This window comes from Pteronotus mesoamericanus, unplaced genomic scaffold (assembly GCF_021234165.1).
Source record: "Pteronotus mesoamericanus isolate MK-2021 breed Mesoamerican mustached bat unplaced genomic scaffold, CSHL_Meso_final contig_74, whole genome shotgun sequence".
Lineage (NCBI taxonomy): Eukaryota > Metazoa > Chordata > Mammalia > Chiroptera > Mormoopidae > Pteronotus > Pteronotus mesoamericanus.
This window is the reverse complement of record NW_026555247.1, coordinates 13,553,944-13,667,455: the sequence shown is the minus strand read 5'-3', so window position 1 is coordinate 13,667,455 and position 113,512 is coordinate 13,553,944. Positions and strand designations below refer to the sequence as shown.

The following is a 113,512-nucleotide window of genomic DNA, read 5'->3' as shown; positions in this document are numbered from 1 at the left end:
ATTAATTAGATTACTCATTTATTTTCAATGAGGGGTATTCTTTTTTAGCGTTAACAATATTCAAGATTGCTATGTAGTAACAAATAATTCCAACCTTTGATGCTAAAACAATAATCAGTTATCATTCACAGTTACTGTGGGTCAGAACTTCAGTTAGTGCAGTGGAAATGGCTCGTCTATGCTTCATGATGGCTGGAATCTCGGCTGGAAGATTAAAGGCTGGAAGCTAGACCCATTGAAGGATCATTCTCTCACATGTCTTGTAATTCATCCTAGGTTTTGTCTGAGACCTTAGCTGGGCTGTTGGCTAGAACATCTCTATGTGACCTCTCCATGTGACTTGAGCTTCCTCCCAACATGGTGGTCAAAGAATTTTAAAACCACTACACTAGGCATCTGAATTATTAATCAGAAGGATTCAGATCTACTGATTCTAGTCCTTGTGCTTTCAATCTTAATGAGATGACTTTCTGTTGGTTTCTGGGTCAAGCCCCAGCTCCACCTAATTAGAAAAGATACTAGTCACAGAATATGAGCACCAACCCAGCCTATGGGGCCCAAGGATGCCACTCACACTCTCCTACAGGACAGAACAGGTCTGCACGTGGAAAAGACCACAATTAGTTGAGAATTTGAGTTTTATTCCTTGTAGTTGTCAGGACCCTTCTTCCCAGCAGTCTGGGACAGCCATCAGTGTTACCTGGAGGAGTCTGAGAACCATCTGGCATGTAGCATCTTCTGGCACCCAGAATCTTCGATTCTATTGAAAGGAAAATCCTGCTAGCATGAGAGGGAACAAATCTTTATTCAAAGCTCATCCCAGAGATGTGCAGAGGACATAGAAACCAGGATTTTTTTTTTTTTTTATTAGTGTTTGTCCTTTCTGGGTTATTACTCTCTTTCTGATTGAGCATCACATATGTGACCAGGCAAATCACATGCAATCTGGATGTTTCATACAACCTCACATTTCCAAGTTTTATATAAGTGGTGTGGATTTTGCTGGGATTGTGGATTTTGTTTCTATTAGAATGTGGTAATACCCAACAGATGTAGCAGAATTATCCTAAAGCAATTAGCTGGGACAGCAAAGACTGCAAAAAGTGGTCATTATGCAAATACAGGGCCACTAAATGCCAGCCTTCTGAGCATAGATAATGTCAGAATCTGCTTTAGACCCAAAGGAAAGGAGAATTAGATGTATGTTTTATTTCAGCACAATTCGTCCCATTCTGACTGAGCTGTCCCCATTACATCAGCCTAGCAGGTTTGCTTAACAGCACAGACCAGCAGATGATTTCTGAGGAAAATGATGCTCACCACCCGTTCTGCTTTGGTTTCCTTTTAATATCTCCCTTCTCAAGATTGGAGGTTTTTCCCAAATTTTCAGCATCAAAGAGACTCAAGAAAATAAGCAAGGAAAATAATCTTCTAAAAGCATAATCCATTTCCCACGCATTTTACATCTCATAAGCTGTCACATGGGTGTGCAGAGATGTGGTGTATGTTTTGCTTCACTATCTAACAATACAGATTGTGATAAATGGCTGTTATTCCTCTTCTCACAAACTTCTCTTCTCAGGACTGGTTCAGGTTAGTGTTAACTTGACTGAGGACTCCTTGCTAAAAGAGCAAAGAAATAGTTACTGTAATTCTGTAGTGCAGTTTTTACTTAATGAAAAATCCGAAGACAAAGAGTGCTTGCGTTGTCAGTGTGAAGGGAGAGAACAAGGCTGTGACGTTTCCGTGTGTTCCCCCGAAGAACCCAGGCGCAGCCCTGTGAAAACTGTGTCACACTGGGATGGCTGCAAGGGGAAGGACTTAGCAGCAAGAAGGAAAGAGAAATGACAAGATGAGGCTTGACAAAAGGGGCAGATCTGGTGCGACAAGCATCTTTTTGGATCCAGAGTCTCCTTTTGTTTGTTCCCTTTCAGAGTGATAGTATAAGAACAGATAAAAGCTGGTGGGGGTGGAAGGGCCAGGTACCTTGAAATGTTCTGTTGGATTTTTCAAATAACAGTCATTGAATATGATAAGTGAAAATGAGATTCATAGAAATGTACTGGAGAGAAGTTACGTGAAGTGTCTCAAAGATTTAATGGCCATTATTTTGAACTCTTTGGTAGATTTTCTGGTTTAGAGATTGTGTGAGGTTGAATTTCTTGTTCTACGAGAGCCACAGCATTCGGATAGCTCCCAGCCCCCTCTGAATGTGGGAAAAAAAGAGTAAACAGAACAGAGCATTTCCCTTAACCATCGGCTGCCGGCTGCCGTGAAGCTCACCATTAATGACGTGTTTATTATCCTCATGAATGTTGAGTTTTTATTATTTTAATGGCTTATTTTAAACATTAAAGGGACAACTAATAAAGTCATGGATATAAATGCCATTTGCAACTTTTGATTTTATTTTTATTATTTTTCTGACTTTTTTTATGTTATAAATATAATGCAGTCTGAGTTTGATATCCAGTTGTTTTTAATTACAGATTTTAGATCAAAGTAAGTTAAATTATTTATTTATAAACAAATAATATAATGGTAAATGAAATGTATAGGGGAACAAATCACATAAAAACTGTTATCTGGTATTATCTGTTATATAGTATTTACACTCACATTGTTAAATAATAATTTTTTTACATTTCTTCGTAAGTCAAAGTTCTGTCAGATTTGCTATTCAGTCCCTATGCCCAGTGCCTCTTCTGCTGGTAGGCTCTTAAGAAAGTACTAACGGGAACCAGAGGATCAGCTATTGCTCATTCTTTTTCTTATAACTTAGCTAAGGAGTTATTAACCTCCTTAAGTCAAATATAGGGTGGGGCAAAAGTAGGTTTGCCACTGTGAATATGTGAAACACAGAGTTTATGTTTGTATTATTATTTATTAATTATTGTATTGTTTTCCGTAAAAAGAACTGTAAACCTACATGGAATTTATGTTGTATTTGCAAAATTGAACTGTGGTATGAAATGCTCCATCGTCTGTGTTAATTATAAGAGAACAGAGCGTTTGCTGTCTTCAGTCACACCCTGACAGAATTTCTGTCGTGTCAGCAAATGTTACGTGAGATTGTGAGACTGGGAGATTGTGTGATTTGTGATGGGAGATGTGAGTTGTGAGGCTGATAAAAGGTGTTTCAATCCTACAGTCCAGATCAGCAAAAGAGACTGCTAGATTCCACCCATTTTATTCTCAACAGGTGATTGCCATGAGGAAGTAAAGTAGTGAAGAAATCTGAGTGAGACCGCAGGTCCGAGAAGCTGTTAGGACACGTTGAGAAAGCTCTGTAGAGGGAATCAAGGGAAATCGGTGCAAAAGAGGGAGGAAAATACGGGAATTGTGCAAGCTGGGAAGGTTCTGTGTGTTAAAGGAAGTGAAGGAGAGGCAGAGGAGGTCGCTACCGAAGAGGAATAAGACAGTATGTCCTTCAAGAAGTTTGCACGGAATGGGGGCTGGTCTGAGAAGTAAAGGCAGCGGGTCGGAATCGTCAGGCTGCTGCTGCAGGAGTGGAGGCTCATCAGGGGGCAGCTGGTGTGGCTGGCCCAGAGGGTGGGGCTCACAGGGCACACCCCCAAATAACGGCAGAGATGGACTTGGTGAGTCAGGTGGTGGGGTTGGTGAGTGGGGGTGCACCGGCTCAAGAAATATAATCATTCCTCTTCTGGCCTTCTAGTAGATTTGGGGGGCAAAAAATAACTGACACAGGAATTAATTGAGGCTTATAGAACAGTATCAATAATTACCCCAAACAATTACCTGGTATGCTGAGTTGAAGACGGTCTTCCCTTATGCCTGTCCAAGCCCAATTCTAGAGCTGTTTCACGCACTCTCTTGACTAAAGGTAGGGCCACTCATCTCTCCAGGAAGATAGAAAAGCCCAGGCGCCGGAGACCTGAGCCCTCGAGAGATGGGGGGCCCCCATTTCCCCCACAGCAGCTGAGGCCCCTCCCCGGGACAGTCCCTGCTGGTTGTTTCTGGTTCACCAGTGAACCAAAGAAGAGATGGAGAACCTGAAGGAAGACAGAAAAAAGAACCACATGTGAGCCCGTTGTCTGCTGCCACTATCTCCAAACAAGGTCTCTTTGTTTCAAGGCAAGCAACGGGGAGAGGCAGGGAGGAGAGGCTTGGAACGTTCTTTATTACTTTCCCTTTCTCTTTGTGGAAATAAGAGCAGCATGAAAATAAGCATCCTTACAACAGAAACAGACATGTAGATGCAGAGAACAGACTTATGGGTGGCAGAGGAAAGGGGTTTGGGGGGTGGGGTGAAAAAGGTGAAGGCATTGAGAAGTACAGATTGGTGCTCCGAGATAGTCCTGGACATGTAAAGTACAGCATAGCAAATATAGTCAAGAATATTCTCATAACTAAGTGTGTTGCCAAGTGGGTACCGGAACTATTGGGGAGAACACTTTGCAAAGTGTATAATTGTGTAGCCACTGCGTAGGACACCTGAAACTAATAAAAATAATATTAAATGTAAGCTGTAATTGAAAAATTAATAAAAATCAAAAAAGAAAGAAAATAAACACTCCCATTGCCCCGTCTGCACACAGACATACTTCTGAGTAAAGGGTGTCATTTCTGCACATTAATCTCCTTTAAATTTAAGTGATGACAAGATAATAAACTTAAACTCTCTTTAACAATTTCCTAAACTCTTGAAAAGCTGTTGCAAATAGTGGAAATGTATACAACATAAGGTCTTAGTGAAAAATTATCCTATTAAACATCAGATTCCTGTGATGGGGAAAGGCAATTTGAGTTGACAGGTCTAGTAAGACACCATTTAAGCAGGATACGGGCTCTGCATTAGAGAGAAAGAGCAGGGGCCACGTGGAGATCACAGCGTGCGCTCAGTGGTTTCAAACGATGTTCAAATGGTCTTTATTTTTAACCACGATTTCGTTTAGTTTGTGATCAATAGATTCTCCATTTCATTTAACTTGTAACAGAGATAAGTCACAATGAAATAATTTGGATCTTAATTTTTCATGCAGAGGAACAGGCAATTTTGCTAATTCCATAATCACATCAGCAAACAAATGAATTAGTGTTTATGCAGTTTGTAAGAAAATTTGGGATCTCACTTGAGCAGCTGGCTGTCTTTGCCCGCCAAATTAATTGTAATGAATGATCTAATTTCTAAAGTAAATGAATTTGAAAAACTCTTGGATTAAATGGGTTTGTGACTAAGAGGCAGAAATATTCGGTTACCCTGTTTTGGGGACCCGGGAAATCCTGTTTGGGGGCCCAGGGCTCTCTTAACAGACTTCCCTTTGTATTGAGACTTTCTTTGGTCATCAGTCAGCTCTAAAGATGAGATGGAAGAAGGAACTTGAGAATAATGTAACAGTTTCACTCTGAGGGCCACATTTGATAAGTAAATGTGGGACTGGGTTTTGCTTCCTATTTTTAAAAGATTGGAAGGCTAGCATGTCCTGACAGCTCTGGCCCTTAATACCTGGCCCATCTTCTTCTGATTGCATCCACCAGGACCCATAAATAAACCCACTGGCTTGTCTTTCTGGGTCAGCCTGTGGTAATAAGACATGGCCCTCGTATGTGCTGCCTTCAGATCTCGCCTTCTGAAAAATCTGAGCCTACTTATAAGTAAAATAGAAAAAGATACCAAAAGGGCTACTTTTAGTAATGATGTCATGAATAAGACTATTTGATGTCAATAATAACCAGAGTCTAAGGCCCTCCTTTTAGGGCCAAATTTACTACCAGTTCCCAATTCGCCTCTCCCCTGGCCTTTCACTAGCAGAACCTGCTCCCAGACAGTCTCTGCAGGCACGTGTCTTTCAGTCTGAGTTCCTGGTCCGGGGGATACAACCTTTCCCAGGCTTGAACCACCTGCTGGCAGCCTGCATTGTGCCTTCTGAGCCAAGGGCTCTCAATGTCTTCCATACAGCAGCAATTCTTTCCAGAAGTCTCAAGATTTATCAAAGTGGAGCCTGAACATTTCTTTCTGGTTCTGGCCTTTAACTAGTTCTTTCAGGTGAGAAAGAATCATTGGCAATGAAACTATTCCATAAGGAGACTTATCTTCTAAAAACTTCATAAAAATAACAGCGTTAACAGGTGATTAAACAAACATCTTCCCATGGCCACTGAAAATCCCCAAAGAAGCAATAACAGAACAGAAAATGATACCAGGGCCGAAGCTAACGAACACCTCAAGCGCAGATGACAAAACACGAAGAGAATCTTCCAAATGAAGTACATTCTCAACTAAATGACAGGAGACTCCAGGGGTCCATGGCTGTGTGGTAGGGGGTAAGCATGGAGTAATACTGCAGTCTCAGCTTAGGGGGCAAGTGCTGGATGCGTGGGTAAATTTTGGCAAACATAGGAGATCCCCGGCTGTTTTCCTTGTGGAAGATTGCCAAGAGTGGCACAGCTGGAGGGTATTTTTTCCCCCCAGTTTTATTGAGATTTATTGACAAATTGCAGTATATTTTAATATGTACAACCTGATGACGGGATATACGTATACATGGTGAGTTTGTCCACGGAACAGTGTTGGAACTAAAAAGGGCTCCTCAGTCAAGCAGGGCTATTTTTTTCCCTCCTTTAAGAGAGCAGTCAGAAAGAAATGCCCAAAGACTTCAGGCCAAAACGTGAGGAAGGGTGGTATGGTACTGTCCCCTGGCCCTACGTGGTACTCAGAGCACAGTGTTCTGCCCGGGAGGGAGGGAGGGAGAGAGGAGGGGAGGGAGCAGGGAGTCATGCAGGGGACACTGAGCTCCGGGACACCCGGGCCAACCCCCAGCACCTGCCGGTGCCCCTGGAATTCTTTCGGTGTGTCTCAAACTCTGCAGCACATAGAATCTTCTGGAGAAATTGTTTAAAATACATGTGCCTTGCTCCCATCCCAGGAGGATCCGGATCACTAGTGGAGCTCCAGGAGTCTGTTTTTTCATTTGTTTGTTTTTAAACCGAGCACCACATACTTCTCCAGCTACACTCGTGAAACACTTAACTGTTTATTTATTATAATGGGCAATAAATGGAAAATAATGAGGTGTTTGAGTAGGACTATCAATCAGAAGAGCTGAAGCTAGAACATTAGAGCAAACGGCCACTTGTGAACCAATTTTAGAATCTAGAAAACAAATAACTCCATAACACTAGAAAGTACATTTAAAAGATAAGGTTATGAATTAGCAAGCAAAGCTCTGTGCATGTGGGTATGCAAGTATGCGTGTGCGCACACATTCTAGAAGTATAAAACCATGGGTTTAATAATATTTAAACAAAATGTAAGTACCATACTAAGAGCTTTATATGCATCAACTCACTTAATTATCATCACATCCTATGGAGAAAATTGTTTTGTTACCTTGATATTATAGATGGGGAATGGAGACTTTGGGAGGCCAGATAAATTGTGGGAGGTCATAAAGCTTGTAAGTGCTGGGCCAGAAAGCTCCCCAGACTCATGTGTCTGTTCTAATCACTGCACCATTCTTTGTGTTACACTGTACTTTGAAGAGATCGATTCAAGAGTCTAACAAATCTGACCAAGAAAAGAGAGGACACAATAATAAGAATGCCAAATTAATTTGTTCATTCCTTAAAATAATATATTTATTGCGTATCTACTATGTGCCATGCTGGACATTTGGGGTTTCAGCAGTGAAGATGAGGGACAAATTCCCTGCCTTCATCGGCTGTATATTCTACTTGGAGCAGAAAATGAACAAATGTATGAATGATTAAATACAGGGTCCAGCAGAAGTAACCTCTGCCTGAGTGTGGTCGGGTAACAACATGGATGTAATAATTTATAGTTTTAATTTGAACATTTCCCCTAAAATGTCATGTGGTGTGGGTGAGTGTGGTATTGTGATGCTGCAGAATTACATGCTTATGATTGTAATAAAAGAGTTTGTAATAAAAAGCGGGCAGTATTTGTGCTGGATCCTGTATATATTTAAGGTACATATGTGTTTTAAAGAAAAAGAAAGCAGAGCAAGGGGGTCGGTGGGAGGCGACTTTAGTTGGATGCTGAGCCACAGGGTCTTTGAAAAGATGAGAAAATGCAGCTGTGGGGAGAGCCAGGCAAAAACCTTGGGAAGTATAATCCAGACAGGAACACGAAGGTGGGCATGACTGGCATTTTCAAGATATACAGTCAGGCCAGAGCAAAGGAGTAGGAGAAAAAACATTAGAAAATGACTCCAGGGAATATTCTCAGTCTGATCTCAGCGGGTGCCCCATTACAGAAATACGGTCACTTTTGTGAACAACCCAGTCTAATTGCTCTCGAGGACTAGAGAAAACATCTGAAAATACACATAATTAGTAAAGATGGATATTATATTTCATGTGCAGTGCCTCAAATGGATTTTTAAACATTAACATGATTCTAAGATTCATTTACTTGTGCTTTAATATCAGATGATTATGCTCCAAATGTTCCTTTGTACGTCAGTCAGTTCAGATGCATTTTCAGAACAGCCAAAGTGCCTGCGTAGTGGTTTAATTTTCCAGAATGTCCCCACTTAACACCTCTGTACTTAATTGTTGTATTAATAATGGTACAAACCCGGAATAACAGCATTATTTCTGTGAGGAAATTATTTCTGGATCCACTGAGTGGGGTCAACCCACATCTCCAGACTCTCCAGTTCCCATTCAGCGCTCTGGTTATGCCGTTTTGTGAGGTCTCAGCAACGGCGGCAGCAGCATCAGAAGCAATGACATTTCTAGGATTCTTGTGCCATCAGAGAAAGCCCCGCGCAGTTAAAGAGGGTGGAAAGGAATGAAAGTGAAGATGATGAGAAAGCTAGAAGTTATGGAGGGACTATAATCGCCGGCGCTTGCAATACAAAGAGGAGACGTCCAGTCAGAACCGCTCTGTTGTCAACGCTAGGGGGCACCATTGTCATTGGAGGTGAAAACCCGAACCAGACGCCTGTGTCCAGGTTTAGTGATGTTGGTCTATCAGTAAGCCAAAAACGGCCTTACAAACTTTTACCTACATATTACAGATTTCTCCATATAGTAAAAATATATTTAATTAACCAGGGGATATAGTTGGATTATTTAGCTTCAGGCTTTCTTCAGAGTTGTGTGACCTCAAGTGATAGTTTCTCTCCAGAAGTGCATTTTGTCCGCATGATTCTGTTGGCATTGTGGCTGAATGCAGAGAGGCAAAACTGGAGGCAGAAAGAATAGTTAGGAAGTGATTGAAACAATGCAGGTAAGAGATGTTCAGGGCTGATAGAAGGCAGGAGAATTTGACAATACTTAGTAGTAAATTGAACCCGCTTGAAAAATTTGATACGAAGGCAAGGAGGGAGAATAGCACAGGATGCTTCCTGGCTCCTGGTTGACTAAGCAGGTGAGAATGAATACCGATGAAGGAGCAGTTTGGAAGGAACAATGGTAAGTTCACTTTTAGACACATCGAGTTTGACGCACCCAGAGAATATTCATTTGGGAAGATCCAGCGGGCACAGAGTTCAGCAGGGAGTACAGGGTTGGAGATAGCGATCCAGGTGTCACCTGCATACCAGTGACAACTAAACCAAGTGAATGCACGGAACCGGCGAGATATAGAGGACACAAATGTCTGGGAAAGAACCTTGAGATCAGCAGCACTTAGTGGTAAGATAGAGAAATGCCTGTGAGAGTTTCTATTCTGGAAAATCAAAAGGTGTGTCTTTAACTGGGTTTACAAAGCACCTAAACCAACTTATCTGCTCCCTGGTTACTTAATATTGTTCAATGATGACTGTTACAAGGAACATAAAATAGGTCGCTTCTTCCTCCTTTAAACCCTTACTGAAATATCCTCGTGTAATAATTTGCAAATAATTTAACATCAATTAAAACAGGATTAGCCCTAGCTGGTGTGGCTCAGTGGATTGAGTACCGGCCTGCGAACCAAAGGGTCACCAGTTCGATTCCCTGTCAGGGCATGTACCTGGGTTGTGGGCCAGGTCCCATGTCAGTGATCCATGAGGGGCAACCACACATTGATGTTTCTCTCTTTCTCTTTCTCCCTCCCTTCCCTTCTCTAAAAATAAATAAATAAAATCTTTTAAAAAAACAGGATTAAATAAACAGATTTGGTAACTTTTTAGAGAAGACTGTGAAAGGTAATCAATATTTGTATTTACTTAAAACTTTTTATTGCAAAACAATAAATTTATTTTTGCCAATTTCATATTGTTTAATGCTATTAATATTGCTAAATTTTTCATATCTTTAAAATTGCCAGTGAGTATGTCATCACTTTCCATTCAGAAAAAATACGTCTTAGTTTTTTTAAAAAAAGAAATTAGTTGGAAGTAAATATGAAACAATATTAACAATGTGATGGTAGAAATACATGTTTGTTATATTGTTAAATTATATACTTAAATTTCAAAATATTAAAATGTTTAAAAATTGCTTATTTTCCATATTTCATTATTTAGCTGCAAGTCTTGGTTACAAAGTCCTTTCTGTACATTTTGAATGTGCCAGGATTTAAAATCCAACATCACAATTATTATGTAATTCACTTATATGTCACCGGCTACATTTATACATGAATGACCATTCTACAATTTTATTTTCTAGTCTTATAATTTTGGCCCAAACCGAGTAATGAAGAAGTATCAGTTATTGCACTAGTGACGGAAGACCTACCCTCAATTCTGTTTTAACATATGTAATTCTGTTTCTTAGAGACTTCAGTAGAGCTGTGGTTCATTCAAGTTCTGATTTTTCCTATAATAATAGCTTTTACCACCAATATTTCAGGAACCACTGTTGCCAGCTGAAATGAAAGCACTTAGCCCGAGGAAAACTGTCCTGTCATCAGCCATTTCAGGCCTGTGTGCCTCGTCTAGTGATTGGAAGATTAGGAAGTTCACAGCAATGATTATGTCAAGTTCTTCTCAAAGCAACCTCTAGAGGGCAGAAAAATCACAAACCCGCAACGAACTCCACAGCCATCCACGGTTCTGCATCCCATTTTTAACAACGTTGTATGCTGTGCTTTTATTTATTTCACTTCAAGTTGATTTGTTTTCATGATACATGGTACCAAATGTCAAAGTTACAAAAAGATATTCTCAGTTCCCCAGAAACAACCAATATTACGAATTCCTTTTATATCCTTCAAGAGGCTGTGTGTGTAACTCTACTCCTTCCATTATACAGATGATAGCATCCATATACCCTATTCTATATCTTACCTTTTTTTTTTACTCACTATTATCTGAATAAAATTCAATGTGAGAACATAGCTTTCTTGTTTATAGCTGCAAATTATTCTAGCTATGGGTATGCCATAATTTTTCAACTAACTGTAGCAAAGGGCATTCAGTTGTTTCTGTGGTATTACAGAATTTTGTATATGCATAGTTTTTCTTGAGAATTGAGTACGTCTATAGATTAAAAACAGGGAATTGCTTCATGTTATGTGGGGGCTGGCAAGCCAGAAATCCATAAGGCAGGTTCAGAGGCTGGAAACTCAGGGCTGAGTTGATGTCACAGTCTTGTGTCTGAAATTTGTAGAGCAGGCTGGTAGGTTGGAAACTCTGGAAGGATTTTTAAAAATCTATGTGGCTAATTCAGCCCTGACTGGAGTGCCTCAGTGGATTGCGCACCAGCCTGTGAACCAAAGGGTCGCCGGTTCGATCTCCTGTCAGGGCACACGCCTGGGTTGTTGGCCAGGTCCCATGTGGGGGATCCATGAGGGGCAACCACACATTGATGTTTCTCTCCCTCTCTTTCTCCCTCCCTTCCCCTCTGTCTAAAAATAAATAAATAAAATCTTTAAAAATATATAATAAAAAATGTATATGGCCAATTCATTCATACATTCCCTTTTAATTTAGTCAACAGTTGCCAGATTTTCCCGCCTGAACCAAGGAGACACTTGCTTCCTCTCTCCTCATCTTCCTCTATCCTGTAGACTCCAAATTGTTTCCCACTGCCCTGCTCCTGCCTGTGATCATGTTTTGAATGGCTTAGGTGTGTCCCTCCTGACCCTTCCCACCTCCCAGCTCCATCCCCTGCTTCATAGATGAGCAGAGCCACTAGCTGGGATCCCTTCTCAGGCACCCCTGCAAGTGGGAACACAGCCTGCCCTGATCTGAGCCCTGGCTGCTGTAAGCCCTGCCCCCTTCTCTCTTTCTATCTCGTCCCTGGTCGCTGAGCCCCACGGAATTCCCCAGTGATCTCTGTGAGCCGAGATCCAAATGCTCTACCTGGGAATCATCTGGCATTGCTGTCTACCTTGGGCTTCCTTTTTCCCACTGGAGAACGTGTAGTCTGAGGAGGGGGCCCTCCTGGCCTAGGAAAAGGGTGATGTGGTCAAAGAGAAACCACTCTTCCTACCGTTCTGATATGATTCTTCCTGGTCTCTGTGGTCTGTGGTGGTGCTTCAACTTTACTTCTGTGTTATGGGATTTTCATAATGACATCTTGTCTATGGGTAGTTGCTAGCTGGCTTTCTTGTGAAGAAGACTGAAGTCAGGAATGACCTATGCTGCCATCTTGATGACTTCACTCACCAGAAAGGATTTCTATGTTCAGTCTTGAAGCAGAATTCCTTCTATTCTGGGAAACATCAGTTTTGGTTCAGAAGGTCTTCATCTGGTTGGATGAGCTCTACCCACATCATCAACAATAATCTTCTTTACTTAAAGTCAACTGATTGTAGATGTTAAATATAACCTAAACAATACCTTCACAACATCTAGACTAGTATTTGACCAGGTAACTGGGCACCACAGCTTAGCTAAGTTAACACATAAAGTTTAAGCATCATATCAAATTTTTCTCCACAGAGGCTGTATCAGTGTGCTTTTTTTAGCTAGGTAGTGTCGGAAATCTCTGATATCAGAGTATTTGAAAGAGGTCCTGGTTTGCTTCTGCAAGCCCCCTCATACTATATTATACTAGTAACAGCAATAGCTCTACTTGAGTCATCTCTTAAAATGTTTTAGAAGCTATACTTAATTTAGCCGGGGGAAGGTGGGGAAAATGATATTAAACTGGATTTAAAAAAAATTTCCTTTAGAAGACTGTCACTCTCTAACTTCCAAGCCTTCCAGACTTGAACAGCCTCTAACGGTAATGCCAGCCTCTCCACCAAAGAATACTTGGGCGAAGTGAAGTTCTAACCCTCCTGCTCGATCTCAGAGCTCAGACACAGAGCAGCAATCCCCTGCTAGTGGTGGGGGCAAAGTAGTTCCAGCTCACCCATCTGAGGAAGGACCGGCAAGGAAAGCAGGTGAAAATAAAGTGGGCGGGGTCAATGTCCCCAGAAGGCTAAAGTGGGAACTCCAGCCACGGTCCAGGAGATGGAGTGAACACGACCACTGGAAGGAATCCAGTAGGAAAGGTGGCAAAAGGGATCAAGACTCCCGATTTGTAACTGAGCCAAAGAAACTTAAAGAAAATCCAGCCTCCAAGTTCAGTTCTGCAAGCAAGATGCTGCTCTCTCAGTTGATGGTGAAGATGAAAATGAGGAAGATTACACCGAATAGACCTCTACCTCCTGTGCTTTCTCCGAATCTCTCTATCCTGGAACATTGAGAGCAAATCAAACCTCTATCCAGACAAGACAAAATAAAATGCAACATCTCCTGGACACCTTTCTTAACTTTTTTTTTTAAACAATGAAATGAAATGAAATTCTTTTGTATGCTGCTGCAGCCTTTAAAGTATTGAACTAACTGGAGAATTGCGAATACAGCCAGAGAGAAAGACCTATTTTAATGGAAAAGTTGTGCGGTGTCATACGCATGCAGTTACCTGTGTGATTAGTGCCGAGGGGCCTCCATTTAGGAAAATGACAATGACAGTGATACAATGTCTGGAGTCTGGTTGGGCAGAGGGGCAGGTATGAAGAAGAGTGTGAGATTCTTTAATTATCATCCGAATGTGGCATATAGGAATTCTGAATTCATATAAATTCATCTAAATAAATTCTCCATTCTTGGAAGGGTAGGTTTAGTTTCTGAAATTTTAGTCTCCGAAATTTTAATCTCCAGGAGGCTGCCAGCCCCTCCTCTTATTTAATTCTGAGTTAGTGGGGCCAGGCTAGGGGGGAATTCCTTCATCTTTAGCCCCCAGGGGGGTAGCTGGGAGTGAGTCTGCAGGCCACTAAAGAATAGGACTGCTTGGTGACTAAAATAAGTGGGGGAAATTGTGGTTTGAAAAGAAGCTTTAGGGAGGTGATGAATTATTTTGCACCAGTAATAGGGAAAAATGGTATGACTTCTAGTAAACACATGAAACAGCAGAACTATTTAACAAGAACTATTTAACATGAATGGTTACTTCCCGCAGCAGGAAGCACTTAGGGGGTGTGGGAATTCCCAAGTCCCTTATGTGTCCTGGTTTTGCCCTTTCTTAATCATTGTCTATCCTTCCTGAAAGTTCAGCTCTATCTGCATTCTGCTGAAATCTTGAAGCTCTACAAATTTAGACTTGTCTTATGTTCCTCGCGCTCCTCTTTCCTGTTACCTCTCAAAAAACAGATTCTGTTTAAGCCACATACCTAGTCTGCTGGGCACTCTGTATCAGCCCCTGGGAGCTGTCAAATGAGGAATCGCTGCTTTTCTCAGGTAGATCTTGGCTTCTTTGTCTTTTGACTCTCCTATTCATTCCTGCTCCTGCTTCTTATACCCCTTTTACACCTCAGAAAACTCTAGAATTAATGGTCTTATCTGGTGAGTGGGGATGGATAAATAGGGACAGTTAAAACTGGGAGCCTTTCTTATGACCTTGATTGGAGTTTTTGTTTGGGCCTTTTTATTTTGTGGGTTGCGGGGGGAGGGGTGTGTGTGTGTGTGTGTGTGTGTGTTTTGTTTTGTTTTTAACAAGTTTCCTTCTCTCCACAAGTTTCCTTCTCCCACACCAATGTTTGGATTTATAATGTGGCCTAGACCAATGTGTGGTTTTGTTTTGTTTTTAAGCTTCCTTTTAGTATAAATGATAATGGAGAGAACAATTTAACAAGTTCCTGGTTTCTCTTGTAGCACATTAGCTTGACTTTCCTGCTTTTATGGGCACCTTTGTACTGTCTGCTCAGTAGGTGATATCCTTATGGGCAGCATTGGTACTTACCGAGAAATTACCCCTTGTCTCTTGTTTGCAAGCCCTTCTCCCACCAATCCTAGATCAGACCCTGTCCAGCCATGCAGGGGTGTTCGTTTGAGTGCTGGGCATAATGAATCATTTACCCAGTGGATAAAAAAGACATACCAAGTGAAATAACTTTAATAATTGGCTTGGATGGCTAGTAGCTAGGAAGTGGCTTTTAGGGAGATAGCCAAGATTTGTTGTAGATGATGAAAGATAGTGTCTGCCTTCTTCAAGTCTACTCCTTCCAAATAGTTATATCAAAAAGGGCATTTTTTCCTCACTCCCCTACTTTGTCCCCTGTTAAAAGAGAAACAGGGATTTATGTCCCACTCTTTAATACATGTGCAATTTGTACAAAAATATCTTCTATGAAAATGATTTGTAATCTGTAGACTTATTACCTAAGAGATGTCTTGAGATGTGAATCCCGTCCATTGGGTTATGGGGTTTTTTTGTTTTTTTTTTGTTTTCTCCAAATAAATCTAATCTTTAAAGTTAAAAAAAAATTTCCTTTAAACTTTCAATTCCCTCAGTAATGTTTTTCCCAAGGAAACCAGTCTCTCCCCCAGGATGCCGCTCCCTCGGGAGGTCTGCCCTCTCGCTTGCTGTGCACGTGCCCTTGGTTACCCAGCCGCTCTGACCAGTCATCTGGGCCGGTTACAACCGTTGTTACAATACCAGCATGAATCTGGGAAGACATTTTGCTCAGGGAGATACTTTTTAATTTTCTTTCAATTCTAGTTTGTGCTGATTTAGGGGCAGGAACACATATTTGTTATTTAAATGTTTTATTTTGGTTAAGTGTAAATTTGCTGATACAATATGGATCTGGAAATGAGTCTAGAAATAACTTGTGAGACCATCTGATCTCTAACCCTTATACTCCCATGTAGGCAACTATGTTAAATCAGCCAACACATAAGCTCACGGACTCTATTGTTACCAACTCTGCTGTCTTCTTAAAGGCAAGAGCCTGATGTTTTAAGCTTCAGTCAAAAAAGCTTTTCTTGGGAAAAAGAATTTTTTAAGGTTCTTTTCTCTGGTTAAATATGGAAAATAATGGCTTAGGCTTCTTATGCCTCAAACCATTGGTATGCTTAAAAATTTTTAACCTCATTACCATGAAAGAGTAAATAAGAAAGCTGACAACAAATCTAAGTTTACGATTTGCCATGCAATATAATAATATTATAGGTTATCCAGGAATACTTTTCAAGTGTTTTGGAGATTAACAGAGAAAGTCATTTCTAAAATGATTCTATATCAGAATTTTTCTAATGAGGGTCAAATGCTTATAATTATAATTAATATACTCTGATACAACCCAAGAAGAATGGATTGTTCAGTTATTAAGAATATTGTCCTGGCTGGTGTGACTCAGTGGATTGAGTGCCAGCCTGCGAACCAAAATGTCGCTGGTTAGATTCCTAGTCAGTGCACATGACTGGGTTGCAGGCTAGGTCCCCAGATGGGGGCATGTGAGAGGCAACCAATCAATGTGTCACTTGCACAACAATGTTTTTCTTCCTCTTTCTCCCTGTCTTCCCCTCTCTAAAAATAAGTAAATAAAATCTTTAAAAAAAAAAAGAATATTGAGTTACAACATGGGGCTGAACATAGGCTCTCATCTCATGCATCGTAAGTTCATTGAGAATGATATCAAGATGTAAGTGTCTGTACTGGGGACCTTTCCATCAAGCGTCAGTATTCAGGGATGTTGTCAGTGTATTAACAGGCCATAGAAAAGATTTAGCATCAGATGTACTAAATGAGGTAGATGGTGCTACAGCTTCTCCAGTTCCTTTGGAAATTTAATTACTCATTGTATTTCTTAGAATTGAAGGACTCCCTTCTGGTAGCATGCTAACATTCTATGTAACTGTGGATGTGTGATGACTTGGGTGCCTTCAGGAATCACTCTCAACAGCAAAGAGCTTAAAGAGATGAGTCCTGGAGGCAGCTCAGCTTCTGCCTTCCCCTCCTGGCATTCAGTTGAGGCAGGGCAGTCATCTCTCCCCTGGAGCCGAAGAGCCTGGGTGTATGTTTTCTCTCTGATTCCCCTTCTCCAGTGGTAACCCTCCTCTGACCCTGCTCACTTAGTGTAGCCCATTGGGTGAGACCAGGTAAGAGCTACTCATTATGTTACGGTCAGGAAATTCCAGGGTATGAACTAGGCAGCGGAGGTAAATTACAGGTATAGTATCTCATTACTTAGTTTAACAACAGTTTCGAACATAAAACTTTCTTTCAGGTGTTCTCTGTCATCATTCTCATTACAGTCCCAGAGCGAACTCCTAGCCTATTTTGATCGGATTACTTAGTTTTGAACTCTCTCTGTCAGACCCCCAGATTCCTAGAGACTCGGACCTTCTGAGCTCTGGGTTCCAGGTTAATGGCTGCCCCGTCAGCTTCATGGTGATCGGTGGCTAAGAAAGCTGAGAGTCAATAGAGTGGTCATTGGTGAAAGGAAAGAAAATCTCAGAAACTCTGTCTCGAATTTTCTCTCTCCTACTTATATTTTCCCCATCCATTTTTACTCACAGCATGAAGAGTTAGTTGAATGAGCACTGAAATTGGAACCCAGGAGACCTGAACTGGGGTCCTAGGCTTGCCATTTACTAGCAGTTTTGCCTGGGGAATTTATTTAAGTTTCTGAGACTCAGTTTTCCCATTGACAAAATGGAAAGGCTCTGCCTTTCTCACTTTACAGAGTTGTTGTGAGGGTTAAATAGCCTAATGAAGGTGACAGTCTTGTATAATTTAATATTCCACTATGGGAGACTGTGATTCCACTGAAAAAGAGAGATATGAAGGTGACAAGAGATTTGGCTAAGAAATGAAACACTACCTAGAGAGTGGTAACTTAACTATGATTAATTGTTCCTAAATCTGAATGATTATTAGGGCCAGAAAAACAGAAATTTTTGAGAGGGTCACAAATATAGGATTTCCAGAGAAAATACATAGTTCATGGCACATGGGACAAATTTATACTAAACAATTATTCATTGTTACCTGAAACTCAAATTTAACAGGGAATCGTATATAGTTACTTGCTAAAGGTGGCAATTATACACAGTAATTCTCATGAGCAAACAGTTTTTGAAACTACTTACTCAGACCCAGAGTAGGGCCTGCCCAGAAACATGGGCAAGGAGCTGGCTACCTGTGTGGCAGGATTTCAGGTGCTCGGGGGAGATGGTCGCAGTCTTTTCTGATGAGAATAAAAAAATCCTGCCTCACTGTCTCCTCCAGGCTTGACATTTGACTCCTAGAATCTTATATATTGTAAATGTAAAGATCCAAGGGAAGGGTAGAGCCTTCCAGTAAATATCTATTATTTATACTTTACTGTAGTTGAATGATCTAAAAATAACTTCTGGAGTGAGTAAAGAGGCTATGAGGCCCTGGTCTCTGGAGAAAGGGGAAGGTGGCGGTCTGGTTTGCAGCCCAGAGCCCGGATGTGGGAGAGGCTGCTCCCCAGGCTGCCTGACACGCTCTTGGTACCGTCAAGACCAGCCAGGTGGGTAGCACCTGAGCAACCTGTGCAACTTCTGGCTGTTCAGTGGGAGAGAAGTGGCAGGAATGGGCCTGGGGGCAGTAACTTTAGCATTTCAGTACCAGTCGGTAGATCATGACAGAGAACAGAAAAACACCCCAGATTTTCTTGTTGTAGCTCAGTGCTGTCCAGTAGAACTTTCTGCAGCAATGGAAATGCAACACACTGTCCTTTACAGTAGCTACAAGTCAGTCACTATCGAGCACCAGAAGTGTTGCTAGTGCCACACGGAAGAACTGAATTCAAAACTTTTAATTGCATGTGGCTAATGGCCACCATGTTGGACATGTGATGTATGGGCCAAGGTCAGTCTATACCAGAGTTCTCCCTGGCTGGCAGCTTGTGGGCCACATAGACACATTTAGTTTGCATAGTCAAAAAAAAAAAAAAGAAAAAGAAAAGAAAGAAAAAAAGACCCAATTTAGTTGCCAACATTTAATAAGTGGTAACTTCTAAATGAAAACCTGAATTTCTGGCTTTTTGGGAAAATAACAGGATATCTGGCACCACCAAGTTAACAGTCTTTCAAGGCACCAATTTACGTGAAACTATCAGTGGTTATTTTGCTTTTCTTCTGTTTTACACCCCACCCACTTGCCTCATTTGTCTGTCTTGCTGCCACAGGCGTTTGATTTGGGGATCCATGTTTGAAAAACAGCACTTAAGTTTCACCCTTATGAAAATAAGTTAAACTCCTAACTTTGAGGTGTTTTTTACAAATATTAATTAGAAGGTGCCTCTTCAGAGAGACTAAAAAAGTGGCCCCAGTCCAGGAAAGCGGGGCTTCAAACTCCGTGAGAGCAGGACTGCCTGCCGTGTCCATCCTGGTCTACGTGGATGACGTTGGGCAGGCCCTTCTGCCCCGCAGAGCTCAGCTTCTCCATCTGGAGCACGAAGCCAAAGCACTTCAGACCCTTGCTTAGCAATAAACTTAAAATTAGAAAGTAACATTTTCATTTAAGTTCTAATTTTACTATTTAGCTAAGAATATAAATTTTGAAGGAAACTGGTGAGAACTAAACATGCATGAGAAGAAATGTACTTTTTTGTTAGTAAAGTGCCGGAGCCTGCATGGAGGAAATAAAAGGTTCTTTTCATATGTTTGCTGGGTTAAGCTCATTTGTCATAATCTAATATATCCTGCATTTTGAGCCTATCTAGATAAAATGGTCTCATTAACACTTTTCCTTATTTAGTAGCATTGTTAATTTGGAATTGGAAAGGAACCAAAAATAGAAAAAGAAATTAAATTCAGATGGAACATAACATCACCAGAAGCCCTTAAAAATAGGCAATGAATATAAATATGAGCACAAAAAAGGGAATCAAGAAGAAAGTGAAAGTGATCTTCCTGAAAGATATTTTGTGAGGAAAGCAAAAGGGAAGGGAAAGGAGAGAAGATGTACCAATACTGGTGCAAAAAACCATGGCAAATATAAACTATTGCAGAAATCCAATGGTAACAAGAAGTGTATCCTATAGCCTAGGACTACATGATCGCAAGTGATAATGAGCAGAACTTGTCAGACTTTTAATGTTCTTTTTTAGATTTTATTTATTTATTTTTTAGAGAGAGGGGAAAGGAGGGAGAAAGAGAGAGAGAGAAACACCAGTGTGTGGTTGCCCCTCTCACACCTCCTACTGGGGACCTGGCCTGCAACCCAGGCCTGTGCCCTGACAGGGAATCAAACCAGCGATCCTTTGGTTCACAGGCCAGCACTCAATCCACTGAGCCACACCAGCCAGGGCTAATGTTATTTTTTTTTTAAAGATTTTATTTATTTTTAGATAAAGGGGAAGGGAGGGAGAAAAAAGGAGAGAAACATCAATGTATGATTGTTTCTCATGTGTCCCCCACTAGGGACCTGGCCCTCAACCCAGGCACGTACCCTGACTGGGAATCGAACTGGCAACGCTTTGCTTCTCAGTCTGGTGCTCAATCAACTGAGACAGACCAGCCAGGCTAATGTTTTTGGTTTTGGTTTTGGTTTTGGAAATGGTAAGATATTTGGTCATGAGAAAAATGCTCCAGAAACAACACCTGAGCATAAGCTATTAATGAATGCAAGGAGGTAAGAACAACTCAGGACTCTTCTCTCAAACAGCTGTCATCCCGTTGGAGAGGTAGAAGGGAACAGAGACCAATGTGGGAGATAGATGCTGACTAATGCATTTGGAGGGCCATTGTGTAGTCTTTACTTTTAAATAATCCTGTTTCTTTCATTTTGATATTAGGGTTTGAAATATGGATAAGAGTTTACCAGGCAGACAAGGGGAGAAGAGTGATTCTCCACACAGGGGTCAGCATGATCAAAGGCTCAGAGACTTAGAATAGTGAAAAAAGATGAAGAAAACTTTATTGTCCAGGCTATGGTGTACAGAGAGGGTTGGTGGAGTGGCTTCCATCAGTAGCAGAGTTGTGTATAATGATTTTGGAATTTGGGGACGGACAGGGGAACATGAGGGAAAAACTGAACATAGTGGTGAAACTGTGTAGTATGGGATGTAACCTTTCTTTGGTGCAACCCCCAATCTTTAGTAATCTTACTAGACTTAAGAGATGCTTGCCGTTTGGGAATTTTTGTGAATACCAGTCTTAGGGAAGAGCTGAGACAATGGGACCAAGGGCAAGAGAAGAGCCACAAAGAACCATCAAAACCACTGCTGTTATTTTTGTATCATTTTTGTACAATTTTTTAAAAGATACCACTTTGGGAATGTGTGGATGCTTTGTGTAAAAAAAAGAAGGCATTACATCCACAAGGCAAATGGGGAGCTCTCGATCTCCCCACAGCCGGCGAACAGTTTAGAGAGCGGAGCAGAGCACTGGTGAGTTGCAGCCCCCCTCACCGCCCTGGCTGGCCCTCTGCAGTGCACAGCCCGCCCGCCCGACGCAGCGGCCCCAACCGGGAGGGCGTGTGCACGGGAACTCACAGGATCAAGGGCAGGGGTTGGCCCTTACAGGTCATGGAAGTGGGGTTTAGGCCAAGATCATCTAACTCCTACAGAATTTGGAGATTGTATTCTGTGTGCATGTATACAGTGTGTTCAGGCAACTCTGAGCAGATCAGTGTTTTTGAAAACTGTATTTTTGAAGGAGTGTATTTGTTTCCTAGGGCTGCCTTGACACATTACCACAAACTGAATGGTTTGAAAAAATAAAAGGTTTTTCTCTCAGTTTTGGAGACCAGAAATCCAGACGTCTAAAGTCAAGGTGTCAGCTGGGTCTGCTCTCCCTGTGGCTCTCGGAGTGTCCATTCCATGGAGAGCTGTGCCACTCCTGCTGGCTGCTGGCGCTCCTTGGCTCACGGGCACCACTCAGTTTCGCCTCCGCCTTCACTTCTCCTCTATTATAAGCACACTTACCATTGGACTTAGGGCTATGCAGGTTATATTTCCAAAGATCTATTTGCGAATAAAGTTATATTTACAGAATCTGGGTAGATGCATCTTTTGGGGGCTACCATTGAACCCACTCTAAGGGGAGTATGGTGGGACATTAGGTCACTTAACAGGCAGGAAACTCCCATCTGATACTATGTGGTCACTGGCTTTACTTACTGATAGAAGCTTATGGTAATTGATATCTAAATATTTGTCACTTACTTGCTGGTTATTTCAGCCTGGGAAGACTTTCCTCATTTTATGCTTATGTAGTTTGGTTTTATTCTAAGTAGGCAATTGTTTTAATCGGAAAAGCAGTTTCCATTTACATATTTCTTATTCCTGAGAGATGAAAAGTTCCTGAGTTGTTGCTGGTTACTCTTTGAGTTTGAGCCTATGTTTCCTATTTGCCTAGAACTTGTTTTAAGTTGTTGATACATTAGAGACATTATTTCTCTACTTATTAGTTCTTGTTCATTGGTTTCCATGTAAGTGTTAAAACCTTCCTATAATTGAGGAGTTCTCTTTGCCCTTCTGTGTTTCAAACCAACTTGTGGTATCTGGTGCACCTTGGACGAGAAAGGTGAAAATGGACGTATATTTACAGGCTGCGGAATGCTCATTGTCACATATTCCATTGCCCAGGGGTTTTAAAACTGGAATAAAGAAAAGGCTCTTTTTCTGAAATGGGGTTAATTATAAAATGAAATAGATTGCTCTCTTATGGAATTAAAGAATGTTAGAGGCTAAAAGTTGCTGTATATTAATCTAATCTAGTTTACACATTGTACAGACAATGAAAGTAATGCGTGAGAGATTGTCTTGTCAAAAATCACATAGACACCCTGGCTGGTGTGGCTCAGTGGATTGAGCACCAGTCTGCGAACCACAGGGTCACTGGTTGGATTCCCAGTCAGGACACATGCCTGGGTTGCGGGCCAGGTACCCAGTAAGGGGCATACGAGAGGCCACCACACATTGATGTTTCTCTCCTTCTCTCCATCCTTTCCCCTCTCCCTAAAAATAAATTAAAAAATATTTTTAAAAATCACACAGAGAGTGAAAGAGAGACAACTAGAGTGTTGTGTTTGCCCCATTTACTTTTACTGTGTATACATGCAACAATTATGAAAATTAAATATGTAGGTAGACACCACGATGAAATGAGGCTATCTAGAATGACAAACCTGGTTGCATCCCTTTTCAGTCACTTATTCCAAAACATGAGAATGGCCTCTCTCCAATATTACTATGATAATTTTGCATCTTTCTAATTAAATATATTAGTTGAATAAATTAATTCTTTGCTTTTTTTGACAATACTAGTTTCTTTTGCCAATATCTCCCAGTATCTACTGTTAAATTCCTCTCTTGTCCTACCTTCCTTCAGCTCTTTATTTTCTCCAAAAATCTACCTAATCATTTATTATTTGTCCTTCCATGGCCTAAATGAGAAGGTCAGAGTTTGGGGTAGAAACAAGGAAGAATGGTGGAAAGGATATAGATAGACGGAACAAAATAAGATTCTTTTTAAGTATCTATTTTTTTCTGGCTTCAGTTGCCAATTCTATAATGTCACATATTAAAAATAAAAACCAGAAAGAAACTAAATGTCCATCAACAAGAAAGTTGTTAATTAAGTGGTTCTAATGGTTTGGCCTGTATTAGAATCTCCCCTGAACACTCTAAAAAATAGGGTATTTGAGCCCACACTAGACCTTCTGAATCTAAATATGTATAAGCTGGCCAGTGGGATAATTATTAAACTTCATAGAAGATCCTAATGTAAACTGAAATTTGATAATTAATGCATTAAATTACTACTTCATGATATAATCATGCAAACGAATACTATGCAGCCATCAACAAAGATAATGTAGAGCCATATGAATTGACATTAATTAATGTCCAGAATATGTTGAATAAAAACATCAAGTTGAAGAACGATCAGGTTTAAGATGATACTTATTTTCTAATATAGATTATAGGTGTAATGTAATGCATAGCATATAGAATCTGAAAGAGTAGAGTGCCAGTGTTTTACAGTGGTATTAGACTTCAAATTTCTGCTCAATACATTTGTTCTGAAATTTCTTTGAGTCTATTATGAACCACGCATTATTTTGGGAAAATATTAAAATAAGAAACTGCTTAGAAACTTCTGTTCTTAAATGACAACGTTAAGGAAGCCTCTGGGAAGGAATAAATTAATTAAATCATTTAAAAAATTTACCACTGTAAAATATGTTTAACTCTTCTCTTTTTGAGCTTACTCATTTCAAACATTCTAAATTACAGATAGCTCATGTTTAACTTATCTTGTAAATTAACCTTCCATTTAGAGCAGGGAAGAATAGAAAATTCTCTGCCTGCCTTTTTCATTGTGACAAAAGCTGAACTCTTAATGAGGTCAGTTGATCAGCTTCCTTGAGGGAGAAAGAAATAAAAGGATGATCTTTCAAGCTTTGGTCATGGGCACTACGAAAATATTTTACTGTGTACTAAAGCTATAGTATCTTCTGTTAGTCGTGAATATTTTATTGAATAGGGAGAAATAGATTCTGTTTCCCTAGAAGGCATTAAGTTTAAAAAAATAAATTTAAGAATTAATAAATCTACCATTTCTCATAGATAGGGGTATAAGCTAATCATTTTAGATCACTGTGTAAAAAGTTCAGGAAAAACTCACTTCCGTATTTTTATTTGCAAAGGAAATAGTTTCCCTTTGCTGTGTGGCCACTCCTACGATGACAGAAAAAGCGCAGACTAGTCGGCTTGGTTATGTTTCTCTGTGCTGTTTCCTTCTGCCTTTTATCCACCTCCCCCATACATACCAGGGCCCAGGAATAAATGTTCGTTCAAGATGAATGTTTATAAACAAACAGCTCTTGCAATTTAGATATGTCAACACACTTAATGTTTTAGAGTTATCATGGAACACTCAGCAAGCTACTCTTACTGAGTTAGTGCAGTTCTCAGAGTTGTCTTTATAATATTGCTGCACTATTGCTTCTCATTTGGGCTGCTTAAGCACTTTCAGCTCAGGGGCACTGACCCCAAACCAGGCCTCAACATACTGTTATTGGTTATTAATATTAATATTTTCTAGACAACATTAAATTCAGTCACAGGAATATGGAAATACAGAGATACTTTACGCATTACACAAGGTTCTTTATAGTAATTGGTTTATGTGTAAGATATATACACCAATATTATACACATTTTAATATATGTACATATATATACATTTACACACACGTATGTGTGTATTTATTGCCTCTGTAAATAATTACCTTTTTTCTTATAGGGCATGAAACTTAATAAAGTCTAATATTTATTAAGTATTTACTACATTCTAGGTATATTGTCTCCTTTAACCATAATAACTACCTATCTAAACATGATATTCAAGATGCTAAAAACATGACTCTCATTCCAATATCTAATGAATACATGCTAAAGATTTATCAACTCATTAATGAGTGAATCAGCATGATTATAAAGCTGCTCAAAGAGTATTTTGAGGAACTGGGCACGAATAGGTATTTAAGAGGAATGTTAGAATAAGAGCCATCTAATGGGCAAAGAAAAACACATTCTTTGAGGCTCTCTTTTCCCCTTGACAGAAATTACTTGAAGCTCCACTGTATCTACCTTCAAGTTAGCATATGGCTCCACAGTTTAAGATCTTAGTTCACGTACAAATCATACAAAAAAGCCTGTACAAAAGTCAGACAAAGAAATGTCACCTATAAAGATCTAACCACTATGCTCTACACCTGAAACTAATATACTATTGAATGTCAACTCTAATCAAAAAATAAAAAGAGTTCTCAAAAGTTTTTAAACGTTTCCTATATGATGAACTAATCCGTTCCTGGGCTGGTTAAACGATGCCCAGGAAGACACTGAAAGCACCTGCTGCAGTCTCTTTGCTTCGCAGCCAAGTTTTAGGCAACATCTTTTAACACAGCCTATTTTGTAAATACTTTTATTATCCTCGTTAATTTGGTAGAGTTAAGGAAATAAATGAGATTTAAACATGCTAAAGCAAATATATTTTATAAGGTCAGCTCTACTCTATAATCCCATCTATAAATTCACAGTTTCATAACTATCACCTGGCTTTTGTTTCATTTGTCTTGTTTGACTGATTTGGCATTATATTGTATCTGTGACTTTTAAATTACAGGCTATTCCAAAATCTTGAGGCAGGCATACAGAATATTAATATATATTTCCAGCTATAAAGATTTAACTTTGTATGCCTGTGTGCATTTCTCTGTGCATCTCTCTCAAATTGTAGATTAAGTACTAGTCACGCAACTCTTTTCACTTTGCCAAAGCTCTGGGCGGCTCAGCCCAGTTAATTATTGTATGCATTGTACAAATGAGGTCGTTAAAAGTTGCTTAACTTTAACATGAAAAAACTCTTCAATGGTCATTGTCTGCATCCCTAAACCAATTGTGTAATTCACAAACATGTGTTAATGCCCAGGAGACAGCAAAAATCTCCATATCATGCCTTCAAGAGATGCAACCCATTGTCGCTCTTAGAAAAACAAATCCAAATACCTATTAATCATGTTTTATATATTTGGGAAAAGGCAAAACAAAAACTTTTCTGTGGATAGATACAGGCCTTTTTTTTTAAAATACAAAAAGATCACTTATATTCTTTTCTGAAAGATCATAGTTTGGCTTAACCATTCTATTATTCCTATGTACCTTGAAGCCCTCTAGGTTCTTTAGGTTAGTTATTAATTATAAAATTATTACTATTTGTACTTGATATTCTGATGAATCATTTACTGCAACACTTGGAGAAGTTTTCCACATTCAGTTTTTGTTGTCATTGATGTTTTTGCTGAAAATAGAGATAACAAAGGATTAAAATCCTAGGCCTGGATACATGATTTGCTGTGATTAAAAAAAAAAATCTGTTAGCCTCTTCTGAATCATAAAGCACTGGCAATCAACTCTCAGAATAATACTTAAACCTCTTAACTGTGCTTATATGCAAAAAAGCTGATGCAGAGTAGTTATATGCAAAGCAGTTGAGCTCAGAGCTTTACATATTTCTCTGCATGAGTTCTTCGACATTTGTGGAATACCTGAGTCAGATCTGTCCTAGAATACATCTCTTTGGCACTCCTTCGGTTCTATATTTATCCCAAAGCTCCTCTGTCACCCACGGAACTCTAGGATTTAGGCTCATTCTTTTCTCAATACTGGCTTCATATCTGACCTCAAACTTAGAGAGTTTCAAACTTAGAGAAAATCAACATTTCTCCTATGTTACTCAAGATTTCCTAGGTCAGATTCTGTCCTAATTTCTGGTTTAGGAGGAAATGTATTTTTTTTGTGCCTGTGCAACTCCAACTCTTCTTTCTTCTAACTCCTAAAATAGTCCAAGCAGTAAACAGAGTCCCTATTCCTTTAATCCCTCCTACCTACTCTAACTACAAGACAGAAAAGGAGGAGAAGGGTAATACAAAACTGAGTATTAGAGAGCCTGTTCTTTGAATTGTGTCATTCTTGTCTTTTTTTCTTTTTCCTTCTCCCCATCTCAGCTTCTCAACACTTTCCAGGAGCTTCAGGTCTTCTCTCGAATTCTTCACTTCACCCCACTTCATACTCATTCCTGCGTTTCTTCATTCTCTCCAAATTATTTTTGGCAGAGTGTTAGGGTTCTTTTTTCTCTCTCCACTGCTTTTCAGACCTCAAGCAAAATTTTTATCTGCATTGATGTAATTTATTTACCCAGTCCCTTAATGCTGACAGGTTGTTTCCAGTTTTCCTATGTTTATAACATTGCTGCCAGCTTATGTCCTTGAGTTTATGTCTTTCCACACATGCACGAGTAGAACTGCAGAACAATTTTTAAAAATAGTAATTGCTGTACCAAGAACTATAAGCATTTAAGCGATTAATAAATGTTGAAAATTGCTCCATTAGGGGTTTGTATTAGTTTATATTGCCACCGATAGTATCTTGCTACTACAGTTTATTCTTTGCCAAACCAACAAGTGGAAGATTGTATTTCATTGCCACTTTAAAATGTGTGAGTTAAGCCCTGGCCAGTGTGGCTCAGTTGGTTGGAGTGTCGTTCTATAAACCAAAAGGTCACAGCTTCATTTCTGGTCAGTGCACAAGCCTATGTTTCTTTCCCTCTCAGCCTCCCTTCCCTTCTCTCTAAAATCATTAAGCATGTCCTTGGGGAAGAATAAAAAAACTAAATAAAATTGTGAGTTAAAGTTTAAGAACTTTCTATTTATTTTAAATAATTTGCTCTGAGGACTCTCTTTCCCTATGTTGCTTATTGATAAGTAAGTGCTTTTTTTATATATGAAAGATATTAATTAATCCTTTGTTTCTTTTATACATTTGAAGTATTTTCAGATTGTCAGTGGCTTTTAACTTTGCTTATGGAACACTTCCAATGAAGAAAGTTTAAATTTTGTTTAGTAACATTGCTCAATCATTTCTTTCAATGCCTTCGTTAGAAAGGCCTTCATCATTGTGAGACAATCAAAAGATTCACCTTGTCTTCCTCTAGTATTTTTACGGTTTTACTTTTTATGTTTTTATGTTGAAAACTTTGAACTCTCTGGAAATTCTTAGAGTAAAATGTAAGTAAATCTAGTTTCTTCCAGATATTTCTATTACTCCTTCTCCATTTAATGACTAATCGCGTCCATTTCTTATGACTTAAAAATGACACTTTTATATATATTAAATTTCTATATTCATTTGAGTCTAATTCTAAATTTCTATTCTGTTGTATTGTTTTGTTAGTCTAATTTATTAGTAGTAATAGTCTATGTTATGTTGTTATATAAATTATCCCTGAAATACCAGTTGCTTAGCAAAACTCAGGTTCATTGCTTGCTCAGACTCAATGTCACAGTGTGTTGGTAGGTTCAGATGAGTATAGAGTGTGTCTTTGCTTCACATGGTCACTCACAGATAAAGGATGATTGAGGTGCCACCATCTTATGACACCAAAGATAATCTTAGTAGTTTAAGATATGATCAGTTTAGTCCCATGAGCACTTGAAGAAAAGGCATGCACACATACTGAAAAGAGCAGCAACAGTAACTTTTTAAAAAGCAATTTGATGGGATTTAAAACATTTCAAGTAAAACAGAAAGCATTGTGTTAAATAGAATGGAGGCTGTTTACAGAGAAGTTAAATTGTTTTAGATCTTTGGATGAGGAAGAGAAACTGATAATTTTAGAATTATAAAATTTTATTATGCATGTTAAAAATTTGAGGATCATCAATAAAATGATAGAAATAGAATGTGGAAAACAGTAAAGTGGGAAAGGTAATGAAATAAAACTTGATTAGTCAAATGCAAGAAGTGATAGGAAGAAGCCAAGAAAATATATAATGGATAGAGATACTCTTTTTTAGTTTTTTTCAATTAATTTTTTTTTCTGTTGAGTTTATTCTGAGTTCTTCAGCAATACCAAATGGGCATGTTATGAATTTTGTTGTCTGTCTTCCATATCTATTTTTCTGTTTCACTATGCTCAGTTTCTTATGCCTGTTATCTCACATCTCTGATTATATTTTCAGCAATATCTGCTCTTCTTTTATTTCTGCTCTCCACATGGACATCATTTGTGTGCTGGTGGTTTTCTTTTCCATTGTTCTCCTGAGCTCTGCCAGTTAATTTTGTGTCTGCTTCCTTGAGCCCTTGCACCTCTCTCTCTCTCTCTGTCTCTCTCTCTCTCTCTCCCCTTCTATCCCAGGGAAGGACGTGTTTGTGCATGTACAAAAATTCTTTTGAATTAAACAAAAAAAATCTGTGTTGACTCCTGGTATAATCATTATGGTATGTGGTTGTTTCCTATCTGCTGTCTTATGTCATGTTCCTTTTCCTCCTTTTTTTCTTGTGTTTTATGCTTGTTCCTTCTTGGTTATTTCAATTATTTATCTATATATTTTTTAATTTTTAAATTACAGTTGACATTCAATATTATATTAGTTTCAGGTGGACAGCAAAGTGGTTAGACATTTATACAACTTATAAGGTAATCCTTCCCATAAGTCTCATATTCACCTGACACCATACACATTTATTAGAATATTATAGATTACATTCCCTATACTGTATAGCACCATGACTATTTTCTAACTGCCAATTCTTACTTCTTAATTGCTTCATCTTTTTCACACAGTTCCCCTAGCCCCGACCATCAGCTTGTTCTCTGTCCCTATGAATCTGTTTGTGTTTTGATTATTTCTGTTTTGAATGGAGTTATTCCCAGTCCAGGAAGGGTAAGGTCCAGAGAGTGTACCGCCAAACAGCTGCGTTACAAGATATTGCCAATGAATGCTTTCTTACCACTTTGCTCCCTGGCATAATTGTAATCCAGGTGAGGGGAAGTTGTACAGGTTTTTCACGAATCTCCATGTGATAATAACATCCAGTTTGTTTATCTTTGGCTTAGTGTCACGCCTCTTCAGCTTATAAAACACTGCCAGCTCAGGGCGGTATGTCTTGCAGGGTTTTGCCTTCACACAAAGTTAAATACATCGATACACTGCTTCTTGGAGAAATTTTACCACATTGGCAAAAGGGGTGAGAGGCTGTCCAGGCAGCCTAGGTGTTGCCTCTCCTTGCGATGGAGGTGGAAGCTGTTTTGCTCCTGGTGGGTTCCACTGCCTCAGAGACCTGTGCTCGGGCACCTGTCCCAGAAAAGCTCTTCCAGCCTTCTCCCTGACTGAGGGACAATGTTCCCAGGCTTTCTTCATATAACACTGTTCAGAGTTTTAGGCATTTTCTGGTGCATTTGAAGGTTTTTCTTGGGCTCCCTGATATTTTCAGTTGACTTCAGGGAGGAGCGGTGGCAGAGCTGTTTTTATTTCACTGGTTTAAACCGGAAACTCCCTTCTGCCAGCCTGGGCCTTAATATAGATTTTACTCCTGCTACATAAATAATACTTTTATTGTTTTTGCCCCTTTTCTCTGTGGCGATGGAGAAGGGCTTAAGTCACCACCCCCTACCTTATTTTAATGGGACTTATATTATGTATTATAAATATTCCCTCTCCACTATATACATGGTTCTTAAGAATTGCTACACGTGAAAAAGTCTCCCAGGAGATGCTATTATTTTACAAGCAGGGGTCAAGAACTCAATAAAAAATGTTTAAAATTAAATGCTTATTTATGAATCACTGTGAAATTCATATTGGTAAAATTATTGTTAGTAACAGTTTAAAGACTTACGGGGTTTGGTGTTGACTGGTCTGTAAAATGTGGGTGAGTAAAATGAATTCAGCTGTTTTGTACTTTCAGTTATACAGTTATGCATATTATTTTGGTAAAGTGGGATTTTAGGTTAAGCAGTTTTCATCATATAGCAGAAACAGAAAAAATTGTATTTAAATAATATATTTTAGGAAAACTTCTATAAGGGCCAGACCTAAATCAACGATAACTCAGTAATAATTGCCAGTTGCTGCAAATACCCTACAGGATTCTTTTGATCTGTGTCAAGCCATAAGTTGTTTTTTCCTTCTTTTTAACATAGCTATGTGTATCAATAAGAAAGTTGCCCTGGCTGGTGTGGCTCAGGGGACTGAGTGCTGGCCTGTGAACCAAAGGGTTGCCAGTTCAATTCCCAGTCAGGGCACATGCCTGAGTTGCGGGCCAGGTCCCCCGTGGGGGGCACGTGAGAGGCAACCACACATTGATGTTTCTCTCCCTCTCTTCCTCCCTCCCTTCCCTGCTCTCTAAAAATAAATTAATTAATTAAAAAAATCTCTCAGGCTTATCCAGGACTGTTTAGAATTCTAAGCAGCTCTAGGAATGTGGATATTGTTTTGTCTGTTTAGTAGCCAGGTTTATGGACCTTCTCTCTAGGGCTGTGTGGTCCAGCTGGTATGCAGAACGCTGGAGGGGCCTGTGCATCTGGGTTGCACATGTGCTGAAAATTTCATTTCCTTCCTCCTCCTACTGGCAGGTTGCGTGGGGCCTGATTAGCGAAGCCTCAAATAGGTAGATGGGCAGCCTCCTCTGTTTAACCTGGGGATGTATGGAGGGGGAGGGGCTTCCAAAAACATCCTTTTCCCTGCAAGGTACAAAGGTACACTACTGCTTTGTATGACATGACCACTCTTTCAGTCTCCTATCTTTGCTTTGCATTGTGTGTTCTCCTACACTCTGACCTCAGAGTCATCTGAGCAGATTCTCATTCTCCCTGCCATTGGGCAGATTTCTTTTCCCAGATAGCCTAAGGGTCTGGCAGGGGCTAGGGCCTGGCAGCTCAGATTCCCATTAAGGCAAAACAAGCAATCTGCTAAATAAACCTAGCATTAAGCAGAGAAAAAGGATGGTAAAGCAAGCACAATCTATTAATATTCTCATTTTGGACTTTATTTAAGAGAAGAGTTTGTACCACAACAAAATCATGGTATATTCCATTTCATGAATCATGCCAATGTCTAACTTTTATGCAATCTACATTCCAATTATATAACTGTCTAAACATAATCCATCAACCTAACAATTTTCTTTAACTGAATCTCAGATGCTGAGACATGTATTTAAATATATAAATTACTATATTTAATCAGTTATTGTAATATGGAGGTCTGAAACCTCAGTTACTGTAAAAGTGAGATTCTAGGTGCTATTTTATTTCTAAATTCATAAGAAAAAACACTTACTGATTTTTATTTTACCAAAGTTGGCAGCAAATCCAAAACATTTAAAGGCTATTGTTTATCCTCTTTCAGTTAGCACGAACCAAGTAAAATGCCATCCATCTAATTAAATATTAAAAAAGTACATTTTTCTTTTTTGTCGTAATGGGAATCTCAGTAATATATGTCTAATACATATAGTTATACTTAACTATACATTAAGTTATAACTTAACTTATTCAATTTCATACCCAAATATTTAAGAGCATGGGGTCTCTAGTGTGCAGAAAATAATAAAGGGAATACTTGGTGATAATAAATGTTGAACAAAGCAGTTAAGTGAAATTTATTTGTGACTTACTATTAGTTATGTCTTACTATTATAAGTTTAAAGTCTTTTTGATATCATAAAATTAAACTTGGTAGATTTCTGCAAGGTCACTGTTGTGGACCTTACTTGGCTCCTGAGAAACTATCAGCTGATTCTTAAAAAGTTTTGCTAAGCATTTCTTGGGCTTTGAGTATTTCATCTCTCATTACTTTACAAATGAGCTGAGACCCCGAAGCATCCTTCAAACTATTAGAGACAGAGACTTTCTGGGTGGTGCAGTAGGCAATTTGGTTTTTGAACAGGAAAAGACCAGGATTACTTGTTACTATTGGCAGAGTGGTCTAAAGAAGAGACTTTAAAAATAAATTTAATAAGTATTCAAATAGTGTTTACTAGGTGCCAGGCTCTTCTAAGCTCTTTCGGAGCATTAATTCATTTAATGTAATCCCCACGAGAACCCTAATAGTATCACAATTATCTTCTTTAGCTGATGAGGAAATAGGAGCTCAGGGAGCTTAAGTAACCTTTGAGGTCACTTGACCAGAGAGCTACTAAGATTCAACCTCAGGCTGCCTGGCTCCAAGCGCTTGGCTCTCTCTCTCTGTGGCTGGTGATAAACAGTGCTGACCTGTGCACCCTTTGAGCTGGTTTTCTCGTACAGGCTTTAGGCCAGGGAGAACAAATCACTCTCAACAAGTACTGCGGTGAACTTGGGAGAGATACCAAGGGCAGTCACCTATGCCAGCCACGTATATCAATACACAGACTTCAGATGTTTAAAACTAAGATTAATAATCAATTTCTAAGCTATTAATACTTCCCTTTTAGTTTTATTATAGACTTTCCTTTTAAAAAGCCAAACTTGCCTAAGAAGAATTATCCATCATTATCTTCTCCTTGCCTGAGAATTGTTTACAAGAATTAACCTTGTAAAGAGCCGGTTCAATTGGTGCAAATAAAGTCAGATGAAAAGTCAGCAGGGTCAGAGAGGGCAATATCAAAACTTCGCCTCCACACCAGTTGTGGATTTCTTTCACTTGCATAGTTTTCTTTTTTTAACAAATGAGTTTTACCCTTTATTTAATTCTGTATGTTGTTTGTATTTTAGATTTCTGGTAAGCATCTAAAAATGTTACAAAATAGTGTCATAACCTTTCACATAATTATCAAATTAACTAGAGAAGTTGAGTACCTTGTAAGTACTCCAAAAAACTAATACTGAAAGATGAATTTGAACTTGGTGATTCTATCCAGTCAACTGTCTAATGGGTAAAAGGGAAACTTTTATGTACCAGACTTGAGTATTTTACACAGTTATCCGGTTTAATTCCACAGCCTTACAAGGTGGTATCACACCTACCATTTGAGGGCAGAGAAAAGAGATTTGCAGAGGATAAGAGCTTGCCATATGTTTCACAGTTAAAAAAGGGCCTTAGCGGAATTACAAACTCAGGTGTTTCAGGCTCCACATAACATAGCACTAAGAGATAATCTAAGGTGTGGATATTTTGCTAAGAAGGAACTAAATTTGCTGGCAATCAAAATTTTCTTTTGCTTGAAGCAAACTGATTTTCTTCAATACCACTGCTTCTGGAAATAACGGGCAAATAATGACAGTAGGGAGCATCCATCTACTTCCCACGTGATTAGTTGGAAAAAAAAAACCAAAACCCCCAAACAACGCAGATACCTGTACCCACATCTTGGAAAAATACGGTATAGCTAAGGATCCGGCCGGATTTAGCTAGCGAGAAGCAGCAGCTTTTGAACGATGGGTAGGCCACGGTCTAGGAGGTGAATTAAAACAACTTGCCCATTGAAGCTGGTTGCTCCTGCTGCCCTAAGAGGCCTATAGGCTGCACAGGAGTCCTTTCCGGCCACTTGAAGGGATATACAGTAGTTGCAGTAGGAATACCCGGTGCTCACCTTCAAATAGGAAGGCAAGTCCCATTATCAGGGACATACATAGATCCATATCACATCCTAACAGTACTTTTTCATAGGAAGTGCGGAATGGAAGGTGTCATTCACTTAGGGCGGGGGGGAAAAGCACTTTGCTCCCTAAGCGTAATTTTGGGAGGAAATTCTCCCAGTGAAGTCGCCTCCTCCAGACACCCCTTTCTCTTTTCGTACATTATCCTTCCTTACTGATCCCCAGGGTGGAACGTTTCCGAGGCTCGAGACCCCGCCCTCAGCCCCAGGCAGCGCCGTGAGCGCTGAGGTCCCCAGGCGAATGGGGGCGACGGTGACGCAGGAGGCGGTGGGGGCCCAGGTCTTGGCGCTGGGTGAGGGGGCCGGTTTTCCCGCGGGCCTGGCCAATCAGGAAGCGCGGTGTTTCGGGAGCCGGGAGTGCAGCGGGTGGGCGGGGGCCCCTAGGTTTCCTCGGGTGCCGGCGCAGGGCCTCCTACAGTTTCTAGGGAACGCGCGAAGCCCCTTGGGGTGTGCGGGCGCACCCGTCTGTCCCGCTTTGCCTTCGCTGCTTCCCCGCCCCGTCAGAGCCGCTGCATTTGCGATCCAGAAACGGCTCCGACGGCGCCCGGCCTCCTCATCTTCGGGCACCTTGCTTCTGCCCGCAGCCCGAGTCGCCGGGCAGTTCTTCGCCTGGAGTCCGCGGGCCGTGCGGGGGCGGTGCCGGCGGGGGCGCCTCACCCGGGCTGGCGGCGGTAATGCTGCTGCGGTTGCCGCCTTTGCGGCCGGGTGGACAGCTGGCAGTGGCAGGAGCCGGAATCAGAACCGGAGCGCGCTCGTCGCTGGCCGGGACGCCGCCTCCGCCTGCGCTCGGTTTCCGCGGCCGCCGCGGGGCGCCGGGGCCCGGTGCGGCATGAGGAGGAGGCTGCACGCCGGCGAGCGCCCAGCTCCTCGGCCCCCAGGGCCCCCGCAGGCCCCCGCGTGCCGCGCGCTCCGGCTGCGGCCGCGGCGCCCACGCTAGCCCCGCGCGGGCACCAGACGCTGCGGTCCGGAGGAGGAGGAGGAAGGCGGCGGCGGCCCAGGCCTGCGGAGCGCAGGCGGCCCAGATTTTGAGCGCGTCCTGGACTCCGGGACGCCGCGGACGGAGCTGCCGGGAGCCCGGGCGTGCTGCAGTTTGCTGCCCCTCTCCGCAGGGGCGCCGCGGTGCGCAGCCCGCCTATCTTCCCACCTGGGTTCCTTCTTCCCATCGCTGCCGGGCGGAAAAAACGCGCGTTCTTGGCCTCCGCAGGTCCTTGCGTCCCCTCTCCCCACTCCACCCCTTCCCCGCAGTCCTCCCGCGCTTCCCCTCCCCCGGCCCTGGGGCCTCTCATTCATTCAGTCTGCTCCTTCCCTTTCCTCCTTCCTGCTTGGGCCCTCTCCCCAAGAGCCTCCCCGCGCGGACCCCGTTGCGGTCTCGGGGTTCTTAGTACATTCATGGAAGTTTAGGGCCTGGACGGTGCCCGCAAGTCCTGCCGGAGAGCGCAGCCCGAGCTGCCGTCTGGGAAGAAGAAGATGTCGGTGCTCAGGCGGATAATGCGGGTCTCCAATCGCTCCCTCCTCGCCTTCATCTTCTTCTTCTCCCTGTCTTCATCTTGTCTCTACTTCATCTATGTGGCTCCGGGCATCGGTAAGCACCGAGACACACCCTCTCTTCCCACGGTCACACTGGAGGAAACACAGGGTGTTACTTAGGGGATTTGGAAGCTGTATAAATAGAGGCCCGGTAGAAAGCGTTTAATTGAAATGTTATTTAATGTGTCAAATAAACTGCTTCGGGACATGGCTTTGGTATGTGAGTTTTGTTAGTGCAGTTTTAAATCACTTAAAAACTGCATCAACTGGACAGAGCAAAATTAGGTGTAATGGCCCCGGATGCTCCTGTCTCTTTCTTGAGTCTTCATGACAGCTTCATCCATTTAACATCAAGTCTTTAATCTTAAGCTCAGATGTAATAACTGGCTGTAAAAATATGATGGGGAGACCAAGGGCAGGAAATGTAAGTTCAAAAATGCACGTATTCTAGTGTTCTAGGTCAGTTTATAAGAACCGGGTCAGTGAACATTTGTGCCATACTTCAGAAATTTTTAGGCGAGGAGTTGTCTTGTAAAAACAATGCTGCATTATTTAGTCTGCTTGGGTCTGCTTTTCAAGGATAGTAGCCTCTCCTACCTGTTAGGATGACTTCTGAGATAAAATAATAATTAACAATGGGGTAAGATAGTTTGTAGTTTAACATTTTAAACTATCATTTTTTTGGGCTTTGGGCTAAAATACACTTTTGTTTAATCTGCTTGAATTGGCTTCTTAATTAAATATCCTAATTCCTCAGCCCCCTTTTGTTAAAAAGGTGCCAGTGTGGCATCCTAATGATTGAGAAATAGCAACTTCGTATGGATATTAAAACACACTGTATTTCCAAATTCTCTCTTGAGTTTTTCCTGGTTTATATATTTAATGTTAAATTAGCCACAGTGTGGCATCTCCTCCCATTTCTTGTTAGACCCTAGGAGTCTTTTAAGCCAGTGTCATTTCTCCCTTGACTTAGCTAAAAATGTATGGCTTCTTACAGAGTGAAAACACCTGCAGAATTTTGAGATGGGATTATTATCAGGGCATTGTCTTGTGGGGTTATAGATTATTGTAATGAATTGTGTGGGCAGAGGGGGGAGGTAAACCCCATTGACACCATTTAATTTCCTAAAATTATTACAAGATTTTTTTTTTATTGGAATACTTTATTGACTCTTGAACAAGAGGGTTGACATTTTAATTTATTTCAGTACTCAAAGTAAAAATATACACTGAATTAATTTTTTATATCTTATTTTTTATTAAAGTACAGTTAAAATACAATATTAAGTTGGTTTCAGGTGTACAGCTTGACTCTTTCTTGACTCACTTTTCAGATTCGAGTAAGATATATAAGCTCATGTAATGCTTGGGAAGACATAAGTGGTTGAAACCTTTATGTATCCCAAAATAGAAGTGTGAGGTTAAAGTTGGAAGACGATGAATATTTTAATATATCATTTCCCTTTAGTGTAGCTTTTTTCTTCAGGCTAAATAAAACATTCCTTGAAGCCTGTAGTAGAAATGACAGTGATAGCTCAGTGGATGTAAGAGTAGTTAACCAAAATATTCAGCAGGCTTTTCTTAAAAATCCTGCCATTTTGGAAGTCTTATAAATTAACTCCTCATTCTACAGCAATTTTTATTCTTTCATGTAGCCTTTTAAAAATTGGACATCTTTGGGGGATATTACTTTATTAGACATATAACTTATTTTGGAGAAAAAGTTTTTTTTACAATTAGATAACCATTTTCTTATTTTCTTGCTATTTTGAGTAACATTGTACAGTTATGATACTCAAAAAGCTAACCAAAGGGAATCAGAATTCCAGCTGTTACTTGATAGTCATTTAAAAAAAATCCTTACCTGAAAATATGTGTATTGATTTTAGAGAGAGAGGAGGAGGCAGGGAGAGGGAAGCATCAATATGAGAGAGAAACAATGGTCGGTTGCCTCCTGTAGCACCTTAACTGGGGGTCTAACCCGCAGCCTTTTAGTGTACAGGACGATGCTCCAACCAACTGATCCAACCAGGGCCAGGGTAGTAGTCCTCCATTTTTTGTTAGTGCATTAATGTTATCTATAGATTCTTAAAATTCAATTGATGTGAAGTACTAATACATGTTTCTTATTTATGCTTAATGTTTGTCATAGAATAATCATTGATATGTCATAAGAAATTGGCAGTTAGGTTCACACCTTTAAACTACTGTTGTGATGGGTCTTATAATTTATAATTTCAAAAAATTGAAGTCAGTAAGAATGAAAAGCAAAACTTACAAAGTTCTAGTAGTTTGTTAAATAGAATCTATTTTCCAAACCCAGTATTATTTAGCAGGAAAAAAAGAGCCTCTTTATTTATATTTTAAGTACTGGGAAACAGTTTCCTAAAATTCACATTTTTGCTTGAAAGCTTGAATTCTATCATTGGCAATGAATACTGTCAGTTTTTCTTGACATGTCAGGCTCGCTTTGTTCATTTTTGGGAAAATGAGGGTCAAATACAGAAATCTAAACAACTATTGTTTGCCAGTTGCTCTTTCAAGTAAAAATGATGTTCCATGAAAAATGTGACTAGTTCAGCTCACAGTGCAGCAAGCAATCACACAATTTGATTTTCAAGATGACCGTGGTACTTTGGTATGCTGCAGAAATACTTTATGCATGCTTTCCATTTCATCATAGATTTCTTATTAATGAGACATATCCAAAACTAATTAGGTTCTTATAACTAGTTTACACGATAGGCACATGGAATCTTTTTGAAATAATTCATATTTTAGCCTGAATTACATCTTGGAGCAAAATTTTCTTATAACTAAAGAGATCGCTTTTTATTAATTTACATAAATATTTTGCATCTCTTCTGTTAAATAGTTTATATTAATTCTGTCCACATTAACCTGTTTAGTAGACATCAATTGCATTTTCCTACCTCTTCCATCCAGAGACCTACTTTTGTCATGTGCCTTCCCCAGGCTTCCTGTCATTTTAGCTACTCTTCCTTAGTCTCCTTCACCTGTGTTCTTCCTTCCCTCCCTCTCTTTATGAGCAGATAATACCACACATTTGCAGTCAGTATAATCTGTTTAGTTTCTAATGTTTTCCCATGTTGCTCAACAATTTTTTGGTGGTTTCGGTCTTTCCATCTGCAATGAGTTGCATCAAGCTCAGAGCTCATTATTTTAAGAAAAATTTGAAACATTTTCCTTGACATTCTAATTCATGCAGGAAACACAGAGATAGTCTTTATATTATGAACTTAGTACTGAGGAAAATAGGTTTGCAGATCTCTCTCCATCTCCTTCCTGCAGAAGTGCACGGACCTGTTGCTCTAGCCCACCCAGTAGAGCCAGGGACCGTGCATTGTTTCTCATTCAGTCTCTACCTTTGGGCATGGTTGCAAACCAGTTTCCTTCCAAGGTGAACGCAGTTTCCTTCCAAGGAAACGGGCTGGATTGAGAATTCAGTATGAAACAGTTTCCAGTATAACTTCCAACATAACACAGGCATTTTCTGGCTATAGTATTAAAGGAGCAGATGAGCTGACCTGTAGATTCATTCAGCAAACACGAATAGAGGACCTCAGATAGGCTAGACATTGTTTGAGGCAGGGAAGGAAGAGAGGATGAAGACACGGTTCCTTTCCTCGCACTACAAGGGGATGAGCGCTAGGAAAGGGCTGCCGCAAGTCCTGGGAAACCACGCGGGGGCAGGGGGGTGGGTGGTGAGGGCTGGTTAGGGATTTCCAGAGGAGGTGGTGATTGGAGTGGGGCCTTGAGGATGGATAGGATTTATCTGAACTGAGTAAGGGATTCTAGTCAGAGGGAACAGGATGGGGTTCCAGAAAAGAGGAGCATTTCCATCTGGCTGCCACCGAAGGTGTGGGGTGGTAGGTGGGACACACTGGGAAGTCGTGGGGCTCTCCTACCCAGCCGAGCCTTCTGGTGCTTGACGTCCCTAAAGTTCTGGGCAGAGAAAAACTGGTCTCGGCACACACAACTTTCTCAAACCTGTCCATGACCAAGAAAGAAGTTTATGTGCCTGTGATCAGTGGGGTAATATTCTGGGGATGATGGTACAGCTGCCCGGAAAGTGGGGATTTTACTGTTCCTTTGACTCACCAGAGGCCCTGACCCATCCTAGACAGTTGACAGGCTGCTGTATTTTTAAAGTAAATGTGGATTCTGGATGGGCCACTTTGGTCTGATTTTCTGTGGGCCCTTTGAAGGAATTATCTTAGTGCTTTGTTATTTGGGCCTCTTGGGGGTTTGTGCCCTTCAGGGACTGGGGGAGTCAGGGATGGGTGGTCAGGGTGTAGACGTGTGTGTGCAAGTATATGTGATGTGGGAGAGGTGGCTTAGTTAGGTGTTCGCTTGGAGACCCCCCTGACCTTTCAGCTCGGTTTCTCTTGGCTGGCGCAGGGGGTAGCTGGTTGTCCCGCAGCTTTCCTGTCCTAGCCCTTTAAGCCTCGGTTCTGGCTGGATGAGCTGGGTTGTGTTCTTTTTGATGTGTTATCACCTGCTTTGTGTTTCAAAGGTCCTTTTGGTTTTCCCTTTACCAAATGCTCTCATCTACGTGCACCTTTTGGGAGATCTTTTGATTGAGGCCACAATGTTGGTCATTTCTTTCCTCTGGACCTTTCTTACTAGCCATGCATGCCATGCTAAAATTTTTGTCCTGTAAATTAAAGGAAACAGCAAAAGACTGAAAAAGAGGAATGGTGTGGTTTTCTGTTTTAGAGCAGTTCTTCTAGCATGGAGCTTGGGGTACAGAGGGCAGAACCAGTGGCAGGGAGGGTGTTATTTCAGTAGCTCAGGCAATAGAAGATTAGAACCTGATCAAGGTCATAGTTGGATCAGGGTAGAGTTGAGAGGATGTGAATAGGATTGAAGGAAAGGGAGAAGCTTTGAGACAATGCTTGCCTTCTAGCTTAGACAACAAGGCTTTGGTAATAGGGAACAAAGAAAGGCGCATGTCTTAAGGAGGCTGTTTTGGATTTAGAGAAATTTATTTGGGATGCCCACAGGATCTCACGGGAGAACTTGCCAGTAGGTAGACAGATGGAAATAAGGGCTTAGAGCCCAGGAGAAATGTCTCACAGGAGAGAGATTTGGGTATCTTTGGCATAAAGATAAATGACAGTTAACCTATTACCTGACACACCTCAGTAACAAAACTAACTCCGGCAAGCAGAAATGACTAAGTTACTCTTAAATGTGGAATGATAGGAGTTAAATTGGAATATGAAAAAGGCCCGTGTGTGGTTTGAAAAAGCTTCCCATGAGGCTCTGATACCCTTTTTCACTGTGCCGTCCCAAATGGCAGTCAGTGTGTTTGATACCCTGGAAAGTTTAGATGGCCGGGCGCCCAGGGAGAGCGTGTGGAAGAGAAAGTAGCCACAGATGACGTCCAGCAAGCTTAGAACAGGTGGAAAAGAGGAACAGGCAAATAAAGGGAAAGAGAGAGAGAGCATGAAAGTGAAGAGAGGCCTTTGCAAAAATAAATAAGGAAATAAGTAAAAATGATCAGCAAGACAAGTATTGCAGTGGGGCGAAGTCCCGTAGGGTAATGTCTGGAAGGCGAGCCGTTGACTTGGTAAGCAGGCGGTCTGTGAGTGTCCCTGCAGGAGCCGTTTTGGTGGTGTCAGCGGGCACCAACCAGATCGCCCTGAGTTGGGTGGAAAATGAGAGGCAAAGTGAAAGTGACTCATTTAGTGGAAGGTAGGGGTATAATGAAAGGGTGTAGGATCAAGGCACTTTACAAGATGGGAAGATCTGAGATCTTATGTAGAGGCTTAGGGAGTAAAGGTCAGGTTTGAAGATTTGAGAAAGGGAACGAATTATGACATGTGATCTAGGAAGACTGTATTTTTACTTATTCGTGCAGCAAATGTTTGTACCAAGCACTGTGGTTCAGCATTGAACAGGATGCACATGGTCTCTGTCTTCACAGAGCATACAGCCAGTGGGGAATTCACACAAATGAAGAATAACTGCACTAGACTAGATTGTGAAATACAGTTATAGCTGTATCAGTGTGCGGTTGGGGGCGCTCACCTAGTTTAGGCCTTAGGGAGAAGAGGAAGATTAAACTGAGGTCAGAAGCTCAAATTAGAGCATGAAATGGTTGGCTTGGGGAAGAGTACTTCTAACCGGAATGGGGCGCTTGAAGGCTAGGAATTGAGAGAGAAATGGAAAGTTAAAAAAAAAAAAAAAAAAAAAAGGGCAGGAGAGCACAGGGGAGTGTGGGCTGAAGTGAGAGAGGGAGAAAGTGATTCTGATCATCTGCGGTAGATCTTTGTAAGCTGGGTTTGAGAACTGGACTTTAGCCTGAGGACAGTGTCCAACCGTTGACCTTAAATTTTAAGTAGGAGAGTGATGTGATCAGCTTTGTATGTTAGAAATATTTAGGCTGTACTAGTATGACTGCATTAAAGGGAGCAAGATTGGAATCGAGAAGTCCAGGTAAAGGGAATGGCATCAAGTGTATAGGGAGATTTTTTTGGAGGTGGGAGAGGAGGAGATAAAGGTGTTTGCGACAGCAAAAGTTAGATGGGTACGGAGAGGGAAGTGAGGGCGTGCTGATGGGGTGGGTGGCTGAGTTACCTGTTCAGAGTGAGAGGCTCTGTTTACATAAGCGAATCCTCGTTTAGAGTGAACTGTTTCCTAGATGAGCCTAAGAGATTTGGTTTCTGCCTCGACACACACTAGAGGCTTAGTAAAGAATTGTTGACTGACTGAATATTCCTGATTAAATCACTTCTCTTTGTATGGCTTCTCCAGTTCATTCTCTCACCAGCTGACTTGTCAGTGCCATTTTGATGTTGACTGTTTGACACTTTGAGAGAATATGGAGGGGATTAGGAACAGTGGAGAAAATGCCAGGATTGGTCTGTGCATTAGATATCTATTACTTCCTAACAAATTACCCCCAAATTTAGGAAATAAGCATGAGTTAGCTTAGAGTTTCCGTGGGCCAGGAATCTGGACATGGTTTGCCTCGGTGCCTCTGGTTCAAGGTCTCTTACTAGGCTACAAAGTGTTGGTCAGGGTGGTGATTGAAGGCTCCATTGCAGGACGGTCTGCTTTCAGGTTCCTCTATGTGGATTTGAGGGTTGTTGGACTGGGGATCTCAGCTCTTCGCAGGTCGTTGGCTGGAGGCTGCCCTCAGCTCCTTGACATGTGGTCCTCTCCATACTTTCTTTGCCATTCTTTTCCCCCCAGAAAAGAGTCACTAGCTCTGGTCCACACTCAACAGAATGAAGAGGCCTTCTTAGAGGCTGCCTACCACAAATTGCCATTCTTGAGCAGTTTGTATAAGTCAGCTATATTGTTTCAGTGAATGAATCTAAATCTGAGGGCCTTGTGGGAAATGAGGTATTTTTGAAGGGGAAATTGATTCATTGGAACTTGACTATGCTAAATAACCATTCTCCATGTTATTCTTTTATGAATAAATTTGAGGTCTGTTAAACAGTGTAGCAGAATGATACAGTGATTTATTTACTCTTCAGCAGTGTTCATCATTACTGCTTTTCAATGTTTATTAAAGGTAAAAATAGCCATGTCTGCAGATATTTTTAAAAGAAAAACTCCTAATCTAGATTTATAGTCTCTGTATATGGTAGGTATTTCAAACACCATTTGGAATTCAGTTGGCAACAGAATGCTTTTTTCTCTTGAGTGGTATAAAATGTGGATAATTTTCTGACTTATCCTGGGGCCAGCCTGTTAATTATAGGATCTCAAGGCATTTGTGCTGCAGGCCTTGGGCTTTGGTGGTTGTAGCTGGGGCTGCTCCTCTCTCCAGCACAGCCCTATATTTTTATTTGCTCCTGTGACTGAGGGCTCAGGACTATGAGAACCTTTGCCGAAACTTTGTGCAAACAAGCCCCAGGAACAAGATCCCAGAGTTAGCCCACTGCTTCACTCATGGAGGTGCCCCTACCATACTCCCAAGCCCACACTAGTAGGCTAGCCTTGTTGTAAAGAAATGGAAGGAGAGACAGGCTCCTAAAGATTGTCAGTTGCCCAAAGTCTCTCCCATCTGTTGGAGGAGCTGAAGTAGTCAATTTTTGGAAGAGCTGAAATGCACACCTTGAGATACCTGACTCCATTGTGCCTGAGTGGAAGGAACTGATTGTTGCTGCCCTAGAAAGTGGAAGATTAGAGGGAAGTAGGCGCTCTCTCTTCAGCTTCAAGGCATTCCATATAAAATGAAACCTTTTTTTGGATAGCTTCAGATAGCAATGAAGGTTATTACAACAAGGCAGATTTTTGTCTCATTGTAAAGAAACCAAACCAAATCATTCTAATTGAGCTGTAAACAATGAAATACATGGCCTTATAAGCTCTCTCTTTATTTTATGTTTCCAAGCCAAGGGTTTCAAACCTGTTAAGTCTGGAAAAGGTACCTTGCTTGGAAGACTGGAAAGGCTTCTGATAGTCCTTTAAGCCCAGTTCGTCTGTGCTGTGTCAGATTCTGCAGCTGCTTTGCTTACCCAGCCAAAGGCCGACCAGCTCCTCTGCCTGCCCCTTCTTCCACCCACACTCCCTTTCGCGACTTGTTTTCCCTTTCAAGCCTGCCTTTCATGTTGTCTTAACCTAAGTACAAATGTGGAGGTGAGTGGGGAGCTGCTGTGAGCCGAGGGGAAGAAGGTGTATTGCAGAGTGATGTTTTTATCTTGGATTTCCTAGGTTTTGTTTTGGAGTTCTTAGAGAGTCAGAGGGCTCGAGGCTTTGTGTGTTTGCAGTCTTCTCCCTTTGGTCAACATTCCCGGCCCCTTACCAAGCTGACTATCGTTACCACTGCCTCCAACTGCAGTTTACCAGTTTAATCAGAACAGCTCCTCCCCATCATTTCTTTCATTCTTTTTTTTTTTAATTTTAATTTTTGGAGGACACAGTGATTTAATATTTAAAAGATCTTTTCTTTCCATTTCTGTCTTTTGTCAGGATAATAACAAAGTGAATAATATACGAGTAACATGATTTGAGTTGAAGATCAGGTCAGTTGAATGTGGAAAGTAGGTTTTCTGAGGATACCCAGAATGCCATTAGCATACCATTGCAAATTTAAGAGTTCCAATTAGTACTAGGTATATTTGCCTTATGTGTTGAGACTCCTGGAGAATTTTAGGTAGCAGCCCAATTTTATCTCTTCTCTAGCATGTAAATCCCAAAATTGACGTACCTTTAGCTGAACTCAACAAGAAAAAAGAGAGGGAAGGTGCAATACCATCAGACACGAAAGAGGAGAAATTACAACTGATGCCAAAGAAATACAAAGCATCATAATAGACTACTATGAACAATTATACTGCAATAAATTATATAACTCAAAAGAAATGGACAAATTCTTAGAACCATATAATCTTCCCAGTCTGAAAAATGAAGAAATAGAAAATCTGAATAGACTGAATAATAGCAATGAGATGGAATCAGTAATCAAAACTCCCCCAAACCAAAAATCTAAGATGAGATAGCTACACTGGTAAATTCTACCAGATATTCAAAGAAGATTAATACCAATCCTTCACAAAGTTTTCCAAATGGTTGAGGAGGGAATGCCTCCAAACTCATTTTATAAGACCAGTATTACCCTTATACCAAAACCAAACAAGAATACCACACAAAAAAGAAAATTACAGGCAAGTATTTCTGATGAATATAGATATAGAAATCCTCAACAAAATGTTAGCAAACCAAATTCAACAGTACATTAAAAGGATCATAAACCATGATCAAGGGGGATTTATTCCAGGGATGGATCAATATTTAAAAATCAATCAACATGATACACCACATTACCAAAATGAATAAAAATCATATTATTTTAATAGATGCAGAAAAAGCATTGGATAAAATTTGACATCCATTTATGATAAAACCTCTCAACAAAGTAGGTATAGACTGAACATACCTCAATGTAATAAAGGCCATATATGACAACGTGATGGCTAACATCATAACTCAACAGTGAAAAGCTGGAAGCTTTTCTTTTAAAATCACGAACAAGACAAGGATGCCCACTCTACTTTTATTCAGCGTAGTATTGGAAGTCTTAGAGCAATTAGGAGAAAGAAAACATCCAAATTGGAAAGGAAGATGTAAAATTGTCACCATTTGTGGATGATATGGTTTGATGTATAGAAAACCATAAAGACTCTACCAAAAAAATCTAGAATTAATAAATAAATTCAGTAAAGTTGCAAGGTACAAAATCAGTATGCACAAATGTGCTGCATTTTTATACACTAAAAATCATCAGAAGGAGAAATTAAGAAAAACAATCCCATTCACAATTGCATCAAAAAGAATAAAATACCTAGGAATAAATTTAACCAAGAAGGTGAAAAACCTATACACTGAACTATGACATTAATGGAAAAAATTCAAGAAAAATAAATGGAAAGATATTTTATGCTCATGGATGGAAGAATTAATATTGTTAAAATGTTGCTACCCAAAGCAATCTGCAAATTCAGTGCAATCCTTATCAAAATTCCAATGGCATTTCTCATAGAAATAGAACAAACAATCCTAAAATTTGAACCCCAAGCAGCCAAAACAGTCTTAAGAAAGAAGAGCAAAGGGGGAGGCATCATGCTTCTGGATTTAAAACTCTATTACAAAACAATAATAATCAAAGCAATATGGTTTTAGCACAAAAACAGACACAGACCAATGAAATAGAATAGAGTCCAGAAATAAACCCAGGCATATGTGAACAATTAATTTATGACAAAGGAGGCAAGAATATACAATGTGGGAAAGGATAGTCTCTTTAATAAATGGTGTTTGGTAAGCTGGACAGTCTTTTGCAAAGAATGAAATGATCACTTTCTTACACCATATACAAAATTAACTGAAAATGGATTAAAGACCTGAATGTAAGATTTGAAACCGTAAAAGTCTTAGGAAAAAACATAGGTAGTAAGCTTCTTTGACATCGGTCTTAGTTATGTTCTATGGAACTGACTTCAAAGGCAAAAGAAACAAAAGCAAAAATAAACAAATGGAACTACATCAAACTAAAAAGCTGCATACCAAAGGAAATCATCAACAAAATGAAAAGGCAAGCTACTGAATGGGAGATGTTTGCAAATCATATATCTGATAAATGATTAATATCTAAAATGTATAAATAACTTCTGCCACTTGATAACAAAAAACAAAGTTTGATTTTAAAATGGGCAGAGGATCTGAACATTTTTATAAATAAGGCATACAGGGACAACAGGTACATGAAAAGATGCTTACTAACACGAATCATCAGGGGAATATAAATCAGAACCACAACGAGACACCTGTCAGAAGGGCAATTATGAAACAGAAGAGGTAAGTGTTGGTGAGTATGTAAAGAAAAATGAAACATCATGCACAGTTGGTTGCAATGCAAACGGGTGCAGCCACTATGGAAAACAGAGTTTTCTTAAAAATGAAAAATGGAATTTTCATGTGATTGAGGAATTCTATTTCTGGGTATTCATTCAAAGAAAATGAAAACCTAATTCAAAAATATATGCACCCCTATGTACACTGCAGCATTATTTATAATAACCAACATATGGAAGCAGCCTAAGTTCCCATTGGTAGATGAATGGATAAAGAAGATGTGGTGCATATATACAATGGAATACTACTCAGACAAAAAAGAATGAAATCTTACCATTTGCGACACGGATAAGCCTTGACGGTATTATGCTAAGTGAAATAAGTCTGAGAAAAACAAATACTGTATGATTTCATTTATATGTGGAATAAAAACAACAACAACAACAACATTAAAACCAATCTTACAGAGAACAGGTTGGTGGTAGCCAGAGAGAGGAGTTTATGGAGTAAGTGAAATGGGTTGAGAGGATCAAGAAGTACAAACTTAAACTTCCAGTTATAAAATAAGTCATGGGGATGTAAGGTACAGCATGATGACTCTAGTCAATACTGTATTGCAAAATGGAAATTTGCCAAAAAAGTAAATCTTAAAAGTTTTTATCACAAGAAATAAAATTGTAACTTTGTATGGTGACAGATCTGCGGTGATCCTTTTGTAATGTATACAACTGTGGAATCATGTTGTATACCTGAAACTAACATAATGTGTGTCGATTATGATTTAAAAACAAAACAAAAACAAAATCAGTATTTGGCTAGAAAATTATTTTGATAAATCTTTAAGTTAAGTAGTTATATGAAGTTTGTTACTAGAACATGATATCTTGATTAAAATATTATCTCTTGTAATATTTGAGGCTTGCTAGTGTTAATATGACTTTATTGAAACCATGTTATATATATTGCCTTCCTGATAATTTAGTTAATTGCTCAGAAATTATGACTTTTAATTATAGTGCAATTTCCAGTTTAACTTGAAGAAGGAAGACTGGACTTTTAAAATTTGAATCGAGATGTGTGGTAAATAATTATAAGGTGACTTGTTTATTTTTTAATTTTTATTGATTTTAGAGAGGGAGGGAGGAGGGAGAGAAAGGGAGAGAAAACATCAATTTGTTTTTTTCACTTATTTATACATCATTCATTGATTTTTTTTATTTTAGAGAGAGAGAGAGAGACATCTGCTTGTTCCACTTATTTATGCATGCATTGTTTTTTTTTAGAGAGAAAGGGGGGAAGAGGGGGGAGAGAGAGAGAGTGATTGATTGAGATTGAGATTTGTTGTTCTACTTACGTATGCATTCATTGGTTGCTTCTTGTTTGTGTCCTGACTGGGGGTGAAACCCGCAACCTTGGTGCATCAGTATGACGCTGTAGTCAACTGAGCTACCTGGCCAGCGCCATGCTTGTTTATTGATTTAAAAATATTCGTTAGCTTTGAAAATCTTTGAAATTCATTTCCCGTGCTTTGTTTTTTTCTTTCCTGCTTGTTTTACAGTCATTTTTGTTTCATGAATAAGTTGAAATTGTGAAAGGTATTTTAATTGTAAAAACATGAGGAAGTCGAGGATGATTGTAGAACATAGTTCAGATTGGTCTCACATATTTTTTCTAAAGATAGAATTTGTAAGTAGATTGAGATTCCTTCCACATTCACCTTATGTACTCTGAAATCATTAATTTTCCCTAATTTTATAATGTTTTCTGGGGATGTTTATTAACAGTTTCATCTTTTACTCTCTAATTTCATTAAGTATATTTCCCTACTGATTTAATTTAAAAACTCTACTTAATTTCCTGCATTCTTCCTTTCTTAGTTCCCTCATTTCCTTCTGATTCAACTTTTCTCCACTGTGGTTTATAACTCTTTAATTCTTTGTGCTCCTGTCATGCCTTAAAGAAGCTTATTTTAAGTGAATAACAGTGAATTAACAAATGACAGGTCTGATAGCTATCTTGTGTTAGTGTTTTCATAGTTCTAGGTTCAGAATCTATTTTTTGAATTACCAGCTAAGTTTAAACTATCTTTTTAAAAGTTATTTTATTGATTATGCTGTTACAGTTGTCCCAATTTTTCCCCCTTTTCTCCTCTCTGCTTGGCACCCCCATTTCCTCTAGCAATCCCCTCCCTTAGTTCATGTCCATAGGTTGTGCATATAAGTTATTTGGCTTCTCCATTTCCTGTACTATTCTTAACATCCCCCTGTCTATTTTGTACTTACCAATTATGCTTCTTAATCTCTGCATCTTTTCTCCCATTCTGCCCCTTCCCCTTCCCAGCTGATAACCCTCTAAATGATCTACCTATCTATGATTGTATTTCTGTTGCGGTTGTTTGCTTAGTTTGTTTTTTAGATTTAGTTGTTGATAGTTGTGAATTTGTTGCCATTTTAATGTTCATAGTTTTGATCTTCTTTTTCTTAAATAAGTCCCTTTAACATTTCATGTAATAATGGCTCGGTGATGATGAACTCCCTTAGGTTTACCCAGAAAAGGGTAAAGCTAAGGGAGTTCTTTACTTTTACTTTATCTGCCCTTCCATTCTAAATGATACCTTTGCTGGATAGAGTAATCTTGGTTTTGGGTCCTTGCTTTTCATCATTTTGAATACTTGCCAGTCCCTTCTAGCCCGCAAAGTCTCTTTTGAGAAATCAGCTGACAATCTTATGGGAACTCCTCTGTAGGTAACTCTCCTTTTCTCTTACTGTTTTTAAGATTCTTTCTTTGTCCTTAACCTTTAGCATTTTAATTATGATGTGTCTTGGTGTGGTCCTCTGTGGATCCAACTTCTTTAGGAGTCTCTGTGCTTCCTGGACTTGTATGTCTATTTCCTTAACTGAATTAGGGAAGTTTTGTTTCATTATTTTTTTCAAATAAGTTTTCCATTTCTGGTTCTTCCTCTCCCCTTCTGGCATCTCTATGATTTGAATTGGTTTGTTTGGAGATGCCCCAGAGGCTCCATATACTATCCTTGTTTTTCTTTTTAATTTTTTTCTTCTAGCTCTTCTTGTTGAATGTTTTTGTCTTCCTTATGTTCCAAATTGTTGATTTGATTCTCAGTTTCATCCCTTCTACTGTTGGTTGTTGGTAGATTTTTCTTTATTTCACTTAATGTAGTGAAATAAAGTACCCTTCAATTCTTTCTGGGCCTTTTTCATGCTGTTGCCATGCTCAGTGAATTCTTTGAGGATCTTGATGACCAGTGTTTTGAACACTGCATCTGTTAGGTTGATTACCTCCATTTCATTTACTTCTTCTGGGGTTTTTTTCTGTTCTTTCATTTGGGCTATATTTCTTTGTCTCCTCAATTTGGCAGCCTCCCTGTGTTTGTTTCTGTGAATTAGGTAGAGCTGCTTTGACTCTCTGCCTTAGTAGCATGGCCTATTGCAGAAAAGACACTTGTAAATTATGTGGGGCAGAGCCTTAGGTAATTGCCAGTGGTGTGGGGGCAACCCGCCTCAGCACTTTGTGGCTCTGTGGCGGCGGGGAGGACTTGGAGAGGGGACAGGGCCACTGCCTGGCTTCTGGAAGATTGCCTGGTACTTGCCCTGTTTCCAGTAACTTCACTTACTCCCCAAATGCAACTGGTGCCCGTTCAGCTGTTTCCCTGGTGTTGAATCCTAGGGGTGGTTGGTCTGAGTAAGTTGTAATTCCATGTGGGCCCTTTAATCAGAGTCTCCTGAGAATCCTGCAGTTTCTTCCTCCATCCCAACCCCCACTAGTTTTTACAGCCATAAGTTATAGGAATTTATCTTCTGGCCCTGGAACCCTGGACTCTGTGGTCTAGCCTGGGGCTGGGATCCTTTGCTCCTGAGGTATCCCTCCCAATTTTTATCCACCACACGTGAATGTGGGACCCCCCCATTCTGTTGTGTCTCTGCCCCTCCTACCCACCTGGATGAATGTGGCTTCTTTAAATCTTTCGTTGTCAAGACTTCCATACAGCTTGATTTTCTCATGGTTCTGGATGTTATATGTTTTGAGGTCTCGTAATTTTTTCTGTAGTTGTATGAGGAAGTGAAGCGTATTTACCTATGCCTCCATCTTGACTGGAAGTCACGTTTAAACTCTCTTGGACTGATGTTCTGATTGGTGCAAAGGTACTTCCAATGGTTAAGGTGGTTTATGCTTCTTCAGGGTTTTGGTTTTTATAGAGGAACTGTAGAGGCCCCTTAGTTTCTGGTACTGCTTGGCAAATGGTAGACATTCAATAAATATTTGTTGAATAAACATGTCTTTACCTTGAACGTCTTTAATAAGATCATTGGAAAAGTCAAATTTTATTTAAAAATATTTTACCTTGATCTGTATTTAAACACAAATAAACTTTAGAAATAACACTGTTAAATGTTAAACTACAGAGTGGAACTGGCAAAGCACCTGTTGTAAAGAATTTCTTGTTAATTTTTAGTGTCTGTATCATCAAAGCTTGAGCTGTTGTCTAAGATCTGACCTAGACATGTACTGTCTATGATCACTGTATATGGCTCCTTGATAAAAATGGGATGATGAACATGGAATTCTTTCATTCTCTTTTCATTAGCCAGCCCATGACTTACTTGAAAGATGAGGAGGAGAGTATTATAGGTTGGTAATTTTTTGTGCTGCACATTACCTTGAGCCCATACCTGGCTTTCAATTATCATCACCATGGTAAGATTCTCTTTAAATAGTACTTTGACATAAAGTGAATTGTTTTATAGTCTGGCACAGTTTAGACTTTTTTGTTTTAAACCCAAGCAATATTGTGGTTCTAGGCAAAGTATGAACTGTATTTCATATATTGTCTGGCTTAATCCTGGGGTTTATAACATTATTATTGCAGATAATATATTTAGCTTTACCAGCTTAGATGAATAATTTCTGAGAATTTGTTGAAAGGGACTAGATGTGGAAAAAAGAAAGCTTTAAGCATCTGAAATTGATATTTAAAAGGTTATTGTGAGTTCTTAGAAATTCAGAGATACCTGATTCAGATATCTGTAGTTAATATCAAAGGGCATTTGTAAGTAGTATTTTGCTCTTTTCCATATTGTTTATTTCCTTATATGTTCTGTTAATAGTATGGGAAACCATTTTCCCTCCTGTAACTTTAAATGCTCCTTTTTTTAAAATTTATTTTTATTGTATTTTTTCCATTATCATTTACCCCCCTTGTACCCCCCTCCCCCTGCAGTCATCACACTGTTGTCCACGTCCATGAGCCCTTTTCCCTTTTTGCCTGATACCCCTACCCCCTCACCTCCCCACCCACCACGCATAGCTGTCCTGCTCCCTATCTATAACTCTGTCCCTGTTTTGCTTGTTAGTTCAGTGTGTTCATTAGATTCCGCAAATGAGTGAAATCATATGCTATTTGTCTTTCTTTGACTGGCTTATTTCACTTAACATAATGTTCTCCAGGTCCATCCATGCTGTCTCAAAGAGGAAAATTTTCTTTCTTCCTTTTTTTTTTTTTATGACTGAGTAGTATTCCATTGTGTAAATGTCCCATAGTTGTTTTATCCACTCATCTACTGATGGGCACTGGGCTGCTTCTGTATCTTGAACATAAGGGTGCTTATGTTTTTTTAATTGGTGTTGGCAGATACACTCCCGGAAGTGGGATCACTGGGTCAAAAGGCAGATCCATTTTTAGTTTTTTGCGTTATCTCCATACTGCTTTCCGCAGTGGCTGCACCCATCTGCGTTCCCATCAAAGTGCAAAAGGGTTCTTCTCTAAATTCTCACTAGCGTTTGTTGTTAGTTGTTTTAGTGTTGATAACCATTCTGATCGGTGTGAGGTGATATCTCATTGTGGTTTTAATTCACATTTTTCTGATGATTAGTGACATTGAGCATCTTTTCATATGTCTGTTGGCCAGCTGCATGTCGTTTTTGAAGTGTCTATTCAGGCCCTTTGCCCATTTTTTAAATTGGATTGTTTGTTTTTCTTTTGTGTTGAGTTTTACGATTTCTTTATAAATTTTGGATCCTAACCCCTTATCAGGTGTATTGGTGAATATGTTCTCCCCTTCTGTGGGTTGTCTTTTTATTTTGTTAATGGTTTCCTTCACTGTGCGAAAACTTTTTAGTTTGATGTAATCCCATTTGTTTATTTATTCTTTTGTTGTCCTTGCCTGAGAAGCTATATCAGATAAAATATTGCTGCAAGCAATGTCCAAGATTTTAACTGCCTATGTTTTCTTCTAAGATTTTTATGTTTTCAGGTCTAACATTTAAGTCTTAAATCCATTTTGACTTTATTCTTGTGTGTGGTGTAATAAGGTGGTCTAGTTTCATTTTTCTACACACATCTGTCCAATTTTCCCAACACTTTATTGACTAAACTGTCATTAGCCCTTTTTATGTGCTTGCTTCCTCTGTCAAATAGTAATAGACTATAAAGGTGTGGGTTTATTTCTGAGCTCTCTATTCTGTTCCACTGATCTATGTGCCTGTTTTTATGCTAGTGCCGTGTTGGTTTGATTTCTCTGGCCTTATAGTATAGTTTGATATTAGGTAGCATGATTCCTCCAACTTTGTTCTTCTTTCTCAGGATTGCTGTTGCTGTGTAGGGCCTTTTTGCTTCCATATAAGTTTCTGAAATATTTGTTCTAGCTCTGTGAAATACATCATTGAAATCTTGATAGGAACTGCATTGAATCTATAAATTGATTGCTTTGGGTAGCATGGATATTTTAATGATGTTAATTCTCCCTGTCTAAGCACTCCTTCTGACTTCCTCCTCTTCACGTTAGTTGACATCTGGTTTGCCCCTCCCATTGTCACTTCCCTTATAACTTTTTACATTGAAGACTTCTTTTTTTCTTTGTCTCTTCCTCTCCTCTGTAACGTTCAACCATTGCTCTTTCCAACTTGCTGCCTCTCAGAGTCATTAAGACCGGTGCTTGAATGCTGATTTTTTTAATTATCCCCATATCATTTTTTTGATCTTACAATGGGGGAAATTGTACCTGTCTCCTCGGGTGCTGTCTGTTTCTTAGGGCTGCCACATATTACCACACACTGAGGGGATGAAAACAACAGAAATTTATCACCTCATAGTTCTGACATGGTTGATGAGTCTCCCTTCTTCACTGTGTTCAACTTCAGACTCATTTATCTTGGGGCCTTTACTTTCGTGCCTCCTGTTTGTGGTCTGTCTCCACATCTGCATCAACTTCATCTTATCTTCTCCTCTCTAATTAATGTTTTCTGTGGTAATTCACCACCATAGTTCTCACTTTGACTATTGTATGAGTGTCTTCCTAAATTGTATTTCTAGCCCCTTTTTCTTAGCTCCAGTGTTAGCCAGAATGCCTAAACTACACGCCTCCCCTCAAAATCAGCTCTGCACTTGACCTACTTTTTGTTAAGGGACCAGCAGCTGTGTGTCCTTGTGGTTAGGGACATGGCTCTCGGGAGCAGAGAGGTGTTGTGTGTGAATCCTTCAGAGCTCAGGAAACCTTTCCAGATCACTGTAGACTGGCATAGTCTTCTCGTCTAAGTACTTACTGTGCTTTCACTGAACAAAGCTGGATGTGGAGAGGAGTGTGGGGAGAGAGTGATAGCAGATGTGTTCCTCAGTTATCTTCAAATAAGAGTGAGGCAAGTTCATAAATCTGTTTCCTCGCGAACCCAGGGTAGGGTGCCTAGGAACTGTTGTCAACTGTTGATTTTTGAAGGTTTTTTTTTTTTTAAGTTGTAATTTTTCTTCCCCTGGAAGGCAGAACTGGTAAATAAGTTTAATTTCTGTCTCACAATGCAAAGGCAAATAGCAAATGAACTAAATTAGAGGGCACACGGCATGATTTTAATTAAGCAATTGTAGTTTTTAGTGTATTTCTGGTTGTGTTGCGACCAAAGGGTAAGGCTGGGAAAGATTTGCCTGTTTGTTTTTGAGATGTAGTTTCTTAGTTGGAAAAGAAATTTTAGACAAGGATTTCCTCTAACATACTGGCTTGCCAATAGAATGTTACATTTTATATTAATGATAATTAGGCATATAGTTACTTGAGTGTGGATTGACTTAGTTTTATAAGGTTTAAAAGTCAGATAGTTTAAACCATTTTTCTGTTGGTTTAGTGTGGCAGCACTTTGACACATCGCTTTTTTCACGTTGGCAAGACTCCCTATTTAATCACAGCTTCATTTGCTAATGGGTTCTGATCTTCAGGGATTCAACCCATGAGGACCATTAACCTAAGGAATGTAACTCAATTAGCTGTGCAGGATTGAAAATAAACTAATAGACTTTCCATTTGGAGAGGCTGGTATTTTGCTTTATTTATTTTTTTTCACATTGATCTAGTGAACAGTAAATGCATTATTTTGGTACCTGGTTCACCTTTGTCACAGGTGCCACTGGTAATCATTATTTTCTTAACAGCTTTGTTACCTGGTATTTTGAAAGTTTTTAGGAAAATTTGACATTGTTTTTTTCTATCCCATATTTTTTCCTTGGTACTTAAATTTGACTTGTCTTCAAGATGTCAGACAGTTTTCTTCATATGAATTGGTGTGTTAATTAAAAGTAAAAGCTATGTAGTATTTTAAAATTCTGTTTCCAGCACACACAAGAAGCATGTATGTTCTTATTTAGCATACCCTTGCTGAGACCAGTACTGTTTTCTAAAGTCGGGGAAGCAAAATCAGTATTGGCTTAGATCTTGGCTCAGTTCTGCTCTTCCATGACTGGTCTTTTTACAGTTTGGTGCAGATCAAATATTGTAAGATATTTACATCACTGATAACAAATTTTATGTATACCTTTAGGATTAAATGATCCAAGGTATTGTAAACCAGTTGGTGTTACTTACCTATTTGATTCTTTTTTTCTCCTGCATCATTTCATTTGAACTTGAGATTTTGGTTTAGGTATAATTGCTAAGTTAAGGTTAGTTTGGCTTATATTGAACATTTTCTCACATTTTTGATTAGCTATTCTTTGTTCTTGTTTTTCACTTTTTCTCTTTTCAAGTCCACCCAAGAGCAAAAACATAGTAAGAACATGTGGTGTTTGTAAGCCAGTATAATAAATTCAAGCCTAAACAAGTCAAATCTAATTATAGGACTGTTTTCTAGAGAGGATGTAGACATGCTCTTAAAACTGATTGAGGTAAAGCTTATATAAAACCTGGATTTCTGTTTCTCTTTTGTGAATTGAAGGTGAAAGGAGAAGTGTTATTTTACTCTGTTTCTGTACTAGTTTTATTTACTCTCTGTTCATTTGGACTTTGAGCAAGTTCAAATTTAAATAAAAAATAGGAAAGGAGATAGTAAACAATACATTTAGCTCATCTGTCTGTACTGTCTTGAGGAAGTAGAACACGGTTCAGAAAATTAGTTGGTATTTTCAGTTTTTTCATTTTGCATTTGGTTTTTCAAGAATGTTGTGATTGTATTCCGAGACAGTTGCATTTTCTTGGTTTTTCTGTGGTAATGAGCCTTCTTCTCTGGTCTGATTGTAGTTTGTGATTTTGGGGCTTTATGCATAGAGCATTTAGAGTAGAAGGGGCTTTAGAGGACATCTAGGGCAATATATCCTTTTTTGAAAGGAGGAAAGTGAGATCCAGTGAGCCATCCAAAGTTATGCACTGTGTTAGCAAAATCAGGACCATGAGAGAAAGGGCCTTTGGCTTTAGTCCTGTGACTCCCTGAGATGTGGCATTTCAAAAGGCAGGTATTTTTTGTAATCTTTGTCAGTTTGCCAGTTTCTCCCAAAGGAAGAAATTAGAAGCCTATTTTTAAAGCACTTACCACAAAGAATTAAATTGACCAACTTTGAAAATGCACATTGATTTTGATTTTGTCTGCTTTTACAACCCTGGTAGGAGGATCTGTGATTCAAAGAGAATGTAAAAGTTGAAGTAATTAACTGTTAGAAATGATCAGAATAGATATTGATTCTTGATAATCCTGCCCTGTGCAACCCAACACATTGAGAATTTGTAAGATCCATATCTGTACTAGATGTTCTGGTGATTTATGGTATATTTATGGTTAGATAAGGAATCCTCACCTTTGTGGGGATTTTGGTTTGGGGGAATTAGTACAGAATTAGAGGAAGTACATTTTATAACTATATGATTGCATATTTGTAATAAAAATGCCTCTTTTAAATTTCTAAGTGTATTCTGAAGTAGAAAGTCATTTATGGGCAAAAGAATTCATTATGATATTTCTGTTTGTTCATTTAGTCTTTTTTGATGGATATCACTACTTTAATTTTTCACCTTTATTTTTAAAAAGCAATCTTTTGGTAAGTTTTTGATAATGAGAAATAGTCATTTTATATTGTCTATTTTCCCTTTGAACATGCTAATCGAGTCAGTTGGGGTTTTTTCGGCAGTTCCCCAGTTCTGAATATTTTATTGAATTAAAAGATTACTGAGTCATGACATTATCTCTTCATTTCCTTTTGTAGCCAACACATATCTCTTTATGGTACAAGCTCGAGGAATGATGTTGAGAGAAAATGTGAAAACAATAGGACATATGATCAGGCTTTACACAAATAAAAACACTACACTCAACGGTACAGGTAAGATTGCTTCCTGCTTAATCTTGCTTTGCTTCTGCTTCTCATCCTTGTAGTTATAAAGCAGTAACCAGATCTCTCAAGCTCTGGTCCTGCCTGTTAAAGATGAGGGTATCTCCTAAGTGTATGGAGAACTTTTTTACTGATCTAGCCAGGACTGTCCATATTCTAGGATCTGTAAAGGTATGGTCCCATACCTAAACACAAGTGATGAGGGTTTTGTACAAGGATACGTAAGTTAATTTTTGCAAACATAAACAAAATAGAAAAGCAGCTTGTATTTTTTTCAATTCTATTGTATTTAAAAGAGAAATTAACTACAAAAAGAATAATGTATTCATAGTAGCTATTCTGCCCCCTTTCTTTATGCTCATTCTAATTCTTAAAATTTTTTCCAAGTATGTCTAGACAATACTTATTTTTTAAAAATTATAGATATTAATAATTTTACAGACTTTTTAGAAGCTAAAGGAAAAATTGTAAAAAAATTGGAAATCAGTGGCTGCTCTTAGTCTATTAAAAGTATTATCTGGAAGAAGGAGGTCCATTAGAACCATGTGAAGTTAAAATTTAAGTAATAGGCCAAGTTAGTGATGGTAAAATTGGTATCCACAGGTTTAACTGTTGTGGAAGGATGCTTGTGCTTCTCTGTGGCAGGATTTCCACATTGTTTCTGGAGGACTGTGCAGTGTTACTTTAAAGGGTTCAGTGGCTGATGGTCAGTTGTACTCTCTGTATCCTTATTTTATTTTATTTATTCTAAAGATTTTATTTATTTATTTTTAGAGAAGGGAAGGGAGGGAGAAAGAGAGGGAGAGAAACATCAGTGTATGGTTGCCTCTTATATGCCTCCTACTGGGGACCTGGCCTGCAACCCAGGCTTGTGCTCTGACTGGGGATCGAACTGGCGACCCTTTGGTTTGCTGGCCGGCACTCAGTCCACTGAGCCACGTCAGCCAAGGCTGTATTGTCATTTTAAACAGTTAAAATTAAAGATTTAATTTGTGTCAACAGTTCTTCATTGGCCACTGTAAGCAATATACCCACATACTCCACTAATGGGACATCCTTATCTCTCAACCATAGACGTTTTTTCTTAAAATGCATGTTAAGGTGGGTAATAGTTTTAGACCCTTCTAAATATTGAACACTGTAACATATAAATTCTTAGTTTAATTATATATATGCTTCTATAAAATCCATTTTAGTCATTTGCCAAATTTGTGTTATGATCACAACAAATTGAAACACTCTTGTTTTCTTTTTAATTTCTTTTAGAAAGACTGTCTCATTGTAGTTGATATTTTAATAGTACAGTTAAAGTCTCATTAACTGGTGTGAATACTAGGCCAATTTTAGAAGTTTATATATTTTAAAAGCTTCTTTAGGACTTACCGTGATTGAATGAGTTGACCACGAAGGTGTTCATTAACAGAGATATGAAGCATCTTTAGATTACTGTATTTGTATAAATGAATTACTAAAATTCTCTGTATAATCAAGTTCTTTTCCTGGGGTATGAGTAAGTAATATGTGTGAAATTTTAAGCATAATTAGGAGAACCAATTGCTTGGACAAAATGAACTTCCCCCTCAACCTCCTAAAACTGAAAGTAAAAAGAAATCCTCTCCTCTTTTCACCAAGCCATAGTTTCAATGAAGACTGAATAGCCAATGCATACTTTGATTAAAGTTTGCTTACTTTTAGGAACCTTTGAAAACTTTCCATATGTTCCTTTATTGGCAGTAAATTGTTCTCAGGAGACAGTCAATCATTGTATCAGGTAGGAATTGGGTTTGGTTGTAAGAGAGACCCAACTGCAATGCTTTAAACACATGAGGATTATGTTCCAGTTTGGAAGTGGCATGTCTGGGACTCTGTGTAGCTTCACAGTCCAAGATGGCTGCCAGGGCTCCAGTCTTTGTGTTGATACGTGACTCAGTAAGAAGGAGAAAAGGATGAGGGAAGTCTTCTGGAGCCTTCCAGGAAGTCCCACACAGTATTTCTGTTTACATCTCACCAGCCAGAACTCAGTCATAAGCACACGGGGAATCACAGTCTCTGAGCTGGCTCACTGGTGCTCTGAATAAGATTGGGGTTCTGTTACCTAGGGAAAGAGGGGAAAGGGAGTTTGAGTAGGCGCCTCTGAGCCTCTGCCATTTTCATTTATATTGAACAATTAGTACAGTTGGTATATTTACCTAGATATTGGGGATGCAGCATTCACAAAAACATCCTCCCTTTATGTGAGGTGTCTGGGAGGGATGGGAGCATATTTATAATGCAATTGTTTATTTCTGTATGAACTTACACAAATATGATATGCCAAAAAAGGAGATAATTGCCAATAAGATGTACAAGAGCTAGCGGGATTCTAGGGGCCAACTAATTAACAGGCACTGGCTCATTTAAAATTTAATAGTTAGATTAGATCTTAAAGGTTCTCCTCACCAGGCAAAAATTTGTAACTGTGTGAGGTGATGGATAGGAACTAAACTTGTGGTAGTCATTTTGCAACATACTTCTGTCAGATCATTATGTTGTACACCTTAAAGTAATGCAATGTTACATGTTAATGAAAATATAAAAATGAAAATTTAACATTTAATGGTAAATAGGTTGTGATATTTATAAGTACATTTGATTTCAAAAAGGGGCTTTTAACCCTGTACCTGATGTTCTAAAGCATCAAAAGTTAATAGATTATATATAATATTTTTGTAAAGAAATCACATACTCTCATCTAACAGTGCCATGCCTTGTAGCTATGGAGTCAGTCAAATTTAAGAAATGAGATACATTCAGTGAATAATTACCAAAGCAGATGAAAAGGGTCATGTAATGTGGGAGTTGGCAGGTTTGTAGAAATAGGCCCTCAGACACTGCCACACGGACACGATAAGCTAGTGGTAGGCAGATTAGAACTCTCATTGAGTTTCTGTTACCACTTTAACCTGCCCTTTCGCAGGAAAAACAAAGCCCTCCATTGGTCTCCGTGGGTCCTGTTCTCCTTTTCCAGGCCAGTGAGAGCTGGTGTGGGGAACCCGTGTGGCACTCTTTATTCTGTGTTTCCCTTTCCTCTGGGTGTGGCTCGGGAAGGGAGGAAAAGGCAGGAGGCCCAGAAGTCCCTGTGTGTGCTTGTTCATCCATTCATTAGATGAAATAATGTCTATACTTTAGAGCAGTTGTGGTGGATGAGTCTAAAATGCACCTATCTATCATGCATACATATCCTTTTCAAACTGCTCCTAACCACCTTGTAGGAATAATGATTTTGTAGATTGGTTACAGTATACTCCCCAAAACCTTAAGTCATTGTTGGCCCTGTTATCAGTTGTAAAGTGTTCATTCGCATTAAGTTTCTACTATGTTGTAGGTATTTTATCAGATACCTTAAATCAGAGGAAATTTGAATTCAAAAAGGAGATACAGTGGCAGACTAGTGGCGGGGGTGGGTAGACTCATATACATAACATGTTGGGATGACATACATGTCACTCGACAGTACCAAGGAGCACAGGGATGCTTCCGTAAGTCTGGCAATGAGTTGAGATCCTTATGATCATTTATAATGACGTGGCCAAGAATAACACTTTTAGCTCCAAAACTTTGTATTTAAGGGATGCGAATATACTGATACAGCATGTCTTTAAGGTTTTCTTTTTCTTTTTTTTAAATGTTTTTTATTTTATTTTTTTAACTTTTAAGTCATGTTTATTCTATTACAGTTGTCTCAATTTTTTCTCCTTTGCCCCCCTCTGCCCATCCCACCCCCACCCCCTGCTCCCACAGTCAATTCCCACTCTTGTCCATGCCCATGGGTCATTCATACATGTTCTTTGTCTAGTCCCTTCCTCTTCTTTCCACCATTGTCCTCTTTCCCCATCCCCCTGGTCACTTTCAGCCTGCTCCACGTTTCCATGCCTGTGGTTTATTTTGTTCATTAGTTTATTTTGTTGAATAGATTCCACTTATAGGTGAGATCATTTGGTATTTGTCTTTCACCAACTGGCTTATTTCACTTAGCATAATATTCTCCAGTTCCATCCGTGTTGTCGCAAAAGGTAGGAGTTCCATCTTTCTTCCCCTTCCCTCCCCTCGCCTCCCCTCTCCTCCCCTTCCTTTTTAAAATGCAGATCAATTTTACTTTTTTAAATGTCAAAGTCATTTATAAAATGTTAATAAATTTAAAACCATTATAAAGTCTCAGCAATTAAAACAACATGGCACCAGCACAGAAATAATCAAACAGATCAATGAAATATAATGAGCATTCTAGAAATAAATGTATATATCTAATAATGTAATATATGATTAAATTGATATTTCAAATCAATGGGTAAAATAAGGCTTATTCAACAAATAAGGTGCATGGGCCACTATTTCTTGTAATAAAACAAATATAGAGCCCTATTTCACACATTATACAAGAAATATTCAGGTGAGTTAAAAGTCAATATTTAGAATCTAAGGAGTTTTAGGAGAAAATACAAACTAATATTTTTCTTACCCTGAAGTGAAATATTCAAACCCTGAAGCTATAAAGTAAAATATTGACAATATTACTATATTAAACATTTAAGACTATATAGTAATATACATATTAAAAAGTTAAAAGACAAGTAAGAATGGGAAAGTATTTGCCACACTTCTAAAAAGGGTTAATAGTTTTTTTTTTTAAGGGAAAAAATCTACAAACCTTTAATCAAGAAATGGATAAAGAATACCAAAAAGTCATTTAAAGCTTTTTAAAAATAATAGAAATAGACAAGAAATATACAAAAACAGGTTTAGTTTAAACAAATAATAAAGTAATTAAAATAACACATCATTGTCACAATCAGATTAATAAGTATTAAAAATATTGGTAATATCAAGTATTGGCAACTGTGAAAGGAACTGGGTATTCATAGACTTTTTTTTCATCTTAAAGCAGTCCCTTTAGCATATTTTGCAGTGCTGGATTGGTGAAGATGTATTCTTTTAGCCGCCTTTTGTCTGGGAAACTCCTTATTTTGCCTTCCATTTTCGTTGAGAGCCGTGTTGGGTAGAGCAGTCTTGGTTGCTGGCCTTTGCTTTTCATTACTTGGACTATTTCTTGCCATTCCCTTCCGGCTTGCAGTGTTTCTGTTGAGAAGTCAGCTGCTAGCCATATCAGGGCTCCCTTTTAAGTTACTACCTCTTTCTCCCTTGCTTCCTTTAGGATTCTCTGTTTGTCTTTGATATTTGCCATTTTAATGATGATGTGTCTTGGTGTGGGCCTCATTGGGTTCCTCTTGAATAGGACCCTCTGTGCTTCCTGGACTCGTGGGACTTTTTCTCTCCTCAAATTAGGGAAGTTTTCCATCATTACTTTTTCAAACAGGTTCCCTATCCCTTGTTACTTTTCTTCTCCTTTTGGTATCCCTGTTATATGAATATTATTATGTTTCAGGTTGTCCTGCATTTCCCTAAAAGCCTCTTCATTCTTTTTTCATTTTCTTGCTCTTTCTGGGAGCTTTCTTCTACCTCATCATCCAGCTCGCTGATTCCTCTACTTCTACTTCTTCTAGTCAGCTTTTAATTCCTTCTACTGTGTTCTTCAATTCAGAAATTGTATTCTTCATTTCCTCTGTGTCTTATTGATAGTTTCTGTGCCCTTTTTTCATGCTGATGTAGTTTGCAGTAAGTTTCTCGTCGTTTCCCTGTAGTGTTTTGTAATTCTCTCTGAGCTCACTGAGCTCATTGAGCTTCCTTAGAACTGTTGTTTTGAACTCAATATCTGATAGTTTACTTGCCTCTATTTTATTTATTCTCTTTGTGGGGATTCCTCCTTTCCCATCGAATGGGGGGTATTTCTTTGTCTTCTTATTATTTGTGAAGCTCCTCTTTTTTGCTTCTGCTTCTTAAGTTGATCTGCCTTGATTTCCTGACTTTGTGGTGTGAACTTCTATGGTAGGAGACTGCTGTTTTTACGTTCTGGATCTGCCTCTGATTATGTCAGATGTTGTCCCTGTCTGACCTTAGGCAGTCTGTTTGAGACCTCCAGGAATCTACTGTCTGTGGCTGTCTCCTTCAGCTGTTAATCTATTCACTCTGCACTCAGCCGTCAGGCTTAGATAGCACAGGGTGGGGAAGAATCCCACCTGGGGGTGGGGCTATTGAGTCCTCTGATGGAGTTGCTGCTCAGGGGGGGTGGTCTCTCTGCCTGGGCAAGATGGCTGCTGCTGTTTTGCGGATGATTCAGCACCGAGATCCCGCTGGCTACTCTCTCAGTTCTCTCCCCAAAGCTTCCTTCCCCAGTTTCTCCTCAGGCGTCTCTAGCCCACTCTGCCCCCACCTTTGCTGGAGACCAGGGCAAGTGGCTGCAAATAAAAATTTATGTGTTGGCCCTTTAAACAGCTCTTTGCGTCTCCAGCCTCCCATCTCTGGCAGAGAGCAACCCTGCCTCTTTTCGCAGCTGGCTGTTTTCTGTGTACTTTTTGGGCTCTGGTGCTGTGGGCTGGAGATCCCTACTTTTGGTTTAGACCCCACTCTTCTCAGGGGGATCCAACTGTCCCTTTCAATATCCTTCTGATGCTGCCGCCCGTTGGGGCCCTGCCCGCCTTCTTGAGTCTTTACTGTGCTCCTTACCAGTTCGATTGTGCTAAAGCTGATTCTTCTGTCTCCAGGTTATAAGGCTTCTCTCTAGCTATTGTTCACGTGTTTGTTCCAAGTGATTTCTGCACAATTTAGTTGTAATTCCAGGTTGGTCCTGGGAGGAGGTCAGTGTGGCTTCCACTCACTCCTCTGCTATCTTGATTCTTTGGAGTTTTTTTTTTTAAACATGGTTTTTTAAAAACTGATACAAGTGATGCATGGATTCTTTTGTGAAAAATTTAGTCATTCTCGCACTAAAATAAAAAGTGAGATAATCTTCTGGCTCTCCTGTTGTGACCACGCACCCCCAGGGGAGCTACCATTAGCGGTGTGTTTTGCAGAGAGATGTGTTTGTAGAGAGCTCACATTTTCTGTGAGTTGGATATGGATTTACTGAACCATAGTGTGTGGCTAAGAGAAGGGGATCCAAGCATTAATGACAAGAATTAATAAATTATGCAGAGTAAGAAAACATTCTTAATGATAGTTAACCGATGACATTAAGGATTACATGAGAATACTAATATTTATGTGCCTCAGCATAAGAACACGAGTCTTTGGAACACATAAGGCTGTGGACTTTCAGGGAAAATCTTAGTTATCTTCTGTTTTCAGCTCTTGCAAATACATAGTGTATATCAGATGCTTAGCTAGGATAGCACAAGTCCCCAGAAAAGGAGAAAATTTGGGGGTGGATATAACTTTAAATTTTATATATATAGAGAGAGATATATACGTATATATATATTTTAAAGCATCGTAAGGACAGAATCACCTTTATTGGATTTCCTTATACTTATTTATGTGGTGTATCTTTAAATTTTCAGATATTTGTGGGAGAGACACAGATTATGGGCTACTAGAGGGGTTTCTGTAGTTTTATTCTTTCCCTGGGCATACAGAACGGTTAATGTCCATTGAGTCCCCTTCCTTTTGGCTTGGAGGATTTTCCTCAGGTGCTTTCCAGAGAAGGGCATTGAGGAGGATTCTCTCACCTGGGCTTTCCCACTTCCTGGTGGACTAGGCCTTGGCAGCTGTATCATCAGTGGTCCCCATTTGTCACATGGTTGTTTTCTGGCAACACAGTTACTGAGGCCCTGCCAAGTTCTAACCCGGATTCCTGTGCAATCCTTTGGAATCCTCCAGCGGCTGCCTCTTTATTGGTACCAGACCCCCCATAAACCTCTGTTTAGCAAACCTCTGCAGGGGCCTGAGGAGCAGGTGGGCCTGGAGGTGGCCTGACTCTCCACTCCGAGTGACGTCCTGGCTCCTGGGTGCATCCCCCTAAATTCCATTTTGGTGATAAGTGAATATGGTAGGCAAAGGCATACAGAGAAGTGTTTAGTTTTCTTTGACTCTTCTCTCATATTTTATATTCAGTTTTCAGGATTCTACCATTTTTCCACAGTGAGAGGGGTTGACTTTTACCATTCATAAGGTATATGATTTTGACCTTCAGCCTCTTTTGCTTGCTGGTCACTGACTGACAGGCCTCTCTTTTAAGTCAGACGCCTGTTCTCCTCTTCCCTGTCTCTTTTCACGCAGGCCAATTCGGATAGGGATCTCACTCTCATCAGAGCAGATTACTAAAGACTGAAAGAAAGCCTTCACATTTTCCAGAAGTGCCTGCTCTAGCTTCATTTTCTGTGGGTCTAGGAGACAGAAAGTAGTTTAATCAGCTGTTTCCATCTCTCATCTTTTACTTGCTCACTGCATGTTAGTCTCATTCTCTTAGACTGGCTTCCTCTTGCATAGTGGGAAGCTGGCAGGTTGGAACTTTGTTCCAAAAGGGACTGAAATGTGATCTCTGGCTCCATGTACAAAACTCTGAAGGCTCCAACTGTCCCAGATTGTGTCAGGTGTTCCTCTCTAAACCAATTGCTCACAGCTACAGTTACTGAATATGTGCTCGTATATGGGACAGGGATTGCTCTAAGCACTTGATACATTTATTTTAGTGAGATCTGAAAACGACAACATGAAGTGGGCACAGAGGAGAAACCACATTATCTTGCCATGTACCACAAAGCTAATATGTGTTGTGAGCAAAGATCTGAACTCAGCGTTTGACAGTGGGGCTCTAGACCAGTTCCCTCTCTGCTTTGTAGCTTGCGGAATCTAAAGAAAATGGACCTATTGTCATAGCAGCTCCAGGGCTCCCCAGGGAGTGCAGCCCACAGGTTGGAAATGACTAATTTAAAGACTTAAAATGAGCTGTGTTACAGAAGTAAATGGAGTGGGTAAATTTTAGTTTCCTAAGTGTGGGGTGGTGAGAAAGCATTACTCCCACTCCTCTGCTCTGTGGCTGCTAGAAGCAGGGCTGTGTCTTTGCGGTTGTCCTGAACTCCCTTGGCTATTGTAGCGGAGAGGATTCCCCGAGTCCCTGGTGTACTGTCAAACTCCCCTTCCATCCGGGTCAGCCAGGGGAGGGATGGGAGCAGGTGTTCTCCTGTGGTCACAGATGGGCCTGCTCTGTATTCATGCATGGATCGGGCCAGGATGCTCTCTGAACTTGTCCCAGGGTTCCCTTGGGAAATCTCACTGAGGTCCATTCTGGCAGCAGTGATGATAAATGGGAGAGTAGCCATGGCAACAGCATTTTGCTTTTCCTTAGTTCTTTATAGGTAATTCCGATTAAGTACTTCTGCAGATTGTGTATTGCAGATCTCACAGTGATGGCCACGTATTTCATACTAGGAGCAAAGCAAAAGGTAATTTTTTGGTTGTAACTTTCTTCTCTCTCTCCAAGATTATCCTGAAGGCAGTAATTCAAGTGATTATCTTGTTCAAACAACAACATATCTTCCGGAAAACTTCACATATTCACCATACCTCCCCTGCCCAGAAAAACTGCCTTACATGCGTAAGTGTCATCTAATTTTGACTTAACTCTTTGCTTGTATTATAATAAAATAAGAAAAATCACACGATTTTAGCACACCAGGCTCAGATCATTACTGTGGAGGCTAATGTTCATATTATGTAGCATGTTTTTCGATTATTTTATTTTTACAAAGGATTTTTTTTGGGGGGGGGTGATTAAAAGCTGAAGAAAAAGCTTATCCCTTACCCAGAAGTATCAAAAACTTCTATTGTGAATTTGATATGTATTCTTACAGCTTATTTTTAAATTACTTTTTTATGTAGCTAGAAGGCTGGATAGAATATTAAAATGTCTCGGAGATTTTAAACATTTATATAAATGGTCTTCAATTCCATTTCATTCTGTAAATTGAATTGCTTTTTTTTACTTAACAATTTTTGGGAATTAGCCATGGGGATACACATAGATCTATTTATGTCTCTTAACTGTTGTATAGTACATCTATGAATAAATGTACCACATTCACTTGCCTTTTTCCCTGATGATGAAAATTTAGGTTGTTTCCACTTTTTTGCTATCACAAAGCAATGCTGTGGGGAACAGCAGACTGCATCTTTCTCTGTGCGCATGTGTGTATGTGCTTGACCAGGGTTCACACCCAGAAGCGGAATTGCTGGGCATGCTGGTGTGGTTGTGAGCCAAAGCAGCTGTACCCATTTATGCATGGATCCCCCACACCCAAGCGTGAACGTGCACTTTGGTATTGATAGACTTTTTAATTTTTGCTAATCTGATAAATAAAAATTGTATCTCATTGTTTCAAATTTTACTTTTTTCATTACTAGTGGGTTTAGGTAATTGTTCACACGTTTATGAATCATTTTGAATTTTCTCAGTCACATGCTTTATCAGTTCCTTATTAATTAATTAAACTTTTTTATTGATCATTGGAAGTTTTTTAATAGATATTCTTGGAGTGACCTGCTGTCTGCTGTATCTGTTGTAATACCTTTTCACACTCTCTGGTTTTTTTCATTTTGTTTTTGGAGTCTTACATTTGACAGCAGTTTAAAATTAGGATGTTTTCAGGTGTATCAATAACTTTAAGGTTTTCGCTCTTTTTGTGTGTGTTAAGAAAGATTCCTGTACCTCAGCACTGTACAAATACTCTCCTTTATTTCCTTCTAATAATTTTACTATTTTTTTAAAATTTTGTGTACAGTATGAGGTAGGGATCAAGATAATTGTGTTTTAAATATATATTTTTTCAAAATTATGAAGATAATACATTACCACTATTTTTAAAAACTATAATTACTCAAAAGCCACATGGCTATTATTGTGGCATTTTTTTTTCATTTTAAATATAGTTATACATGTAAGATTATATTTTGATTTTTATATAATTAAAAATATAAATAAACATCTTTTTGAATTGTTTATCATTGTGTTCTAATGTCCTTTTCACCTAAGGGTGTTTTTTATGTTTTTACCTGAGTTTTCTTTACTGAGGAAATCAGCTATTACCTGCCATATTTGTAGGATTCTTTTCAATTTGCAGTTCATAGAAATTAGATTAAAAAAAGAAAGACTTGCCTTTCAGTGTCATCTAAGGCCATGGTTCTCAACTCTGGCATGTGTCAGAATCACCCAGGTGGTCTTACAAAATGCAGGCTGCTAAGCCCCACCCTCAGAGTTTCAGATTCAGGAGATCTGGGGTTTTCATTTCTAACTGGTTCCCAGAGGACCTTGATTCTAGCGATACTTGGGCCACATATTGAGACCCACTGTTCTAGAATAGTGGACCTCATTTCTGGATGCACAATAGCCTGGAGAGCTTTTATAATTCTTGGGCCCAACCCCTAAGTTTTTGACTTTGCTGACCTGACTTGGGGCCTGGGCATTTCAATTAAAAAAAAAAAATGCTCAGCTGATTCTAATCTTGTTGTCTCCTTAATTTGTTATTGCAGCCTTGGTTTTCTAAAAATGAATGTTTTTGTCAATGTAGGGCTGAAACCACTGGGGAGCGTTCTGTTGGAATATTGATTGTAATAATTTCATTTTCACAATTTGCATATTCACATATTTAAAGACTTTAGGAAGTCCTTCTGTTCTTGGTTTAGTTGCCATTTTCTTAATTAGCACTTTGTGAACCCTAATTAAACTCTGTTGAGAAGCATCTGCCTGCCGGACCCTCCTGCCGGCACTACCCTCCTCCAGGCCCCAGCTTCTCAATACCTGTTACGAGCCTGAGAAATTGTGCCGGGGCTGCTGCCCACCGCACTGCCTTTTCACAGAGCATCTTGGTGTGCCTGCTCCTTTTCTCTGTTTCTCTCAGAGTCTCGCATTCTTCTGCGAGAGAGGGCCACACTCGTTTGGCCAGCCACCTTTTCCCAGAAGGCCTCCTCCTGGGCAGCCGCCTTTGAGTCCGGCACCAATCGCTTGTCCAGTTAACCTTGGCCACAGTGATGACGTTATTTGGTAGAAAGTATGGCCGCATACAGATAACTCCTTAGAAAGGGGCCATGGGCACAGCCAACGTAATAAGACTTCTTTGCCAAGGGAGCCTTGCATGAGCCATCGGGGAGAGCCACTCCGCTAGCCATGTGAGGTTTTGCAAAGTGGAGCCACAGTTTACCTGTGTGTAAAATCTGGGACTATAATAGCAACTTCAGAGTGCTGCAAGGATAAATAGCACAGTGCTGGAAGCTTAACAGAAGTGAATTTGATATTCCCTTCCCTTCTCCTCACTTCTTTGAATGACGTCGTCAGGTTTTATAGTGATCAAGGGAACGAGAAACCAAGGAGAAATGTGCAGAGTTAAAGAGTTTTATAGTTAGTTATGGGTCCTTAATTTTTTTTAATTAACAAAGTTATTTTCCATCGATGATAGATCCAGCATAATAAAACTCCTAAGTGTAAAATCTTATTATAATAGCCCACAAAATAATGGAATACAATACCTCCCCAAATAATAGTTAAAGGAAGTTTTTTTTGTAAGAATAAAATCTACTTAGGCAAAAACCATTCAAGTGTGAATGATACTTAATTTTCTTATTATCACCAAAAGTGAAATTAAGGCTTACAATTGGTGTGTTTGATTGTCTAGCTGTAACATCTTTTTGATTTTTCTCTAGTGTAGCAATGAGACTACTGGCGGTGGATTGCCATAAAGATACAATTTGAAATTTCCAATTGGAATTTAGATAAAATTGATTTCATGGATTTCAGAAATAATTTATTTTCAATCGGTTACACCAATCTATTTTAATGCAATTATGTATACAATATGAGTGAATACTTCTTTGTTACTCTTAGTACTTACAGATTCTCCAGAGAGCAACTATACATTCAGTTTTATTAAATTTGTGTGACTGTACTAACAAAGTGAAATAGAAATTTCACTTTGCTAAAAAGCAACGAATGCTTATCATGGATGTTTTGCTTTTTCTGGGTAAAGAAGAGATGGAAAGTGTCAGCTGTGCACTTAACATTAAAATGAAGGTAGATCTATCTACCTGTTGTTTTCCTGTCTTCTAATTCTTATTTGAATAGAATCCATTTGCAGTGGCTTTTATATTCTGTCCTTACTGTTTGTGGAATAGCTCTTTTTATGGATTAACCCTGATAATTTCTATAGTTGCTAGCCTTTTGAACATAACAAAAGCTACAAGGACTCTTTGAGATGAATTTAAATTATTCAGATGAAAGTCGGCAAAGATGGAAAAGGTAAGCAAATAAACTTCAGGAAAGCTCAAATAATGATTAGTGTAACAAACCATTGCTCGAATGTTTATTGTAGAAAACAGAGATGATATGTCATTTCAGAGTAAACAAGCAATTGTTGAACAGCGGCTGCACATGCAGCAGGCTGTGTGTTGTTCATAGGAGCAGGAAGAGCAGAAACAAAGCTAAATACAGTCTCATGTATCCCAGCTAGGGCAGGTAACATGCTCAGAGAAAGGCTGTGTGCTAACTGCAAAAGGGTTCTTATGTGATGAAAGGGAGATAGAAAGCATTTCATTCTGGAAGGAAAAGGGAGATTTCCGAGAGAGGGCCATCTGAAGTAAGGAAGGGGAACAGCATCCGAGCACGAGAGGCTCTATATCCCAGGAATGGAGGGGGTTCCCCCGTGACGGAGGTGGGCATGTAATGGGGCAGGAGAGAAATAAGGCCGGGCAGGGAGGTGAAGGGCCATGAGGAAAGGACTAAGCAGTCTGAGGGCTTTGTGGGTTCCAGGGGTCCCCAGGCACACGAGTGGGCTTCAGAGGGAGCGGAGCCCCTGAGTGTTTACGGGACAGGTTGAGTTATAGCCTCATCTTCATCTCTCTAAGGGGAGGGTGCAGAGTTTTTAAAGATACAGGGGAAAAAAGGACAAAACAGAAACAAACAAAAACCTCTGTTCTGGAAAAGGGAGTATTCATTTGCTTCAGGCAGATGAATGATAACGATTAGGATGGTATTTCAGAAACATGGTACTTCTTATGAGAAGTTGAAAAATGGATGAGAGTGGGGAAATACTGGAATCTGGAAGACCAGTGAGGCCCTTACTGCTGGGGGCTTGAGTGAGTGTTAGGCATGATGGAAAGGAACTATGGAGAGACCAGGGCATGTGCCGAGGCAGTGGCATTGGAGAGAGGAGGGGGCACTAGAGAGAAGCTGTCGGGGTACTCGGTGTCAGAGGTAGTGACCAACTGAGGAATCAGGGTTAATTTTCAGGTTTCTGGCTTGACGACCATTAACTAAAACAGGTAATGCAGGATAAGCATCATATTTGGAGAATGGGGGGGTTAATGAGTTCAGTGTTGGGCCTGTTTTGTTTAAAGCTCAAGAGAGTTACCTTGAGGTCTGAATTTCATTAGAGAGTTCTGGGCTGGGAGTAAGAGGAAGTGAGCTTGGAAGGCTAAGAGTTGGTTCTTGGGGGCCTCAGTACTTACAAGGGTGAGGAGTCATCAGCAGAAGAAAGGAAAACTGGGAGATAGAGGAGTCAGAGAACATTGCCCCAGAAGCCAACGAGGAAAGAGTTCCAAGGACAGAGTGTTCCACCTTGTCATATACCTCAAAGAAAGCAGGTGGAATGAGGAATTGAACAGCCATTGAATTCAGCACATAGACAATTAATGGGGACCACCGCAAGCACAATTTCAGTACAGTGGTGGGGTAAGAAGCAAAATACACTGTCCTGAGAAATGACTCAGAAGTACATAAAAACTAATAGATTAAAAAAAAAAAAGTTTGGTGGGAAAGGGCAGGAGAATGGGGTAAGGTGGAAGAGGTAGGGTCAAGGGAATGACAATTGAGGAAGAGATGGGCTTGAGTGAGTGTTAGGCATGATGGAAAGCAACTATGGAGGGACCAGACATGGGAGTAAAGGGCCACAGAAGGAGAGTGGCCACGGAGTCATGACTGGAGAAAGCGACAGGAAACAAATATGCTCAGGTTGAAGAGTGAGCTTTGGGAAGTAGTGGGAACACCACCTCCTCTGAGACAGGAGTACATTTATTTGGAATGAGGTGGGAAAAATTGAGGGGGTTTATGCCTATTGCCTTTATGTTTCTGATAAAGTAGGAGGACACATACATATGAGGGATTGACGATGCCTCCTGAAAGGCAGGAGCACATAGTTAAAAAGTTGTAGGGCAGTGAGGGGTGGAGTCAATTAATCATGAATTCAAAGATGGCCAGCCAAGAGAGTCCCTCTGCCACCACAGGGGGGTCAAAGCACACAAATATCGTGACACCTGTTTTTGTTGAAAGCTTACTGTGTTCAAGGCAACGTAAGTGACGGGATTAATCTATGTGCTTGTGTGATTGTCTTCAGTGGTATTGTGTGGGTAGAGAACTCAGACATGGAAAATTATTGATCAGCTGTGGCAGGTCAGGAAGGGAGAAGAAATATGAGTGTGTGTAGGTGCGTAGGTGCGTCTTAGTCTTTTTAGGTTACTAAAAACAAAACTGCCACAGACTGGATGGCTTAGGTGCCAGCAGATTTCAGCATGTGGTGAAGGCTCCTTCCATAGGTGGCTGTCTTTTCCCTGTGCCCTCACGCAGTGGGAGAGGCAAGGGATCTCTCTGAAATCTCTTTTTATAAGGGCACTGATTCCATTTATGAGGGCTTAACTCTCATGACCAAATACTTCCCTAACACTCCACGTCCTAGTACCATCACATTGTGGGGTTAGTATTTCAGCATACGGATTTTGGGGTGGGAACACGTTTGTTCCATTGCAAGGTGCTGCAGTTAGGTGAAGCTCATGGAGCTGTGTTTTCCTAAGTGTGAGCCAGGGATGATCTGCCCCAGAATCAGCTGGGATGTTGGTTAAAAACGCAGGCCTCCAAGCTAAACCCTGGGCCTGCAACGCAAGTCAGGTCTCTTGTTTACATACCTTGGAATACAACTTGCTTCAGTTTAAGAGGAAAGGGAATTGGTGAAATGATATTAGGCAGCCCTCATAAAACCCGGGTGGTCACAGAAGTATGTTTAGAGGCTGACCAGCCAAAATAAGGCCCAGACCACTCTGCAAAGAATCTCCTGCCACCACTTGGCAGAGATTGCTGCTCCCACCGGCGTGTTCAGGTCTGGAGACCACTCCTGGCGCCCCTAAAGCCAGAAGCCTCTGCTGCCACCTTCACTGAAAGATAGTTTTGTGAAGTGGCACGTCCTCACGTTGTTCACTTCGACTTCACAGCTTCCTATGGGTGTGTCTGGGCACGTGACTGCTCCTGTCTGCTACAGAGGTAGGGAGGTTAGGTTCTAGCTTCTTCCTCTGGGAGGCAGGACTCAGTGGTGGGCAGTTCAGGTAGCTGACATGTGTTCAGCTAAAGCTGGGTGGCCACAAACATGACCCCCCACTGACACAGGAGCTTTGAGAATGGGGCCAGGAACCTCCATTGTAAATCTTACCCACCCCGCCAAAATTAGTGACCTGCTTTATTAGGAAACTGGCTAGACAGGAAAATGGGGATGTATAGCTGAGAGAACTTTAAGCCAGAACTTACAGGCTTTCACCTCTGAGACTGCCAGTCAGTTCCAGGTGACAGTGATGCCGTCGGGAGGCGGCTGCAGAGCTGGGCGCGCAGGATGACGAACAGGGCGGGAGACCAACTGTCAGTGGACGTGGCTGGATAATGAAGGTGGTCTGGCTGAAAGTCAGAAACTTCAAAGGAGGTTAAATTATGAAAGAAGGAAGTAAATGAGTTTTTGCTAACATGTAGATTGGAGTCTGTAGAATACTTTTATGTCTAGCTTCAAGACTGTAGACATGGGAAAGTGAGCACTGAGCACACAGTCTGAAAGGAAGAATGCTGGGTCACTTAAGATGAGGAGTGGGCGGTGGTATTCTAGAAAAAACATTGAGACAGAGTATGTGGAAATTTCTTGGCAATTGAATGGTTCCAGAAAACAGATTCGAAAAGGCAGGGGAAGTATATGATATAGCCTGTTTTCTTGACAAGACACGTCTTTAACGGGGAACAAGAAAGAAGCAGTACATTAAATGCACACATCGCAGTGGTTTGTCCCTATTGCAGAATGCCAAAATGGGAAAGAACGCGTGTCCAACGTGAGGACACAGAGGCACAGGGGCCGTGGATTCTGACCTTAAAGGAGGTTGTGAGCTGATTAAGGCAGGGACCAGAAAGACAATTTGGAAGCCTGTGGTGAAGGGGATGAGGCCCCTAGGGGTGGACCAAAGGTTTATTGGGTGGATTACAATGCAAAACTCCCAACAGAACTGAAAGCAAAGACTGCTAAGTAGAGTTTACAGTTCATCGTTCAGAGTACAGGAAGGAAGAAGGGTAAGCAGGAAGAGAGCAGGTGTTAAAGAGCTGTGTATTGTGTCTAAGATTAGGAGACAAGAACTTGGGCTATTCAGGAGGCTGTTATTTTAGGTCATCTACCTGTGGGCTCCCTTTTGCACAAATGTCTTAAGGGCTATTTTAGCACCTGGTGGAGTCAAGGAGTGGAAATGCAGGCATGAAGGAAGTAGAGAAGTGAGAGACAGGATTGGACACGGCCAGCTTTGCCATTCTCATTCATTCATTCGTTCATTGTCCAGCCATTGCTCTTGGCACTGGGGATGTGTGACTTAAAACTACCCTACCCTGTCCTGGCTGGTGTGGCTCAGTGGGTTGAGTGGCGGCCTGTGAACCAAGAGTCAGTCAGGGCACATGTCTGGGTTGTGGGCCAGGTCCCTAGTAGGGGGTGCGTGAGAGGCAACCATGCATTGACGGTTCTCTTCCTCTCTTTCTCCTTCCCTTCCCCCTCTCTGAAAATAAATTTAAAAAATCTTTAAAAAAAAACAAAACTACCTTATGTTATCTGTTTAGAATACTGGAATTTTGTTATTTCAAGAATAGTTGAATAGGAAGTTAGTTGTGTAAGCAGAGCTTATAAAATTTCATAAGTAGAGAAGCCTAAGTAAAGCATTGGAAACGGGCAGTTAATAGTGTTGGCTTCATAGGGGGCAGTAGGGGACTGGAAGCACCATGGCTCATTGTGACTGGTCAGCCTGAGAGAACGTAGCATCTTATCACAAAAAATGCTTTCTGACTTCAGAGAGGAATTCACCTGAAGAAATATTTCTAGAGGAAAATCACGTCTTTCTCTGACACTGTCTCAGGTCTTTGGACTGTGTACAATGGAAACCCCTCGGACAAACCAGTGACAAAAAGCCCAAGTATCCAGAATTAAGCTTTAGATACCAAAAAATAGATATAGGCCCCTGAGTGGTCATTTAAAACTGTTAATTTATAGAGAAACAGCTTTCTGCCTAGAGAACCTGTGCCTTAAATTATACTTGAAATGTAAGAAAAGAAATGTAAATACGGCTTTTTCATATGTATTGAATATTTATTTTAAGAATTATATTTTGATAGAAAAATACTATCCTGAATCTGGTCATGTGACACATCCCTACCACCATGAGCCTGTGGCTTGGGTTCACACGTACCTAGCAGACTCCAGGCCCACGTAGGTCCCACTTCCCAATGTGGGAGGAGTTGTTGCACGTCTTGCAAATTCAGCATTAGACTTACATTCTTGTATGCATAATATTATTTGTACATCTATACATAGAGAGCCATATTACGTGGTACTTGCAGCTACTTTAATATTCTTTAATGACAATATATAATTAATATACTTCTAAAAAATTCAGCATTAGGAAATTAGAGCAAATGTCCTGCCCATCCAATGGTGCAACTAAGTTAGTTATTCTTGCACATAACAGTTGTTTGGCTCCCAGGTGTTGTTGCCAAGACTGACAGGTAGCCTACCGGTGACCTTCATTCCTCCACTTTCCCCTCTAGCTAACTGGCAGCCCCTCCGTTCTTCGGGCTCCCAATTCTCCAGGTCTTCCCTTTGTAACCCTAGTCCTGCCTTCCAAATAGTGAGTCAGGATTTGATAAATTACATTATTTACATTTATGTGCTGATTGATTACACTGCTGGGTAAATGGATTTCAGCCAATATACTTTTCGACCTTTTAGTCTCTGCTTGAGGAAGGAGTGCCCCTGTTCTCACTGGAAAACCTCAGATTTAGGGTAGGCAGCGTGAAGGCTGAAGTTCCCTGTGGAGCTCTGGGTCCTTGCTCTTCAGTTGTCCTTGGGATCTTAGCCAGTTGCAGTAAAGGGGGCTGGCCTGGCTGATTGCTTGCTTCTTGGACGTAAAGAAGGCTGTGCGCTCTCTGGGCTTTAAACACTGGAATGCACTGGAAGGCTTTCTGGAGTGAAACCTGAAGAGGAAGCCCCACATGTAAAGGAGGTGAAGATGGCCTTTAGCAGGTGCAGTGTTAGGGGGTACCCCAAGTCCTCCTCCTCTGGATCCCAGGCTCACCTTGAGAGATTCTCTCTACTGGGGGCAGTTTGAGAAACACATCAGAACTAGTTTATCTACCTCTTCCTGGCATATAATAATATGCTCTTTCCCTTCTGTTTCAATGGACAGGATCTTCACCTTAACACCACCCCATTCCACTCCCACTAACTAGTGTTTATTCTTTCTTCTCTCACTCTGGTCACACTTTTACCGTTCCCAGCTCCAGCAGTGCCTGTCCTGAAGCCCTGTTCCCCCCTCCAGTAAAAAAATACAGTGCTGTTGCCACTGGGTCATCTTGGGCCTTCAGCCAGCAAGCTATTAGGATTTCAGAGCAAAGAACAACATGCACATAGGAAAGCTGCGAAGGGACCCTGAGGAATGTGGGTGGAGGGACAGTCAGGAGCACATGATGGGCACGGGAGGCCCTGTTCATTGAGGAGAAAGATGTAAGGCCTGCCTCTTAATTTGCCAGCACATGTGTGTTCAAGATGAAAATTAAACTGCAAATGATACTGGAGAAAGTCCTAACAATAATGATGATTACAGTTGTTGAAGCAATAAAGCTGGGGAAAAGGCAAAAAAATTGGTTTAACAGTGCATAAAGAATACTGACTTCAGTTACTTACATGAACTGCTTATTATTTAGCCTAATTACTATCATTTTAGCGATCATGCATGCCATTAAATGCATCAGATTTATTTGTGTATTTCATTTGATAACAGTGCTAGATTTTGTTTTTGTCAGCTGAGTCATGATAGTCTGTACGTACATTGACTGATCGTGACTCTTACAAATCCTACATTTCACTTATGCTTCTATGCAAGTTCATAGGTAAATCTGATCTAAGATTACCTACTTTGCATATCTTGTCACACTAAAGGGCGAGCATTTGGGTATAAGAGACCACAAACACTGTCAACAGAACAAGTAAACAGAAAATTGCAAATTTTTTCCTAGCTTACTCTGTGAAACATAGGCATTTGCATTTTAAAATACTTTTTTTTAGCATGCCTCAGTGCTTAGTGGAAGCTACTGATGGAGAGCCGGATGGGAAGAGAGGCAGCTGTGGACGCCTTATAGAATCTAGAATAGCAGAAGCCAGCAAAGGGGCTCCCTCGAGAGGAACTGAATGTTTTATATTGTGAAATCATGACCACTGAGGCTCAGCAGACTTGAAATGGGAAACTTCAACATTTGTTGATTTCTATTTTATGAGATGAAGAGTCTAGGAAGAACTTAGTTCTGTTGTTCATTTTGTTTTAATTAAGTTAATGGAAATGATTTCCTAGCCAGGATTCATTCCTATTTCAATGGTATGCATTAGAAAATCTATTAATTAAAAACACCTTCAGTAATACCATAGCCTTATTTGTTAATTTGTAGAGTGAGTGCCTAATAGGCCAGGAATATTTTAGAAGTCCATGTTTTTTCAGTTTTGTATATCAAGGGGATATGTGGTGGGTGCTCAAAATAAATTGCAGAATTGTGTTTGCAGATTTTCTCTCTTAAGAAGGGTAGATGACAATAATAGTAGCTGACGTTTATTGAATGTGTGCACCTTTGTGCTGACACTACTGGATCCTTCACGCACGCTATTTCATCTAATGGATGCCACCACTTTGGGGGCAGGTGTTACCATTGCCTTTTACTGATGGGAAAACTGAGGCACACAGAAGTTAAATCATTTCCCCCACAGACAGAAGCTAGGATTCAGCTCCTGGTCAATCTTACTGCTTAATTAACTCTTTTGTAACTGCTATCATGTCCTTTATATTGACTATGTTGAAATTAAAAAATAACTTTTAAATACCTAAATAGTTAAATTGCAATGATGTGCTAAGTTGTAATGACATGCAAACATTTCCCCAAGAACAATAAAATATTCATTACTCAAAACCAAAAAGTTTAAACCATTTGATATTTTTTCTGATTTAAGAAAAATAGTAATAGCGTGACCATATAATTTATCATCCAAACTCAAATTGAAAGGTGGTGATATTAATAATTATGTGCTGATAACAGAAATAAACCATGTTATTTTGGCACTAAGTTATGCCAGTTACCTTACTGACTGTTTGCTTGTCTGTCTTCATCTTTAAGGCAAAAAATATTAAAACAGTTCTTCATGCTCTTGACTTCCTAGGAGGATTCCTCAATGTCAATGTAAGTGAAGTCAGTTTTGATGAAATTCATCAACTCTTCTCCAAGGATTTAGATATTGAGCCAGGGGGTCACTGGAGACCTAAAGACTGTAAACCCAGATGGAAGGTGAGGTGAATTTTTGCATAATGTGATGTTACTGTGCATTTGAGGAAAAGTATGATTGATTGAGAATTAGTGAAATGCCTTTAAGTCATGATAAATTTAAGGCATCAAAATTTTTAGATTTAATGTACAGATATTTACACTTCAAATGTGATTTAATAGTATTTCTTATGAAGACTGAAACTGAACCTATGCATATACGAAATATATGCTCATGTGTTATTGCCAGTCTTAGAGGTCCTGGTAACAGTTTCTTCAGTTCTATTCTGTTTGAAAGAGCGACTGCGATTTCTCTGCACCCTGCAACTGTCCCTAATGATTACTGATACTTGCAGGCGTAGCCCCACCAAGTCTTGGAGCCAGTGAAAGCTCGTGGCGAGGATATTAATGTCCTGATTCCCAGTTGGGTCTAGTGTTGTGGTTTTCAGACTCTGTTCCTTGCGTCCCAGAATTCAAAGAGGCCACTCAGAGGTTTCTGCGAGACAAAAAGAACTTTGGGCTCTTCGCCTCAGTTTCAGAAGGCAGAGCACAGACTTTTTATTTTTGTTATGTCAGAATTCTACTTACCATTTTATTTGAAAAACTGTATGGGAGAAGGCCTGCCTCTGCTGCTTAAAAATAATTGAAAACCATGGCTTAGACTTGACATGCTCTCAATACTATGAAATTGGTTAAGTGCTTATTCATGTGATGTTTTTATAGTTCAGTAGGAAATAACTGACATCATTTTAGTGAAAATTACATATGATTAAATCAAACGTTATGTCCTAAAGGACTGTGATGTAAATTTAATCTGGGAATGGTTTTTAATTTCTCTTTTAAAGTCTTAGTATTCTGCTGAAATATTTGTGGCTTTTTTGTTTTGTTTTTGTTTTTGTTTTTAGTACAAGAGAAATCACTGTTGGGAAGGAGAATTCTATGCTGTTAAGCTTACAATAAAATCCTCTACATAGCTGACCTTGAGCTCTTTGTGTTTGGGGACGTGTACTATTTATATCTGCACTCCTAGCACGGAGCCTGATGTTACATACAGGGGTGGGCCAAAGGAGGTTTATAGTTGTGCCTCCGCGAAACAGAGTTTATTCTTGTATTATTATTTATAAGTTATTGTATTATAAATCTACTTTTTCCCACCCTGCAGAAGGTAAGCACTAAACCCAGTTTTGTTGAGTTGAGTTTATGACAAATAAATGCCCTGTTAAGTTGTAAAGCTGCTTAAATGAATTCCCATACAAATTTGGGGGAAACGTTTTATTTTACAATTGTCTTATGCTATTTTCCAGATCAGATTCGGCCAATAAGTGAATCTTTTCATATTTAATGATTGAACTTTCTCACGTTTGTATATGTAATGTAGGCCACTTTATATAATTACACTTTTAAAAATGTCCTGGCCAAAGAAATTATTTTTCTTACTTGGGTGACGAGCAGTGCGTCGGATGCTGACGGAAGAAAAGCATGCTCAGCCGCCAAGGTGGTGGGTTAGCACGGAGGTCGGTCCCCAGGCCTGTACTCACGTTGGGTCCTATGTACGTAACTCTCAGATGTGCACTGTGTGGCACTGTAGTAGAAGAATTTGGAATTAGAAAAATTAAGTATTCTTTTCCTTTCTCCAGTGCTCTGTATCAGACATTGGATTTAAAAATTCATGGTTTGTTTTTTTCTCATTTTCCAGTGGACAGGTAGGTATATCACACGTAAGTAGTTCTGACTGAGAGGTTTTTAGACGACTGTCAGCTCCCTGTGAGCCAGTGGACAACAGTATTGAAAGTGGGGTTCCCAGGTACAAGCTAATTCAGGGATCTAAACATTAGCTTATTTTCTTTAGGAGCTATATGGTAATGCTTCTTTTATTTCATCTTTGCAAAAATTCCACTGAGAACACAGTCTCTACTTCTGAGCTATGCAATTAAAGGTGTGAGAAGAAGTCCAGAGACCATTCGGAGGTCACCTCTCCTTGCTGTACTAATTAATTAAATAACTCCCCCTCCTCCCCTGCCTGTTTCCATTCTGATTGAGTCCCATTCTAATCTTGGAATAGAGTTTAGAGGAAGGGAAGATGAAATAATTAGATTTATGTTAAAACATCTGCTACCAACTTGATTTTAACATTTGAGGTTTTTAAAAATGTTTTTTTAAATTAATACATTGATGGCTAGTTAATTTGAACTGAGATCTAAAACCAGTGATTTCAGCAGTTCCTGTGTATTTCTGAACACTTCAGGTTCGAGTAGAAGATTCAGTACAGGTTGGATGCTTATTTCTAAAGGAAATAGAAGATGGAAGTCTGTACCTGTGACATTGCCTTCCCATGCAGGGTTCAGGTAGAGGCCTGAACTACTTTGGTCCCAAACTTAAAGGCTTAAAGAGCCAGGCAGCTGTTTGATGCTGTTATCTACTCAGAGGCCTGGAGTTCCATTTCTAGTCCAAAGTTCCTCAAACGGGTCTTAGCCACCTGTCGCAAAACTACCTGGGGTGCTTGGCAAAAATGAAGATTGTGGAACTCATTCTGAGTCCATTGGTGGGAAGAGACAGGAACTTGGGTCATTATTATTATTATTTTTATCAAGTGCCTCATGTATGAGAAACTGGAGATGAGAACAAAGAGGAAGGTGGACCTGAAAATGCCACCGGAGGAGAGCTTGGTGGCTTCTGCTTCATTTCGTCTTAGGGGCAGATGGCTAGCGTACCAGTACAGTAGGGTGTCCTGCAGCCAGGTCATTTGGGACACTATAGCTGGGGGTGTGCTTGAAGTTTAAAAGTAGGACAGAAACTTGGTGGGTGAAACTTAGGTAGTAAACACCATCTTCCCTACTAATCTCTTCATTGTGAGGACAGGAGAAAATAAGCAGGATGAAAAATAGGTGCATAAACTCAGTAAGGTTAGTGGTTTTCATGTGGGAGCAGACTGGATGGGCTCATTTTGCTTGAACAGAGGAGGTGAGGAGAGATTCATGAGGATGAAGTGTCGTTTTTCAGAAGACAATGACCAGATGTTCTCTGCTGCCATTGGAGATGCATCAGCAGGAGAGAGCTCAAACAGCAAATTAGCGCACATGTAAGACGGAGTGTCCCGAAAAAGAGGCTATTAAACCTTGAAATAAATTATAACAGAACACTGAGATCTTTTTCCAGACAATAAATTGTAAACTATTGAGAATGTCATCCACAGCCACAAGAAGGGACATGCTGAGTGAAATTTTAAGATATTATTTAGCTTTATTTAAATAAAAACTTTGCTTTAGGCATACCATTTAAAATTTTTGATAACTGCCTCATTAAAATGTGGACATTTACTTCCTAGTAAGACAGTAGTTTTGCTTATTTGAATTTCCCAAGGTATTGGTGATTTTTTTCTCTTATGACATTCTCAGTTTCTTTGTAAGAATAAAAAGAAAAACAACTCTTGATATTTTAAATGCTTAATTGAAGAAATGGCTATGTTAAGGCCTATGACTTTGCCTTTGTTTATTTTTATATGTTTAACTCATTGCTCAGCCTAATTGTATAAATAATATGGATCCTGGAGCTATTGAATAGCCTCTTGCTTTAAAGCCTTAATTCACCTTAATTGCTTTAATAACCCATTTACGTTATGTCTGAACCAGGCAACTTGTGGCCAGTTCAGAACAGGGAAGGGCAAGCTTGACCCTTATTTCAGTAGAAGTTACCACACTGATACACTTCAGATAAGGTCAATGGGAGGACCTGTATACTCACTCTCTAATTCCTTTCTCTTCCTTTACTTTTCATAGCCTAAGACTTAATCCAGGGTCCCTGAGCTAGTCTGGGAGCTGTATTGATTTGGAAGTTCCTTGAATACACTAATAATTGATACTGAAGCCCATCAGCAAGTTCCCAATCAGCAGGGAATGCCCAGCCCCCACAGGAGCCCTCGTGTGGGGGTGTGGAAGGGACTGTCGGAGGGGGGCTGCTCTGGCAGCTTTGTGGTGTCCGGTTCATAAGCCAGGAGGTACCTTAGGGGGCAAACTGAAAGGGAATGGGGCCCAGAGTGGGGCTGGCAGGGGTCCCAGCACCTCTCTAGTTCCCACCATTCCCACCACTTAACGAATATAGAACAAAGTCATCACGAAAATATCAGTCTCAGAGTGCCATTTTTCTGCAGTCCCATCGGCTTTAAGGGAAAGTTAGTGGTGGAGTTTCTGGTTTAGACATCTTTAGTTTTACTAAGTCATCTTTTGTTTGCTGTAAATAAAACTATTTTAAGTATCGAAAAATTTCTCTCATTTATGATCTTGGTAATATAAAATACACAGGTAGATGTTACTATTTTTTTATTGTCTATGTTTAATGCCATGTCCTGATTCTACAGGTAGGATTAGATCCTAAATGTGTGCGCTCCCAATTATTTACATTTATTCATTCATTAGTCAAATTTACTTGGCAGATGTGAAATTTTAATAAATTCCAGGTTTAATGTTCTTAAATAATCTTTTGTAATAACCAATTTAGATTGCATTTAAAAATCCAGAAGGTAGAGTAACACAGAAATCTTAATCAGATATATTTTGATTCTTATGTTTTTTGAAAATCCAATGATTTTGGAATTTATAATGTGTAGAAAACTTATTTCAATTTTTGTTTTTTTATTAGAAAATTCACAATTATACTAAAGCCAACTTAGGCAAAAATTGGTAAGAAGGTAATACTTAGAAAATATTTTAGCTATTTCAAGGGCAAACTGAATTATAGGGTGACTTGGCTTATAGGACAGTTTAAATTTAGAAAATAGAGGATTTGAGTGAAGTGATGATTGATAATTATTCATTTATTCTCATGTTATAGTAACACATTTTATATAGATGATGTTTTCTAGTCTTGATTTTGATAGTTCCAAGAAATGTTTTTCTATTAGAAAAAAGATTGCTCTACTGAGAAACCATTCTAATTCCCATATACATTGGTTGTTTTTTTTTTTGGCGGGGATTATACATGAACAGTTTTTTTCTTCTGTGATTTATCAAGAACAAATTTCTCTGTTTTCTGTGCTACTTGCATCATCTTTTTTGCTAAGCTCAATATTTTTAACATAATTTTATTTTAACCTGAATATTTTCCTACACTGAAATAAACATAAAATGTAGCAAAAATTTAATTGTGCATTTTGATTAAATGAAAAATACTACATTAATATAATGATAAAACTTCATGTATACTCCATGACATGTCTGTTATATTTCTTAAAAATATCTCTGGGCCAGATAAGCCATGGGTAGGATAATAGATACTTAACCAGTATCTCTTTAACACCATAAAGTTATTTATGATCTACTTTAAAACCTAGAAGTTACTCTTGACACATCACTCCCCCTCACTTCTCATATCTTATCTATAAACAAATCCTGTCTACCTTTTCAATGTTTCAAAACAACATTCGCCTCTCCTCTTCTTCAGCCTCACCTCAGTTTAAGCTATCATCACCTCTTGTCTCAACTATTTCATTAATTTCGAACCATCTCCCTGAATCCATTTTTGGCTTTCTACAGTCAGCTCTCCATAGTACTCTCTGCCATGACTGCATCTGATTTTGTCATTTTTCAGTCTTTCCATGACTTGTCATGGTTTTCATAGAATAAAGATCATAATCCTTAGAGTGGCCCTCAGAGCCCGTTTATACCTCTATAGGTTCACAAGACCCTGAGTGGCTCAAAAGCAAGGGCCACATCTGTGTCTGCTCACTGGTAGGTCTCTGGTGAGAAAATTCATAAGGGTATGTTTTTAAAGCAATTATAAATTTTTAAGAACTCATATTCATCTTTATCTCTCTGGCTGGTCGCATGGTATTTACATATGTTACTGTTTTCCTTTAAAGGTGGCAGTTCTCATTCCTTTCCGTAATCGCCATGAACATCTTCCAATTTTTTTCTTGCATCTGATTCCAATGCTCCAGAAACAGCGGCTGGAATTCGCCTTTTATGTTATTGAACAGGTGAGAATATTTTTCAAAATCATAACCAAGTGTACTACAATGGGATACACTGTTAGATATGGTTTGATTAAAAATATTTAGCTTAAATTTAATCAGGTAACTCATATCCTTGGTTTTATATCTGGATAAAATTGAATTTTTGATTGAGCTTTTATGGTATAGACCACATTTCGTTAATCCATTTGTCAGATGATGTGCTACTATCATTTTTAATCATCTTGTATCTTACCTATTTAAGTAAAAATTTTTTCTCTATTTGTGTGATCAGCTAATTTTTTTTTTTGTCTAAGTATTTTTATTGTCTCAGTATCTCATATGCACAACTTCGTTGTCTTATTTAAACCCTTTGGAGATATTTTCCATACTTCCATTTTTTTTCACCTCTATGATTACCTAGTTTTATATTTAAAATGTCATCTTTGATTGCTGTCTTTCCCCCACCCTAGCTCCCAAACATTAGGGCACTTGCTAAATTTTGTCACTGATTTCTATATAGCTTTCTAAAACTGTACATTTTGTTCGTGTTGCAAATACCTATAATTTGGGTACTTCTGGTTTTGACATTGAAGAACTCGTTTTATCCTGATGTTTCCTTTTTTTTTACTCACACTAAATTTGACTTAAAATGTATTTCCTTCTGTCTCAGTAGACAGAAAGTGACCTATTCTTTATATTATTAGATGCTGTTTTTTTTTGGATGTAGAAAATATTCAAATTTTATTTCTAAGATTGTGATATTTCGTGTGTTCTGCCAGCTCCTGTGTGGGTTATTCTAGGGAATCCTTTATTCTGTTTTTTAAAAAAGAAATTTCTTGCTCTTAGCTTCTTGCCTCTATTTATTCCCCTGGAAATACTTGGATTTTAATACAATTTACTGGTATACTTCTCTGCATGCAGAGCACCCTTTAAGGTTTGTTCCCTGTACATATAATGATCATATAGTACAGAGTGTGTATGTACTTTTTATGTAACAACCTACACTATGAAAATTGACTTTTTAAAACCTGATAACACATAAAAAAAAATTAGCTACTTTAATGATAGCCATAGTTGTAAACTTCTAGGTCAGTTTACTAACTGCTAGTTTCCTTTTTTAAAACTTCAGTCTTCATAATGTGTGGGGAGATGAGCTCTGTGCCTCTGTGTTTTTAAAGGCGGACTCTCCTGAGAGTCCAGCGTCATTGAATTATTTTGTGTATGCGATGAAGAAATCTGTGCAGAACAGCTGAGATTCATATTTTATAAACCTCTTAAGTCAGAATGCCAGCCTCAATCAATATTAATTCAGGCCGGTGTATTCGGCAGTGCGTAGTTTTGAGCAGTAACATCTTTACCACATATGAAAGAGAAGAGCAATTTTTCTGTTGGACTGGTGCCCAGAAGTGCTGAGCAATTGAAAGCAGCTCAGAACTCCTAGTTAAATGTGGAAGATTGTACATACATTTGCCTTTTCTCCTTTCTAAACTCCTAAAATGAGAATGAAAGAAAAACTTTTAAAAAGTTATTTAACCACAAGGACAAAGAGATGGAAGTAGTTGGGAGATTTCAACACATTTTCGGAAGTCAGGAAGCAGATGGACCACTGGCAACTCCCTTTGCAGAGCAGAGGCTGTTCAGACCCATGTGCTTGGCAAGGACGATTGTGACAAGAACTGAATCAATTTTCTGGGCAAACCCCTGTCAGTCTTGACACTTGAAAGGTGTCACAGAAAATGGACTCAAGCATTGGGCTGAAGTAAGGGGATTATCTGAAAGTTGGATTACAAAACAATCAAATCTCTAGTTCCTCATTTTTGCTTGTGTTGCCAGGTGATTACTCTGTCGTATCTTGTGGAACAGTTTGTTCGCTGGAGAAATGTGCTCACTGCTGACAGAGCTGTCCTGGGAGGCCTCTGAACGGAGGGGTTAAATAAACCTGCATGCAGACCCTGGGACCCTCAGGCTTTTCCCTGTTCAGCTTTTTAAAGCCAGCAGTTAGGCCTGAGTGTCCCCACCTCTCCAGCTGAGGCAAGGCCTGAGTGACGTCTTCATTAGTGAAATAGATTAGCCCCAGGAAAAGAGGCCCAACCTTGTATTTGGAAGTTTCTCTAGGAAAAGGCCAGTTTATCACTTTAGCACCTGAACGAAGCCCACTTTCATTCATTTATACAACCAAGCAGATACAGAAGAGAATAAGCCAGGTAAGGCCTCTTCTGTTTTCATGAAGAGAGACAGGCAGTAAATAATTGTGTGGTGTGTTAGGTGTCACTCAGGGGAAGGCAAGAGGGGAGAGAGGTGTTCTTAGATACAGAGTATTCAGCTTTCCCAGCGGAGGTGAGGTTGGAGTGGCCCTGAATGACGGAAAGCAGCAAGCTGTGCTGATGTTGGAGGAGGTGCGTTGGCCGGAGACGCGCGGTGTGTATGGGCAATGAGGTCGGTCTTGCTAGAGTGATGAGTGGAAGAGAGTGTTAGGGAGGAAATCGGAAGGGGCGAGAAGCGGATAATGAAGGACTTACCAGGCCAGGGTGAGGACTTTGACTGTCCCACATGAGACTGGAAGACTCAGGGGAGTTCTGAGTAGAGGAATGACATGATAGCTGTTCTAATAAGATAACTGTTCGGAGAATAGCCTGAGTGGGACAAGGGCTAAAACAACAACAGTTAGAAAGCTTTTGCAGTTGTTCAGGTAGGAGAGATGTTGACTTGGGCTGCCGTAGGCGGAGAGGAGTAGTGGTTGGGCGTGGGCTACCCTGGGTTTGGAAGTGATAGTAGTTGCTGAAGAGTTGGATGTGCAGCGTGGACAGTGGAGACCAGCTAACAGTGATGCCAGGGTTTTTGTCTTTCGTGAGGGTGTTGCCATTTTCTAAGCTGTGGACATGCAGGATACAGCAGGAGAGGAACGGGGCTTTGTGGTTTTAGTTTGGTTTAGGGATTTGTCTGTGCACACACGTGTGTGGTGTCTGGTACAGGTGTGTGGTGTGTGGTGTTTGAGTTAAGAGTGGTATGCCACCATCCTCGCATCCGTATAGGACCATTTCCCTCAACTTTTTAAGTGCCTGACTCAAACATGAACGGGCAGCCGAGGTTCTCAGATTTTGAAGAAAGCCTCCACGAGAGATAAAACGAATCAAACAAAAGGGAGTGTAAAAAAAAATAAAAAACTAGAGACTTTGGAGGGAATAGAGGAAATATAAGAAAAGAAAGGAAAAGAACACCAGAAAGTCATGATCACTATGCACAGAGAATAAATGAAAAATAATGAATCCATAGAACAAAAAACAGGACACCATAAAGAAGGAATAATCAGAACATGAAAGTTGTTGAAAATGAAAATATGAGAACTAGAAGAGAGTTTTCAGTAGAATGGCTGGAAGATAAGCTTAGTAACTCTTAAAATAGAATGAAAACCTAAGAAAATAAGAATGTCAACCTAAGAGTAACAGTGCATTATGGGGTAACCAGCCTTTAAATGGCCCCAGGCATCATCGCTTCCTTGTAACCAGGCCCTTCCTTGTGTGGTCTTCTCCTGCAACAAGTAATAGCGGATGTGTGAGCAGCAAACTGTGCCTTGACAGCATGTGACTTTGAAGGCTAGGTCATAAACGACATTGCTGCTTCTGCCTTGGTCTCTTGGATCGCTCTCAGGGAAGCTGGCTGCCATGTCATGAGGACACTCAAGGAGAGGAACTGACTTGCCGGCTTCATCTTGCCAGCCACGTGAGCGAGCCGCCTTGAAAGTGGGTCCTCCAGCCGAGGCCCAGATGCCACAGAGCAGAGATGCGGCATCTGTGAGGCTGTGCTGTCAGAATTCCCCATACCCGGGAGCTGTGAGTGTAATAAACCACCATTACATTTTTAGCCACTAAGTTTTACTGTGATTTGTTACACATCAGTAGATAACTAATACACTCACTGATTAGGGTTCTGGAAAAATTTATCAGAAAAAAATAGGGGGTAATAGAGAAAATAACCAAAAAGATACTGTAAGAAAATTTCCCAGAAGCAAAGCTATGAGTCTTCAGATTAAAGAGGCCCACATCTATACCTGAGTAAAATACAGATCCATTATGGAACAGATTATTTTGAAATTTTAGAATACAAATTAAAAAGGGAAGGTACCAGAAAGCTTCTGTAGGAAAAATAACCAATGATTATGTACCATAATTGTATGAACCTTCTCAGCAATGCTGATAGCTAGAAGACTAGGGAGTCATGCCTTACAATTCTAGGAGAAAATAATTTTCAACCGGAAACTTTTCACCCAGCCAAAATGTCAATCGAGTGTGAGGATAGGCTTGTGGCATTTTCAATATTTTCATGGCCCCTTACTTAGGAAGCTGCTGAAGGATGTGCCTCAGCAAACTGAGAAAGCCAAGTAAAAGATACAGAAGCGCTAGAGAATGAAAGAGAAGTCCTACGATCATAGTTGTACATAGTCGGACCAGTCCAGACTGCGGCAAGAACCGAGGGCAGTGGGAATGGGAGTTGGGCTTGGTGAGTGGGGAAGGAATTGATAGATGATTTGATGTGTTCGAATGATTACATCAATTATTATTAGATATAGGTCATATTTATTGGGGCTTTTGTACAAAGTAATAATAGGTCTATAGAAACTAAGAAAACAAAACAGGTATTCCAGTTTGAGAAAGGAAACGAATCATAATTCACTTAGCACTCAAGAAATATTTCTGTCATCCTAATATGTAAACTCTATTTAACTAAAAATTATGATACAACTATTTATGTATTGGGAGAAGGGATGGGGGGGCGAGTGTGGTAGTGGAAGTCCTCCACAGCTGTGATTAAGGAGCCAGTAGACAGTATCTAAAGTTAATGAAGCAAGGACATATCAGGACTCATTATCTTGAAATATGGAGATAAGTACCAGAATAAACTGCTAGAGGAGCAGAAATGTGTTGCTTTTGGAGGATGAAGATGGGTAAGGCATATAACTTTTATTTTTATGATAAACTATTAGGTATCTCCGGCCACACCACCCTGAACATGCTCGATCTTATCCTATTATAAGCCATTAGGTATTATGGCTACATTTAATAAAAACATTTTTTAACCGAGTCAATTCACTTTGTTTTTTTCTGTATAAAATTATATGGTGGGCCCTCTGCACAGGGACCCTGGGGTGGGTCTTTACAATATGGTCAGTGAATTCCTGTAGGGAGACTTGGTGAACGCAGCCTCTTTCCAGAGATCAGGGGTAAGGAACCTGTAGCTCTTAGAGGTGGCATCAGAGGTGGCCTTGGCGAAGCTGCCCAGGGTGGCCGTGCAGCCCCTGGCTAAGGTGTAGCTGTCGTCCATACCAACCATCAGTAGCAGCTTCTTGGGCACTGGGGCCGAGGCGATGCCAGTGCCCCTGGGGGTGGGGATGAGGCGCCCCAGCACAGAGCTACAGCGCCCGGTCACCTTGCAGCAGACAGTGTGGGGTTTCCCGATCTTGTCCCCCCAGTAGCCTTGCCTCATGGCGACAATAAAGAACTTGGTCAGGATGATGGCCCCACAGATGGCAGCAGCTGCTTCCTTTGAGCATTTAACACCCAGACCGACACGTCCATTGCAGTCCCCAGGGGCGACAGATGCCTTGGACTGGGTCCTCTGGTTAGTGCCTGTCTGCTTTTGCATGGGTGTACCACATCCTTGAGGGATGCCCCCCGGAAAGAGTCAATGATCTCAGATTCCTTGACAGACAGGGAGAAGAGAGAGATCTCTTCCAGGAACTTGTTCTTCATGCCCTTGACCGGGTGGCCCAGTTTGGTGACGGATCCATTCCTTGTCCTGCTTTCTTCCGTGAGCTCCGCCGGCTCGGCCCAACTCTGACCCTGGCTATGACCTTGGCCTGGATGCTGCTGCCAGATCCTCCACAGAAGCCACCTCGGACACCCAGCCTCCCGCTCCAGGGCCCTCCTGCAGCACCGGTGTCATCTGCCACTTGGTGTTTCCTCGGAGAAGGAGAAGCAATAAAAACAATCTTTAAAACCTTAAAAGAAAGCAATTCAAGCTGATGTTGATGCACCAGTAATAACATTATAATTTAACTTCCTTTCTCTTTTATTTTCTCTGTTTCATTGGTGAAGAAAGAAGCCGTAAAAAGCAAAGTGGTTTTTATTACCTCAACTTAGTGCAGGACCTGGGAATGAAAATTAGTAGTTTTTTACTCTCAAGGCAGCATTTTGGTGCTAACTGTGTAATGTAACTCATTTGCTTCTGTGTCATCCTCTTTTGTTTTATATTTTGGAAATGATTTTGAGAATTATTGCTAAGGCCTGGATAATTGCTGTTTAATTTTCTTTGGATACAGCATGACACTTTTTATTGTCAATGCACCTTAATATAATTTCCTTCATAAAGAAAGGTAAGTAGTTGTAATATAGAAAGTTGGGTTCTGTGTATGTAATAAGCTTGCATTTTTTGTTTCATAAATACTCTTGGTATTTATTATAAACAAGAATAATAAAAATAGGAACTGTTTGTTGCCCAGGCATTTTAAAGTATTTTCCTTTGTAATAAAGGAAAATGGTTTGGTAATAGAGGAAGTTGGGTTTTGTGTAATAAGTTCCAATTCTTTTTGTCTCTAAAACTGCCTTTTTTTAGGCAGTACTTTTTTTCTGGTCATAAGTAAACAAATCTTGATGTATTTGAAGTAAAATAGAAACATGAATGCTGTCATTATATAAACATGATGATCAGTCAATGGACTAGTTAATAACATTGCTTTCTTATAATTTATTAAAGTCTAAAATAATGCAAGTAAATTTAAATGGTATATTTGAAAATCCTGAAGTATGTTTATTATTTTATCTGTTTAATTCAGATGTATTTATTATCTGACCATGATTCAACAAGTTAGAAAAGATTAGAAAAAAAGTCAGATGGCAAAGCCTGAGTAGCATTTCTGTGTTTTGTCCCTGTGAAGACCGGCACACAGCCGTTTAACCGTGCAATGCTCTTCAACGTGGGCTTCAAAGAGGCCATGAAGGACAGTTTGTGGGACTGTGTAATCTTCCACGATGTGGATCACCTACCTGAAAACGACCGAAACTATTACGGATGTGGGGAAATGCCACGTCATTTTGCAGCAAAGCTGGATAAATACATGTATATGTAAGTAATGCACAATCTTCCTCATATTGTATAAAATAACGGTATCACCATTAAGTGCCTGCACCTGAGATTGTTCAAAGCCTAACGCGTGTGTTTAATTCCAACCCTTCCTCATAGGGAGCCAGGCTGTAGAGTCGTTTGTCCATCTAGGTTCTTCCTCATGCAGAGGTTTGTGTGGCGTGGCGGGAAAAGCCTGGCTTCCGCAGTCAAGCAAGTGTGGCTGTAACTTCTGGCATTCACACTGAATGGTTATAGGAGTTGATCAGTTACTTGTATCTCTGAACGCTGGTTTCCCTGTTCTTTGGAGAAACAGCGCATCCGCTGGACTGCGGTGTGATCGTGGGCGGGGCCCGCCCCGCGTAGGTGACGGCACCTGTTGTCTCCCTTCTGCTTCCCTTCTCCAGGGGCGTTTCAGTGCAGGGAAGGTCCTCTGTCCTGCAGGGTATCTGCTCTTTTCTAAGCTCTGGATTCTTGACATGGCTTTAATAATACACACATTTTTTCATTCTCTGACTGGAGATACCTTGAAGTGTAAACAGTCATTGGAGCTGTGACAGTAACTTTTTATTTTTTATGTTTTCAATTACCATTTACATTCAGTATTATTTTGTATTAGTTTCAGGTGTACAGCACGGTGGTTAGACAGTCACATACTTTACAGGGTGTTCCCCCTGGTATTTCCAGGACCCACCTGACACCATACACAGTTATTACAATATTACTGACTGTATTCCCTGTGCTACACTTTGTATCCCCATGACTATCCTGTAACTGCCAGTCTGTACTTCTCTGCCCCATCAGTGTTTTCACACAGTCTCCCCACCCTCTTCCCTCTGGCAACCACCAGACTGTTCTCTGTCAATGAGTCTGTTTCTGCTTTGTTTGTTTATATTATTCTTTGTATTCCACATATAAGTGCTATTTGTCTTTCTCTGACTGACATATTTTGCTTAGTATAATATCCTCTAGGTCCATTCATGCTGTCATAAATGGTAAGGTTTCATCCTTTTTATGGCCAAGTAATATTCCATTGCATATATGTACCACAGCTTTTTTTATCCACCTCTCTACGGATAGGCACTTGGGTTGCTTCTGTGTCTTGGCTATTGTAAATAACGCTGTAATGAACAAAAGAGTGCATATATTATTTCGAGCTAGTGTTCTGGGTTTCTTTGGATATATACCAGAAGTGAAATCACTGTGTCATAAGGCAGTTCCATGGTCAGTTTTTTTAGGAACCTCCATACTGTTTTCCACAGTGGCTGCACCAACCTGCAGTTCCACCAACAGTGCACTAGGGTTCACTTTTCTCCACCTTCTCACCAACACTTGTTGTTTGTTGTTTTATTTGCATTTCTTTGATGATTAGTGGTGATGAGCATCTTTTCATATGTCTATTGGTCATCTGTATGTCCTCTTTGGAGAAGTGTCTATTCAGGTCCTTTGCCCATGTTTTAATTGAATTGTTTGTTTGTTTTGGTGTTGAGTTATATGAGTTCTTTATAAATTTTGGATATTGACTCCTTATCAGATGTATTGGCAGATATGTTGTCCCATTCCTTGGGAGGCTGGGACAGTGACCTAAATTGACATTAAAACATGTAAGTGTGATTTAGGAAAGAGATGGTGTCTTTCATTGGCTAATGGAGTTGGAAAGGAGAGAAAATAGCCTGGAGCAGGGGTGGTGATTCCTCTGTGACTGCTTAGCCGGCTGCCTGATCTGCAGAGCAGAGAGAGGCAGTGGCGCGACTAGGTGAATCAGCACTAAAACAGGAAAAGAACGGCTTCTTCTTGTTTTGCTGGCGGTTCTCATCATTAGAGAACCTTTTCCTCAACACCACAGTGTCTGAACTCTAACTCTGGCACTACTTTGGGAAAGTAATTCAGGTTTAGGATCTGGTTCTTAGCACTCCTGGAAACAATTTTGGTCAGCCTGCTAGAGTCAAGTTAGAGTCAATGTAGTTCATTTTCACTTAAAGATATCATAAAGATCATAAAACATCATAAAAAGATAATTCTAAATTTCTTTTTATTTCAAAACATTGATTTCGTATGAGTAAAATACTCCTATCTACCTCGACTAATCCTAGGGTGGGCAGGGTATATTGGAAGTTGGGATGGAAATTAGAATGCTAGCGTAGGGAGAGAGCAGCAGGTCAGGGAGTGGCGGGGCGGAGCAGACTTCAGCCAGGCACGAAGCCTGACGGGGCGTCCCTGCCCAGCAACAACGGCTGCACCCCTGTGGCTGCCGACCAGAAAGCTCAGGTCCCCAGATTGGCGTCCTTCCCCTGTGGACAATGTAAGGTAAACACTACTACAGAGTTTCTTGTTTGAACTTCTGTTTTCTATTTTTTAGTTTAGTTATTGCTTTCATTTTATCTAATCTTTTCATTCTCTGTATAGGCCAATTGATTGTTTCCACTTTAGCCGAACAAGAAATGGAATTAATGTGCTTGCCAACTTAGACATGTCAATAAACACAGACACACACACACACACACACACGTATCTACTTATCTACTGATCTCAGGATTCTCCCAAACCACCAGCCTGGACAAGAATAATCCAACCTGCCCTGGCCGGGTGGCTCAGTTGGTTGGAACGTCATCTTGTACACCGAAAGACTGTGGGTTTGATTCCCCGTCAGGGCAGGAATGAGAGGCAACCAATCGTTGTTTTTCTTTGCATCAATGTTTCTCTCTCTCATCTCCCTCTCTCCCTTCCTCTCTCTCTGAAATCAATCCATGCACGTCCTTGGGTAAGGATTTAAAAAAATAATAATCCAACTGGTGTAGGAAACACCAGTTGCTTAACCACACCATGAATGCTTATTGACCCTCTTGAATCCCAACCAGTGGTATTACGTGAATCCATATTTCCTAAATGGGACCCTCATGAGGCCTCCTGGGACACTACGGTTGTCTTTGGGGTACAGATTGCTGTTACTGTCTTGTGCCTTTGGCCAAGGGTAGAGCCGAGGCTGCTTTTTCCTGCAACCCTGGAGTTCCATGTAGGAGCTGCCTGTCCCATCTTCTGTGGCCACACAAGATCCCAGCTGGCAGATAGCTCTTCTTCCCCACAGGGAATGAGGCAGGAGCTTCTCTTCAACAAAAAAGGGAAGTCTGCTTCTTCCCTCTCTCTGAGGCAGCTGTGCTATAGTCGCGGCCAGGTTTCCTTCAGCTTGATTTTCGGGTGCTGGGCACGGTTGTGTTTTCTCTCCCGGCCCTCCACAGTGGCCAGGCTTTTTTAGGGGCTCTAGCGCGCTACTCCCCAACAAGACTCATTCAGGTCTGCAGGGCTGAGGGTGCTACCTCTACATCAGAAATCCGTTTTATATCTAAACAAATAATTTAGTTTGACAAATTCCTTGGAGTATGATTTAGGGAAAGGTAAGGAAACTAACATCCAAATTTAAAAACATACTCATTATCAGAGAAAGACAAATACTGTATGATTTCACTTCTGTGTAGAATCTAAAAAAGCACCTCATAAATACAGAGAACAGGCTGCTGGTTGCTAGAGCTGAGGTGAGAAGGGCAGGTGAAATGGGTGAAGGTGGTCAAAGGCACAGGCTTCCTGTTATAAGGTAAGTAAGTGCCAGCATGTAATCTACAGCGTGGTAACTGTAGTTAGCAATACTCGATTGGAAGTTTGAAAGTTGCTGAGAGAGTAGATCCTAAAAGCTCTCATCACAAGGAAAAAGAATTGTCTAACTATGTATGGTTACACATATCAGCCAGACTTATTTTGGTAATTATTTCACAACATGTACATATATCCAGTCATGATGTTGTACGTCCAAAACTAATGCAATGTTATAATGATATGTCAGTTATATCTCAATACAAAGTCATTTCTCTAAATATCAGTACATTAAAAATAAATGTATTTGTAACTATTCATGAGAATTTTGGGAGTATAATGCAAACAGGTATATTATAGGAATAGGCAGCTTGTCATTATCTTAGACATGTCTTTACTAATATGCATTTATACTGGTCTGTATAATAAATAGTGTGTTTGTAATAAGTTCTATTAATCTAGAAAATTTTATTACCTTAGCAGCATCTAAGGTTGCATTGACAGCTATTGATGGGTTTAATTAAGTTTACTTTGCTGTAACAATAAACAATTTTGAACACTGGGTTTTGAGTATTACAAAGTAACAATACTAAGTATTAAATTTAAATTGCCACAAGTGTTGTATTTCATGTTTTACATAACACATTTAGATGTACTTGTTTCCCTAGAATATAAAAATATTTTGTTTCGTGGATTATGTTTCTCAGGATATGGTTTAATCAACATAATTACACATTTGGAAAATAGAGGTATATTTTGCAAGGCACATAAAAGACTGGAAATGATTTCATGTGGCAAACTTTTGATTTTATTTTTTGGATGCCCTGTTCTGCTTTCTTTTTAGTCTTCCCTATAAAGAGTTTTTTGGTGGTGTCAGTGGACTGACAGTGGAGCAGTTTAGAAAGATCAACGGTTTTCCTAATGCCTTCTGGGGATGGGGAGGAGAAGACGATGACCTTTGGAATAGGTAGGTTGAGGCACAAATTGCTTAAAAACAGAATTTCTGTAAATTCCCTTTCTATAAGGTAAATTGTACTTTGCGATTCCAAGAAAAGATTCTTTGGGGTGGAAAATTTTTGAGATTCCTAAATTCTACTTCTTGTTTCTCCTTTTTTTTGTTTTCACTAAAAGCGCCTTCTGAAATTATTGATGACACACACATTAAAGCATTCCTTTGCATTTTAAATTGAATTAATTATTTTCAATGTTTATGTCAGATTTTATTTCTTTATATTCTCTATTTCCATATGTTGTAGAGTTCACTATGCTGGATATAATGTAACAAGACCAGAGGGAGACTTGGGGAAATACAAATCTATTCCTCATCATCATCGAGGAGAAGTCCAGTTTTTAGGACGGTAAGTTTAAAATCTTCTTTAGAGACTAAGGTTTCAAAATTATTTAATATGTGAAAGATTTAAAATAGACACTGCACCCAAAAAAATCTTCTGAAGGGAATTTTCTGTCCATATCATTTTTTAGAAGTAAAGCATTTTTGTGCTTGTTTTGAAGAGATATACATATATCTGCGTATATACATATTCATGTTATATTAAAGAGTCCAGTTAACTCTTTCTATAAAAAGTGTTTTCTTAACACATAATACATTTTATGTCTTAAGGATGTCCAAGTCATAAAGGTGCAGAATAATTTTTTCAGGTGACACTTAAGACACATAAAAATGCTAATTTATAAAAATGATTTAGAGAAATTTTTAATTGTGAGAACTAAAAATTGTAAAGAGCATTAAATGCTTTAATTTATAAGAATGACCTTGAGCGTATTCCCTATTAATTTTTCTTTTTGGCCATGTTTGTTACTTTTTTTCCCCTCTAACACTACAGGTATAAATTGCTACGGTATTCAAAAGAGCGCCAGTACATTGATGGGTTGAACAATTTAATATACATGCCAAAAGTACTGGTTGATAGGTTGTATACAAATATATCTGTAAACCTCATGCCAGAGTTAGCTCCGATTGAAGACTATTAAAGAAGTCGCTCTAATGGCAAGGTAGACCGCAATGCTGGATCCTAAACTTAGAATGCACTCTTAATAGAGGCCAGTGAATGGATGTGTCACGGTGCCCAGTTCTGTAGAAGAGCCAGCCGCCCTCAGCGATCAGTGAGTGGGATCATGTTCGGCCAGCCCGCGCCTGCTGCCCTCTGCTCTGGGACACACCCCTATGGCCAGTGCCACAGCGGCCGGATGCCATGGGAGTTAGGAGCTCCCTGCAAAGAAAAGATTTTTATACTGAAATCTATAATTTAATTCAAGAGAATGCTTTATTTCTGGTTAAACATATTTTGTACATATGTGATGTAAATTAATGTGTTTAAATTGTTGAAAAATAAGATGTGTTACAGTTTTGCATGTAATTGGTTATGCCATTATTGGACTTTTATAGACATTTTTTTATTTGCATGGGAAAAAAACCAATGTAAATTTATGTCACTGAAAAAAAAGGTTAACCCTTGTGTGAAATGAAGGAACTGTCAATAATTGACAGCCAACTAATACAGTAAACTGTTACACTAGTTTTGAGCTTTAGACTTTCAGCCTTCTGTGTGAAAGAAGTCACAGCTTTCTTAGGGTCATAAAGGGTAGAAAAAACAGCTTAAACAGCTTTTTTTTTCCCACCAGGATTATCTATAATTTTCCTTGCTTGCAATCTCATCAGATTTTGCTAAATCACAACCATGATGTTTATGCATATTGCATGAGTATTACCAAGAAAATCTTAAAAGTTGTGACGTGACAAGATATAAAGGACCTCTTCATGTTAAATGTCTTTCATGTACCTCTGGTGTGTCAGGGATTTTGTGCCTCAAAAAATGTCCCTAACGTTGTATGTATTTGTACATTGTCTTTTTTTTGTTTGTTTTAGTTAATAGTGAACAGCACTTTTATTATTTTGAGTTCAGAAGAGCCAAAAAATTTTTTTATTTAAAAAAATATCAAAACAATTTTTTAGAAGAATGAGTTATATGGAAAACCCAATAGTACTTATAATATACAAATAAATTATACTATTAGATAAAAAATTAAATGTTCTATTTTTATGAAGATAAATGCTTAGTAGATAAAAGTAAATTTTAAGTTCAGTTCTCAGACTCACAGAATATCAAGTTTAGAGGGGATTCTTTTTAATGTTGGCCAATTTCCTTCAAACTATTTTTTCATTTTTAAGTAATTATATTTCCAGTGATAATTATTAAAATTTCCTCACTAAAAACATAATTTAATAAAAGTATATTATAATACATAATCAGTTATTTAAATACATTGATATTATAATGCCCTTCTCAGAAAACAAGTCTTACTACCTGACATCGAGTACATTACTTTATCTTAAATTTGGATGAAGTTTTTATGGCAAAACCGAACAATATTTTTACTTTAAAAATCATCAATTATTGTTAACCAAAGATTCTTTAAAATATCTTAGGTATTTTCACAAATTTAAAACAAAATTGTTTATCTATATAGTGAATCTTGAGTAACAATGAAGAACAATAAAAGGCTGTATTTGAGAGATGTTTGGATAACATTTGCCTCATGGATTGTTCACCTAAAACAGAAATACGGTTATTTATTTCAGGTTGTAAGTTTAATTTTTGAAGTTGGCATTTTCTATGACAACATTGGTAACGCAAATGACCACACACCAAATCACAAAATGTTTCAAATTCTCGTACTTTGAGAAAACTGATAGCTTTCTGTTATAATACCAAACAGAATTTTTCCACTTTTTTCCTTAGAAATATTTCCAAAATATTTATCCCTAATATTTTTTGCTTATACTGAAAATAATGAAAAATCAAACCTTCTGAAAAGTAAATTTGTTCTTAATTTGTCTTTGTTCATTTTCTGTCTCTCATAGTCAGTGTAGTTTTCTAATTCAGTGTAATGAAAGAAAGTAAATTGGGAAAGTTACCATTTGTTGTTTGCTAATAAGATAGTAGGGGCATAGGAGCATAATTCATTCATGAAATAATTAAGTATTTTAGTTGTGGGGAAAATCAGGGCTGTCTCAGAGTTTTATTAGGAAAACATACTTTTTTTAATATGTAGACCTCCCCACATATTGGAATCTTTTCATTTGATATACCTTGTACGATTTTAAGAGAACTCAATCCTACTAGTATCTGCCTTTTTTGGGGGGGGGGGGATTAAAAATCTAATAGTAATTTTTGTTTTAGGTGTGGGCCATGAATATTTTGCTTTTTTCAGTTTTTACTATTCTATGTCATTCTGTGAAAATCATCATATTAGTTTGTTTTTTGTTTTTTTGTCTTTTGTTTTTAACTGCAAACTTAAAATTGATTTTTGCCGATAGTGACTTACATGTTTCAATAAATGTGACAGTTTTGCCCAATTATATTTATTGCGTGATAATAAATCTATTTCATAAAAACTAACAAATATATGGCAAATTCAGACTATCTCTTTTTTGATAGTTTTGTTTAGTGGGTATATTAGTGAACATGTATTCTTGCCTACTCTATCAGGTGTGATGCTAGATATGTCTATGGAGAAAGTATTACTTCATTTCCAAACAAATCAAGTCAAGCAAGTGGAAACCCTTCTAAAATTATGAAGTCATCTTCTGATAACTTATTCATTGTATTTCTTAGTCTCAAAATCAAGAAACATATATATGTGGATATGAAGCTATTACAAAGCCCCTTAGGCACTACTGGGAAAGTTATATGGTGCCTTTCAGTTAGAGAAAGTAATAATGATTAATGGACCTATTTGTAGAAAAAGGAAAAGTGTTCATATTTGCAGTAACATTATGTCTAAACTGTGGTGCGAGATAGTCATTTAAACCTTCGCAAAAAACCTAGGGTTTAAGGAATATTTTTTTAAATCTAAATTTAAATTTGTTTCTACTTTGTGAAAAGGTATTCAGTAAGAAAACATTGCTTACAATATTATGTAAGTACAAAATTACATATTAAAAACTTGTTTATACTTCTTTCCCAGCCAAGAGATTGCTATCCACTTTAAAACAGAATGGAAAACTATGTAAAACAATATTCTCCCTCTTTTGGAGGCTCCCTATGAGTAAAGGCATTTTATGTCATTTTATTTGGCATTTGCTTGTCTTTGCTCTATTTCTTCATGTATTTTCTTTTTAGACAAACATTAGCACTCTAGATTTATTGCCTTGTATTTGCAAGTATGCCAATGAAAGAACTAAAATGGCCACAGTGGTGTTTATCAGAAAGAGGGAGTGTACTTCAGATGAGTGTATTAAGATCTGAAATGCTTTTACATAAATGCACTGAAATAAATGCTAGTAATTTCTCGTATTATCATTTTTTTTTCTTTTTGCTTCTCATGGAAATGTTTGTACTTTTTTATCATTGTCTTTTATGAAATAAAATGTTCTAAAGACTTTGTGTGACAATGTAATTATTTTCTCTCGGGAACTTTTATGGGGTTGTCTGGGTTTTTCATTGTTGTTGAGTTTGTTTTCCTAAATTTCAAGTGAATAGTTGATGAAAACCTTGGTTGCATGAGGATTGCAATGTAAGCAATAAGACTAGCATGGCATCTGTCTTTGCAACAGTTTCAGTTAAATACACTGAGAGATCACCGTATAGCTTTTTCCTCAAAAGAAACAGTAATACTTAAGTATTTGTCCTAAATACAATTAGTAATCTATTGTATCAAGATTCAAGAAATAACTTTCAGCATTACATTTCTTCTCCCCATACAACTTCAGTAAACTAAACTGGTGTTATGGCCAAGTCCCTTCTTGTTTTTTAGGTACCAAGTAGTATTGAAGATCTGGAAGGCAAAGAGGCAAATCTCAAAAATTCCTAGAAACTAGATTTGTATTTGGGCTAAATTGTGAGATCATGATTTTTTTCAAATTATTTGTGTAATGAATTTTAAGTATTATTAATTTTTATACATATTATGAGCTATCAGAATATTACCACTATGTATCACAAATAAAGCCACTCATTAAATCACACTCATTTAGGCGTTTAAATGATGCAAAGCCATAAAATTGGGTCGGCCTAGTTGGCCCCAGGTTCTCACCTATGGTAGTAATGTGTCCAATGATGAAACGTGACTCAATTTAATGATCTTGTGTATATATTTTTTGCATTGTTTTTAAACACCTGGATTTAAGGTGGAGGAGGTATTCTGGACCAACATTGTTTTAGTAAAGGAAGTCTCTTAAGGAGAATGCACTATATTGATCTTGGTTTAAGTGACTTTAGTGAGGATAGTACTGTTGGGTTGGCCAAAAAGTCCATGTGGTATTTTTTCCATAAAATAACACATTTTTCATTTTCACCAATAACTTGATTGATTTGGATATTTTGAGTGTGTGTGTTGGCTATCTCCCGAGTGGTATAATGTTGATTATTTTAAATTAATGTCTTGATTTGATCACTATCAATTTAATTGCTCTCCCCTACCATGGAGCATTGTCCAGTCCAGCGAGAAATGTCCAGCATGAAACTTCGCAAACCGCTTTTGACACATTCAGTCTGTCACTGCACCTTCTCCACACCCTGCACAAATCTTGGTTTTGCATTTCAGTTGGATTTTTGCCTTTATTGAAATAATAAAGAATAAATGCCAAAAATGTTGCTCATTTTCTTCCATCTTCAATATTAAAATGGCTACACAAAAAATTCACCAATTTTGATGTTTTTTTATCCACGCTGATATGACAGCTATCAACACAATCTGACAACATTGTTTTGAATGAAGTTAAAGACAACTAAACACTACTAGAGTCAAAGTATGGAAAAAACTGAACAAACATTTTGTCCAACACAATCTCTCTCTCAAAACTATACTACTATTAAAAGAAAAACATATGGGTTTAAAAGTAAAACATATCTATCACAACACATTCCTATAACATATTGTAGTGAACCTGAATTTCCTTGCTCATTTAACCTTCCCAATTTTATCAGTTGAAGTCTGCGCTTGGGAGGATCTCCAAGAGGGTATCAGTACCTACCCTCAGGGAGTTTACTGTCTTCTGCATGTAAAACAAGTGGAAACTGAACCCACATCCTATGAGGTGAGGAGCTCAATTGTGGCCTCTTCAAACACTGGTTTTATATTTCATTAACACAATGTTTGGCCACTACAGCAGCTTCGTGGGAGCTGCTTTTCTCCAGACAGAATAGCTCTCAGCGTAAGCACTGTATAGTGCTTCAGAAGGGTCGTTGAGATCACGGTGCTCCTGCTTCAGACCTTGAAGCTTTGCAGTTAATGTCTAGGAGGGCTGTGTGGAAGGTGGTGGTTATAAGCAGAGACTGGGGAATTAGCCTGATCTGAGTTTGAACTTAAGGATCCACTGTCATTAGCTGCGAAGTTTCAGCAAAACTATAAACCCCTATGGTCCTAAGTTTGATTTCTCAACTGAGGATGAGAGGAACTACCCAAGGATTGGGTATGGATTGGGTAAGGTTGAAATGATTAAGCTAATCTTCATAAGAGGCTCACACTCACTGTAAAAACTTGGCTCAGATTAAGTCAGTTTTCAGCTTTAGAGTAACAGTCTTTTCTTTCATGCAAAATGTCTCGTATCATAAAGTGATACTGCATTCTTTAATTGTAGGACATGAAGTCAGTTTTACCTTATATATTACATAATAATGCATGTAAACAATTAGTAAGACTGGCAAAAGTGCAGTTATAAATAATTCAGCATAGTCATGAGAAGTGTGGTAAATGGGAATCACTGTTTTCCCAGAGGGTTGTGTGTCTTTAGGTAGATGACGTGGAAAGCATCTACCCCACTCCTTAGTTCCCGGAGGGCATTCAGTCACTTGTCCCTTCCCAGTATCAGAGGCGATGTAGTGATTGTCCACACGGGCCTACGCGCCTGCTTTTTGTCTCCCACCTTGGCTTTTGGGTTTGGCTCTTTCACCCATCCTCGATGTGCCTGGGAGACTCTTCCTCTGACATCTGTTCTTTTTCTCTTCTCATCAATAATTCACTTCCTACGACCATGTTCTAGCCTCGTCCAATGAATGTTCTGTGATGACGGGAATGCGCTATGATGGTGCTGCCCAATATCGTCACTAGCGTCACATGGCTCTTACACATTTGAAATATGAATAGGGAAAATAAGGACCTAGATCTTTAATTTTTGAACTTCAAATAAGTTTAAATAGATACAGCGGGTGACCTCTTGTATGCCAAACTTGAACTACACGGTCCCCCTGGCTATATGCTGGAGACTCCCAAGCTGTGTCTCCAGCTCACGATTCTTGGTTCCTGAACCACATGATCAACTTAATGGTCAGCTCCACCTGCTTGTCCTAACTGAATTTATCATATCCCCTTTCAAAACCTAATCTTTCTCCTGCTGTACCATCTACTTAGTGAGTAACGCAAGGACAAATCTGTGAGACCGCCATCCTCTCGGCACAGTCAACATTAACTGCACCTCATAACGTCTCCGATCCATCTGGCCTTCTGTTTCTACAACTACATGGATCCACCCAGATCTTTCTTTTTTTCTTTTTTTGAACTTCAATGTTCATATTTATTTATTTTTGGCAGTAAACTGAGGTACTATATTTTTTCCCATTACCATTTAGTCACTTTCTACCCCTTTCCCCCCAGCAATCACCACACTGTTGTCCAGGCCCATGAGTCCTTCGTCCTCTCCCAGTGTTTTCTTAACTGCAAAGGTGTGTTATCTTCTTTGAATTCATCTTCCATATGGCCAAGGAAATTGCGTCTCTTGAAATACTACCTTAAAATCTTTCAGTGGGACCTGCAGGATGAGGTCCATGTATTTCTGCTTCTCATGCCAGGTCCTCGACGCCCTGACTTCTGCTTTCCTCTCCAGGACCAGCACCTCACCCTTCATTCTTACCGCGCCCTGTTAGTTCTCCGGCCGCCTGTGAACTACTCCCAGTGGCCAGCATCATGCCCTTTGTCTTTGCACGCCGTCTTTTTTATCCTCATCCCCCAAAGGATCTACTGTGTACCTTAAGACTCCATACGCTCTTCTGGAACTCTTTGGCCAACCCAAGTAAAATTTGCTGCTCTTTACCTTGCACACCTGCCCTTCATGGACTGTTACGGTATGTCTTATACTATTACATTTATGTGTTTGCCCATTTTTTTCTCCCAAAGAGTCTTAGCTCTTTGAGAGCAGTGGTGTGTGCCATTCGTTTTTGTACCCCAGTATCTAGCACAGGGCTCGATGGGTGAATGATCCTGGCAGGGGAGCGCTGTTTGCCATCTAGCAGGAAAGAACACTCCATAGCGTTCTAAACTACTGTCCTATTGATGCATGTATGCCACAGCTACTTATTGAACCATATTACGTGGGATCAGTGCCTTGATTGTGACTATTAAGGGTCATCATCAAAATGGGTTTGGGCCCACACACAAGTATATCTGAATAGAGAGCCAGGCTCATTTTTTTATTCAATGTAATTTTAAAATTTAAAAATATTTACTAAGCTTTAGAAAAAATTAATTATAGATTAGTGTGTAAAAGGAAAAACAGAGCGTAGTTAAGAATTCACTGCCAAGGTCATTTTTATTAAATAAAAATCATACATGGAAAGTGAAAGTCACCCTACAAAAATAAATGTCACAAGACACTAAGATGATGCTGAAAGAGTTTGAGAGCAGATGCTGAAACATCTGTTTGACTTATCAAAGTGAAGGTGTTGTTTTACCTCTGCAACATAATTTATGTCTGAGCTAGTTTTAAAAATATATCTGGTTTATGTCCAAGGATGATTCTGACTTTTTATTACACAGTCCTTCCTCCCCACCCTTCCCTCACCTGCTCTTCCCTGTCTGTCCTTCTCTTCCACCACCGTGGTTAGAATCAGAAAAAATCATGCTGGCTATTAGTTCTCTTGGACTCTGAGATCCTTTGAGTGCTTCTGTTCTGGCAGAACAGGGTTGCTATGGAAACCAGACTTCCCCTTCATTAGGCTCTCATCCCTTGACCTTGTATAAATGTCATTTTGCATAGGGTGATTATGTAGTCTTTTAAGCTGTCTAGCAACTTCCAGCAGCTTTGTCTTCAGCATCCTTAACCCCCATATTTATGGACATTTATTAAGCACCTACTGTGTTCTGGGCACTGTGCTGTGTGTTAGGAGTATGTGGGGTGGGGGAGGCCGATAGAGTTCATCTTAACTTGTCTCAGGCTTCCCTTTTGGAGAAGAGACAGGTATATTTAAAAGGTGTCTGCTTACTGGTATGCACTTTTCTTGGTTCTTAGGTTCCAGAGAGCAGGCTTTTCTTGGGGCGGAGGGGCTTCCTTTGTCTTTTGGTCTGCTTCTGATGGCATTCTGGGTTGCAGAGGTTTCTAGCACCCAGGCTGGGATTATGGAGGAGGCCAAAAAAAAAAAAAAAAAATGGTTCCCTGGGTTCCCTGGAACTCACAGCTGGGTTGTTTTCGAGCCCGGGTCTCCCTAAGCAGTTCACCTTCTTTACTCTACCTCTATATTCTTCTGGTAGTGTTTGTTTTTTGTTTTTCAGTCATCAGTGAGAGAAGAAAAAGGAATGTGTTTACCCTATCTTGTCCAACTCACATAAAAATGTCACATAAAAAGAAAGGTAGGGAACTGGTGACGATCAAAAGTAAGGTGCATTGTCTATCGATGTCCACATGGTGGTTGTGACATCGCACTATGACGTTGCAGGATGTTACCATGGGGCAGAGGGCTGGGGAAAGGGTACAAGGATCTCTGTATTTCTTATAATAGTGCATGAGTCTACAATTACTTCAAACTAAAATATTTAATTTAAAAAGAGGCAAACAGTTCTGTATGAAAGATGATCAAATCCACTCACAATAAATAAGAGGCATACAGATTAAACTTATATCAAAGTACCAGTTCTGACTTTTCAGATTAACAAACACCTCAAAATCTTTCTACCACTATAGATGAGCTTGTACAGCACTGTGTGCTCTGGGACGCAGGATGCAAAATGCCACAGCCTCTGTGGAGCGGAATTGAGCCGAATCCAACAAAAGTGCTTAAGGACTTATGCTTTGTTCCAGAAGTCCTTTTATAGGCTTCTACCCTAAAGACACATCGTACAGATCTGAAACAACATACGTACCTGTTTATTCACGGAGGCATTAGGGTGGCAAAACGGAAGCACCTGAATATCTGTCTAGAGGGAGCTGGTTGAATAGGCCCCTGGCAGCCTCACGCTGGAGCGCTTTGGGCAATGTTAAAAGGAGGCAGGAAGTCTAGGCTCTGATATGGATAGGTTTCCATGCTAATAGTGTCCCGTGGGGAAAAATAAGGTTCACACACTATATAAAGTGCTGCTTTCTGTGAATGAAAGAAGGGGAAATAAAAACGGGTGTATGTGCTTCTTTTTTACAAAAGAGTGACGAGCAGGACTAACCAGAAACAAATGCAGGTGGTGGTCCTGGGGGGCAGGGGAGGCAGCGGTTAGGGACTGGAACCACGTCTATGTTTTTAATATAATCAAAAAACTAAAATTTAAAAACAAATCCTAATACTGATTTTAAACAGAAACACATTTTAAAAATTATTCAGACAAAAGAGAGCCAGTGTTTAGTGTGTTATTCTTCATTAACGAATGATTAACTTTAGCAAATAGAAAGAAAGCAATGTGCATTTGGTCATTGTTCTTGGCTGAATTATATAAATGTCACTAATTCTGTTTTCGCATGTTTTCATGGATCCTTTTTTCTTTCTACTTTTACTGCACTTTTTTGTTGTTGTTGTTCACAGCTCACTTTGCATTGTTAATGTGGGGAAGGTAGTAACTGCCCTTTTGTGGCAGCCCAGCCCACGGTCTTTCCCAGAAGACCTGCCTTCAGCACCGCGGAGGAGGAGGCCCTCGCACCCTCGCTGGCCTGGCCACAGCTCGCTGGCCAAGGGCTCCTCCAGACAGAGGGCAATGGTGGGCGAGCAAAGTCAACCAGATTCTCAGCAACTTGAGGGTACATAGGGACTGAGGCAGTTAATTTTTGGGGGGAGAGCAAAACCCAAATTTTCTTCTTTATGGTTAGGTGAGCAGAGAAGCGAGTCTGCAGAGAAAGGGAAAGGAAGACTCACACTGGGAATCAAGCAGCCGAGAGAAAGAGAGAGAGAGAGAGAGAGAGAGAGAGAGAGAGAGAGAGAGAGAGAGAGAGAAATGTAGTTACTTCAGCCTGGTGGCTTTCTAGCCCCAGTGCCTGGTGAGGCCCAGCTCTGTCCCTGCCGTTTGTGTTCTGTGAGACACGTGTGAATCCTAAAGTGAATCCCTTGACATTCAGGTTAGCCGGACTGAGGATACAATCTTAAATCAAATGACCCCAGTTGAAACACTCCATTTTCTCTTTTAGAAAAGTTTTTGACCTCATTAAAACCAATTTTGATTATGTCAAAGTTAAAAACTCTTTATATTCAAGCATGTTCAAGCACTCATAGAAACAACCTCTCTGGGATGAGATGCCTTTGAGGACAAGAACCATTTCTTTTTCATCTTTAGCTGGCACTCTTAATGGGAGTTCAACAAGTATTTGTTCAATGAAGCCTTTTTTAGTTGTAACTCTTAGAGTATGGATTCCACCCCCCCCCCCTTTTTTTTAATTGCTTTTCTCTGAGACCATAGAATTTGCATCTCAGGGGATACAGTTTCAGTTTGAGTTGGATCTGAGAAGCTATGGATATTCTGGAACAACTTCCCAGAGATCTGGTCCTCATCATTCCCTGTCCAGGAAGTCCTAGGAAGCTGATTCAGGGGCGGTTCAGAGTCTGGGGACTGTTCAATGCACGACACTCTCAGCAGGTGGGTGTCAGTGCTGCGTGACATTAGAGTCGCTTGGGGAGCTTTTAAATCTACAGTCCCACTTGGGCCACACTTCCAGAGACTGAACTGACTTAAGTCGTCTGGTTAAAGCCTGGGCTTGGGCACTCTTCAAAATACTTCCAGTTGCCTCTAAAATGCAGCTAAGATTGAAAACTATGACAGTAGATAACTAAACCATTCATGTGGACTTACGGCTGATGCAAAATTATGGGACTTTTCAAACAGATGTAGATCTTGGTCCAGGTCTGATTATTTGAGCTCATGGTCCTCGCACTGTTTTGGGCCAGTAGCAGCGGTATCTCCAGGGAACTTGTTAGAAATGCCAGTTCTCAGGCCCTGGCTGGGCCAACAGCATCCGAAACTCTGGGTGCGGCCCAGTGACCTGCATTTGCACAATCCCTCCAGGTGCCTCTGTCAGGTACCAAAGGTCGGTAACCACTTCCTGAGGCCAAAGCCAGCTCAGGCGGGTCCTGTGGCGTTTGCCCTGGTCCACGCTTCTTGCCCTGCCCTTGTTGGGTCATTAATCGTTGTTTCAGGGAAAAAGTGCTAAAGACTGATGACCATTTAATCAGTTACCCTGACAAGTTTTTTAAAAATATATTTCATAGGATAATGTGGTCAGTTCATAAAGAGTGTCATACAGATATAAATATTTCATAAATTACTGGCTAACGATGGACCAAGGACTTTGTGAGCTTTTCCAGTGTAATACCTCATTATTGGCCCTCACAGCTACCCTGAAGGAGTGAAAGGAAGACCAATGGAGAGGCCAGAGGAGAAGCCAAATACTGGGTACTGCTGCCCATTGAAGACGATGAAGCAGGAAATGGAAGTGGTTCAGGAAAATTGGAAGATCTGAGAGAGTGGAAAAGGAGAAATTTTATAAATCTAGAAATTCACAGGCCTTATAAAAACTTCCCTAGAAATGAATTCCTGACTTTAAACCTTAATCTCAAAGAAGCTCAACAATTTATTAAAGTTTTTTTAAAAGTGAACAACAAACATTGATGTTTTTAAAGATTGCAGTCTGAAGGGGCTTTGCTGCTTCTAAGTTGCAAAAAAATATGGCATTGCTTTTAGATCATTCTTGTGTAAGAAAATAAAAGCTATCTAATGGCTTAGTAGTATACATGGGAAAAATAATTAATTTTTAAATAACCATTTTTAGTAGCTACTTATCTAAAAACTTCTTTTAAAAATAAAAACGTAGCAGAATATAAAATTAATATCCAGAAATCAGTTGCATTTTTATAGGCCAATAATGAACTAACAGAAAGGGAAATTAAGAAAACAATCCCTTTCACAATTGCTTCAGAAAGAATAAAAGTCCTAGGAATAAACCTAACCAAAGATGTAAAAGACCTATACTCAGAAATTTGTAAAACACTGAAGAAAGAAACTGAAGAAGATATAAATAAGCACATAAATATAAATAAATATAAATGGAAGCACATACTGTATTCATGGATAGGAAGAATTAACATCATTAAAATGTCCATACTACCCAAAGCAATCTATAGATTCAACGTAATTCCTATCAAGATTCCAGTGACATATTTCACAGAACTAGAATAAACATTTCAAAAATTTATATGGAACCACAAAAGGTCCCTCATAGCAACAGTGATCCTAAGAAAGAAAAACAAAGTTGGTGGAATCATGCCGCCTAATATGAAACTATACTATAAAGCCATAGTAATGAAAAACAGTATGGAACTGGCATAAAAACTATAGATCAAAACATAGATCAATGGAACAGAATAGAGAGCCCAGAAATAAAACCACACCTTTATAGTCAATTAATATTTGACAGAGGAAGCAAGCAAATACCATAGGCTAAAGATAGCTTCTTCACTAAATGGTGCTGGGGAAAATTGAGCATATACATGCAGAAAAATGAAACCAGACCACCTTCTTAACCACACCCAAGAATAAATTCAAAATGGACTAAAGACTTAAATGTTAGACCTGAGACCATAAAAATCCTAGAGGAAAATATAGGCAGCAAAATCTCAGACATTGATTGTGGCAATTTTTTTATTGGATATGTCTCCCCGGGCAAGGGAAACAAAAGAAAAAAATGAACAAATGGGACTACATCAAAATAAAAAGTTTTTGCACTGCAAAGGAAATCATCAACAACAAAAAAAGAGAACCCACAAAATGGGAGAACATACTCACCGGTACATCTGATAAGGGGTTAATATCCACAATTTATGATTTACTTACAAAACTCAACAACAAAAAACCCAAACAACCCAATTAAAAAATGGGCAATGGGCCTGAATAGACACATCTCCAAAGAGACATACAGAGGGCCAATAGACATACGAATAGATGTTCAGAGTCACTAATCATCAGGGAAATGCAAATTAAAACCACAATGAGATACCATCTCACACCTGTCAGAATGCCCATCATCAATAAATCAACAAACAACAAGTGCTGGCAAGGATGTAGAAAAAGGGGAACCCTTTTATAGTTTTGTGGGAATGCAGACTGATGTAGCCACCATGGAAAGCAGTATGGAGATATCTCAAAAAATTAAAAATGGATCTGCCTTTTGACCCAGCTGTCCCACTTCTGGGAATGAATCTGAAGGAACGCAAAACACTAATTCGAAAGAACATAAGCACCCGTGTGTTTATTGCAGCGTTATTCACAGCCTCCAAGATATGGAAGCAGCCCAAGTGCCCATCAACAGATGAGTGGATGAAACAATTATGGGACATTTACACAATGGAACACTACTTGGCCATATAAAAGAAGAGAATTTTACCCTTTGCAACAGTATGGATGGACCTGGAGAATATTATGCTAAGTGAAATAAGCCAGTCAGAGAAAGACAAATAGCATATGATTTCACTCATATGTGGAATCTAACAAAGAAACTGAATTAACAAGGAAAATGGTGACAGACTCATAGATGGAGAACAAGATGGCAGCTAGTGGTGTGGTGGGGAGGTTATACAGGGTGGAGGGATTGAGCAACAAGGGAAAAGGACTCATGGACAGGGACAACAGGGTGGTCGTTGCTGGGAGGAGGGGTGTATAAGGGGACTAAATGGTAATGGAAAAAAATACAGTAAAGATTTTTTAAAAAATCATTTTCAGGAAGTAAATGTAATTTTTTTACTCTAGGCCTAGAAGCTAAAGTATTATAATTACCCAACCCCAATGGGAGAATAAATTGAATAAAAATCATGAAAGCACCGAACTTTAGAATAAGAATGGAACTCTAAAATTATCTAGTTCATTTCATTACCTTTTTATTTATTTTATCAGCTATCAATGAAAACAATAAGTATAAATGGAATGTCCCACCCTTCCCCTGCAAATTGTAACAGCCTTTAGGTTCCCCTTATTCAACCGACCTCAGTCACATGCCTGGGCTTCAGAAAACATTGATCAGATCGTCACCCTTCTTTTCTGTCACTTGCTTCCCTATTACCCGTTGGTTCTTTAACTTCTTAGCATAACCCTTCAAACTTCTGTCACTCAGTATAAAATATCCTGGTTGTGAACCAAATCAAATTCCTTGCCTTTCTCTGACTGTTTAATGTACTTTCATCTTTGTCCCCTGTAACTCCGTCTCCTCTCCAGGGATGGCTTTTTCCTATTTCTTTCCCTGGTGCCTCCTACTTAGCTTCTAAGAGCAAGCTCAGGTGCCCCTCCTCTGTGAGGCCTCCAGGAACCAGAACAAGTTTTTTATTTTTTATTTTTTCTATTATGCTATCATAACGTTTTAAACATTTTTATGGTAATGCTTTCTTTCCTTCTTTTCCTCCTTCCTTCTTCCCTCCCTCCCTCTTTTTCTTCCTTCCCTCCCATTTCTTTCTCTTCTCTCTCTCCTTTTTCTTTCATGTCTGTCTCCAACGTTAAGTACATTTCCTTGAAAGAGACCCAGGTGTTAAGTCATTCTTACAGCTCCAGCACCTGATGCAGAGTGGGTGCTCATCAAATGTGTGTAGAATAGAACTGTGCAAATGTGATTAAATTAAGGATCTTGAGATGGAGAGATTACCCGGGTTTTGTGAGTGACCCAATGGAATGCTGCATTTTTCAGAA

General features: G+C 39.5%; 1 protein-coding gene and 1 pseudogene across 3 annotated transcripts; one reads left to right on the top strand and one right to left on the bottom strand.

The window, feature by feature from the left end:
• The first annotated feature begins 36,013 nt into the window (after window positions 1-36,013).
• B4GALT6 (beta-1,4-galactosyltransferase 6) lies at window positions 36,014-101,973 on the top strand. Of its 3 annotated transcripts, XM_054583499.1 has the most exons (9): window positions 36,014-36,623; window positions 58,374-58,490; window positions 67,855-67,968; window positions 79,892-80,016; window positions 85,847-85,963; window positions 92,871-93,058; window positions 97,485-97,607; window positions 97,897-97,998; window positions 98,485-101,973. In XM_054583499.1, exons 1-9 carry the CDS (start codon window positions 36,509-36,511, stop codon window positions 98,630-98,632), a joined length of 1,149 nt encoding a protein of 382 aa, XP_054439474.1. In that variant the 5' UTR covers window positions 36,014-36,508; the 3' UTR covers window positions 98,633-101,973. The 3 variants fall into 3 exon arrangements, with proteins under 3 accessions (XP_054439474.1, XP_054439475.1, XP_054439476.1); XM_054583500.1 differs by lacking the exon at window positions 58,374-58,490; XM_054583501.1 differs by lacking the exons at window positions 58,374-58,490; window positions 79,892-80,016.
• On the bottom strand, window positions 90,975-91,982 carry LOC129078797 (40S ribosomal protein S2-like; annotated as a pseudogene).
• Window positions 101,974-113,512: the final 11,539 nt, after the last annotated feature.

What these genes read in the sequence shown, in the direction of transcription:
- B4GALT6 (XM_054583499.1), top strand. Translation starts at nt 36,509, where the DNA reads ATGTCGGTGCTCAGGCGGATAATGCGGGTCTCCAATCGCTCCCTCCTC. An exon ending in CTATGTGGCTCCGGGCATCG is followed by an intron (nt 36,624 to 58,373) that starts GTAAGCACCGAG and finishes TTCCTTTTGTAG; the next exon opens with CCAACACATATCTCTTTATG. An exon ending in GACGATGACCTTTGGAATAG is followed by an intron (nt 97,608 to 97,896) that starts GTAGGTTGAGGC and finishes CATATGTTGTAG; the next exon opens with AGTTCACTATGCTGGATATA.